The sequence below is a fragment of the Perna viridis genome, chromosome 6 (assembly GCF_037379345.1).
Source record: "Perna viridis isolate PV_CMFRI_1.1 ecotype Kerala chromosome 6, ASM3737934v1, whole genome shotgun sequence".
Lineage (NCBI taxonomy): Eukaryota > Metazoa > Mollusca > Bivalvia > Mytilida > Mytilidae > Perna > Perna viridis.
The window spans coordinates 13971242-14115420 of NC_142450.1; the positions used below are offsets into that span (position 1 = coordinate 13971242).

At 33.0% G+C, this 144179-nt stretch overlaps 6 protein-coding genes and 3 long non-coding RNA genes across 17 annotated transcripts in view; 6 read left to right on the forward strand and 3 right to left on the reverse strand.

Moving 5' to 3' along the window:
* LOC148613741 (uncharacterized) overlaps positions 1-156 on the reverse strand; it is a 14953-nt gene extending 14797 nt beyond the window's left edge. Inside the window, exon 1 of the long non-coding RNA XR_015923436.1 lies at positions 1-156. This exon is cut by the window's left edge and continues 94 nt beyond it. This is a non-coding gene — a long non-coding RNA (uncharacterized LOC148613741).
* A 779-nt stretch (positions 157-935) lies between these two features.
* On the forward strand, positions 936-5290 carry LOC148613742 (uncharacterized). The gene is made up of 2 exons (XM_088587317.1): positions 936-1150; positions 3420-5290. Exons 1-2 carry the CDS (start codon positions 1135-1137, stop codon positions 3947-3949), a joined length of 546 nt encoding a protein of 181 aa, XP_088443443.1. The 5' UTR covers positions 936-1134; the 3' UTR covers positions 3950-5290.
* A 9247-nt stretch (positions 5291-14537) lies between these two features.
* On the forward strand, positions 14538-21726 carry LOC148613743 (uncharacterized). 3 transcript variants are annotated; one of them, XM_088587318.1, is made up of 5 exons: positions 14538-14697; positions 17092-17871; positions 18965-19047; positions 19321-19427; positions 21491-21726. In XM_088587318.1, exons 2-5 carry the CDS (start codon positions 17126-17128, stop codon positions 21701-21703), a joined length of 1149 nt encoding a protein of 382 aa, XP_088443444.1. In that variant the 5' UTR covers positions 14538-14697; positions 17092-17125; the 3' UTR covers positions 21704-21726. The 3 variants fall into 3 exon arrangements, with proteins under 3 accessions (XP_088443444.1, XP_088443445.1, XP_088443446.1); XM_088587319.1 differs by lacking the exon at positions 14538-14697 and adding an exon at positions 16254-16408; XM_088587320.1 differs by lacking the exon at positions 14538-14697 and adding an exon at positions 16302-16484.
* Positions 21727-24185: 2459 nt separating this feature from the next.
* Positions 24186-29417, reverse strand: LOC148613744 (uncharacterized). The gene is made up of 5 exons (XM_088587322.1): positions 29282-29417; positions 28206-28294; positions 27712-27822; positions 25778-25888; positions 24186-24623 (listed from the first exon to the last, which is right to left on the reverse strand). The coding sequence occupies exons 2-5, from the start codon at positions 28213-28215 to the stop codon at positions 24454-24456; spliced, it is 402 nt and encodes a 133-aa protein (XP_088443448.1). The 5' UTR covers positions 28216-28294; positions 29282-29417; the 3' UTR covers positions 24186-24453.
* A 172-nt stretch (positions 29418-29589) lies between these two features.
* LOC148613745 (IST1 homolog) lies at positions 29590-35963 on the forward strand. The gene is made up of 3 exons (XM_088587321.1): positions 29590-29964; positions 32580-33048; positions 33489-35963. The coding sequence occupies exons 1-3, from the start codon at positions 29696-29698 to the stop codon at positions 33810-33812; spliced, it is 1062 nt and encodes a 353-aa protein (XP_088443447.1). The 5' UTR covers positions 29590-29695; the 3' UTR covers positions 33813-35963.
* A 2708-nt stretch (positions 35964-38671) lies between these two features.
* LOC148613746 (uncharacterized) lies at positions 38672-50269 on the forward strand. 4 transcript variants are annotated; one of them, XM_088587327.1, is made up of 7 exons: positions 38672-38811; positions 39282-39440; positions 39815-39882; positions 40257-40395; positions 40860-40918; positions 49062-49359; positions 49689-50256. In XM_088587327.1, the coding sequence occupies exons 2-7, from the start codon at positions 39284-39286 to the stop codon at positions 49838-49840; spliced, it is 873 nt and encodes a 290-aa protein (XP_088443453.1). In that variant the 5' UTR covers positions 38672-38811; positions 39282-39283; the 3' UTR covers positions 49841-50256. The 4 variants fall into 4 exon arrangements, with proteins under 4 accessions (XP_088443453.1, XP_088443452.1, XP_088443451.1 ...); XM_088587326.1 differs by lacking the exons at positions 38672-38811; positions 39282-39440; positions 39815-39882; positions 40257-40395; positions 40860-40918 and adding exons at positions 45921-46362; positions 47025-47183; positions 47553-47620; positions 48072-48216; positions 48687-48745 and having other exon boundaries at positions 49689-50268; XM_088587325.1 differs by lacking the exons at positions 38672-38811; positions 39282-39440; positions 39815-39882; positions 40257-40395; positions 40860-40918 and adding exons at positions 45922-46382; positions 47025-47183; positions 47553-47620; positions 48072-48216; positions 48687-48745 and having other exon boundaries at positions 49689-50268.
* LOC148613747 (uncharacterized) lies at positions 41660-42881 on the forward strand. Its single transcript, XR_015923437.1, has 2 exons — positions 41660-41947; positions 42283-42881. It is a non-coding gene; the product is annotated as an uncharacterized LOC148613747 (long non-coding RNA).
* A 5770-nt stretch (positions 50270-56039) lies between the features above and the next one.
* On the forward strand, positions 56040-95977 carry LOC148613748 (protein mono-ADP-ribosyltransferase PARP14-like). 4 transcript variants are annotated; one of them, XM_088587328.1, is made up of 24 exons: positions 56040-56379; positions 57701-57855; positions 58880-59621; positions 61432-61614; positions 62939-63067; positions 64650-64832; positions 65586-65894; positions 67199-67435; positions 68329-68565; positions 70016-71719; positions 72958-73449; positions 74256-74353; positions 75080-75310; positions 76550-76771; positions 77220-77292; positions 79694-79840; positions 80298-80363; positions 81230-81409; positions 83305-83526; positions 84917-85134; positions 87614-88028; positions 88374-88522; positions 90005-90182; positions 91900-95977. In XM_088587328.1, the coding sequence occupies exons 1-24, from the start codon at positions 56190-56192 to the stop codon at positions 92184-92186; spliced, it is 7047 nt and encodes a 2348-aa protein (XP_088443454.1). In that variant the 5' UTR covers positions 56040-56189; the 3' UTR covers positions 92187-95977. The 4 variants fall into 4 exon arrangements, with proteins under 4 accessions (XP_088443454.1, XP_088443456.1, XP_088443455.1 ...); XM_088587330.1 differs by having other exon boundaries at positions 87614-87932; XM_088587329.1 differs by having other exon boundaries at positions 57701-57807.
* A 37419-nt stretch (positions 95978-133396) lies between these two features.
* Positions 133397-135445, reverse strand: LOC148613749 (uncharacterized). Its single transcript, XR_015923151.1, has 3 exons — positions 135227-135445; positions 133917-134063; positions 133397-133557 (listed from the first exon to the last, which is right to left on the reverse strand). It is a non-coding gene; the product is annotated as an uncharacterized LOC148613749 (long non-coding RNA).
* Between the last annotated feature and the right edge of the window lie 8734 nt (positions 135446-144179).

Genomic DNA, 144179 nt, shown 5'->3' on the forward strand with positions numbered 1-144179 from the left:
GTTCATTTCCATGCCTTCTGAAAATTAAGAAAAAATAAGTTAAACCTTCCATGCATTTGCTCTTTTTACACTCAGAATGCCATTGTTTACATGTATCTATTAAAATATTTATATTTTTGACCAGGCTATATATAATAACATTGTGTACGCTTAAACCGTATAAATTCAATTTGGCAAATTTCGTATAAAATTCCTAATAGTGTTGACAGTGTTTGTAATTTAATTGTCAAAATTTTCAATGCTAAAAGGCACAATGTACTGTCTCTAAAAAATGAGTGTTCATGCTCAACTGTCGATACTGATATCACTATACATGCAGTAAAATGAACTCTCAGGTGACACTCCAGGCACAGTTTGTGACCTTTAGAAAAATAATCGAATTAAAATCACAAGACTTATACTTTGACACATTAGTCATCTTAATTTCTATTGTTAGGATATATAGGAGAACACCTACGTTAGTCTCCACGTTAGTCTCCAGTGCGCGATTATTCTGTCAGTCGAATTGTAACAAACATCATTCGGCACCCTTTGAAGTCGGCCCTTTTATTCACAATATATATGTTATACACTACATAATTAACCCCTTGCTTGCTGTGTTGACTCGCGATTTGGGCTTTAATAGCCAATTACATTAACCACATAGGCATTTAAAGCTTCATTATTTATAAAATAGTTTTTTCAGTATCACTTTGTTTAATTTTAAATGTTTAATATTGAAAGACGGCGACCCATTGAACTTTCTTCACAGGTACGATTAAAAGAAAGGTAACTTGAGGAGTTTGGATGAACCGACGTTATGCACCACAACTGAATATCTTGTGTCATTATGAAATTTCAAATTCTGAAAAAACGTAGTATTTTTTTTATAACAAGCTAAGATTTTTATCTGCTTTCTTCTATTCTCCTTTGACAATAAGCCCTGCGGCCCCTGTCGGACAATAATGGAATAGTCCAACATTCCAACACATGTGTTATATTCACACTACAGGAGTATTGAAATCCGATAAGTAGACAGCAGTCGTGGTGAACTGACAGCCGGCGGACTCCTATAATACTCAACAAAGAAAAACGAATATTTCGATAAAATTACATTGGATAGATAACTGGATTTAAATTTTTTGCTTGGATAATATGAAAGGATTTTGTGGTAGGTCTAATGCATTAGGTTATATTTGTTAATAATTAGATATAGCTTTACTACAGCCGCATTCTTTTGGTATAATGAATTTCCAAAATAATTAGTGCAAAATTTTAGCATGTTAACAATTTTGAACGATCGTGGAAATCATCTTAAGCACGACAAATTTGTAAAACTGCGTGTAAAAGGGTTGTCTCTACATGTAGTCTAATAAATTTAACTGTTTCAACTGCTACTCAGGCAATATATTTTCCACACACTAATCTGAAAAAGATAATCAATTATAACAGATGATGTTGAACTTAGATTAGAAACATCTGTGCTACCTCGTAGTTCATAAAACGACATCTGGCTTGGCACACAAAGATCTGTCGTACACTGTAATACACCTATGTTGGTCTTTTCGAGTAAATGTTGTTGCTGAAGCATATTTATTAATTTTGAATGCTTATTAAAATGTTGCGAACATTAGTCAGATTAATGAAAAGTTGATAATTTAGATTGATCCATAGGAACACTTAAATTTTATTGACGTTCATATTGTCAATACATTGTTATAATTGGTAGTTCTTTCTAAATGAAAAACTGAATTGAATTGAATATATTTACAGGTCTATGATGATATGGAAGTGTACGAATATAATTGTACATGTTCATGTATCTATAAAATACGACACTTCGCTTCATGTAAATGTTTCTTTGTATCAATATTTTAAAACTAATATGTAAACAAACAACCGTCGTCGGGTGTTGGATTGAGGAGGTGATGGGGTCGTTCCGGATGTTGGAACCCGTATCCTTTGTTTTGGAAATTTTAATTTTGTTTGAAATTTGGCAAGTGGACAAATTATAGTTTTGAACCCCTTTTTCCAAAATTTCTGGGTGCGTACCTGGTTATTCACTATCCAAAATATGCAGATTGTAGCTAAGGTCCTACTACTGCTAGATAGTGATTTTATCTTTTTTTTTAAATACTGATACATATACATGATGTACATTGTCCTTACCTAAACTATACATGCGTTACATACTTGTATATATAAAGCACATTCTAGATGTATATGCGAATGAACATTCGGGGATAAAAATCCTATTTTAACTTAATGTTTAACAGAGTCGAATCCAGACAGTTTGAAAAGGAGTGGGGTGCCAGACGGGGTTCCACAGAAAAAAAGGGGAATTACCACTTTTTGTAAATTTTACGCATGAAAATGACAGATTTTCAAATAAAAAGTAGGGATGCCAATTCTTGCATCCCCTTCTGGATCCGCCACTGTTAAATTAAGGAATACGTGTGATGTGTATTAAGAAGGTTTAACGAAACCTTAACTTGATCAATTAGCAACACCAGATGTTCAGTTTTTTAAGTCTGCGGCTTGCATTTTTGTTGAACAGTTCTGTTTTAATTTGCAAATTGGCTGTGTTTCATTTCAACACAAATGTTCTATAAAACTTCGATCAATGATCGATGAAATTGTGCTAATGAAAATATAGATATTCTGTATGGTTTTGAAACAAAATAATGCTTGAAATACAGGATGTTAGAATGGGAAGCACTTATTTCCATTACAATTCCAATCATTGTCGTGTCTTTTATATGCCAACCGGTAAAAAAAATGTTCCCATGAATTTCAATAGGGAGGGCGCGTGCGGAAAACTGATTTAAAGGCCGCTTAATGGTCTGAATGGATAAATTCACATGGGAAACTTTATTAAAACTAATGCAGCTTTTGACGATGGTGGCCCATATATGGTAATCTGTGAGCTAAAAAGACAATTCTACAGTGTACTATCGTTGGCCGTTTTAATTTGTTCATGATTATGTGCATTTTCATTTAAACATGTATCCTCCACTAGATAGGGGTTAATTAGAGCTCCTTCACTTGGTTATAAGCTTAAACGACGAGATTTGATTGGAACAAATTGTTCAAAATAATATGTATTGGTTGTTTTTAAAAACTATGTCCAACCGATAAGTCTTGGGAATAACCAGCATTTAACGTATATTAACGTACTTGAGCATGTAGTTGAACCATTATGAATGCATTTAAGCATTGTTCGTCGGAAACCCACGGTGGACAACGCTTCGTACCTCTCAAGCCAAAAGTCTAGTAATGAAATCAAGGAATCCAATAATCCACGAAATAACAAATATTTGACAAACCACGAAATTTGACACCCACGAATAAATGTACTTTCGCATTAGTTAGTAGTGTTTCGAAACTTACCATTTGTGCATATTTGATGTATTTTTTTATGAAATTGTTTTTATTCATAGGTGAAATGGTAGAGGTACAGCCATCTCTTATGTCTACTACAATGGATTATTCTTTATCCTCTCCACCGGTTTTCGAGCCGCCTATGGTTCACCCAGCTCTAATTGGAATGGGGTCGTCTTGTCAAGAGGCGCTAAATTCTGGATATAGCGCATGTGCAGAAGAGGCTGAACGTTACTTAGTCGAAGAAGAGCATTTCGCTCCAGACGATCCAGTTGTTGTTGGATTACGGGAACATTTAAGACAGCAACAACAGATTTACGCCATTCGGAACATTTTTCATCAATTAAGTGTGTTGGCAAATGTCGGTGAAGAACTTGATGATTCCGGTGTGTCATTGAACAGCGACCAAGAAACCGTAGACGACGAAACGGATGACATGATTTTGCAAGACTGTGACAGACAATCTGGAACAAAAACGACTTTAAATATGGCCGCCATATCGAATATAGCAGAAGAAATCATTTCTCTATTAGGAGCCGACGATTCCATATCAGACTTAGAGGATGAATATAGTATACCAGAGCAATGATTATGTTAGAAATAGTGCTACAAATTTATTTGACCAGCTACAACTTTACATCTGGTCATTCGTACTCAGAAGGACAAATTGGCCGAGACTTGTTGCGTATCAACATAACAGCGATTTCACTCGGATGCGTTTTGGTCTAGTGACTTTTAAGTTAGTACATAGTACTTTCAAGCTGCATTTGACTATGAGAAGTTGAAATTGAACTTTGCTTTTATATTTCAGTTGTCTTTTACTGTATCAACTGTCTCAATTTTGTTTTTTGGTTTTTTTTGACAAATGCAGTAATTTTCTTTTCTTGGATCTCAGTTACATTTTACACAATGTACAGGACATTTTTAATTTTGTTTTAGTCCCAAATATCATCTTTTTCCCCGTTTATTGTTATTGTTGATTTGGTATTTAAATATAATATTTATCTTAACTATATCATTTCATATTTCACGGTCTTCTTCAGCTTAGTGTTTTTTTCCCGATTAGACCATTTTTCATGTTTTGTTCTGACGCAGCGACTTATTTCTACTGTAGCCAGATGTATTCAAGTTATCCAAGGAGTGAGGTCTTTCGTTTGTTAGTATATGAAGGGACCTGAGAGATAATAAATTCTAAACTTAAGTTGCCAATCTTTCTTGAATATACATTGTATCTCTTGGATAGGCCTTTTGTAATGAATTCTAACTGGTCCTGAACTTTTCTTCTTGCATCTTATTAATTTTGATCTAGCTCGCGCAGTCCAATTAGATCCTTCAAATGATAGATAAAGGAGGCGGAATGGCATTGCTATCCCCAAATAAAGTTCATGTACATTTAACAATCACCCCGTATCACCCATGGCCTGTTACTTAAAACTTTTCTTGCCTTGTCATAGCGGACCTAGGCACTGTTAGATCAATTGAAACGACTGTTCTCTTTGTCACTTTCATCGCAGCAACTGATTTGTGTTTAAAGATGAGATTGGTTAATTTATATGACAAGTTCCCTTTAAAGTTTTTCGTTTGGTGCGTACAAAGTCCATGCTTTAAGCGGATAAACTGTACCACGAACGGAAGTTTAAGTAAATCAAAAAATGATACCCCTTTGAAAAGAAAGGTCTATAGTAATGCTGAATGAAGGCACTGAAAGACAATTATTGAAATGTGTTCATGTTGAAGTCGTAGACTTACATATATTTATTTATATTCATTGTACATATAAAAAATGTTCATGTTTGAGTTTCATTGTGTCATGACTACGTCTCCAACGGAGATGATTTTATTTATGAGAAATTAGGTTTGTTTCTCAACAAATGAGATTACAAATGGTATATTTCTATTGTAAAAAATTAAGTAAATGTTTTAGAAACACTTGTTTGTGTTTTTTATTTGCTTCAACTAAAAAAAGACACCCGATTTTATAAATGGTGTATCACCTCCTCGATCATAGAAGTATAAACATGAACAGAATACAGATATTAGAAATAGAAGACGTCAACACACATTCACAAAAAAAAGAAAGAAAAAAAGAACTTGAAAACGTTTATATACTATTGTTGAATATTTAGTGATCATAGTTAAAATGGTACCGTAAGCAGCTTGTACAGAAGTCATTTGTTCATGATAGAGTTTGGACTCGTAGTGAACAGAACAGTTAGAAATCTGATATTTTAGGGGACGACCATTGGATTCTGAGAAGGGCTGGCAGTATTGGTCGAGTATTTTTATTCAAAAATTTGTAAATTAAAAAAAATAATTATCAAATGCTATTACTATAGATTATTTGTTTTCATTGTACTACAGTAGAATGTGGAGGCCAGAAAGGTTTTTTTTAATTTTCTAGGTAGTGGAGGCCAGAATATTTATTTCAGTCTAAGATATCTATTTAAAAAAAACTTTCAGAATTAGGTGGTCGTCCCCTATTAACCAAGAATACCCCTTACGAGTCCTATTTTCATAAATACAACCTCACCATAATTTATTTTCCAATACACACGAAATAATAAGCAGGTAAATGGCCAAACTTGCATCACTTAGCAGGTCAATCGGAACTTCTAGACCACTTCCACTACAATGTAACTTAGTATTAAAAAAGACATATTCTCATATTGTTCGCCGGAAATTGAAAAAAAATAGTCAAAAAATTGAGTTCAAACGGGACCCGCATGCAAAATATTACGTTATGTCTTGTGGATACCAGCTTAGAAACCATGAATCAAATAAAGAAACAAAAAATCGTAAGTGTAAAATTAGTCGTAAGTTATGATGTCATAATAGAGTTAAGTATTGTGACGTCACAACTTACGACTAATTTTACTCTTACGATTTTTGTGCAAAGGGCTACTGGTGTCAATTTCACAAAAAGTCGTAAGTGTAAAGTAGATCGTAAGTAATGACGTCACAACCAATAATAGCTTTGTGACGTCATAACTTACGATCAATTCCACACTTACGACTTTTTGTGAAATTGACACCTGCTGACGATGTTTTGTTTAATTCGTTTATATCACGCGTACATTAAATCGACTGTGAGGTTAATTGGTATTCTAATAAGTCTTCATAACGTCAAACAGTATATGTCGGTACAATCCCACCTTTAGCCCATGCGCACTGTCTCTTCTCTTTCGCTGTCGCTTCGAGAGAAAACACTCATTTAAAAACGTTTACGCGATGATTAAACCGCTGAGAGGTTATCTTAAACTATACTGATACTGATACTGAGACTTATTCAATAGATGGTTTACTTGGATGTATGATTTATTTCTTAATTAATCCAACCTCCATACAGGGGGAGGGTAAATGGAACAGCCGTTATGTTGGCTACACTTAGGGATATTTTTGTCACAAAAATGACCGTATTTGTTATATAAGAACAGAAATAAATCCTTCCGGAGGCAGATTTGTACTGCATTTAAATATGGGTTTGGCATTTATATTCTCACTTAACACCTCTACATCTACTTGGTTGGTCACATTTAACCCACATAAAACAGAATCACTTGTTGTTTCTAGGAAACTGAATAAACCTGATCATCCTCCACTCGTTATGGCTAATCAACAGATAAAAAATGTTTCTAGTCACAAACACCTCGGTTTTATTTTCTCCAGTGTTGGTTTGTGGCACAGTCATAGATTATGTCGTTGCTAAAGGCTATAAGAGATTGAATATTTTGAAAAAAATAAGTTTTTGCTTAATCGGTTTACACTAGGGAAATTTATATCTCTTTTATACGCCCCATCCTAGAGTATGCGGATGTAATTTGGGAAACAAAACAATTTAGGTCAGATAGATAAAGTTGAAAATATACAACTCGAAGCCAGGATAGTTACAGGTGGGACCAAATTGACCTCACACCAAAATCTGTACACCGAAACTCACTGGGAAAAACTGACGGACAGACGGATAAACCACAGACTGTTGTTATTCCATAAGATGTTAAATGGGAAAACACTGCAATATCTGATAGATCTAATACCAGATACTGTTGGAGTTCTACACAACCACAACACGCGTCAGACTAACAATATTCAGGAAGTGAGAACAAGAACAAATTTTTATTCAGATTATTTTCTTCCGTCTACAGTAAAAGACTGGAAAACTTTGCCTTCTGAGTTACGAAATACTGAATCTGTTGCCTCCTTTAAAAGTCAGTTTTCAAATCAAAATAGAAAGACCCCATCTTACTATTACTCTGGTTGTAGACTTGGTCAGATCATACATGCACGTCTCAAGAATGCATTGATATTGATGAATACACCAAGATGTATTTGTGGGCAAATAGAAACAGTTGAACATTTCACCTTACACTGTCAAAGATATGTTACTATAAGACAAGCTATGTTTAATGCTATGACGGTTTGTAATATCAATGTTAGGATTGATACGAGCTTATTTATCTTTGGATCTATGCAGCTATCAGATGAACAAAACTCTATGGTTTTTAAGCTTTTCCAGAAATTCATTCTGAAAAGTAAAAGGTTTAAAACATAACTTAATTGTTATTGATACTCATACATTCATACATTTATTTACTTATTTGAAAAAAAATTATAATATTTTTTTCTCTCTTCTCTTGGAAATTTGCTGATTATTCCAATATATACATTTCTTTTTGTAATTGTTTTCCTTCACTTTATTTTTTCAAATGAATTCTTTACAAGTTCTTAAACTGTGCTATATTTTATTCAATGTATTTGTCATTGAGCATGCAAAAAAATGTCAATTATATCATGCTGGTTCTTATGGAGAGATTTATAAAAGCATAACTATGCTTGTTTCTGGATCCTATATCTGTTATATTAGTATGTATGTTATCACATTTACGAATGTATGAAATAAAATATGTTTAACACCTCCCTGTCGCTTGGTGTTAAATAATCGAATGTAAATGCCGTTCCCATGTTAAAATGGGTGCAATTCTACCTCCTCTATGAATTATTTCTTAAATATATGCTGCCAGTTATTTTCTATTAGTGTAAAACGCAGTGACTAGGATCTAAGAAACCGAAAATTGTTATTTTGAAAGATATGTACATCGGAAGAACACAATTTGAAGTACAATACTTGGTGAAATAAAGTGTAACCAAGGTTGTAGCGGAAATCAAAGGAATGTAATCCAGGGACAAATACCAGACACAGAAAACAGACACACACAACAAAGAACACAAAGCAACCAACTAAAATCATACATACAAGGTAACAATTGCAAATGAGCAACTCGGACTCCACTAAAAACTGCGAGCATGGGCCAGGTGCACCGACAGGGTAAGCGTCCTCTGCTTTTCTAGAAACACCAGCCGAGTTGCTCATAAAAAGTCAAGTCCGGGGTAGACAAACGAGAAAATGAAAACTATGACCCACTGAATAAATCAGTTTTCATGGTGCAGATGGATACACCATAACGATCAGGTATTAAAAGTCTGTGGTATCAAGCCTAAATGCGTCAACAAGAATATGTGGTCATTAAAATTACCAAAGTGACCAAATCATATACATGTATTTTAACAACTGAAGGATTTTAGGATATACACAACTTAAGATGGTTCATGATGTCACAATTTAAGCTAGTGACTTATTGAAAGTCTTCTATTGATAAAGAAGTTTTTACATGTATACGTACACACGTACATGTAGCTTATTCATTGTATTCAGAAGTGATAGGCTGGATTGAGTATTGTACCTCAAATTAATGGAAATGGACGTTTCCTTCTGTATAAATAAATGGCTGCTGCACTTTCTAAGCCGTGATCTTTCCTTTTCAATCTGAATAACTTTAAGAATTTCCTGATGCAAAACAAGAACTGTGAGATTGGTCGACCAGGCGAGGGCCGCTTTTAATCAATAACTCCTCTAATAATTCCGAATGGAAGTCGATAAAATCTTCGCTAAAACATGAATATCAATCCACGGTCCACAAAATTTAAAATTTATGTTGAAAATAGCAATCAGTAATATAGAAAATCTAGATAATGAATAAGATATTCTAATATATCGTGCTTCAGAGCTCTTTAGACCACAGCCATGGGAAAAAAGTGATGGCAATTTAAATTTCAATAATCCAATTTCAAAGTAATACTCTTTCTGATTTGATGCATTTACCGATTGTCTTTCAGCCAGGGTATTTATTGTGCACCACCTGACTGAACTTATTTCTTTATGCACAGAAAAAAATATAACAGTTATTCCTATAACAAGTAATATTTTTTTAAAAAAAAGATAGCCGACGCATATTCCCCAAATCTGATTAAGATTTTATTTGGTGACCTTGTTTAATCATTGTACTATGTTTCGTATTTCAATTTTCATTGATCCAACAAGTAAACTACTTCCAATTATTCAATTTATAAAAGATTATTCAATATAGAAAAGTGATCGAAAATATTCCGTACACCAATGCCCCCAATGTAGCCTTAAATTTCGCGGTTGCTACCACAGTTGTCCAATGAAATGCGAGATTGTACGCTGCATTGGTTAGGTTGCCATGGTTAAGGTCTCAGTCTTGCATTCTTTGCCCCTTAGGCTTCTATAGTATACCATAAATTTTCATGATTAAAAAAAAATAGACGAAGAGTTTCAACCTTACTTTTGACCATATTTTTCCATTAAGGAAATGTCAAAAATAATGTTTAGGTCCATTTTAGAAAAAAAGCACGAATTTTGGTATACAAGGTAAGTGGAACTAAAAATAGACTTTTTCTACTTTCACTTTTATTTTGAGTTCATAAAATAAACCCTTTTTCTGAATCTTTATTTTTCATGAAAATACTGTTTTTCCTCAAAAACAAGTTTTTTGTGTCATAGCTTGATATTTACCCTGTACTTTTGGTGAAAAATGATATTCATTTGCCAAGAAACAAAAACAGGAAAAGGCAAAAAGGAAGCGCACTATATTTTTAACCTCCATATTTTGAATATGTAATACAAGACTGATGCCTTAAGCATCATGGATGTCACGTGATGTCAAAGCGACCTCAATATACAACAATTATATGTAACTAAGTCTTTAAAATATACTAGCGGGGCATTATCCTGAAATTGTTCGCTGTAAATAAATATCCATTTTTCACACATTTCCTCAGCACATTTCGTCTTTTATGCTCTCTCTAGGATTTCTAGTCTAAATATGAATTTTACGCGAGTTATCATATTAAAAGCGAGATAACTCTAAACAAAATAATGAAAGAACATCACAGAAAAAAAGGACGAACCAGAGTAAAAACTGGATGAACTCTGAAGATCATATATCACCGAAAAATTCTCTCAAACTATATGTTTAATGGTTTACTAGAGTCCCTCGCTGTCTTACTCAACAGTTAGTGTAGATAGTTTCTAGGCAACTGATAATATTTCTATGATAAACTCCTCTATGGTAGCCGTACTCTGTACCTTTTTCGTGGCATAGCGTTTGTAGAAACTTTAAATTAAAATGAAAAATAAATAAACTGCATATTCAGAATATACTTGCGTTAAAAGATGTTTCTAATTTCATGTTGGTACATTCTATTCAAGTTGCGATATATGTACTTGATTGAAACTGCATTGAATAACAGTAATAATTATTTTTTGCATGACTATATTAACATTTGAATTTTAAAAATCCTAAAGATATTATAAAAAACATTTGAATTTTTAAATTGAATTTTTTTATATAACACGTGTATTGATTATAATTGCCATTTCAGTGGTGGTCCCTTTTTATTGGAATATTTGTAATTTTCATGTGTAAAATTGACCAAAAAAAAAAAAAAAGGAAAATAATGTCCTAGGACCCCTTCTTCTGAGGAAACACGGTTGGCACCTCCTTTTCAAAGTGTCTGGATGCGGCCCCGCATTTATAATAATGACCGAACTATTGTGCGACTTTATGAATACTCCCAATTTTCATCAAATTAAAGTACACAATCGGAACCACACGGTCATTTTCGCTATAATACATTTTAAACTGAAGACACCTTCTGTGAAGTAGTTCCGATTGTTTTACGTTTGCATTTACCGCAATTATTAAAAATAAAAGCGTCGCGCTGAATTCCAAATTTGCACTTTATGCATAAGATCTAAATTTCTTTCAAATGAAACTCTTCAGAGTACGGACTCATCGATTGGATGATTATCAAAAGGTTTCAAGAACTGATGTAAAAACTATAACAATACATCCTAACAATCAACTAAAGAAATTTAATGAGTTATCGAACTTGATTTTCATAACTTTATTGAACCAACTTCAAAAATGTTTCTTCAAATAAATATCTAATAGCCTTACATTTCCTGATAAATCGATCTTTAACATCACTTTCTTCTGTTTGTGCAATTGATTCTTTTATTTATTCACTGAAGCTTATTGTCCAGGATCTATGGTTATTCATTCACTTGTATTTCGCTCAAATCTTTCCTGGCCGAACACTTTTGAATGGAGAAGTTGTATTTTTTCATCTGTGCCATTTTGGTATTTGGTAAGACATTAGTGATGATTTGGTGATGAAGTTCTTATTTATTTTTGTCGAAATTTATTTATATTATTCTGATATTGTTTTCAAATTATTTAAGTTAAAGAAATAATATAAACGGATATATTGAGAGTGCATTTTCAACAAATGGGCGACACCATGTATTATTTCTATTAACTCAAATAACAATTAAAACTGAAGTCGTAATAAAAATGCATCTCAAATATATTAAGTCAACTTTCGGCATAAAATTGCAGTATTTCAGGAAAATTGAATGGCAAATGCTTACAAATGAATAATTGCTTAGCTCTAAAAATAGAAAAGATAGATGTGCTACACATGTATGGCGAGGCATACTACTTTGATCATTTTCCATTGTTTTATACTGTACTTGGTTTGTTATTTTTCTTATTTTTATATTCGACTCCGATGTCTTTTGAATTCAGTTTTATTGCGTGTTATTATGTATTACATGTATATGTAAATTTTGTTGTCTGTATTTGCTATATGTAACTGATCAAACTAGTTCAACTGCATCTTTTGAACAAGTCCCAAGTTAGGAACCGCTAGCCTTTGTTAATCGGACTACGAGTGTGGGAAATTTCTCACCATTCATTGAAGGCCGGAAGTCTGACTTTGGCTGTTTTTAATCACGGTTTTGATACGTTTCGTACACTCGCCGTATTAGCTTCACACCGTTACTCATATTGTACACAAATTTGAAGTTTTTAAGAGTTTCAGACTCGAAGAACATTGTAGATTTTGTAGCATCTTGTAGAGTATACCATGTTCGTTAATAATTTCATCGTTCGATTCAGGTTATCTATGTGAAGAAGCAAGCTCTGCCAAGTCATGTACCTGTGGTTGTCAAAATCTCGCAACTTTCTCACTCGATGACCTTGATCCGGAAACGAAAGAAACGATCTTGGAACTGAAGAAGAATCTCACTGTGTCCTCAAAAGAAACATCTAGCTATCGTCGTTCGCTGATATCTGTGGGTGATTCTAGACCGTCAGCTCAAGCCGTTGGTGTGTTCGGTCCAATATTTCTCATTTTAATATTAGTTGTGATGGTAATGTTGGACTTTTCTAGACTTTTTATGCCAAAACAAAGGAATGATGATCGAAACGATTAATTACAACCGGTGAGTTTCTCGTGAAGCGCAGTGATTGAATTTGGAGCTCCAAGTTACAGGGACATAACTAGTTTATTTTTTTAAACTGAACACGTTTTGTGGTTTAAGGAATAACCTAACCTAACCTTAAATAATTCCATAATTTCAAATCAAAAATGTGCCTTCAGGGAACAAATAACATTACACATAAAAAAAGAGAATATTGTTGATAGATGTACTGATGTCCGTAGAATATTTTAATGCTAATTCTTAAGAGACAGACCATGTAGAAACTAGACAGCCTCTGTGATATTGACGGTACAGTGACATGGTAATTTTTTCCAACTGGTTGTTTTGTTTCAATGTAATATTTATATCATATGTATGTCAAATAGTGCATTGACTGGCTAAGAAAATTATTTTAAAGGTCCCTAAGAAAGCAACTAATTTTGCACACAATAAAAGAGTAATCTCCCTTTTTCAATTAATTCCAATGCTTTCTGTGTAATTTATGTCTCATAAACCGTTGCAGTTAATAGAAATCAAACATTCAGTTATGCGGAAGGATGCATTTACGAAATGAATTGGGGAAAAAAGTGTTTATAACAAACCCACTGCCTGACTTTTGTATGGACACCCTCTTAATATGTATTTGAGACCTCTATATTTTATATAGTATTCACACCGTTCATTAAGTTTAAAGAAGACAATAAAAATGGATGAAAACTAACCTTCACCTACTAAACGTGCTATGTACCTGTATCTCGTGCAATGTACAATTACTTCTGATTTGTGATCTAAGATGACACTTGAATGGAAAACCAAACCTATGCAGGTGCATGCTCTTGAATTATAAAAAAAAATCGAATTAACTTTGGTATGCCTTAAATGCATTACATGTGCATAAAGGGGAAGTTCTTATATGATCTTATGTCGCAGATATAAATATAAATACATCGTTATAAACGAAATTTTGTTTGGGTTTTCAATTGGTCTATAATTTACCCTGATAATTCACCTTAAGTGTTTATACGGAAAAATGGACAAATCACAAACAAAAACAAAAAAGACAAACAAAATAAAAAAACAAAATAAAACAAACTAAAGGCCCGCTAAAAAAACAACAAAAACAAAAATAGAAGAAAAAAAACAAACAAACAAAATAAAAGACAGTAACCCGACAACTCATTTAGGACAAGAAAATACAGATGAGACCTCAACCTCTATTAACCTGACTTGCAGTTTGCTTCTTATAATACTAACTCTCTATAAGAATATGCTGTCTTTCTACATTGCCCTTTTTTCCATTGGAACCTATGTTGTTTTACTTATCATTTCGACTTTAATTTAATATATCCGTTTCACTGTACCTTGTTACTTCCTTCAATCATTTTTGTCAAATCACTGTGAGCATTTTTTTCTCTTGATTTTTTTGTACCTGTAAACAAGTCAAGCAGGTACAATACATATTCTATTTCAAAATGACAATGAAACTCTATATATCTAACGCTGAAAGAACTGAATAGACAAATTATTTAAATTTTGGACGAGTTTTTAAATCAGGTTTAAATCTCCAATGTCAATTTTATTGAGGGGCTTTTCTATTGAAATATTTTAACTTCACCCATGATTTCTTCCTAACGATTACGACACCGTTAATAAATGCGTCTATATTTGTGTATCCTATATATCTTATATTGAAGTAAAAATGTCAGAGCAAGGTAAGAAAATTTATATGATTCTGTATCTTAGTCAATTGGTTTGGCTTTTTGACATGTACATGTATTTGTTTCTGATTTGTGCCCAATATTGTAGAATAATAAACAGTTAGGAATGAGTAGCAACTGGTGTAAACAAATAGATTCATCAATTCCGCCAACTAACTGTTAATGCATTAATACAGAAAAGGAGAATAGCCATTAAGATTTACTTTGGGCCCTGTTTGTGTGTCATAGATTTCAGATTTTACTTCGCGTTAAAGTTTCCCGAAAAATATTTTAGGCGTTAAAATTATAGGTGGTCAGATCTCTGGAGCCCTCAATTTGGAAAATTACTTTACTTGGAATTCGGACCGTTAATTATTTTATTTACACTTCATTTTTCTTAAGGGCTTTTGACTTTCCTGAATTGGACCTTTGATTTGAAATTGAGAAAATACATGTACAGCACATTCCTCTTAAATTAAATTTGAATCCCTGTATCTATGTTTATGCACATGTATTTAGAATTTTGATTCTGTCAATCAACATCTTGTGTTCTGTCTCATTTGTTCCAGGTGAGTAAATAAAATTGTTATAAAAAGAAAACTTATGTAGCAGATTGGAAATACTGTAAATGTCGATAATTTTGTATATTAATGAAAGTATGTCCGGAATTTGTTAAAGAGTAATCAAGGGAACAAAGGTTATAGTGGTAATCAAACGAATGTGATCCCGGGACAAAGACCAGACATGGAAAACAGACATACACAACAAAGAACATAAAGTAACTGAAATCATACATACAAAATAACAAAAGCAAATGAGCAACTCGGACTCCAAGATACATAATCCATGTCTACGTAACAGTCCTAAGCCCATACTCATTATAATAAAAAAAAACCTCGCACTTCTAAATAAATGTAAAGATTTAAGATGGTATATACCAAATAAATGTAAAGATTTAAGATGGTATATACCAAATAAATGTAGATTTAAGATGGTATATACCAAATAAATGTAGATTTAAGGTGGTATATACTTGATAAATGTGAATATTTAAGATGGTAAGTACTGTTCGTTTTTCGCAATTAGGAATCCATGAATGGACTGCATAGTCTTTCAGACCACGATGACGTGTAATTAAAGAGATCCACATCTAAATTAAAAGACGATGTATTTCAAGAGAGAGAGAGAGAGAAAAAAAAAATTGTCGTATATGTATTTGAATTATCCCACTACTGACGCGTCGCTATTTTTTGGTCGATATTCAGATTTTCAGCAGACCCATGATCCAGATCAAGTTATGAACACACCAAAGACGACAACAATTCAAATCTAACGACCGGAGTTATATCGGAAACCGGGCATTTAAACTTTCATCTATTCAAGGGTTAAACAGACTACACAAGAAATCTATATTTTCCTTACCAAGAATCAGTGCGTTACTTGTCGCACCACTATCGCCAAATTTTATCCCTATGCCAAACTACATGTCAAATTTTGTTGATAAATAGATTAAGCCTGAATTTATTCAATTAAACCTCATATATTTTACAAACAAATTTATCTGCAATTAAAAGTTTCAAGGTACGTAGGACTCGCTATATCGATCTCTACACCCTTGTCAACATCATAATTGTATGGATATATGTAATATGGAATCAATAATTCGGGTACAAGGATTGATTCCAAGGCAAAACAATTGTGTTGGTGTGGAATCTGGATTAGCATGGTAAATATGAAACTTGGGCTACAAATATTTTTTCCATAAGGAACATCAATTGATAGGCAAAATGTCTTCTTACAAGGTAGGATATCAATTTCTATAAGGTCGATGGTATTCTGATTGGTACCAGGGTCTATACACTTAATGTCGTGAACTTACATCCATGTAGGGTCATATACATGTAGGAAACATATGATTGTGTTGTCCTCTAATTGTTTTGAAGTAAACAGAGATATTCGCCATTATTTCATTCAAACATTAAAACAGCTGCACCAAAATTTGTCAACTGGGAGTGCTAAAATCTAAAATACTTCTTGGATAAGAGAAGACTACAAACATACCGATCCAAGGGAATGGCGGAAGGTTGTCCGGCCCCTCATCAGACTGAAATTTTTTCACAAGTGTAACATTTCTGTTAAAATATGAGGAATACTAAGATAAGAATCTAGTTGAAAACATAATCAAGAGATATTTTATTATCTACACAAAGGATGAGTGATGAGTACTTTTAAACATTTTTCGTATGAACTCAGGACTCCTGGGTTTAGCCCTTCAGTTATTTTGTAAATCGCTGGATCCGTCGCGGCAAAATCGCAAGAAAAAATACGACCTATTTGGACAACAGTTTAATATCACCACAACAGGCTAATATAACATGATAACAATTTTTCCCATTTTATTTGTTGCAGAATCATAATGACACTACAACAGTAAACAACAAAAATGAGTAGCAACATCACAGAACACGAAAACACAGCTTCTCAAACGACAGCGGCAGAACAAAACGAGCAGACCGAACGACCACAAAGCGCAACGGAAACCCAGGAACAAAACGGGCAGACCAAAATACCACAAAGCGCAACGGAAAACCAGGGACAAAATGGGCACACAGCTCTGCCTCAAAGTACAGAATACAAACAAGAACAAATGACTGAATTAGAAAATGGAAAGACAACACCAATGTCACAGAAATCGCCAACACCAGTGTCGCGAAAATCGGCAACACCAGAGTTGTCAACAAAAGAAAAGATGGTAAAAGAACTCGAAAAAATGAAAAAGGCAGATCAACTGAAAGATGAATGGAAAGCGTACGAATATAAAAAGTTGTTGAGGAAACATAAGGATGAACTAGAAAGACAAAGGTTGGGAAAAGGGATTGAGTTGAATGAAGGTGTGAATGAAGCCAAAAATTCCATAAAAGCTAAAACTGATGAAGAGGAATTTTTCGCGCTTAAAAAGCAACGTCGAAAATTCCGGGAAGAATCTGCCATTATAAGAAGGCAGCTCGAGGAAAAAATGGGACTTCTTATTAGAAGAGAAAACCCCGATCTAAAGAAAATGGTTGAAACTTTTATTTACACTCCCGAGGATAATTCGACCATTCCAGAGCGCATTTTGAAAGTGTTATCTTGGGCTGAGATTGAGGATTTAAAACAATCATATGATTTGTTTGACGTAAAGGGCAAAGGGTAAGAATTAGTTATAAAGAGTAATGATAAATTAGACCACATTACCTGACATTCGAGATAACGGCGAAATTATCAAGTGCAACTTTAACTTTGACGAATTTGCAAGTAAACGCCAAAAAAATCATTGTCTTAACATTAAAGAGAAAAAAAGGTCTACTGGTACGGTCAAAGACGCACCAAATAAAAACAACAAACAAAATACAAACAAAACTTAAATAAATGTATACAAAACATTCCATGCTAATAATTATGAAAATTATGCAAATTATTCGTAATTTGAAATTTTGTATTAAACATCGTTGTGATAATTTGCATACGCAAAACTTCGAAATGCGTAAATTTATAGAATATTTGTAGATGTGTTGGTATATACTTATTAGACAAATTTCAGGTGTATTTAATGGAAGTTCTAGATAGTCAGCTTAGAAAAACGCCGGAATTTATTCTTTCTATTTTTTAAGTAAAGACAGAGATTAAGTAGTATACTTTGAAACTAAGTAAATAAATTTACATTAGACCAAGTTTTGTGACCGCTAGTTCAAAAATATATAAAAAGCTTCCACGCAAAGGAAAGGAGGCACAATAAGGTAATGTAACAATCAGAACTCTTCAACAATATCAATAAACTGAATCATGGCGAACATACAGACCAATAATGTAAAACAAAATACGTCATAGCTGAAATATATCTAACATTTCATTAAGCGTAATGTTTGTAAGAATCAGGGCAAAATGGGAAAATTCAGAAACATGCATGTCAAAACATCACCGACCTGACACTGCACTATCACTCAAGCATACTTTCTCTATTTGAAAAGACCATTATTTAATCTCTGTATCACTGGCTTTGCGCAGAAATGTTTCAATAGAATGCCAGAAAAATGAGTTATCTGCCCTTGAAATGTTCATTTTCAGTGCATTTCAATGAAATTATAACTCAATCAGCCAAAATGATACGGAAAATATCTTTTGCTTGATTCTAATTGTGCAAATAGTCAAACGTGGTATTTTTTTTATACCATGCTTCACCCACTGCCTGATTCTTACAGAGACTGACACTCAAGTACTTTCTTAACACGTTTTATTGTTGCAGGTATATAAATGCAAGGGATGTTAAAAGAATAGCAAAGATGTTGGGTTTTAGGGCAACTAAAGATGTCTTTGATGGTATGATAGGTAAGAATAGATCTGCTTATTCTTGATGCTAATTTAGACTCACAATAAAGCATAAAATATTTGATAGTCTAGAGCCCCCCCTTTTTTTTTTAGAGTAGCTGAAGATAGATTAACATGGACATTGTAGAATAAAAATAAATGCTGTAACAGTTTATAGACGTAAAAACTTTCATATGTTATTTAAAGATTGGGTGTATTAATTTCTTAAACAGATTCAACCCACAAGACATAATTCGGCATTCCATATTGACATATGCATTTTAATTATACTAGGCGAATTAGCAGGACCAAGCAGAGACAGAGTAACATTTATAAACTTTCTGGATTTCATCATAAAAAGTCAGGGAGAGGGGCCAGATCCTTACGATGAAATACAACAGGTAAATGTATATTCTTATAGCAATCTACCCAGTGTACCAAGAAGGAAATAATGAGCACTATTGCCCTAATATGACGAAAAGAAAAATTCTAATATGACGTCTTCATATCGTCAAACAGTATACACAGGCGGATTCAGGCGGGGCGTAGTGGGCTTTCGTCCGCCCCCCTAAAATTTGCAAAGCATTGGTTGTCAGGGGTAGATTTAGGCGGTTTGAGGTTGAAACTTCAATTTATCTCTAATTTTACGACAAACGATATCTACATTGCACTCACTCTGGACCAATATTTCAAAAATTTTAATTAAAAAAAATGTTTGCCTCGCTCCGCTCGCCGAATTTTAACTGTGCCACCCCCCCCCCCAAAAAAAAAATCTAAAATTCTGGATCCACCCCTGGTATACGTCGGTACAACACCACCTTAGCACCTGCACACTGTCTCTTTTCTTTCGCTTTCGCTTCGAGACAAGACACTCCTTTAAAAACGTTTAAAGGCTGAGAGGTGATCTAATTGAAATCAATTATATAAATACACACATTTAACGCATACGATGACATAAATATACAAATTTAATCCAACTTATTTACGGGGAATGTTAAACGGAACAGTCATTATTTTGGCTACGCCTAGGGAAATGTTTGTCACAAAAATACAGTATTTGTCATATTAGAAAAGAAATAATTTCTTCCAGGGGGTGAATTTCTACTCATTTTAACGTGGGGTTGTTATTTATATTCTCATTTAACACCTCGCTGTCGCTGGTGTTAAATTATCGAATATAAATGCCGTACCCATGTTAAAATGAATACAAATCTACCCCTTCTACGAATTGTTTCTTAATTAGCATGATAGTAAGTCGCTGCAAATAAGCAAACATATTAACACTCTCACATAAGGGGAGGCTCCTACAAATTCAAATTCAAAAATAGAACCTCCCACATCAAACTGTAAGATTTGTGGGAGATATTTTTGCTAAAATTACTAATTTTTAATGAAAAATTTTAAATAATTGACTTTTTAAATAAAACATTTGCCTTTTCGCAAATCTCTCCCTTATTAGACAGTGCCAATGAGGGAGAATCTTTCACTTATACTGTTGCCCACGTTAAAATGAGTACAAATCTACTCCCTCTACGAATTGTTTCTTAATTAGCATGATAGTAAGTCGCTGCAAATAAGCAAACATATTAACACTCTCACATAAGGGGAGGCTCCTACAAATTCAAATTCAAAAATAGAACCTCCCACATCAAACTGTAAGATTTGTGGGAGATATTTTTGCTAAAATTACTAATTTTTAATGAAAAATTTTAAATAATTGACTTTTTATATAAAACATTTGCCTTTTCGCAAATCTCTCCCTTATTAGACAGTGCCAATGAGGGAGAATCTTTCACTTATACTGTTGCGAAGGTGGACAGTAGAAAAAAGAACGGACATGGTGAAACGCAATAATTGCAGTAGCGTTTAATCTTCTAAATACTAAAGAGTAAATACTCTCAGAGATCACCAAAAGGTCTTCAGCAAGTATAAACACAACCTTTAGGCTTTAAGTAAGCACTGAAAGTCTCCAACAACAACAGTAATAAAATCTACAGCATAGTTAGAAATAGTAGCCTGCCCACCAGCCCGAAACTGGCTATTTTTTGGCAGGGCTGGCTAATTTAAGCAAAAATCTAAATAGCCGTATAGTAAATATATTGAAAAATTGTATTAGGACTGGCTAGAATTTGAGTGAGTTTCCTACCCTGCTACAGTAATAGAACAGTGCCGCTTCTTCAAAATAACCAAAAAGTACAATAATCTCCTGACTGTGGACGGGTATGCCTGCGAGGGTGGGGGGAGGGGGTTAAATAGTTTTCTAAGGCCTTGATATAAATATCCCCTTTTATGTTAGGTAAAAAATAAACAGGTATGATATGCCCCCTACTTTGCTTTCATTCAACTGATATTCTACTTATAATTAGCTTGTCTTAGAAAACAAGACCACACAAGTATAAACAAGTGTATGTAAAATGTAATGTACATTTACAATACAATAAATATTTATCACTATTTTTTTCAGGCATTTAAACTGATGGACACCAGTGACAATGGATATTTAACATTAACTGACCTAAAACAGATTTGTGAAGATAATAATTTAAATTTTTCTAATAAAGTTTTACTTGAAATGATAGAGGAAGCTGACAATACAGGAGATGGGAAAATAACTCTGCAGGAATTCTCAAATATCATGTGCCAAACAGGGAGATTTAAGATTTGTGCTCCTCAATAAATATCTAATATTTTGTTTTAGAACAGTGTGTTTCTTTCATTTTTCCTACAGAAATTTTCAACAATATATTTGTTTTACGTTATATTTCTCATTTTAAATTCTCCAAAAAAAAAACTTTTATTGCAGTCACACTACAAATAACTGTAAGAATTACTTTTTTTTCCAGTTTCACATCTAATTACGTATCTAAAACACATAAAGAACCTGGCAACCTAATAAATTGCTTGTTTGTGTAAATGTTTGGTACAAACTAGAAATACTGTGCGCAAGCTCACAAAGAGAATACCTCCTGCTTCAAATGGACTTTAATATACAACACTTGTTGGATTATCTCCCTTTGGAGTAATCCAACAATTATTATATTCCTTCATTCACATCTACATATGATGCCCAATCTTGCTATATAAGTTCATTAAAATCTCTCGAGATGTCAAGGTTTCTTGATTTTCCCTTAACCCTAAAATTGGATTATTTTCCTTTGGAGTCCTCTGACAGTAGTTTTTTTTGCAAATTAAGCTATGATACCTAACCTTCCTATAAATTTTTATAGAGAACCCCTTGAACAGTTTAGGAGGAGTTGCACATACAAGGTTTTAACATGCAGAACCCTAAATTTGGATTATCTCCCTTTGAAGTACTCTGACAGTAATTATATTTCTTCATGCATATCAACATGATACAAACCTTCCTTTACAATTTCATCAAAATCCCTTGAGCCATTTAGGAGGAGTTATACTGCTTATAAAAATGTGGACAAATGGACAGACAGGGTGATTCCTATATACCCCTAGACTGTGCTTTGGGGGGGTATAATTATCTATATTAGCTCTGGGATAGTAAGTGGTCAAAACTTACTACAACTGTAAAGGGTTCTGGATCAGAATGGAAAAAAATGGCATTGTTTACCAAATCATATTAAATAACTTGAATCATCAAACAAAGACTTGGGGTAGATCGTACCAAATATTTTTCATCCATAAACTTTCAATATTTTCCTTCAAAATTAGATGATATTGAATGAGAAATTATTTCAAATTGTTTAAAAATAAAAGTCACTGAACTTAATTTTGAACAACTGAGCCTCAATGTTGGAGGTTTTTTTCTGCAAGATTATATATCAATTGTACAGGGATTTTTTCATATTTAGTGTACAAAATAGGGCATCTAATAGGACATTAAATGATACCCCACTACACTGTGTAGAATTTAATTTCCATGGACATATGCTTAATACAAATCATCACATAGGAAACAACTGATAAAACACAAATTCAAACTTTTATTTATACTCCCTAATCTAAAAGTCTTTTTTCAGCATTCTAAGAAAGATATCTCCAACTAATTTGATAACAAAATAATTTTACTTATTCACATTATTCAGTCATAAAATAAAAAAAAATGATTGGGAAAAAAGAATTTTATCTAGCCTCAAAAATACCCAAAATGAACAAATTTTCACCATTCATTAATATTCAAAGAAAAATAACTCCTATTCATCAAAACATTTTTTTAAGAGGGGGTGTAAATTCAACTTAAAATGGCCTCAACTTTTGTGTGAATAATTTGTTCAAACCAACTTTATCTGTATTTTATGATACTCAGTTACTATAAAGATCCTTTGATAACTTCTGAAGTTATCATATGAAGACAATGGGGGAACCTACAGACTGACACCCAACTACAGTATACATGTATAATATTACTAAGGCAGGAACACTTAATATTTTTTTCAAAGCCTCAGTTTTTAGGTAGAAGTAAACATTCTGTATAAAAACAGTACAAATTTCTGAATTTTACTAGCTAATACCTGAAATAATCACAAGTTCTCAGAATTATAAATTAGCATACAAGTTATAATGTATTCTCAGTGATTGTTAAAGAAGCAGATACAGAATAAATGAGCAGCATGTCACAAACTTTATATGCTTATTACAGTGAAAGAGTATTCAAGAGAACCAAGATTTAAGCAAACTTCAAAAGAATATATAATTCCTAAGATAAAGACTTACCTAGACGAGGGAAAAGAGACACACACAAATAACAGCATGAAATAACCAAAATATCACATACAAAAACAAAAGTAAATGAGCGACCAGGACTCCCCTAAAAACTGGAAGCATGAAACAGGTGTACTGGTAGGTAAGCATTCTCTACTCTTCTAGAAGCACCAGCCGTTTTGCACATTAAATGTCATGTCTGGGGTAGACGCAAGAGAAAGGGAAAGCCATGACATAATGACATATCATTAATTTACTCTTATCAGGAATTGTGGTAAAATATCAACCCTAAGAATGTTATGCAGGCTTTATCTTAAGATTCATTTCATCAAATGAAAGGTCCATTCTATCTGTAATGATTTTTAATAAGCTTTTGGCTTTTCAAGAGCAATAACTCCTTGTTGAAGAAAAGACAAAGTACATGTACTAGTATGCCGGTAAAATAATGACTATCTGTGTGTTTCTGTTGTAAAGCAAGAGCCATATTCTTAGTATTATGTTTAATTAAGTCAAGTCAAGCAATAAATAGCAAGATGTGTAAAATTGACTTTAAAATCTAACCACAACATAAAGTTACCCTTGTTAGAAGTACAAATTTATATAATATGAAATGAGTCCTCATTTGAAAAAGAAATCTCTGCAATACAATAGTCATATTAAAACTCTTAACACAGTCTAAAACAAACATTGTTGGTTTTAATTCCAGTCAACCCTCAAAAAGAACACAAAAGTATAGCCTAAAACAAGTTTTCGTCAGCTATTATTGTCTTTATTGGCACAGTTTTGATAGTCCTCAGCTGCCTTTTTATACTCTCTAGCAAGTTCAGGATTTTCTTGGACCCATTTATCAGCAGTGTTCTCTTGTAACCAGTTGCTTCCCTTGATGTTACTGTTCAGTGTCCGTACAAGGTCTTCTAAAGGATCTTTAACAAAGAACATGATAAAGGTATAGGAATATAAATTAAGGAAAATCATTAGATACCAATTACCTGTATAATGGTTCTCACCTCATAATTAAATTAAAGTTACAAATGGTAAAATTTCATAGGAATCCTTACACAAGAAAAAAGTTCTTAAACATTACAAATGTTACAAGTCGTATGTAAACCATTCCAATAAATAATCAAAGCCCCACAATATAAAATTGTTTGATTTGGTATATGATTTGATTGTTATATCTTGGTCGTTGTTGCTGGATTGCATTCTTTTGATTACCGCTATAACCTTTGTTCCCTTGATTACTCGTCCATGTCTGGTCTTTGTCGCTGGATTGCATTCTTTTGATTACCGCTATAACCTTTGTTCCCTTGATTACTCGTCCATGTCTGGTCTTTGTCGCTGGATTGCATTCTTTTGATTACCGCTATAACCTTTGTTCCCTTGATTACTCATCCATGTCTGGTCTTTGTGGCTGGATTGCATTCTTTTGATTACCGCTATAACCTTTGTTCCCTTGATTACTCGTCCATGTCTGGTCTTTGTCGCTGGATTGCATTCTTTTGATTACCGCTATAACCTTTGTTCCCTTGATTACTCGTCCATGTCTAGTCTTTGTGGCTGGATTGCATTCTTTTGATTACCGCTATAACCTTGGTTCCCTTGATTACTATTTCTAAACTTCTTGGACAACAAGATATTTGCGATATCACACCATGGCGATGTGATACAAACTAGTGATAAGAAACATTTGCCATCGTGACTGGTTGTAGTGTGGTCATGCATCATTTTCTATAAACCTGATGGATTGAAAGCAATGTTTTGAAGTTTTTAACTTGTTCAACCGACACCATTGGTGACATCATAGATGGACAATCGCTAGAATTTCTGCCATAACAGATTCTGTATGTCAAAATATTCCCAAGTATCATAGGAAAATAGGTTTAATAATTTATGAGGCTTGTTTGTTATGATGTTGAAATTAATTAACTTGAGTTGATAGTTTGCAATATTCAGCTTTCACTCCTTATGAACCAATTGGCAGGACAGTATGAGTGTTTTATATCAAACATAGGGAAAATAGGCGTGACATCAGAACCAAAAACCCCCATCTAAATACATGCATCATAAGAAAACATACCACTTTTCTTTGAAGCTGCCTGTTTTTCTGTAGTACTAGTAGTTTTTTCATTTGATGACTCCTCAATTTTCTCTGCAACTCTGTTTAAGAGATTTTCCAGCCCTGGTAACTCTGTAATAGTTGACACTCATAAAATTAACTAATAACTCACCTATGATATATTTGAATAAATTAATTAGAGATAAATACTGTAATCTGATTGGTTAAAATAATTTTATTATATCTCAATGGATAAAAAAATATTGACACACTCCTATTCAGTTAAATTCAGAGCTACTTTTCTTATGTTTAAAGATAAATATATGTTTTAAAATTCATTTATAAGAATTGGCAATAATAAAAATTTGGATTATTGAAAAATAACATGAATTTTCCATGTGCATATTGTTTATTGCGCAAAGTGCAATAAACAAAATATGCACATGGAAAATTTATGTTATTTTTCAATAGTCCAAATTTTTATTATCACCAATTCTTAATGGGAGGAATTACTAAGAAAAAAAATCGTGTAATTTATATACATGTATGAGATAAAGAAAAGGATCACCTAGGTTAATGCAATATCGTTAACATGGAACATATCGCTAACACAGTTGAACAAAAACAAAACATACCTGAACATTTTGTCAGAAAATGGTCTGCTATTTATTCATTGTTTTTCAGGATAATTAATTAGCCTTTGAACTCACATAGGAATGCTTATTTGACCGTACATGTAGCAACGGGGTCGATTCAGTAACTTGTGAAAAACGATGTGTCAAACAAGGTACACCCCAAAAAAGACTTATTTTTTTTTGATATTTCCATCGAGTGTGGATGGGGAGAGGAAGGTTATGACAAATCAACACCTTTAATATCTTTAACAACCATTTTACAACATTCCCTTAAAATGTCAGCATCCAGATTTCACGTATAAGGACAGTAATGGTACTTTTTTGAAACGTGGAGTTATGAAAACATGTGGTTTTTAACACAGTTATGAAAAAGCCAATGTTATCGCACACACCGGTTTTTGTTATCGTTAACATTGACATTTAACAACATGATATGACTGAATTAAAGCAAAGTATGACTGTTATGCAAAAACCAATGACATTTTTCTTGCACAAAATGTTATGATACTTGTTCCTTAGTCACAAGATAATACTGCAGCAAAAATCCATTAGACTTTTTTTTTGACAAAATCAACTGTTTATATTAGGTTCTCACAGGTAAAGATTGCAGCAAAATATTTAGTACTTTTGCCAAGTTCAAAGGCGTATTAATTATCCTGAAAAGTGATGAATAAATAGCAGAACCTTACCATTTCCTGAGAACATTTTCGGGTTTGTTTTGTTTTTGTTCAACTGTGTTAGTTATATGCACCATGTTAACAATATCGCGTTAACCCGGGTGAGGATGACGATAGGGAAAGTGTTTAAGAGTTAGTTCTTATTTCATTTTAATAGTGGAGCATACAGCAAACTGTTCTCTGACTTGTAATATCTTTTCCAAAGTGTGGAGGAGCAACCAACTCCATATTTTTTTTATCATGTTTATTTAATAAAAAGCGTAATAACTCTAGAATGGAAAATCAAAAAACCTAATGAAAAAATCCAAAAAACAAAAGAAAGCTTTCTATCACGAACAGTGAAGACATGCATCAAACATAATAAAAATCCCACAAAGCATAATGGATTATCTAACAACTTGTTGAAGAACAGACAGACACCATTTTATTCTTGTACTATAATATATTCTTGAATCAAAAGACAGAAGTAAAAAAGGGAAATAGTATCTGAAATAGTTGATGTATCTTGTTTTGTGGTATCTCTATAAATTTTCAGCAGTACAAGACATAATAAAAAAATGCCCCAAAAGCCTATGGGCTGAGCATTAGATATACAAAGAATGTGCATGTCTATACAAAATATCCCTTCAGTACATTCACTTACCATTACTGACAATGCCTGGGCCAGTATCTCCTTCTGGACCATTAGACTGATCTGCTGGTCTAGGAGGGGGCAGGTTGTCAAGTTGACTTAACAAATCATCAATGTCACCACCTGAGATTTCATTAAATACAAATTATTCATATCAGTTGAAGCATAATTGTTTCAATCTACAAAAGCTTTTCATGCATCTTCCTTTTAAATTTTGATAGCAAAAAGTAAATATTCAGTGACTTCAAATTGTGGATTAAAGCCCCAGTTTTTCTGATCTGGAAAACCACTTTATACTTCTAAACAAGAACAATTAAGTTTTTACTTTCTTCAAAGATAAGAAATTGATAGTTACTGAAACATAATCTTTCACATTTAAAGGAAATGATGATAATAATGAAGTAAATAATTTTATACATAGTTTTACTATATCCAAGGTCTTTATTTATGACAAGAAGTGAGAATCAAATATTTAATTTGGCTACTTTTTTATTTTATATGCTTACCTTCTGCCATATTTCTTTTCAATCAAATGCACATTAATAGTAGCACTGTTTAATTGACCAATCAACTGATTTACAATAAATTATGTGATCTGAAATTTTTTTTAAAAAAGTATAAATTATAATGCATGTCCTGAATCATGGTTAATATAGATATATCTCTATCAATCTGTCTGGATTTGTGACAAATTGACATATGATAAAATGTCAGGTTAATTCTCTGTCTGTGTGATAATATTTTTATCCCTACTAGTCTGAACTAAAGAGACTCATTTCTGTTAATGATTATATATGGGTTGATCATCCAGATTGACAGAATCCTGATCTATAACACCATTGGGGGCTTTATATTATTAAGTTACTTAAAGGATTGTATTTAATTTTCTAGCAAGTTACGCAAAATAACTAGTCCTATAACATAAGACTTTGTAGTTGCACGACGTTTTTTATTTGGAAATTTACAATGTATATGCACAACACATAAACATCCAAATAAAAAATGTCGCACAACCACGAAGTCTTGTGTTATAGGACTACATAAATGGCCAGCCCATGGTAAAACAATGATAAATTGGAGTTTCTGTGATTCATATTCTTAATGAACCTTGAAACTGTTTTTGATCAAGCATAAACTGTCCTAAAGTTGTTTGTGCAAGCATAACTCGATCAGGTCTTTAATTAAGAAGTGTTACCAGGTACTTTTATCCTTTTAAACTACTATAAGGTACCTCCATAATTTTAAAATTTCATACATTTTTATTAAACAAAATGATGAAAAGTACCTCCTACAAAACCAATGGTACCTGCATTGTAAAAAAAAATGATGAAACCCCTGATAACATGGAAACAAATGAGAATTTCCTCACAAAAGTAATTTCTTGAAGATTGTTGATTCAAAACCTTTAAGTATGTAACATATCAAAGACTCTTCTGCTTTGCTACCATTACCAATCATTGACAATGTATGCTATCTGTATTTAAAAAAAACACCAACTTTTAATTAAAAAAACAAACTTTTTTCTCTTCTTAAAGTTAATTATGACAGGTAAATTCGGCAAAGAGTAAACATGGCGAATTACCTTAAATAATGAGATGAATCGATAAGGTTTGGTACTTAGCGTATTGAGTATATCTCACACATGTGACAAGTCATCAACGCAAAGAAAATGATTGTTGGTATTCACCTGCACCAGTAAACAACGACAGTTATTTTCGAACTTTGTCATGTCACTTCTTTTTGAATAAAAAAAAACGATAATATACGCTTAAAAAAATATGAACACCGATGTGAGTTTTATTAATCTATTTTTATTTCACTGGTTGTCTATCTGGAGAATATAAAGTAGGCGAAATAATTTTCGTAACCTAAAAATAGGGAAGTGACGTCATACACAAACAAAGTTGTCAGTGTCTCATGACGGTGATAGCCTAGGAAATGAAGAAATAACTATAGAAAATTCTATTATTTAGGGTTTAATTTTTAAAAGAGAAGCATGTTTAGTAGTGGTCCTAATTACAATAAACTGAAAACCAATTTGAGATTGGTAATTAATCGATTGAAATTGCTTGAGAAGAAGAAAACTGAACTCGCAGCCAAAGCTCGGAAGGAAATAGCCGATTACATTTCAGCAGGTAAAGATGACCGTGCAAGAATCCGTGTTGAGCACATTGTCAGGGAGGACTATTTGGTCGAAGCGATGGAGTTGCTAGAGATGTACTGTGACCTCTTACTAGCAAGATTTGGTCTTATTCAAACACAGAAGTAAGTTTATAATTATATAGTAATCTTTTAGTTGTAAAGCCTAAAGGCAGTGGCTCCGCATCCACACATTCGTGGACAGGGAGCCTCTTCAGGCTGATCATCCACACATCCGGTTTGTGTCAAAAACATACAGAATCTTGATGGAAACACCTGATTCGTAACAAATGTTGTTGAACTTATCTGCAAATGTACGATTTTTTATGTTATCGCAAACTGTGTTCACATTTAATAAACTGAAAAGTTTTCTATCTGTGTTATATATTAGTTTGACAGCATATTTGATAGTGGGAGCAAGCCCCTGTTTGGATTTTATGTTGGTCAGACTCAGAACAAGTCACAGAAATTATGGTGACTAGGATGCATCGTCTGTACCAGATAATGATATTTAAAAAAATTTAATGAAATCTTGGCTGAAAATATAGATTTCCCATGTTAAAAAACGCATGGAATGCTCATAAATTTTAGGTTCTATAAAGAAGGACCAGTGTGAAGGGATATACATGTGTATTTCACATCTTAAGGAGAAATCGTCTGACCAAGACTTACTATAGCTTGTGATTGCTGTCTGGGAAGGCAGCATTATGGTTTAAAATGTGCCAGACTGAATCATGTGCCTAAACAATCTTTGTCAATGTGCAAATTTTGTTTGAAAAGGTCTTTCAAGTGTGTTAAATGTGTATTTTGAATTCATTCTGAATGGATTTTAACAGTTCTTTGTTATAAAAAAATGTACATGTGTACATCAGTTACAATTTAAATTGTATTTGTATCATTTTGTATATATTTGTATAAAAAGAATTTCTCAAAATTTCCACATTACTAATGTAAATGAACCGTTTCCATCATGATTCCATGTCTTCTGGACTCAAACCGTATATGTGGACGACTAGCCTGTAGAGGTTCTCCGTCCACGAATGCGTGGACAAGCAGCCACTGCCATTTGAAAATGCAGTTATAAACTCGGAGTAAGCTACAAACATATATACTTTCAAGTATACATTGTAGTGACATTACACATGTTGATGATAATACATACATGTATGTAAATGTAAATGCTGCTTCTATGCCTGTGGGCACCTGCTGATTATTAGCAATGTTGACTTGTTTGGGAATATTCACATGATGAGAACTCCTTTTCCATCATCTTGCATATATTCTTGTGGGCACATAATGATTAAATTCTTAATTTTCCCTTTACTGGAATGTTTTTTTACTTCTCTACAAAATACATTTGTACAATGTACATGTATATACAAATGTAATACAATGTACATTTATATTGATCCCATTTGAAGCCTATTCATATACATGTACATTTATGTGTACTTGCCAGCAAGTACATTGTAATTCTGCGATCAGTTTCCGATCTGTCATCGATCAGTTTCTGGTCAGTCATCAATCCGTCAAACTGGTGATCACATTATGTGGACACAGAGCGATCAATAAATTTTACGGTTTCTGGAGTTTTCCATGTCAATTTTACACATATTTACATTATGCAATAAATTTTAACATCAATTTATGCTTTTATTTCACATTTGTTTTATTTTTTACAAATGATTCATCATTTTACATAACAAAACTGCAATCAGATCAGTGACCGGTCATCGGTCATCAATCCGTCGGCAATCAATCAGTCAACGGTCATCGATCCGTCGGCAATCAATCAGTCAACGGTCATCGATCCGTCAAACCATTGCGCGCATTGGTTCAAGGACTGTACATTGTACTATTACCCAATACCCACTCTAACATATACATGTATAGCCAAATCCAATCACAGAAATTAGCATTAGACAATGGAAACGAAATCACTAATCCATGAATAATTTAAGTGTCAACCCCTTTTCAGATAAAACCAGTTGGAACTTACTAGTAAGCTTAATTCAGCATAAAATAAGAAATTTCATAGCCTTGAGAATTAAATAATTTTAAATAAAATTAACCCTATCCATTCATAGATCATTCTTGCAACACAGTGTAAATGAACACAATGTCAGGTGCATACATTTGTATATGTACTTTTGTATCTTAAAATGATTACTAAAGTGGTAAAGAGTAAAAACTACATAATTAAATTGTGTCGAAAAATTTACAAGTTTTCATTTTTTCATTTTACATTGATCATACATGTACTTTTGAACATCGTACTTGTAAATTTGTTGAATCATATACAATTATATACATTTTTTGTACATGTTCATACTTTTTACCGATGATACAACCTTTTGTTCTACACTACTGTCAACACTTAGTTTAATTTCTCCATTCTTCACATTGGAGATTTAGTGAGTGGAAACATAAAGTCTCCAGGAGTCATCATTTCATAATACAAATGTACGTATATATTGGTAGTTTAATTCTTTTGTTTACATTACATGACAGATTTATTAAATGATTCTTTAAGCGTAAAATCATTTGAGTTATATACAGAAAAATAAATGAAAAGTATTGGAATGAAGCAATTTAATCTCAGTTTATAATTTAGTGGAGTCACAGTGGAGCGAAATTGTGACTCCACTGTGAAGAATGGAGAAATCCAAATTTAGGTTGATACTATTTTTAAGTCATTGTATTTATTAATTTCATGTAAACCAATCATATTTTTCTTTCAGAGAACTAGACCCAGGATTAGAGGAACCAATAGCTACATTGATATGGGCCACCCCAAGATTGCAAGCTGATGTCATGGAATTAAAGCATGTAGCAGATCAGTTTTCATCAAAATATGGCAAAGAATTTGCTCAGAGCTGTAGAACAAATGAACTGAACAATGTCAATGAGAAGGTCATGCACAAACTTGGTGTGCAGGCACCTCCCAAGATACTTATTGAAAGATATATGATAGAGATAGCCAAGACATACAGTGTACCATTTGAACCTGATCCATCTGTCATGGCTCAAGATGAAATATTTGCGGCGGAGAATCTGTTGATAGATTTGGACGAGAAGAAAGGTGGTGGATCAGGTGGAGGGGGAGGAGGTATGAGTGTTGGCCAGCCTTCAGCATCAGCTCCTTATCCACCAAGGCAGGACCCTGTCTACCCTCCCCCACAAGCTGGAGGATATCCACCTCCACCACAGGTAACACACGGTGCATGAAAAGTTCATTGAAGACAGATAGTTTTAATCCTTGACAAGGAAAATAGTTTCAAATTATCAAATTATTTATACATTGTAGTTGTTAGTATTAAAAAAAACTGTAATGCTCTAAAAGTTTGGTTTTGATGCATGATATTAATACACTTACTGTATGCATGTTCTTCAAAATAGAAAGTTCAAATGTACATACATATACATTTAGTTCAGATGCATGATATTTTACATGTCATACATTGTAAGTACATGTAATTGCATGGAACAACAACATACAGTGTTCATGTGTACATGAGTACAAAATGTTATACATGTACCTTTGTACAAATGTACATGCACTTAAGTACATGTACATGTTTATACAGAATAAAAAATGCTTTTTGACTATCCTGTAATTTAAACTCTTACTAAAAGTATAATTTTTTCAGCCGGTTCAGCCAGCTGCAGGCCCACCCCCTGTACCCCAATCTGGACCTATTGGACCTGGAGGATTTGTTGACCCAGCTGCAGCCCCTCCAGCTAAACCCCAGTCATATGATGACTGGCTAGGAGAGGACCCCAAGAAACAGGTACAGAATACCCCAAATGGGCCGCCACCTAATGCAGGCTTCAACTTACCTGATCTACCGGCAGTACCCAACAGTACTCTACCTGATCCTGATCAGTCAGTTGGTTCAACTTCTGCTGGAGGTGATGATATAGACTTTGACGATCTTACCAGAAGATTTGAGAAGCTGAAGAAAAAGAAATAGACTGACTGTTTAGTTGAGACTATTTATATTTCATTAGTTATGTACAATTGACAATTGGAATTTTTAAGTTTGTGAAATAGCAGGATCAAGAAAATAACCAGTAACAGTAAATCTATTTTGTGCATGTACATGTATGTCAAATATTGTGACATACATCATGTTCATATACATGTATATTGAAATCAACAGCAGCTTTTCATGTGGTTATATAATTAAATTGTTTTCAGTAGACTAATTAATGTTTTATATTGAATAAGTACATGTATCAAGTATGATGAAGTATGTATAGATATGTTTACAGATGGGTAGTTTTAAGTGTCAGTCTTTGTAAGAATCAGGCAGTGTTTGAAACATAGTATAGAAAAAACCCATAATTTTGAAAGTTTAATTTGACTATTTGCACCATCAGAATCATAGGAAAAAAAGACACGATTTTCCATATCATGTTGGTGCATCGAGTTATAATTTCATGGAATTGCACTGGAAATGCACATACTAAGGGTAGATAACTCTGTTATAAACCTAATTTTTCTAACATTCTATTGAAAAATTTCTGAGCAAATCCAGTGATGCAGAGGTCAGATATTTGTCTTTTCAAATGAAGAAAGCATCCTTGAGTGAAATCATATTGTCTGATTGGTGGGGTTTTTATATGCATGTTTCTGATTTTTTCCCATTTTGCCTGGTTCTTACAAATACTTACTCTTAATTATTATAGAAACACATGAGAAAGTCTTAAAATATACAATGTACATGTAGTTATGGATGTCTGATGCTATTGTTGATATGAATTGGGATGTGCATTATGGTCATGAAATGTTTTCATTCTTTGTCTAAGTAGTTTAAAAATGTAAATGAAACTTAAACTTTCGTTGAATATTTAGTAGGAAGAAGACTTATTGAGGCTGTTAAGTGTGATGATTAATGAGAATTGAAAGGTTATGAAAAATGAAACCCCTTTGAGACCCCCTGGTATAGATGCAAAGCTTAATTTTTTATTCACATCAGTAGGTTTGCTGACTCTGACCCATATTATTTATGTGTTTTTCATGCTGAAGTTCCTGTATCATGTTATGTAATTAATCTCCTAGTAGTGCTATTGCAAATGTCTATTTATTTCAACTAAGTTCAAAAATTGTATGTACATACATAATTGTTTAAATGTTGATTTTTTGTCATTATAATGACATACTAAATTAATAGACAAGTACAATTGTTTCACTTAGTTATATAAGAATACACTTTTGTACATTTGCACTTTTTAAGTTGTAAAAGCCAACCCTAAAAGTTCCAGAGGCAGATAAACATTCATGTATTGAAACATGAAGTTTAACACTTCATACATGTACATGTATGTACATGTTTCCTACCAAGATTACATTTTTTGTATAATACTGTCAGGATGGATTCCAGATTTCAGGTCAGAGGTCGCATGAATAGAATGAAAGGCTGAACAAAGTGAAGCAAGAATACTTTTGGGGTTAGAATTAGTGAAAAAAATGTTAAAAAATGTTTACTAAATTTTTGAGGGCTGGGGGCATGATCCTGGCATACCTTTCTTTGGATAGGAACCTGACTATTTCTTTTGATTTTACATAAAAAAAGAGTTGTAAATAGTCGAATTATGGGAAAAAAATTGTATAGCTCCTAAATTTGTACTCCAAATCATGTCTTTCTCCTGGTGTAGACTAGTCTGGATAATCATGATTTTTTTCTGAGACATTTTTTTCTCAAAAATCTGATGTTTTAGCCTCTTTAGCCTAAAATATAAAAAAGCCTTCCAAGATGGCATAACTATTTTGAACTAGGTGAAGATCACTTTAAATTTTATTCATTAAACATTATAGAATGCATGGGCAATTGATAATCGTATACACTATGTAAAACCTCAAATTTAATATGATTATCTGAAGATTTCATCTGTATTTTTGTATTCACTTAAAATGTTTTCTTCCCAGAATGCAAGGCATAATGCAGTACAGATTGTAAATAAAGGACCAGCATAGGCTCCGAAAATTCATTTTCCTTCCATAGGAACTTTCTGTTAGTGATTTTTTAAGGCAATCAGCATATTGTTAATTAGAGGTGTTTTTTTTTTCTACTTGTATATGTAATACCAAATATCAAAATTAAAGGATCATCGAACCATAATATATTTGAATGAATTGATAGGCTGAAGGCATCACAGCCTTTTAGAAAAAAGAAAATAACATGCACAATCGACAAGATTAATTTTCAGATAAGGGACAACTTGAGCCATTTTTTGTCTGTTTGTCAGTTACACTTGAGGTTAAAAAAAAAACAGATTGTAGACTTTAAAATTTGATGATACACTTACGTGTAAGTCAAGATAATGGGGAAAAAATGATTGATTCATTATGGTTTAATGTCCTATGGCAGATATTCCGTGCATTTTAGGACAGAAACGATCAACCAAGCGATCAGGCCATTCTTAGTACTAGTCCGAAACGCTGAGACGAATGTTTATTGTGCTAGCTCACAGAAGAAACAGCCCACAAGGAAGGCATACCACCTCACTCGGATACAATATTCTGACTCTTTAGCCAATCAGTTGTTACTCAATCCCCCTAATACTGTTTGTTTTTCGGAGAAGCAGTGACTAGCAGTTTGAAAGTGTTGAGAGTTATATGTAATAATTAAAAACAAAAACAACAACAGGGCACCACAGAAGTTGAGATAGAATATTTTAAATGGGATACTACGTGGTTCAGACTCTAGGTCAGCTTTTAATACATGAAATATATGAAATTATCCTCCAGCAATGCTAAAGGTCAGCTGACAAGCTGATAATTGGTAGTTCTTTCTATTGTACCATTTACCGGTATTTGTTAGAACAAGCGCCTGTCATGCAAGATTGTTTTCCGCCTTGTTGCTGTCCTAACATTTGAGTATGGGGACTTGAACTTTAACCTCTTACATTGTAGGGTAAGTATTCGATGCATGCTGTGTACTTATCTGGGGATCCAGATTTCAGGTAAAGGGGATGCATAAATAGAATTGGAGGCCGTTCGAAGAGAGGGTAATACCATTTTAAGGGTAGTGGTAATGAAAAAGGAAGACCATGCAAAAAAAAATGTTCCCAATTTTAGGGGCGGTACCGCGGGTTCGCCTTATATGAATCGACGCCTGCAAAAACTTAATATTAGTTAACAGATCCATAACATAACTTGAAATCAATCTGAACTTTAACTCTTGCTTTAAAAATATTATTTGAAATAAAGTTAAAAAATGCTGCACTACTTAAGAAAATTATACTCTGAATTCCGTTTTTTTTTAGCGGAATACTGCCATGCCATTTTAGTAATGCGATCCCAATAGCTATTTTAAATGAATAACAATATGTAGATTTTGAAGAAGTACAAAATTACATTTTCCAACAAGAGAGGAGTTTTGGGGAACGGATCCGCCACTGAAAATGCACATTGAAGAAAAAGGACGCGGGTGTTTCTAGAAAAGCAGAGGAACGCTTACCTTACCGGTGCACCTGTTCCATGCTCCCAGTTTTAAGTGGAATCCATGTTGCCCATTTGCTTTTGTTACTTTGTATGATTTTAGTTAATGTTCTTTGTTGTGTATGTCTGTTTTTGTCTCTGGTCGTCTGAATATAGCTGAAATATTGCTGCTCGGACGTTAAACCCCAACAAACAAAACAAACTTGTCTCTGGATTTACATTCTTTTGATTACCGCTATAACCTTGGTTCCCTTGATTACTCTTCCTCTATCCGTTTAAATGTATTTTGAACATGGGTAAACCATATGTCGAAATCGAACATTTTCTACTATCCAAATGGAGTTCTTTTTTGACAGGTTTCTCTGTAAATTGTTTTACAATGTCAATTTTAATTTACTGCCACCCCCCCCCCTCCTAATCGATTTGCAAAAATGAAAATAGCGTATTTTTGTACATGGAAAAGCGTGAATTAAAATGTGTTTATCGCAAGAACTTTTTTAGTCTCCGTAGATGATTCTCTGGTTCCGTCACTGGCCAGGAGGTGGAATCTTCGTGGGACCCAGCGTCAATGAATTCAATGGTTAAACATTTTTTTGGTATTTTACCCTTACAGTGTAAAAAGTTGGAATTCCGTTCCACCATACTGGCATTAAATCAGAAAATGTCTATTGTAGCTTGGCAAACGATCTCTAGCATCACTTAAAAATTCCATTGTCAATGTCAAATTACAGTCTAGATTTTATTATTGATTTTTTTTTTCAAAGGAAGCAAAAATGAAAATACACGTACACAAACAAAAGGTCATAATTCCGATAAGAAAGGTGTAACGTGAAAAATCAAAATATAAAATACTTAGTAAGCAAGAAGTTCATGATGCTGAGGGTCATATGGCAATATGGACCGTTGGTCGCCCAAAAAATTATTTATTCCGAAGCTTAACTATTGAGTTGCGTTTATCAAACCAGAAAGCATGGAAAAAGTAAAAACATAAACCATATAGAAGGTGTAACATTGAAAACTCAGATATCTGACTAAATAAAGAAAGAAATTGTATAGGTATGCTGCCAGAACTCTAGGGAACTCATTCCCATAACATTTCAGTACCACAGATGATTTTTACCGGTTGAAAAAAAGCAATTTTTTGTAAAAGAAAGTCCTTATTAGTTGTTTTAAATCCGGTTTAAATTCAACTTCAGAGAGATGCAGCATACACGACACGCTAAGCATGTCATACTTATATACAGTTTTTTTTCATGATTTTTCATTTTCTGTGTCTTTTCATCATTTTTTCATTCAGTACGTTGCAATTTATTTTACTCCACCTTATGATTCGTGCTTCACCGAGACATACCGGAAGCATTCCCGTTTGTGTGAACCTTTAACGACGTCACAAGGCGACGTTCCTGACGACGGCATCGTCGGTGAACTATATCTAGATAGTACAGACGTGTTTTTTTTTGGGAGAAAATTTAGCGTTCGGTTTTACGCCAGATTCGATATAATTTGGTGTGTTTTTGTCGAAATCAGTAAGTACTTAAACTTTGCTTACTTAATTTCTTGTACTTCAATCTGTTTTACTTTCTATAGCATTTGTATTGGAAGCATTTAACTTACTTGTATACAAAATAGTATTATTAATTTATTTTATAAAAATATACCGGTGTTTTCAAGTTTTACCAGGTATTATGACATTGACTCTTTACCTGCCCGGTTAATTGCACTCCTGCAGAGGCGGATCCAAAAATTTATATAAAGCGGGTGGTTTTCCAGGCTAAAAGTTAAACAAAATTAACATTTTTTGCCTACAGGGGTATTAAAACCCTCGAACAACCCTTTTCCCTGGTCCACCACTGCTGAACACGTATCTGTTTAGGCCTTTGCAGCTCATGTCAAAAGGTATTGAGGCATAAGAACACTGCATACTATTTGGAAAGTACTTTTCGATCTTCGTTGAATTTGCCAAAACCTAGCTTAAAAACAGAACATTTTCTTTCAGACATGGAAAGAAAAGGTCGAGAGAGGAAGAGAAATGTCCGTCTGCAACAGGCACCAATACCAGCACGGGACTTCCACTTCTCTCTAAAGCCATGTCAGCTGACGAGAGAAGCCATGATGAGCTGTAAACTCAGGAACGCCAAGCTAATAATCAATGACGGTAAGAACTAATGTTACAGCTAGTTGAGGTCGACCGGTTCCAATTTCAATACAAATCTAGCTATTCAAACTTAAAAGAGAGTGTCCAAAAGACCACACAGGTGTTCTGTGGTAGTGAAATAGGACACATTAGAATAATGGGGAGCAGATTTCTACCTAAAGAACTAATTCAATTACTCACTAGCTTACCTAAATTTGTATTGAAATTGGAACTGGTCTATTTCAACTAGTGTAACACGAAACAAAAGTGGCTGGTTAAATGCATGATCGATCATTGACAAAAGTTATCATGAATCACCTGTCCAATCCTTATCAGAACCTCGCTTTTTTGTTCGTTTGTTTTGTTTTGACAGTATTTGATCTTTCAACTTGCAGGTCAGCATGCCGTAAATAAGGGGAAAGGAACAGAGATCAGACCACCATGTACCAAATATCAGATTGAGGTAGGTAGACCATTACTCCTACAATGTAAGCGGTTGGGATTCCATTCCTCCATACCCCAACCAATTCAGAAAATAGCTTGCCAGACAACCTCTAGCACTGCTGGAGTAGGTATACCATGTGAACGATTACCTGTAGGTACACCATGTGAACGATTACCTGTTTGATGATTTGCCATACCAGCAAACCGACTTTCTTGATTGAAAAAAAAACATAGATAAATTTGGTAGTAAGATCAGTCCACAATAAATATTTTGTAATAGAACCGCGTCCTTATATTAATCATGGGTCTCCTTTTGCAAACTTTGTTTTCAAATATGATCCTTCCCCATATCGATCAGGATAAAAATTACATGATTTGTTTTGTTTCTAACAGGTGACCTTGACCGAAGATGAAGCCATCAAAACATTTTGTCGAGATATTATCTCCGCCGCAACTTCCGAGGTAACACTGGAAGAAAGACTGAAATTGGAACCAATTGACCATGGTGAAATGACAAAAGGGCATGAAATAGGTAAAACATAGTATAAACGTCAAATTAAAACCACTATTTAAATATGATGCCGAATTGTAAGCTAGAGGGGTCTTATAGAAAAGTTGAATGACGCCCTGGCCAGTGGCTACAAGCTAGATTATGGACCGATTTGTTCCTATATATTTCATACTTTCGTATTTGTACCACCGTCCACGTGATTTTCACAGCAGGCCATTTCCTGTCAGACTGAAATCAGAGCCTCGGTGGTTCTGAGGTGGCCAGAGGTTAAAATTTGTAATGGGACGGGCGTGAGGTTCTGAAATATGAAAAAGATCAAAATCATTTTGTCGGAAATAACGTAGGTAATTTGGAAGTGATAGTTTGAACTTTTAATTTTTTTTTGGAGGCATGCGCACACAGTGGTATACAAGGAAGTCTCGCTCGCATGTTTGCGTTGGCTGATGTATACAACATCATGTGTCATTTCCTTATATTATTTTCAGATATACCTGGTAGGACAAATGGAGCAGAAGACATTGTTCTGCAGAAAAAAGAAAATCAGGTTTGTACAAAAATCAAAATATTTGTTAACTGGTCCTAAATGAGTAACTGTGTTATAGTGACAGTCTCTTCACTGTCTAGGCTAAAAACCACTAATTCCACTTCCCATAGGCTTCTATGCTAATTTCACAATATTCAATGGCTTCTCTGGACTTTACCATAACTTTAACCTGCAGAGGACTATATATCAGCATGATTCTACATATGTCAGCTCACAATCCTCAGAATGGCATGTGGAGTTAGCAGACTTGCAGTGCAGTACTGGTCACCGGAAGTGAAGGGTCTATAAATAGCATGGGAAATCCCAGTGTTTTCACAAGATAGGGGTATATTTAAAAATCATTATGGAGATTAGGCTTCACATCACAAGAAGCAAAATGCACCTATAAAATGTACAGAAATGTTTTTCCTTTCAGAAACTGTTTAAATTTTTTAAATAAGATGAGAACTTTTTTCACAGCACTATGAGGAACAGGGCTATTTTTTGCGTACGTTCCAAATGCTCATTGGTTGAATTGGTGGTCTGTAACCTCTAATAAAATGTATTCTAAAACCACGAATGGTTCAGAAATTAGTCTGGACCGAAATCTAAGTGACCGATAGCTTTTAGTTACACAAGGAATCACCTAGATACAGTTTCGTTGATATAACAAATAACTTGGCTTTCAAAACGTAATGACAAAGTGGCTGTGGGTATTAATTGATTCCTTCCAAAGTGTCCTCTTGGAAAGCACACACAGTCTGAAAAACAAGAAACAACTAAAAGAAATTGAAAAGAAAAAATACAAAGAGAACAAGAAATTACAAAAATACCAAGATAAAACAGCACGAGAATACATTAAAATGGTGAATAAAAAATATAAAGAGAGAAGTGAATTGAAGCTGAGAGAATGGAAAAAGTAGACTAAAGAAAACAAGAAGAAAGAAAAAGAAGAGGCAAAACTCGTAAAGAAAGAAATAGAGAGGGAAAAGAAAGAAATGAAACTAAAGGAAAAAGAAATGAAGAAAGGAAAGAAGAATTTTGAGAACGGTAAACATATTTCTTTTCAAAAACTTAGAAGCAGTTTCAATATTATTTGATGGGTATTTAGAAACGGTTATTTAGAAACAAAATTCACATGACTTAAATAAATACAGGTTAAACAGAATTCTTACTTTAAATAAAAAATATCAAGTATATTTTAGTACTACCAAGTATTTAATAGTGAAAGAAACACTTGTTTAGTGAAACGGTTTCTGAAGACTTCCATTAATTGACTCTTTCGACTAGCCAACCCCTTAATTTGCTCAAAAAAGAACACCACAAAAACAAAACTCAAAACCAAAGAAATTATTTATATATATATATATTTTTTCATTTTGTAGAAGAAAAGAAAGTAATCTTAGGAGGTGCTAACTTAGCTAAAAGTGGCATTCCAACAGAAGAGAATGGAAAACATAAATCCAAAATCGGCTTCTTTGACCGTTTGAGAAGTGTCTTTACTTCCAGTCGTGCAACTGATGGGAAAGCCCACTAAGCGAGTCACAGAGAGACATCAGAGACAATTGAAGCACTGAAATGACTATTGATTATAACCACAGATCTGGTTTTGAATGAAAATATATGTGCATACTTGATCATGCTTATTAATTCATACTTATCTTTATGATTTGTGTATTTTTTTTTTTTGGTTTTGTTTTGTTTTTGATCTTGTTTTTAATTAGTTTGTTCTCAAAACATCCCATTTAGGGAGAAGTTACATTGTCAAAGTTAAATCCGTTTCATTATTTTTTTCTTCAGTATTTTATCTCTTCTCAATCCTATATTTTTTTGGTGAATATAATATACAAGTATTTAATTTTTATTTGGTTTACACTTATGCTTCATGTGCTTATTTAATTTTTTAGTTTTTTTGTTCTGTTTTGGTTCCCTTGTGCATGTCTGTTTATCTGATTAATCAAGTTATAATAAATTTATTACATAACATTGATGTACAAATTCTATTATTTTTGGACAAGTTTTAAAACCTTTACGTGGTATCCTAGGACTATGTATTTTGGAATGCAAGGCGGAGAATGTTTGTCAGAGGAAAATCATGGGAAACAGGATTCAAACCTATTAAAAAAGGGCGTAGTACATGGGTAAGCGCTAAACCAAGAAAATAGACATTTATTAAACAAAGAAAATTAAATGACAAAAACAACGAACACATAACAACAAAATTACATGAGTAATCTGGACTCACAAAAAAAAAGAAGAAAACTCTGAGCATAGACCAGGTGCAGGTAAGCGTCCTCTGCTTTTCTAAACCCCCCAGCCGAGTAGCTCATAAAATGTCACGTGCACGTCAGGTTAGACGAAAGAGGAAAACAATAACGCTGTAAAAAAATCGGTTCTCGTGGTGCAAATGGATACACCATAGGGTCACTGCGTTCATGATGATGACCGTGATGACTTAAATCAGATGTCCAATGACTATTGTTTGCAGAACAGTTACTGTAGATAGTCTTGTTTATTCATTTTGTATCCCTATCTGGAGTTCGGAAGGTAAAACATATAAGAGAAAACTAGAAAAGCTGTGAGCAAATTTCACTTGGTGATACCCCTCCAGTACCATTAATTAGCGACAAGTAGCGACAAGAAGCGTAAAGAAGTCTAGAAATAGCGACAAGAAGCCTTTTTCATTTTAAGGTGAACTAAAAATGAATGTAAAGATAGTCCAATATAAAGTGTCAAGAGAATGAGTTCAAGATTTTTAAAATAAACTTTGAACGGAAGAATTAAAAATAAAGAAATTAAAAATAAATGAAGTATTGAAAGAAGAAATAAAGAAAAATATTGAAGGAATAATTGAGGAAAATAAGATTTTTCTGAAAAGGTTGTAAAAATAGAATTATATTTTATATGAATATTTTTTTAGGAATTGAAAGTTATTATAAGAAAAACAAGATATAGGATCGCGTGAAAAAGTGAAAAAAAATCAGTAACAAAGTGACCCTTGTAAAAACGGTTCATTCTTTGCTTGGTGTTTGATACAATCTTGTATGGTGTAGTTATATAATTAATTGATTAACGATAATCCATCTATGTTCAATGAACAAACACACGTTATACCAGACCAATTAGCTACTGTCCGGAATTGGCGCTTGGATGGATTTAGAGTAATAAATCTTAATTATAACTTAATTTTTGGAGATCACGTGACAAACTATTGATCACCTTGTTAGAGCAATAAAATTTAGTTGTTAAGACAAACATAAATTTAACAATATTTTTAGATAATATTTATAATAACAAAAACAAAAAATAATTAAATACCAGTCCACATAAGATTCAGACACTGCCAATTTTAAAGTGATTCTTGGTGAAGAAAAAACCCATCAAACATAATATGATACTTTTTCAATCTGTATATGCTATACTTTTACATAATAATATTTTCTGCATTCAGATATGCACTTTCTAGAAAAGCTTACACTTGTCGACCACTAAAATCAACCGAATGAAACCAAATCAAGACGATAAATCTTGCAAAGTGCCAATTTCTATATGTTAATTTTTATCTCAAAAGCGCAACTGTACAACCAAATGCAAACCTAAGACTGGTTATGTGGTCTATAACTGTTTCTGAACAAGAAAGAAAAGCGAATTTGGTGGGGTTTTGACATGCATGAATCACCTTCTGTCTGATATTTAGAAAGACTGCTAATTAAATAAATGAAAAAAGTTTCCATGATTGTTAAGATCAGCTGTGATGTGAAAGATAAAAGAGAATCAAACATGTTAGATTAGTGGAGGCATCTTAATGATAATAAAAACAATGAAAAGTAAAATGTTATGTGAACATTTCCATGGATAAAAAGGCATTGATAATTTTTGTTTTTTGTTTTTATATGAAATATAGCTTTGTACTGTCTGTACTCACCCTAGCTTAAAGAAGCCTCACCTCATGTTGAGTTTTACATAAAAAAAAACTTGATCGCAAATCTATTTATTTTATCTTGCGTAAATAAGAATCTTTGCGGTTGCAAGAACCTTTGCTTACGTTCTACGAATTTTATTTCGATTTGATACACATAAATTGATACTATAAAAAAATATTTAATCTATTATCTAGCTTTCATTATAACATTTGAAAAACAATTTCTTGTTTATAAATATACTAATTTTTCAATATTTTTCTTGTCATTTTATCGAAATATCTTGACATTCATTTTTATTTCACGGTAAATAAAAAAAAATATTGACGCTATTTCACTGTTCTTTATCGCACATTTCTCTTCTTGTCGCTCCTTGACGCTTCTTGTCGCTAATTAGTGAGACCCTACCCTTGCTTACCTGCCCAGATGCCATGATGCCAAATAAGTGATTTAAGCATTCAGATGGAAAAAGGGAGATACACAATAACATCATGTAATAAAGATTCTGTGAAAGTTTCATCAAATTCCATTTCGCGATTTCAGAGGAGTTGCGGATTAGAACAGAGGACGGACGGACGGACGGACACCATGACCACTATAGTTCTCCCGCAAACAATGTCCATGGTCAATATTTATAAGATCAATCGAGGATAGTTTGTTACATGTGCTCGAGTTTTCTCGTTGAACACTGAAAAATACTGTTTTCACAAGACACGGAAAACTAAACCGTCAATGTTACTGATCTTAAAATAAGATTTGTTAACGCGCTATATACAACATGGTTTACAGGCGCGGATCCAAGGGCTGGCTTACCGGGCGTACGCCCCCCCCCCTAAATCGGTAAGAAAAATAAATTTCACCACAAGTTTCACCCAAATGATATGTTTGCCTAGCTTTGCACGGCATTTAATTCAATTAACGCCCCCCCCCCAAACTCAAATCCTGGATCCGCCCCTGGTTTAATCCACCATTTCCAAATTTCAGTACACGAAGTCAGGACTATTCCTTCTAGAGCCGGTAATATTGTTTAACTATACTTTATTTTCTTGGCTTAAATGATTCCGTATATGAAAAAAAAGAATTCTTTTCTTTAATTTGCTCTTTTGTTTCCGTTTTGGATGTCGATCGTGGTATTGTTCTTGATGTGTAGTGATACATGTATGTAACTAACATGTTACCTAAATAATCACTTAACAAAAAGGACTTGGCAGGGGGATCTAGGATGCCAGGTTAGGGGCATATTTATTAAATTGAATTAAAGGCCCAGCGAAGAGGCAAGATTTATTTTTATTTTTATTTTTTTCTGGGATGGGAGTGGGGATGGGGGTATTCAGTATGTGGCAGTTTATTTTACTCCACCTTTTGATTTATGCGTCACTGAGCCACACCGGAAGCATTCGCGGTGCGTTTGTGAAGTTTGTTAGAGGATTACTCTTTAACGTCACAGAGTGACGTTCTTGACGACGGCACCGTCGGTTAACTATCTAGATAGTACAGACGTGTTTTTCTAGGGAGAAGACATATCGCCAGACTCGATATAATTAGGTGTGTTTTTGACTAAATCAGTAAGTACTTAAAAATTGCATACTAAATTTCTTTTACTTCAATCGGTTTTACTTTCTATAGCATTGGTATTGGAAGCATTTAACTTACATGTTGCATTATTGATTTACTTGATAAAAAAAGGTGTTTTCAAAGATTATAAAGGGGCTATGACATTGTCTTAATGACCTAGCCGGTTTATTGCACTCCTGCAGAGGCGGATCCAGAAATTTATATAAAGCCGTAGGTTTTCCAGGCTAAAATTTGCTTATTTTTGCCATGCGTTTTACAAAATTAACAAAATTTTCTTTCCTACAGGGGCATTAAAAACCCCCGAACAACCCTTTCCACTGGTCCACCACTGCTGAACACGTACGTGTTCAGGGGCGGATCCAGGGTTTGAGTTTAGGAGCGGAGTTAATTGAATAAAATGGCGTGCAAAGCAAGACAAAACATATTATGAGGTGAAACTTGTGGTGATTTTTTTCCATAACCGATTTAGGGGGGGGGGCTACGCCCGAAACGCCAGTCATTGGATCCGCGCCTGCTGTTCAGGCTTTTGCAGTTCATGACTAGAGGTATTGAGGCATAAGAACACGGCATACAATCTGGAAAGTATTTTCCAATCTTCGTTGAATTTTCAAAAAAAGAACACATTCTTTCAGACATGGAAAGAAAAGGTCGAGAAAGGAAGAGAGATGTCCGTCTGCAACAGGCACTAATACCAGCACGAGACTTCCACTTCTCATTGAAGCCATGTCAGCTGACGAGAGAAGCCATGATGAGCTGTAAACTCAGGAACGCCAAGCTAATCAACAGTGAAGGTAAGAACTAATGTTACAGCTAGTTGAGATCGACCGGTTCCAATTTCAATACAAATCTAGCGATTCAAACTTAAAAGACAGTGTCCAAAAGATCACACAGGTATTCTGTAGCAGTCACATTCGGATAATGTAGGGCAGATTTCTACCGAAAGAACTAATTAAAATACTCACAAGCATACCTGAATTTGTATTGAAATTGGAACTGGTCTATTTCAACTAGCTGTAACATGAAACAAAAGTGACTGGTTAAATGCATGATCGATCATTGACAAAAGTTATCATGAATCACCTGTCCAAACCATATCAGAACCTAGCTTTTTTGTACGTTTCTTTTGTTTTGACAGTTGTTTTTTATCTTTCAACTTGCAGGTCAGCATGCCGTAAATAAGGGGAAAGGAACAGTGGTCAGACCACCATGTACCAAATATCAGATTGAGGTAGGTAGACCATTACTCCTACAATGTAAGCGGTTGGGATTCCATTCCTCCATACCCCAACCAAACAGTGGTCAGACCACCATGTACCAAATATCAGATTGAGGTAGGTAGACCATTACTCCTACAATGTAAGCGGTTGGGATTCCATTCCTCCATACCCCAACCAATTCAGAAAATAGCTTGCCAGACAACCTCTAGCACTGCTGGAGTAGGTATACCATGTGAACGATTACCTGTTTGATGATTTGCCATACCAGCAAACCGACTTTCTTGATTGAAAAAAAAACATGGATAAATTTGGTAGTAAGATCAGTCCACAATAAATATTTTGTAATAGAACCGCGTCCTTATTTTAATCATGGGTCTCCTTTTGCAAACTTTGTTTTCAAATATGATCCTTCCCCATATCGATCAGGATAAAAATGACATGATATGTTTTATATTCTAACAGGTGACCTTGACCGAAGATGAAGCCATCAAAACATTCTGTCAAGATATTATCTCCGCCGCAACTTCCGAGGTAACACTGGAAGAAAGACTGAAATTGGAACCAGTTGACCATGTGCATGCTGAAACGACAAAAGGGCATGACATAGGTAAAACAAGTCATGAACGTCAAATTAAAACACGGTTTTTATGTATGATGCCGAATTGTTGTGAGCTAGAGGGGTCTTAATGGGAAAGTTGAATGATGCCCAGGCCAGTGGCTACAAGCTAGATAATAGACCGATTTATTCCTGCATATTTCATACTTCCGTATTTGTACCACCGTCCACGTGATTTTCACAGCAGGCCATTCCTGTCAGACTGAAATCAGAGCATCAGTGGTTCTGAGGTGGCCAGAGGTTAAAATTTGTTATGGGACGGGCCGTGAGGTTCTGAAATATGAAAAGATCAAAATCATTTTGTCGGGAATGATGTGGATAATTTGGTAGTGATTGACTGAACTTTTAATTTTTAATGCAGGCATGCGCGCACAAGAGGTACATGTATACAGGGAAGTCTCGATCGCATATTCCCGTTGGCTGATACAACGTCATGTGTCATTTCCTTATAATATTTTCAGATATTCTTGGTAGGACAAATGGAGCAGAAGACATTGTTCTGCAGAAAAAAGAAAATCAGGTTTGTACAAAAATCAGAATATTAGTTAACTTGTCCTCAATGAGTAACTGTGTTATAGTGACAGTCTCTTTACTTTACAAGAAAATGTGTCCAATAAAATGTATTCTAAAACCACGAATGGTTAGAAATCAGTCTAAACCGGAATCTAGGTGAAGGATATCTTAGTTAAACAAGAAATCACCTAGATACAGTTTTGTTGATATTATAAATAACCCTTCAAAACGTAATGACAAAGTGGCTGTGTGTATTAATTGATTCCTCCCAAAGTGTCCTCTTGGAAAGCACACACGTTATTTGTACTTACTTAATTCCACAGGACTACAGTCTGAAAAACAAGAAACAACTAAAAGAAATTGAAAAGAAAAAATACAAAGAGAACAAGAAATTACAAAAATACCAAGATAAAACAGCACGAGAATACATTAAAGTGGTGAATAAAAAATATAAGGAGAGAAATGAATTGAAGCTGAGAGAATGGAAAAAGCAGACTAAAGAAAACAAGAAGAAAGAAAAAGAGGAAGCAAAACTCGTGAAGAAAGAAATAGAAAGGGAAAAGAAGGAAATGAAACTTAAGGAAAAAGAAATGAAGAAAGGAAAGAAGAATTTTGAGAACGGTAAACATATTTCTTTTCAAAAATTTCAATATTATTTGATGGATATTTAGAAACGAACCTTAACATAACTTAAATAAATACATGTTATAAACACAATTATTACTTTCAATAAAAATATCAAGTATAGTTTAGTACAATGTACTACCAAATATTTAACAGTGAAAGAAACATTTATTCAACGGTTTCTGAAGTCTTTTCCCTTAATGGCCAACCCCTTCCCTCAATGGATTCTACCGACTAGCCCACCCTTTTAACTAAAGAAGGAAACACACAAAACAAAACAACACTAAAAGAACAAGGAAATTATTCATATTTTTTTCATTTTGTAGAAGAAAAGAAAGCAATCTTAGGAGTTGCTAACTTAGCTAAAGGTGGCATTCCAACAGAAGAGAATGGAAAACATAAATCTAAAATCGGCTTCTTTTGCCGTTTGAGAAGTCTCTTTACTTCCAGATGTGCAACTGATGAGAAAGCCGATTAAGTCTTTCATAGAGAAACAACATGATTATAGACAATTGAAGCACTGAAGGGACTGTTGATATTAACCACAGATGTAGTTTTCAATGAAAACATATGTGCATACCTTATCATGCTTATTTTTTCATACTTATCTTTATGACTTGCGTAGTATTTTTGAATGAGTTTGTTCTCAAAACGAACATCCCATGTAAGGAGAAGTTACGTTGTCAAAGTAAAATCTATTCCATTACAGTTACTACTATTTTATTCAATGTTTTAACTCTTCTCTGTCCTTATTTGATGAATTTAATAGAGAGTATTTAATTTCCAATTGCATGGTTTACACTTAAGCTTCATGTACATGTACTTATTTATTCTTGTAGCAAAAAACGCATCATGTATATTTTGTTCTGTTTTGTTTCCCCTTGTGCATCTTATCAAATTGTGCATTTATTCAATAAATCAAGTTTTAATAAATTAATTATTAATAAATAAAGGTGCTATTGCCTTATGTGCAAGTTTTAATGCCTTTGTGTGGTATCCTAGCACTATGTGTTTTGGAATGCAAAGCGGAGTCTTTATCAATTGAAATTCAAGAAAACCAGAATTCACACTTTATAAAGTATTAAACATAGTGTAAATGAATTAACTTTTGCGGATTCTGTCAAGTGAACATATTCGCGGGTATAAATTTTCGCGGTTTCAATGATACAAGCATTCTATATAGTGTTAAACCTCTAGTTTGCGGGTACTATGTTTCGCGGTTTTCTGTTCACTGCGAAAATAGGAAAAATTAGTACACAGCGAAAATTATTACCTTTACAGTGCTGGTAATCTATGGGAATGAAATAGACCAAGAAAATAGACTTGTATACCGGTAAAACAAAGCATAAAAAGGAAAAAAATTACACGGTGAACAAATCGCTTCTCATGGTGCAAGTATATATGCCATAACCATAGCTGTTCCATGTCTAATTGTTACAGAACAGTAGATAGTCTTGTTTATTCATTTTGTAAATCCCGTCTGGAGTTTGGAGGTTAAAACATGTAAGAGAAAACTAAAAAAAAACAAAAAAAAAACTTGGTGATACCCCTCGCGTTCCTCCCCCAGAAGCCATATAGGATACCCCCTAAATGATTTAAGCATTCAGATGAAAACAAAATTGGAGATTCACAGTGACATCATGTAATAAAGAATCTGTGAAAGTTTCATCAAATTCCATTCAGCGGTTTCAGAGGGGTTGCATATTAGAACATAGGACGAACGGACGGACACCATGATCACTATATATCTCCCGCAAAAAATGTTCGTGGTAAATATTTTTCTCAACTTCTCTTGTTGAACACAGAAACACCCTGTTTCCACAAGACACAGAAAACTAAACTGTCAATGTTACCGATTTTAATATAAAATTTGTTAACGCGCTATACAACCTGGTGACACCCACCATTTCCATTTGAAAAGATCAAGACTAGTCCTTATTGAGTTTGCCGATTAGTTCGGTAATATTGTATATCTACCCTTTATTTTTTTGGCTTAACTGAATCCATTCATATATGAAAAAAAAGGCAAAGTTATTTTTTCTTCAATTTGTTCCTTTGGTTACGTGTCACATTAAAAAAAATAATTGGAAGTGATGATATTGTTCTTGATGTGTAGTGATACATGTATGTAATTAAATTGTAACCTAAATAATCACATAACAGAGGGAACTCGGCAGGGGCGGATCCAGGACACCATGTTAGGGTCATATTCATTAAAATTAATTAAAGGCCGAAGGAAGATTTGCTTTTTTTGTTTTGTTTTGTTTTGTTTTTTGTTTTGTTTTGTTTCGTTTTGGTTTTTTTGGGGGTGGGCGTGGGTGGGTAAATATTTGCGAAAAATCACAAAAAACGCCCGTGCTGGGCGTTTTTTGTGATTTTTCTTAGGCCTTTTCTTAGTTCTACGCCTGCGTGGATCTTCGGCATATAATGAGTCGAATAGAATGTTCAGTTCCATTGTTTTTGCCAATGAGCCCAATACAATGCTATACTCGTTAACGAAAAGAAAATTCACACTAGGGTTATGTTGTCAATACTAAACTACTCATTATATACTTCATATTTGACAATGTTAGACATTAGTCTATTATGTCATATCTTTAATTTTCAGGCAAGAAACTGGACATCAACACAAAGGGAACACATAGGTCAGCTGTCAAACTCCGATTGATCGGATTACCTCTGAAGAAATATTTGTTAAATTGTCTTATCCTAAGGATAATGTTACATATTCTAATGAGTTTCTTTTTATATATTACGGTTTTCTAGTTATGGCAAAAAAAAAATAAATAAATAAAACAACAACAACAAAAAAAACCAAAAAAAAAACCAAAAAGACAAAAACACACACAAAAAAAACCCCAAAAAACCCAGTAAAAACAATAAACAAAACAAAAACAAAAACAAAACAAAAACGCGCCAACACGATTATTTTCCTTTCAAGGGCCTAATAAGATGTAGTGAAACAACCTTCAGTCTAGGTAAAGTATAATAAATTTAGAACTTAATACTCAGGGGCGGATCCAGATACTTTTGAAAAGGAGGGGTGCAGCCGGCGTTCCTCTAATTTGATATAACAAGTTACTAATTTGATATAACATGTTACTAATTTGATGTAACAAGTTACTAATTTGATATAAAAAGTTACTAATTTGATAGATTACCAAATTGATATAACAAATTATTTATTTGATACTCCAAAGTATTTCGATATTACAAATTTATCATTGAATAAAGACAAGTGACAAACGTTGTGTTGCATATATCTACACAATTAAGACGATTACTGTTCGAAACTGTATTCGACCACCGGCGCTGTAGAAGTGCGGCGGCCAAAATTTTAGCGCCATATTATTAAATAATTACTCAAAAGTCATGTACAAAACTATATAAGACACTCTACCAAATGATGAACACCATCATACCCCGATTTAATCAATGATTGCTGTGTATTTAACAATTAAATTATTATAACAACAAAATTTACCGCAAAGGTGTTAATTATAAGGATGAAGGTCCTTCTATCAGAGCCCGGTTTTATAATAAGAAATATCAATTGCCGATACATTTCAAACAACAATATTTATTTAATTAATATCATTCTTTAGGTTACAGACCACCAATTCAACCAATGAGCGTTTGGAACGTACGCAAAAATAGTCCTACGCAGAAATTACCCCTGTTCCTCATAGTGCTGTGAAAAAAGTTCTCATCTTATTTAAAAAATTGAAACAGTTTCTGAAAGGAAAAACATTTCTGTACATTTTATAGGTGCATTTTGCTTCTTGTGATGTGAAGCCTAATCTCCATAATGATTTTTAAATATACCCCTATCTTGTGAAAACACTTGGATTTCCCATGCTATTTATAGACCCTTCACTTCCGGTGACCAGTACTGCACTGCAAGTCTGCTAACCCCACATGCCATTCTGAGGATTGTGAGCTGACATATGTAGAATCATGCTGATATATAGTCATCTGCAGGTTAAAGTTAAGGTAAAGTCCAGAGAAGCCATTGAATATTGTGAAATTAGCATAGAAGCCTATGGGAAGTGGAATTAGTGGTTTTTAGCCTATATACAAAGTTTAGACCATTTAATATTACAAATTAATAATTAGATATAAATTATTATCTAGATGTATCAAAGTATTTATAAAGCCTGAAGATTTTTTTATAAAGTGAGTAAAGTCGTGCATAATAGTGCATATTGTTGCAGTGCAATCTGACATAAATATTACATGTATATGCATTTATTACATGTATCTACCGATAATAGGCAATAAAAATCTAAGCTTTCGTCATAAAATTAATATAATATTTTTTGTTTGAAATTTAATTCGCAGTTTACCGAGGTTCTAAATACATTTTAACTGAAATTAAAGGTTATAAAAAGTTGTCTGGTTTAGACAGGTTTGAAAAGCGCTTTATTCAGGCTTCGGTTAAGATATGTTTCAGTGTAATCAGATTACATAGCGAACAACTGTTTGATTATAAATGAGGCTAAAGGTTAATTGAGATTGCGTGTTTTTCTTTTAAATTATTTATTATTTTATCATATTGGACATTAGGAAAAGACGTTATCGAAGTAATGGATACACAATGTCATTTAGGTATACATATTACTGATAACTTAAAACATGAACTTAAACCTGACAAAGCTTGTCAAAAAGGTCGTAACGCTCTGCATTCCATTGTTGGATATGGACGCAAACAACCAGATATAAACCCAGTGACTACCGTAAAACTTTACCGAAAAACTTTACCGAAAAGTCGTCATACCAACAGTGTTATATGGCTGTGAAACATGGACTAACTTACGTCAAATTGATATCACAAATGTTAACCGTTTTCAGCATTATGCAATCAAAATTACACAGAACTTTCGTAGACTTACCCGCTCGGATATGTGTGAAAGTTTACTTGGAATACATAAACTGGTAACTGAAGTCGACAGGGGGTAACTCTTTTTTTCAAAAACTTACAAACTTACCATATTCGTTAACTATTAAAAAAATCTTTCTAAAACGACTCTACTCATTTGTGTATAAGCCTGAGAGTCAAATTGGTTCCTTACCCGATGTGTTCAAACTATTTGTCAAGTACAACCTAACAAATGCCTTTAACGACTATGTTTTCAAGTATACATTCCCGAGTAAAACAGTATGGAAGAACATTCTCAGCCATGCAATACATACCTTTGAAACTAGTGAATTGCAATCCCGAATGAACAATAAGGAGTTTATAAGATTCAAAGAAATCCAAAACAAACATGTCCCTGGGTCTGTTTGGACTTTTCCAAAGACGGCTTCTGAGCTACGAGATTCATTCTATGTGTCAAAAATGATTATATGTCCACCTCAACATCAACATAAACTTTGTGCGAAATGTGACAATTGGCACCAGGACACAATATATCACAGTGTTATTGAATGTTCGTACACTGAACCATTACGGGATGCGTTCTGGAACAAAGTAATTGACAATGACGTTAATCTGTTTGTTTATCTCGACACCCTTGAAAGTGAAATACTACTTCAAACAATGATGGGTAAAGTTCTCCCTGATGACAAATTTAGTGACTCCACAAAATAGGAATTTTTAAGATTGTCGTTTCATTTTCAAAGACTCATGAACATTTCATATCTTTCCGAGTGAATAATTTTAAAATGTCAGTTAGAATAAATTTATATTAAACTGTGCTGTATTTTACATACATTTTGTGATTATAATGTATTTTTGTCTTTTTCTCGATCTTTAAACTTATTAATTCATTAAATTATTCATTCAACTAGTCCTTATAAACTTTCAAGTCTTAAATTTTCAAAACTTTTGTTTCCATAACGAATATTGGTCTTTACGAAGAGTATTCAACAGTGTTTTCCCATGAACATTACATACATACCATCACGGCTATTCCCTTCATAACCTTACAGTCGTCATGGACATTTGCATGAATGGTGCATGTACATAAATAATTATGTTAGTTGAAACTTGTCACTGACTCGTCTTTTCAAAATGAATTTTTGTGTGTGTGTATGATCATAATGTTTTGAATATATATTTGTTGTATACTTATACCATGTTTATTGAATGTAAATCTCTAAAGAGGAAATAAAAATTATGATGAATCAACTTTTTATATAATGCAAATAAGTGCGCCATAAACCGCCAACTTAAATTCCTATGTCTGCATACATAAATTGTTATTTTTCTATCATTAGGCCGGATAGACTTCACGTATAGGTTTTATATATAAATACTAATATCAATAATTGGCGTCTTCATAGTGCGCCTTTGATCGAATTTGATGTCCGCACAACAACTTGTTGGTTCGTTGGCATGAGTCGATGCATTAGCATTGACAACACAACATTTAGTCAACAACGGTGTGCAGTTTAAAAAAAATCAGAGGCGTTTAGCCTAAGGATGAATAGCATATCTTTAAAAAGGCGTAAGCAGCGTTTGTAAGAACACTCAAGAGGAGCCAATACTTATATCTTTAATTACCGTCAGTAGCTAATTTTAATATAAGATCGTTGATTTTTACATCTTTCTGAATCTCTTCAACTTCTTGTTCAGCTTTCTTGCAGTTGTTGGTGTTATTGGCACTTTTAAGTTTTCCACGTTAACCCCCCCGGACCACCATCGTTGATATTTTCACTCGCGCCTCCCTCCCCTTGGATAGCGTTTCACTAATCGTGTGCCTGACTGAAAACGAAAGTAAAAGTTGATAGATTTACAGAAATGTTGATATCATCGACTCGTATAAAGTGTGAAGAAATGTAATTCTCATTATGTATATGTATAAACTTCAATGTGAAAAGAAAGAATGAACAGTTCAGACATTAGACTAAATGTATGCGAATTTTGCATTCTTGTGAGAGGATTTAACGTTGACGTGTCAGACGATTGTGTCAAAGAGCAGTTTCCAGGTTGTCAGCGGGCAACACAAGTGGTCCGAACTGCAAATTTTGAACAGTCTGAACGGGAATGGATATTGCAGTTTTCTGAAAAGAAGGGTAAGAAGCACAATAGCGTAAAAACATGTTTGACTTATTGATATTTAGCTGTTAAAAAAATAATTTTAATAGTCTTGCCTTTGGACCAAAGTTCGGTAGCCCACTTTCTTTTTTTTATAACTAAATTTCGATCCCCTGACCAATTTCATTCGGTTAAAAAAGAATCAAATTTATTACTTAAACTACGTATCAAAAATCTGTCGGTCAAGTACTTTTTGTTTAATAATTCATTTACTTCCTACTTTCGGTTTCGTTGACAAAACTAAAAGGGGAAGTAACTGCACAAGATAATGGCGCCAATATTACAAACAAAAGTTATTATTGTCACAAGCTAAGGCTGTCATGAATTATATGGTTTTCTGAAAAAAGATAAAAAATACATGAATGTCAAATTACAGTTGCCAAATATTATATTTGAACTTCGTCAATGCTGAAAACTATGACCATCAAATGAATGCACATAATTAAGTCATTTATTATTTAATCATTTACATGCATGCTTCTCTGAATATAATGCAGTAGCAGTCTTAATGATATCAAACCTGTATTAAGTAAAAAAACCCAAAAAATTAACTTTAACTTGTAAATAATTGAAAGTAACTGCATACACAGTTATCACATTTAAGAGGGGCCTGATGGGGGAATCATTCACGATTCACAGAAAATAAATTTACATGATCTCAGATCATGAAAATATAAAAAGAGTATCCCCAATCAATCTTGATAATAGAGATTCAGAAGCTGGTTGTTTGTGTTGTAGATTGGTTCAGTAAAGTTACAGTCAAGTACATTACTGGCTCATTACTTGTTTACGTGTTGAATTCTCCCAGGTTCTAAATTAAATCATGCCACTTCAACTTTTTAAGCCAAGAAAGACAACTCAATGAAACTCTTTATTTCCGTAATGGAAAGAAAATCACGTGAACGAAACACATGTCTCAATCATGAAGAACGAACATAAAACTCCAATGAAAACGATTCACGAACAATGCTTTCATCACGAATCACGAAAAATAAATTTGTAGAAAAACGGATCATGATAGTGAAAATACGTCGATCACGAAGAACGAAAATAACCCATCAGGCCCCTCATATATTGTTGCATATAAAATGGCATATGTAGATAGAGAAGACATTGTTTGATGGGTTTTTCTGTATATTGTACCATTTCTACTGTTCACAGCTAGTGCCTGAATTTTGTATTGATACATTGATACTCGATTAGTACCTTTGTTAACGAAGTGCAGCCTATGAGTTGCATTATTATTATACATATGTATTATTAATGTAAATATTCACAGTAATTTTATGTTCAATTCAGATAAGGAGAGATACTTAAGTGAGCCAGTGAACAGTAACCATGGTAACCTTGTGACCAGCACATGTGATCTACCTTGTGATATTCCAGAAGAATGGCTGTCAGATCTTGTAAATTTAAAGGAAATCGTATGGGTTTTGTGCCCATTAACACTACATGTACTATAACCAGAGTGCTATTGTTTATGTCATATATTTACTTGGTTGGGGTGGGGGAGGTGTCATTTTATGTACTGTAATATTTTTCCAGTGGTTCAAATTTACTTTCAAGAATGAACAGTCTTGGACTTTTTTTTATCCTAATTGTTGAAAGGTCCAAAAAGGAGAAAGAAAAAATATCAATGAAAGTAAATGAAAATATGGTAGGTCAGGGACCCTGTAAATGTTTCGATGGTCCTTCATCAGAAATAGACAGTCCTGTACCTTGGACCAGTGCTAATTTGAATCCCTGTTTTCTGCCTCTACCTGCTAAGACATCCATTTAAGTGTTACATGCAGCTTCTGAAAAGCACAGTGACCAGGTATTTCAGGTAAAAAAAATGGCACTCTAGCACACTATGCGATCATCACTAAGTTAAGGAAAATTGACAGAGAAGGACCGGGAGCTTATAAACCCATCAAAACTATAGAAGAAAGCTGGTGTGCACTCTTCCAGAACCTTCAGACAAAACACTACAGATTCTATCCTTTCCCCTTGTACATGTATGTTAGATTGATATACATGCAGGTCTAATGACATTTTACAGTAACCCTGCAAGTGGATACAATTCTTTGTATTTGAGCAAATTCGAACCAATGGCAAGATTTAACAAGATCTGAAAGTAACCAATCAGAAAACAGAAAACATCTATTTCATGTAATATAAAAGCTTATAACTTTCTTTGAGGGAATCCAAAAATTAATAAATGCATTTATTATGCAGTTTTATATTAAAAAAAATTATATTAAGCATAATCATGAAGAAATCTTGCTTAACTACATTATTAGTACATGTACATACTTTAATTGTTGCCATGACAATTTAACCCAGTCTGATTTTCAGCTTTTAAAAAAACAATCAATAATCATCTTGTTGAGTTGTCTGGGTCCATTGATTTTACTGATTGATGCAAGACAATGACCATGATAAAGGCACCACAATTTTAGTGTCAACAGTTATGTTAAATTCTTACTTTTTTGTCAGCCCAGAGAGTTGTCTTCAGATGAAGGAGAACGCAATTCTCCTGACACATGGTCTCCTTCTCCAAGTGGATCTCATTCTGTTGATGGGGCTTTTAATCACCCAGATGTACAAAGTAATGAAAGTTTAGGCCATACTGATTCAGAAGAACCAAGGTCATCTTCATATACAGGACAGTCATGGACCAACCAGAGGCAGCATCACTATCCTGGAGCGGGACCTCTTGGCCCGCAAGAACAGTATCCTGGGGAGGGATCAGGGCCCCAACCGCACACTGGACCAACATCTGAAAAAGGATCTCATTTCTACCCTTATTATGAACGATTTTATGGACATCCTTATCAACAAATGTTATATCCAGGATATGGTTATCCAATGCAATGGCAGCATAATTTACCAAATAAAGATGGACATGGACCACCACAGTTTTGGATGCCACAACCGGGATATTGGCCCAGGCAAGGTTATTCTCAAGAAAACTACCCTCCACCCCCATACTCTGGTCCTTCAGATTATAGTATTCAGATGAACCCAAATGAACAGAAGGATTCTGACGAAAGCAGAGCAGGATCTACTAGTGACATGAAACAGGAAATTCAAAATAAAGATATTGATACTGAAAGACCAGCCACTGAAGGGAAGACTTCACCAGAACCCAAGGTAGAGGAAGTAGATTTTGATAATGAAGATCATGAGGAGCCTATGGAAGAACATAGAAAGATTACTGATAATATTGAAAATGAAGGTTTGTTTGATAACTCGAGACTCGACCATAACATTTGTCTGATTGTCTGAGAACAGAGTAAAAAATGGTCAAACAAGTTTAAATTCAAATGAAGCTTGTTTGTTTGGACTAGTAAAATTATTTTGTACAAAAAAAATAAATCCATCTTTTGTGAAATGTCAACAGTGACAATCAAGCTAATAAGCAAACAAGTATAGAAATGAAATAATTAATTAATTTGTCATATACAACTCAAAACTGGTTCTTTGTCAGGTACGTACAACAATGTACATAGACATAGTAAGAACACATAATTAACCGTTAACCAGTATCAGCAGTGGGCTTGGTAGACAGGGATTGGATTGTTGAAATTAAACTGATAACATATTGAGATGGCATATCATAGTGGCAGACACATGTTACAAATGTCAACATGGATTTAACAAACTTGATAAAGATTCTGAAGAAATTAAGTTTTGTTCTAATTCATTACTTCATTTATTCAATCATTTGTATGTACTTGTCCTTTGGAACAAGTTGAAAAAAGGTTATTGTCGAGGCCTGTTACTGAATTTAATGGCAAGTTGTTTACTTTCACATGTTTATGGCTTTTCACTGCACATACAGTATGTTAGTCTCGTCAATGACTCCATGGTTTCATGAGAATGGGTCCTCGTCTACCATTTTTTTAAAAAATGCATGGAGATTCATCATTAACATAGTGTTGAGTTCAATATTGAAAGCAAAACTTCTTTTCTTGTAAACATCGTCTGCTGTCTGCACTCTAAGTACAGTCAACAATATGGGTACAACAATATCAACATAAATGAGAACTGAAGGCTTTTATTGGTCAATGCAAGTCTGGCTATTTTCCTTAAAAATATATGTTTGATTTCTGCAAAATTTTACCCTTTCAATTATCCCTCTACAAATATTATTGCTAATACAATATATTTATCTTCTAAAACCTATGGGGGTGTGCATTTAATGACAGAACTGAGTAGGAACATTTTTAAACTATTTTACATTTAGTTTTATTCTTCCAAGACAATGCAGGCTGATCTAGCTAAGTGATGTTTGTTAAAATTTAGTTTTATTAAAATGCTTTAAAAACACAAGTATAGGACCTGCTTTTATAAAAAAATCTCAAATTTTGTTTTTGTCAAATCCTCAACTCAGATTCTCGAAAACGTAACATGATATTAAAGATTTGAAGAGAATTTTTGAAAGGATTTGAGGAAATTCTCAGTTTGAGAAACCGAAGTATGATTATATCTTCTAATATAAAGTTTTTTCTTGGGTATAAATTTTTGTGATTTGTCAAAATTTCAGTGCATATTGAAGTTATTATTTTGTAGAGTTTATTGGCACATCATTTGAAGATTTCAATTGAAATTTTATGTTTTATTGTGAATCAGTTTTTTCCTCACAATTTAAGTAGCACTCCATCTAAGAATCATGCAAAATGTGATTCATGGGTAAAAAGGTTACATATTTTTGTAAACAGAAACTAACATTCAGTTCTTCATATAACCCGTGCTCATATGAGATAAAATGAATATAGAATGCACTGTAGATTTAAAAATTAAGGGAGATAATCCTGTAAATGACTCTCAAATACAATAGAATCTGTTGGATTTTCAGTGTTGATTATCTCCTAAGAGCAGGCAGATTTGAATGAATTATGACACATTTTATAGTAAAGACCTATAAAACAACTTAATTACAAAAATAAAAATATGTAGCATTTTTTGGGGTGTATCACATTTTTCAGATTTTGCGTGATTCTTACTAAGACAGCTACTTAACAGTGTACAATAAATGTTTTCAGATGTAGTAGAACCTGTTCCACCATCCAAAAAGTTGAAAGTCACCAATCTCCCAGATGGTGTGTCAGAAGAAAATCTCATTAACTTTTTTGAGAATACTAGACGACAAGGAGGAGGTGATGTTGAAGTGGTAGAGATTAATGAAAGCACATCAACTGCCATAATATCCTTTGTGGAAGATGATGGTAGGTATTACATATTTAGAAAAGGTGGCGGGAGGGTTGTGATCATGCCGAAGTACATTGAGCCTGCCACATTTTTTGCCCCTGTCCCAAGACAGGAATTTTGGACCTCTGTATGTCTTGGGTTATTTTCACTTAAAGTTTACTTATATGTTGGTGAAGTATATAGGGGCAACAATTTAGCTGTACCTATGTTTAATATCATTTTGAGCCGGCTGTAGCCTGCCTTGTGGTGTGAGAGTTTACTCGTTGTACATCAAAGACCCATGGGTAGCCTTGAGTTGACATTTTCATCCCAATGGCCTTGTTGTCTCTTTCATGTAAATATTCATCATATCTACTTTGATATATTACATATACTCATTGTTGACCAGCTCCACTTTGAACAGATCTGTTCACAATGTTGTAGTTAAATGTCTCTTTCATTTTAACCTGCATTTGACATCATATAGGCAACTTGGCAGATGTTAACCATATTTTACGGGGAAAAATTCTGTTATTCATTTATGTCAGTAGTATTTTAAGTAGCAGGAAAAAAAAAGAAAGGTAGCAGATTGGCAGATGAAAAATTTGCAAGAGTTTATCATTTTTGAAAATAGAGCGGCTGTCAAAAGATTAGCTAGTAGCCATCTAATTTTGCTGGTCGACAGCTTTTATTGACATCCCTGTTATTGTTTTGGTGATCAATGTTTGACAGGTAGTGGTTGACACTGGCTTCCAAAACTTTTCCATGCAGTGACTTTCACAATCGTTGACTCAATTAAATTAAGATACCATGTATGTTGTTAACAGTAATCTTAGGATGGTTGATGATGATTTGCATATTTTTCACTATTATTATTGTTTTCGAGCTCTTGACCTTTTTATTGTGGAAAATTGTATGTTGGGGAAGTCAGGTTTACATGTATAATAATAATAAATAATTAGTTTATAATAGTGTCACATATTTGATCATACATAAATATATATATAATATACAAAAAAGATCACATATTAAAAGATCAAATATCCAACCGTATTAGACTATGAGACACCTATAAACAAACAATGTTAAAACCACAATGTAAAAATTATTTTAAGAAATCGAAATATCACTAGAACAAATACGGAGTATAAAAAAGAAAAAACAGATATAATCACAATCTCATCTTCTAATTTAAAAAGATACATAGTCTTAATTTGCTAATTTCAATAAATAAATTCTCTTTCTTTACCATGCAGCTAAATTCATTATGACATCTACATAATATAATGCAGCAATTGATAGCCTCTCATGTTTGTTCAAATGTAAATTCATGAATTGCACATATCATTTTATATTTCATAGCTGTAGACAGAGTTTTGAGAAAGGTACCAATACAGTACCAAGGTGTTATCCTTGATGTGGAAGCTTACCAAGAACCAATGGATATAGAAAGTGATGGGGAAGAGCCCATGTCAGATGATGATGGAGAAAGTGAGTTATATTTTAGCAATCAATTTAATGGGAGGGGTGTTCTTTCTCCAGTGTACTTTGTATCAGTGTAAGAATTTCTCATACTATTGCAGGGGTTGAAAATTCCTAAAGCCTGACGCCCGTGACTAAAAAAATTGCACCTCGGACTTGCTGTTTTTCAATGAAATAAGTCTGTCGGGCATGGCAAATCTAAAAAAAATAAAAACTATTTTTTGAAAGATTTTGTTGTCATTAGTTGTACCATAGTTAAAACTTTATTTTTAGAACGGGTATTCACTATATCGATCTATTGATTAGTCATTCTCGTCTGAATCACACCTGCGCTTGATCAGACGCATTTTTTGACATACTACAAATTTTATTAATCAAGTGCTGGAATGATAAAGATCAAATTTTGTTAATAAACTTTTGAGGAAAATATCGTTGCTCAATTACAATTTCACAGTTAAAAAAACGCAGAAACGGAAAGTTGATGACAAGGCATCAGACCTGGAGAAGGAATCAATTGACACTGTGTCTTCTTCCCTGCAAACACAGAATTATATATAAGAATATCAGATAACAAAATTGCATTTATATCGATTGGGACTTGACACAACATTGTTCAGGCTTAGTGTACAAAAGATGAAAAAGTCCAGGGCTCTGGTTTTTTTGAAGGAAATTTTCAACCCCTGTATTGATGACACCAGTTTTAAGATTTTCAACTTTTGTACCGTGTCCGACGTGATGGTCTCATGGTAGTGTGCCGCCTCTAGTACAGGAAATTGTAGATTTGAAACCCAGCAGAGTCACATAAAAGACTTCAAAATTGCTAGTCTCTGCTTCTCAACCAAGCATGCTGTATTTGAAATGATATAGTGACAACTGATTGCCTTGGAGTCAGAATAATATGTAGAAGTGGGGTGCATGCTTACCTGCTGGCCGTTGCTTCTAAAAGCTAGCATGATAAAGATTTTGCTAATTATGTCTGACTGGTACTAAACAATGTCTGTTCCTACAATTAATTGTTCTTGTCCTGAAATGTATGAAATGTCTACCATAGGACATCAATCAATCAATCAATCAATCAATCAATCAATCAATCAATCAATCAATTTTTGCTTCAAATTCATCTTTTCATGTATTGCCTGTCAACATCTAGTATTGCTTTCATGACCTATATTCCTTCCAACATCATTTCACCTATTCAATTTTATGATAATAATTTTAATATGTTTAGATATATAAATAACCACAAAAACATGATTTTTGTCTGAATATTTTATCCCTACTGCCTGTCAGTCTGTCCGTGCAGCTGTCCAGTCACTCTTGTGAACACAACTCATAGGAAACAACTTGACAGATTTTAAACAAATTTTGCTGGATTGTCAGTCACCATATGTAATTATTATCATTATTATACTGCCAATAAATTCAACAAAGTTTACAGTAGTCATTGAACTTTTGCACCTCAACATTGTTTGCAGTGGTGGGGGACATATGGTTACGAGTTTCTTGTTTTGTCAGTACCTGTAGTTTTTAATATTCTGTTTTTTTTGGGACTAACTTGATATTAACAGTTACTTTTTTTTTACATTTTTAGAAATAATCAAACCTGCTCCTCCCGCTAACAAGTTGAAAGTCACTAATCTCCCAGATGGTACCTCAAAAGAAAATCTTATTAACTTTTTTGAAAACACAAGAAGATATGGAGGAGGGGATATTGAGGATGTAGACCTGGATGAAGGGACATCAAGTGCCATAATTACCTTTGAGGAAGATGATTGTAAGCCAATGTCTCACTGATTTTATTCTCAATAATTGAACTTAAAAATCCATTTATATCATCAATAAAAAGAGGTATTTCAACTTTATTACCATTATAAGGAGTCAGCAATTATATATGTATTGTCTTTCATTGTTGCTTACATTTGTTTGTTATTACCTTAGGCCAAAACAAAAAATAGCCTTGTTTCCTGCTTCCAACAAGAAAAAGACAGGGTAGGTAGGTAGGGAAATTATTTTATTTAAAAAAAAAAAATTATTTTGAGTTAATGGTGAAACAATACACATTTTAACAGTGCTTGAGCCAAAATGGCCAGAAATTTTTTAGGTAGGCACAAAAAAAGGATTTGTAGGGTAGCAGAAATCAGACATTTTATTTTTTGGCCTTATATTTGTATCGCATGATAAAAAAGAAATAAGTTTGTTATGAATTTTTTCTATTAATCTTTGTGGCAAATATGGATTCTATTATTGATTACTCAGATTTAGTGTAAGGTTCTTAATGGATCTGAATAACTTGTTGAAACATGATTCTTGGTTAACTGAAACAATACATATTGAATCATAGTTGGAAACACTGTCCTAACTGCCATACCAGACTAGGAACTTTTTAATAGAACTGGCTTAAAGTTTGAAAAAGCCAAATATCTATGTTGAACAATTATGGTAAATTTTACTTTAGAGCCAGTTACGTTTTTTCGGTGAATTTCAAATTCTAATCATACTGTGTTTGATTTTTGTTTTTTTTTCATAGCTGTAGAAAGAGTGCTTAAAAAGGTACCAATCACATTCCAAGGTGTTATAATTGAAGTTGAAGCCTATGAAGAAGTTCCTGATGATGATGATGATGACGATGATTTAGGAAGATTTCACACTCCTCCCCAAAGTGACTCTGAACCTGAACCATCATGTACCATTGAAGTTACTGGAATGTCTGATAAGTCATCAAAGGACAGCATATTGTATTATTTTGAAGGTCGTAAAGGTGCTAATACTGATGTTGTTAAGATGGAGTATATTGAGAAGAGAAAAATGTATCTAATGACATTTGAAAATGAACAAGGTGAGTTATCTAAGAAAGAAGGCGAGTTGTTTAAGAAAGATTGTGAGATATCAGTGAAAGAAACAGGATTATCTAAAGAAGGTGAGTTATTAACAAAAGAAGGAGAGTTTTCCTGAAAGAAAGGGAGTTATCTAAGAGAGGTAGTAGGTTATTTACAAAATAATGTGAGTTTCCTTGAAAGAAAGTGAGTTGTCTAGGAGAAGGTGAGTTGTTTTGAAAGAATGTTAGTTATCCAAGAAATAGAAGGTGTGTTTCTTGGTAGACAGTGAGTTATTTAAGAAAGAAGGTGAGTTTTCTTGAAAGAAAGTGAGTTAGAATCTAAGAAAGAAGTGTGAGGAAGGTGAGTTGTTAACAAAAGAAGGTGAATTATTACAAAAGAATGTGAGTTTATTTGAAAGAAAGTGAGTTATGTAAGAAAGAAGATGAGATTTATCAAAGAATGAAGGTGAGTTGTTAACAAAAGAAGGTAAGTTTTAGAAGTAAAGTGATTTTATTACAAAATAAAGTGATTTTTCTTAAGGAAAGTAATTATCTCAGAAAGAAGATGAGTTATCTAAGAAAGTAGGTGAGTTATTGACAAAACAAGGTGAGTTTTTTTTAAAGAAAGTGAGTTATCTAAGAAAGAAAGTGAGTTATCTAAGGAAGATGGTGAGTTATTAACAAAAGAAGGTACATTTTCTTGAAAGAAAGTTAATCATCTAAGGCTAGAAACCACTAATTCCACTTCCCATAGGCTTCTATGCTAATTTCACAATATTCAATGGCTTCTCTGGACTTGACCTTAACCTGCAGAGGACTATATATCAGCATGATTCTACATATGTCAGCTCACAATCTTCAAAATGGCATGTGGGGTTAGCAGACTTGCAGTGCAGTACTGGTCACCCGAAATGAAGGGTCTATAAATTGCATGGGAAATCCCAGTATTTTCACAAGATAGGGGTATATTTAGAAATCATTATGGAGATAGGTTTCACATTACAAGGAGCAAAATGCACCTATAAAATGTACAGAAATGTTTTTCTTTTCAGATACTGTTTATTTTTTTAAAAATAAAATGAGAACTTTTTTCACAGCACTATGAGGAACTGGGTAGGACTATTTTTACGTACATTCCAAATGCTCATTGGTTGAATTGCTGGTCTGTAACCTCAAAGAAAGAAGGTGATTTATCTTAGGCAGCTAAGACATTGTTTCAAAATTTATTCTCAAATAAGTTATGAGTACAACTTGCTTCTTCTTGCGTACTAAGTTACTTTTCAAATTTTCTATGTGTATTTTAACTTATAACATTTACATTTTAGGGGTCATCAATGCATTGAAGAAAAAACATAAAGTTGAAAACTCAATACTAAGTGTGAGGAGACACATTCCTCCAAAGAAATACCCCAACAAAGTACTGATAAAGGAAATACCTGAAGATGTATCTGGAGAGTTGTTGTGCAATTACATAGAGGCCAAGACAAAATTAGATGTGGAAAAGGTGGAGCTCAGTGAAGAGGATCCTGGGAAAGCTATATTGACCTTTACCACAAACATTGGTAAGCAAAAGTTTAAAATATATAGTAATACCTTCTGTAAAGTGAAAAAAGGAGCACTTTATATCCCTTAACCTGTAATATTTCCTAAAATATCTATTACAGACTGTTGCAGAAAAAAAAAATGATAAGAGAAAGTTTCGTACTGGTTTTTTAGAAGGAGTTGTAATCCTTTCCTTAAAATAATCAAAAAAGAAAGCATTTTTATTGGATTATAGAGCTCATGGAACTTGTATCATTCCCCTAAAAAGGCTATAGTGATTGTAACAGTACACATTGATTTGCACAAATATAATGTTTTTTAGAAGTGATAGTCAGTCATACTGAGAAAGCTCTTCTATACAATAATATTCCTCCTGAAAAATGTAACATTACCTATTAAAGCTACACATGTAGTGAATTTTACCATAAATTTGGTCGGGAAAAGTTCCATACTTAATTATGTTATTAATGTTATGTTAGAAGCAGTGATATTTTGATGATATTAAGGAGTTGAATTCAAGTAAAAAAAAATATTTTCTGTCAAAAATTGGCTCCAGAAAATTTTTTTTTTTTACTTGAATTCAACTCCTTAATATCATCAAAATATCACTGCTTCTAACATAACATTAATAACATAATTAAGTAAATACATGTATTTAAGGGCTGCTAGTACTCCACTGTAATAGCAGTCCATTATTTCAGATCATACTACTAGTACTAGAATTAACATCCTATTACTCTTCAGGAAAATCTTGTGCCCTTCTAATTTTATAGGTCATAGGTCAAGGTCAGAGGTAGACATAATTTCTAATGTCAAGTTGTCCTACACTAAGTGTTATCTTTCAAATACTATTGACCTTCAATTAATCTTATCAGTCAAAATTGAAAATTAATATAAATTCGGATTTTTTCAGATATTGAACACATTCAGAAGTGTTGCAAGAAACAGCCATTAAAGGGAAGTTATGTGACACCGGATCTTGTACCTGTCAGTAACTGTATAATTGTAAAAGGCTTCAGTGATACCACAACTCGAACCACACTGGAGTGTTACTTTGACAATAGCAGGAAATCTGGTGTAGAGGGAGTGAAGGAATGTGACATGCAATCAGAGGATGGATACTGTCTGTTGTATTTTGAAAATGCTAAAGGTAAAAGTCAGTCTTATTTCATTATCAAGAATAGCATTATACATGTTGTTGAATGGTGTTGAGGGAAACAGTCAGCTTATTACCCCTGAGGTACCAATTGACTGTTACCCGAGGCAAAGCCAAAGGTAACTAATAGTTATGAGGAGTAAAAAATTGCTGTTTCCCCAAGGAACAGTCAACAAATGCTTTATTATACAGAACCTTAGAATGATGTCTTCTTAATCCAGACAACAAATTGGGTGACCTTGATTGTTGATTGTGGCCCATTATAACAGTCCAAAAAACAAAACTTGAAATATGAGTATGGTTTCTATTACCATGGTCAATAATATGTTGACAGGATGAACAGAACAATCAAGGCCTTTTGGAGTCATTACTTTAAAATTTACACTTGTTTAATTATAGAAAATTAATACTGAAGTTTAATACAGTGAAACTTCTCCAAACCGGCCACCACTGGGACAAGAAAAAATGGCCGGTTTATAGGGGTGGCCAGTTTTGTGAAAAATAGCAATGCATTCTAATAGCTGTTTCCATTAATGTGTTCTATAACCCTACACCTAGTTAGTTTGTTGGTTGAGACATGTTTAATGCCAATTCAAAACTTTTGGCCTTTTATTACATTTCAAAGCTTGCATCATTTGTAAATGATCTGATTTTACAAACGGTACTGCCGACAAAATAATGTTCACGGTTTTGAAAGAATGTGTGTTAAAGATCAAAGCGTTATTGATTGTAATTAATTATTTGTATTGTTTTCATAAATTAACTATCAACAAAGTCTAGTAATTTCACTCAAATTGACAGTTAAAAGATTGTAAAGATCATACTATTAAATGACCCCGGTTGCCTGACGTCTGTACACACCAATTAACAGCCCACTAGTGACGAGATGTAATGTCTGGATTAAATTTGTTGTCTAAACTACTGTCCCTTCAATTATCATCTGTCCACTGATGAAATGCAAACCAGTCAGTGAATGAATTATTAATAGTGTAATGTTACATAATCATTTACAGTTTTGTTGACATATTTATTACAGGTGAACAATAACTGGGCGGGCGGAATTGAGAGGTTGTTTTTATTTGAAATATGTAAATTAAACTCTGAAAAACCGGCAGATGTACGGCTTTAAGGGGTGGCCGATCTATTGAAGACAAAACACACAGCTTTTAAGGTATATCGACCGGGACTTTTGAAAACGGCCAGGTTGAAGGGAAGACTGGTTTTCTGAGGGTCCACTTTGGAGAGGTTCCACTGTAATTGATTCTAGCTCATAGTAGCTAGTCAGTTGACTGCTTTTAAATTTCAGCAAATTCTAATTACTTTAAACTACTTATTTTCATGAGCTATTTATATATTTTCATCAAAAGATCATGTGCATCTTTAATCACTAGCTTTGAATTTGAGAAACTAAGTTATATTCAAATAATTCATGTCTTTATTTTAGATGCAGTTGCAGCTGCTCGTAGAAAGCATACTGTGGAAAAATGTCAACTGCAAGTGAATATATACCATGAGTGTTTAGGTTTAGGTTCCACTGATCAGGATGGAGGCCTTAAATTCAAACCGCTGCCACCAATAGTTGTTAAGAATATAATGACTGAAAAGATGAAGTTTCTGCAGTTTTCTGAAACAGTTAAAGAAGATTTTGGGAGGGTTTTATTAAATGTACATGGAAAGGTTAATTGGCAGGCTTGTGCTGAGACCGACATTCAGGTTGAATCAACCATTACCAAGGAAACGAAAAATTGGTCTAGCATTATAAAACGGTGGGAAAAAGATATAAGAGGAAAAGTTGATGACTTCATTAAGAGTATTGAAGTTGAGGAAATCACCATTCTGCAGGGTAGTTGGAGTCAAGTAAAAACTAAAATACGTGAAATAATTATTACTGATCCTGACAAAGTAACAGTTAATTTAGAAAAACCTCCAGTTTGTAAATTTGTTGTTATTGGTTACATGGGTGCAGTTCAAGAGGTTGTGCAAAAGGTCAAGGGCATTTCTGATGAGGTTGTTAAGGATTTAGAGATGAAGAAGCAACAGATTAATGAAGATGTTTCAGTTAAACATTTTCAGGCATTAATCCTAGAATTGACCAAATTTCCAGAAAAAATCAAGCAACTATTTACTGATGTTGATGTTGAAATCAATGCTAAGAATTGCATTGTCAGTTTCACAGGAAGTGCAGGTTCCATAACTCAAGCCAAGGTTCAAATGTACCAGACAACCAGTGACATAATCCAAGGATCATTAGGTCATAGGTCAGACATATTTGTGCAGTTTCTTGAGATGAGAGAAGTGAAAAGAATTGTGGGAAGGAAAATGAGAGATGGTGGTTGCCTTGGAGTTTGGGGTGTACAGAATAACAATGTCACAATGTACTCAACTACAACCAATGACCTTACAAAGGCATCAGATATTTTTAAAGATTCTGTCGTTGAAACAGAAGTTGAGACTGAGAAAAATCAGAAACATTTATTGCAGTCCCAGAAATGGAACCAACTTAAGAAATCAATTGAAGATGAGTACAATCACAAATCTATTTGCACCAAAATGGTAGTTGATAAACAGGGGAAGATAACTCTCTTGTGTACCAATACAGCAGAAATGGCCAACATTAGGGAAAAAGTGGCAGACTTCTTTCTCTTAAATGCAGAAAATGAGGTGGCATTGGATATTGGACAGGCTGAACTTCGGTTTTTACATGAAAATATGAAAGATGAAATAAAGAAAATTGAAAATGAGTTACGACCTAGAAATATTTTTGTTGTTTTTAAGACTGACAGTGTGGTTGTCAAGAGCAACCAAGCTGGAGTTCAGGAGGCAAGAAATGAAGTTGATTCCTTGGTGAAAAAAATACATAAGGTTAAACACTCCATAGATAAACCTGGATTATCTGAACTTATAAGAACTGATAGAGGCAAAAATAAATTGAGGCAAATTGGGAAAACTAATTATGTAGTCATTTGCACTGAAGATGAGCATTTAACCACAGGAGCAAATAGAAAAGTTGAGTATATAGCTGCTGGAGGTCAAAAGGTCATTGTTGTCAAAGGGGACATTACTGCTCTTGACGTTGATGTCATTGTGAATGCAGCAAATAAAGAGTTGGCCCATAGTGGTGGACTGGCAAAGGCACTTATAAACAAAGGTATACTTGTTTTATTAGCTTACCTGGCCAAAGGCCATGTGAGCTATTGCCATCACTTGGCGTCCATCTTCATTGTCATCATCGTTGTGACGTCTGTCATTGTTAACAATTTTTCAAAACTCTTCTCCTCCAACACTTCTTGACCAATTTGAACCAAACTTTGTATGAATGTTTCTTTCTGTATCCTGCGTAGAACTAATATGGGGATTTTTTATCCATTGAAAAACATGGTGGCTGTTACTAAAAATAGAGCATAGGGGTCAGACAGTAGTTTTTTGCATTTATCTCTAAAACCTTTTAGCCAAATTCTGACAGGGCTAAAAATGTTCAGCATGTTGGAGTTCTTGCATTTTTTCAACATTTTTTTGCTATTTTTAAGGTTATTTCTTTCAAAAATCTCCTCCTCTGACATTACCTGACCAATTGGAACCAAACTTGGTATGAATGTTCCTTTGGGTATCCTACATAGAACTAATGTGGGGATTTTTGATCTGTAGAAAAACGTGGCCACCGTCACTAAATATAGAACAAAAGAGTCATACAGTAGTTTTTCGCATGTATCTCCAAAACAGTTAGTTTTAGCAAAATTATTTCAATTGCTGAAATGACCCTTATTATAAGGACTACAAAAGTCTTCAGGGATCAAAGTTGCCAGGGGACTTCTTGTAAGAGTCATTGCCCTTGAAAGATGAAAAATGACCTTTTTTTCAGTTTTCAGCTAATATCTTGAAAACTCTAATAGATAGATAGAAACTTTCAAATCGCTGGAATGATACTTATGATAGTCCTACCAAAGTCTTCTTGAATCAAAATTGTTGGTCAACTCCTTGTTAAATTTATTGCCCTTGAAATACAAACTATAACCAGTTGAGCAATTCAGGCTCCTGGGAGCCTCTTGTTATAATTCAGGTATGTATGAAATCTAATTTAGTAGATCTATGATGAGTAAACAAAATATTATACTTCTAAGAAATTTATTTAGTTTACGGTTACATGTAGCATTGATCACATTAAAAAGTCCTAACTTCCTCTTCTTAGCAAAAAATATAAGGAAGTATATACCCAACCAACTTTGTTTTCTTCTGAATTGAAAAAGTAAAATCTTTTTTCAAAAAATATTTTTAAATGTTGGTAGAACTTTTTTAATTATGATTTATCCTTAAATCATCTTAGTTAGTATGACACAGTTTGCAATCTTGCTGAGCTTAAGGGTTGATTTTTATGTTATTTTAAAACAGGTGGAAGGAGTATACAAGATGAATGTGATAAATATACTAGAAAACATGGCCAGTTGAAGGAGGGTACAATATTTTGTTCCGGTTCTGGCACACTGAAGTGTAAACTTATCATACATGCTGTGGGCCCTGTATGGCAAGGTGGTCGTAACTGGGAAGAACAACACCTTTCTGACTGTGTTGAGACCTCTTTGGCAGAGGCAGGCAAGAAAGGATACTCCAGTATTGCCATACCTGCTCTTTGCACAGGAATATTTGCCTACCCAGCAGGTGAAGCTACACGGGTGATTGTTGAAAGTGTGAGAGATTATTTTAAGAGTAATGCAGGCAGTTCTATACAGACTGTTTACCTCTGTGATATCCAGAATACTACTGTAGATCTGTTTGTGCAGGCAGGGAACAAGTTACTAGGTCATGGTCAAGGTCATGGCAAAAGTCGAGGTTCCTATAAAACCCCATCTGGTGGAGGTGGTCGTTATGGAAGATTTAATGCAGGTAATTGAACCTTTCATAGTACATGTATAATCTTTATTAAAAGATAACTTCAATACACTTAACCAAATCATTGGCTGAGTTTCTTTTCCATCACAAAAAAAATGATTTTTTTTTCAGAATAAGAAAAATCAATTTTAATATGTAACAAAGTATATCTGCATTGTAAAAGATGTAATATTTCTATTAAGGTGTGGTGCAGTCAAAATAGATGATAAGGGGCATGCAGAGTGGATCCAACCCACATTTATACTGTTAATTTTTTTTTAATATACTATTGTTAAGTGGATCTTTAAAACCACCAGTATTTGTATTGATTTAGAATATCTCAAATCATGTGAACATTTACAGAATAATAACTGCCTCAACTGTCCTATTCAGGATATTAACATTTGCACAAGGCATGAGCGAAAATTGTGTGAAACTACACTAATTTATGTAAAGAGGAGAATTTGAATACTTATTGTTGCAAAAATACAGAAGTTTTGAAATAGCCAATATGATTCTCTGCTTGCATGAAATTGATTACTAACTGTGGCAGAGCTATAAATGTTTTGACATAATAAATGTACCTCTCTGCAGGTCATTGCACATGTTGCATGTGAAAAAAAATTATCTGGGAAAAAATAATGGTTATTAAAAAAAAAAAGACCATGAAGTTTTTTTTTGTTACAACTTTTCAGATATAGGTATGGTTTTGAGATATGGAAAGTCTTAATACTCTATCATACTTAATTGGTCAAAATGTTTGTAATGAGCTAAATACACTGAACACCTTCAGGTTATTGTTTTGATGTCCTATATTGCAGACCATTCCAAAGATCAAGTGCAACATTTGCAAGTGCCCAAGTATTCAACTGGGGATATAAATGTGAAAGTTGTTAAGGGAGAGCTGGCAAAGATGAAGGTATAAAGAAATATGATACTTGATTTAATATATTAGTTTGTAGGAATTATTTTATATTTATATACCTTATCTGTCTTGTTCAAATTTTTTAGGATTTTCAGTCACCATTTGCAGTTAATTATATTGCGCCACCATTTATATTCAGCAAATTTTACAGGAGTTATGCGACTTTTGCACTTAACTTTTTTTTGGGCGGCTGGGGTTGTGTTGGTATGGGTAGAAAGTTGTTTAACTTTGAAATAACTACTTTCGCTACATCTGTTCTGGTAACACATCATCATGATGTTTCTTGGAGTGACAGCTATATACTAATTTGTCATAAAAGTAAATTTATTATTATAGATAAAATATTTAGCTGATATGCTTGACACACTTTTCTGATGGTTACATTTTTTCTCTACATTTATTTCGATAAGTGACTAGCACTGCTTTCAACAGCAAGTCATACTTGTAAACGTCACATTATTAAAAATGGACAAACTTGACAAAACAGGTCTTTACTATTATGATCCTTTATTTTACTGTATATCATAAATAGTTCCACCTAAAATCATTGTTTTAATATTAATTAAACTTTTTTGTTCATTTTAGTCACTAGGTGTTCATTTGTGCAATGTAATAAACAGAATGTATTGACTTAATCATTAGGGTATTTCTGTTATAGCCAGATGTCTGGTTTTTTAAGGGTTTGGTTAAAACAGATTTCACTCTATTTATTGTATGTAGGTTGATGTCATTGTTAATACAACCTCTAGAGATCTACGTCTTGATAATGGAGCAGTTTCAAAGTCCTTGCTTGTCCGTGGAGGGAGAACTTTACAAGATGAGTGCATTCAGTACTACCCTGGTGGAATTAATTTTGGAGAGGTAGCAGTAACTTCTGGTGGACATCTAAATTGTCACATGGTTTGTCATGGTTCATTGGATATGTGGCGGCATGATGGTTCCAGTGTAAAGGTATTTTGGAATCTTGACCTTCTTCTTAGTTTATTAGTTCTTTTACACAGTAGTTCGCTTCTTTTGTTTAACGTTGCGCTTCTGTCAGTCTCTTATATTAAGGAGGTAGACCTAGCGTAAGGGACATCACTCTTGAAATCAGTGATATGTTTGTATCATATTCAATTTCACCAAAGTCTATCAAGCTTTCATTTGAAACAGAATGAAATTAGTCCAAGTTACTTTGGTGCTTACATGAAATTGATGTAAAATGCTGAATACAAACATTTCAATGATTTGTAATAGATGTGTTCCATTACCCTAGGTCTACTTCCTTAAGACCAATGAAATGAATTACTTGGCGTTCATCGTCATTGTTAACATATCAAACTTCTTCTTCTCTGGAAATACTGGTCTGAATTATATGAAACTTTGTGTGATCATGCCTTAAGGTATACTGCTCAAAATAACTGTTCTGACAAGTTAAAGTGTTCAGCATTATGAGATCATTCTGTAGTCAAATTTTCTTGAAAGCTTGTTGACCCATGTTGGAGGTATCTCCCCTTTTGGACGTTATTTGCAACTTTTGATTCGGCACGTATTACTTTCAAAAATCTTTTTCTCAAAAATCGATTGGACAGACTTCATGTAAAATGGGATGATTATTCCATAGGATATCCTGCACAAAAATAGCCTTAGAATCAAAAATTTAATTTTGAAAAGCCTAAGCAAATATAATGTTTTTTCATAATAATTTTTTTCAAAGTATTCATGTATGAAATTTGTATAAATGGTCCTAACCAAACCAAAATGGTAGCTGTAGCTTACAAACATTTGATGCAACTATTCTTCTTGTGAGTCTGAGGTTCATATTGTCAAGGCAAAGAAATTATTGGCAGGTTGTTTGTGTGCAATTTTGCAAAATAGTTAGCTGCTTCCAATGTCGGCGAATGCTTTGTGGTGCACTAAGTACATGTACCGAATCTATCAGCAAATGTTATGTGTCTTTTATTTTGGTATTTTTGACAGACCAGTAAGACATGCTTATATTTTGGGGGTAAAGCAACCAGTGTAAATGAACATTTCGTAAACTACAATTGTGTGAAAGATTCACCATCTGACTTCGTGGAAATCTAGCCGATAGACTTACACAGATACAGGATTGACATAACTTTTATATATTTTTTATTGTTTAATTTTTCAGATGAATTTCTTGAATATGACAGTAAATAAATATCACTATGATTATTTTTTTTGCAGATGCTTGAACACTTTATGAAAGGATGCTTACAAGCAGCTGAAAAAAAAAGTATGCACTCTGTGGCTTTCCCTGCCATGGGTACTGGAAACTTGGGCTACCCAAAAGACCTTGTGGCCCAGCACATGTTCACAACAGTAGCTGATTTCTCCAATCATAATCCGAGGACTAAGATCAAGGAAGTTTTATTTGTAGTATATGACAAGGATTATGAAACTGTGAAGGTAAGTTACTAGTAACTATAGTTAGTGTGATGTTTGAAATTTGAAGCAAATTTTTTTTTGTTAATGGCCATTTTGGTTGGCAATCATCTGTATACAGGCAAATGTGCCACACATGAGAATCATATGGTTTGCAGGATATAATAATCATATAAATCAAGCACCATATGATAATCTAATGTTTCAGTTTGCAAATGATAATTGCATGATTATCATATGATAATCTTATGTTTTTCACAAACTGATGATTGTCATATGTTTTCAAGCCAAAATTAACATATGAGAATAATATGGTAATCATATGATTACCATATGATTATCATATGAATCTTGCTCCATATGATTATCATATATGGCACATTTGGCTGTGTAGACATACCACTACTTACGGAGGTGTGATATTTTTCATTGATTTTGTTTATGTTTAAACATTGTGTCTGCAATTTTACAGGCATTTGAAGACAAAGAAAGGAAATTCCTGAAGGGTGAGTCTGGACAATCTTCAGGAACACCATCATTTCAAGGTTTGTATATTTTTTCATACCCTGACACATAAAGTTGCAATGCATCACATGATAATCTCCAAAAAAGTTGCATGTCTTTGTTTTCTTCCCTCCATTAATGTCTGTCCCTGACATTATTCCAGGTTCCCTTTCAAACTTTGTATAGTTACAGTTGATTCCTGTTAATCACATAACCTCATTAAAAGTATGCAATTAACACAAATTACTATTTCTAGAAAAGCAGAGGACATTAACCCTACCAGTGCACCTGGTCCATGCTCCCACTTTTTAGTGGAATCCATCGGAGTTGCTCATTTACTTTTGTTGCTTTGTACATATTATTTTGGTTATTTTATGTTCTTTGTTCTGTGTGCCTGTTTTCCATGTTAGGTCTTTGTCCCTGGATTACATTCTTTTGATTTCTACCAGATTCTTAATTCTTGTGATCACTCTTTCAAGGGAAAATACTAAATATTTTTAATGCTTAAGTGGGGATAAGTTCTTTTTGCATGTCTAATTAGATTCCTGCCTAAATGTCTAGTAAAAAAAAAAGAAAATACTGTTGTAAATTTTATCAAGAACAGGGGTATTTCACTAATGATGTATTATTGTTTTACCCATTTAGGTACATTTTTTGAGTAAATTTGGAAAAATATTTATGCAATTAAGATCAGAGGAATTTATGTTTTGGAAATAACAGGATTTTTTTTCATGGATAGTATGGTGAAATGTTTTTGTTCTTTGAGTTTCTATGGAATTATCAGGAGTATGCAATTAACAGGTATGCAATTAAGTGGAATCCACTGTTGAGTATCATAGACACATTTCAAGTTCAATTTTCAATTTGATTGGATTATTTACACAAAATTTAAAGTTATGGCCATTTTCCTTTGTTTTTTTACCCCCGAAAGATTTTTGCAACGTGGCAGAGTATCATTTAATTTTCAACAAGATGCCCTATTTTCAGAGGGATGTTTTTTAATGATCAGTAATTATACCCCACTCAATCACGTTGTCCCCCTCTTACACAGAATATACTCACAATATGACAGGTGCCACAAGAGGAACAGGACATGGTTACTCTTCTGGAGCACCTGATGAGATTTCTGGTTTTTATTTGGATTTCGTATTGCTTGTACTTCAGTTTTTTGTGTGATATCTTGTTTCCCTTATCTGTTTCCTTCTGTAAAAATAGCTTCATTGTATATATGGGTTGTTTCCGTTTCCTATTTTAATATTCAGGCTATGATTATTTTTATTTTGTTGTATTTGACTAAGTTTAATTGGTATCTTTTTGCCAATATTTAAACTTTATTGTAACAAATTTCTTAGTTTCTATCATCAGAGGGATTGCTTAGGTATCCAGTATATCACATCTATTTTCATGATCACTTGTACCATGTCTGACCCTTTCCAGGTTTCTTGCTTTAATATCATTTTGTTTATCATACAACTTAAGAAGTACTCCAGCTAAGAATCATGCAAAATGTGATTCATGTACTTTCTAATTTTTGATATTTTGTTTAAATTGTTATAGTAAACAGAAATTAACATGTTGCTTTTTATATAACTTGTGCTCTTAGGAGATAAAAATTGTAAAGAACGTACTTAAGAATTCAAAATTTAGGGAGATATCTGTGTAAATGACACTTAAATACAATAGATTCTGCTGAATTTTCAATGTGAATTATCTCCTAAGAACAGACAGATTGGGATGAAAGATTATACATTTCGTTATATAGACCCATCAAACAACTCAATAACAAAAATAAAAATGTGTAGCCTTTTTTAGGGGTGTATCTCATACTACAGAATTTGTATGGTTCTTACAACTACTACTGTAACTTAATAGTAAATTTTTACAAGATTTAGGTATTATTAAGTACATGTATTATTGATATGGATCACTATAAGGCCAAAAAAAATATATATATGTGTTAACTGTCACATGTTGAAAAAAAATAGGGTCGGGAGGTCAGTTTTATTTTTTTATTATTTTTTTGGAAGGGGGGGGGAATACAATTGTAGTTTCTTGACTAATAAGCTTCGTAGAGAGAAACAGAAGACAGTGTAATGGTGCACATGCTTGTCTATCTGCTAGTTTTCTTTTTAAATTGCTGGCACTGTAGGACGTCATTGTTGTTTAATACAGTAAATACCGGTACCGGTGATGGAAAAGGCGAGAATTTTCGGAATTTCAGAAAATTGCAGATAAAAAGCATTAGGGTTATGGCGATAAAATGAGGGTTGGTTGGGTGACCGTAAACACACATTTTTTTTTTGGCCTAACAACCTTTTGTTTATGAACAATTATAAGCATTTTCCATTTTTGTCATTTGCAAGTTCAGCTTTGAAGAATCCTCTGTACTAGCAAAAACAATATTTGACTTAAATGAATGATTTCCTTCTTGATTATAAATAGGGAAGCCACAGTTTTCATCAGACAGTGATAAGTTATACAGTGTTGACCTTGGAAACATTACCTTGAAGATTTATAAAGGGGACATAACTCAAGCTCAAGTAGAAGTGATTGTTAATAGTAGTAACACAGAGTTAGATCTTTCTCTAGGTACATGTAGTTATATGAATACAAAAACATTAGATTGTATATTGGTATGGTTAACTGTCATCATCATTGTCATCAGAAGACACTCGTTTTTTTTTGCGATAACTTGTCTTTCTATATAGTGTTCTGTTATGGTACATGAAATATTTGTGTAAGAAAGTTGACATCATTTGCTACTATTTTTGCTATTTTCATAGAAAACAGAAAACGTGATATAGTACTTGCAAAATTAATATTTAACACTATATAACACATATTATTTTTTAAAATGGCAAAAATTGATATCTGTGAATATGTTCGCTTAACAGAATCCATGAAAAAGATTAAGTTTTGAGTGTTGGATCAGTTATATTTGGACTTAGGCCAAACTTTGGTTTTATCATCCCATCTATATCTCCTTTTACATGATTCAACCATGAATGATTCACTGATAACTTTTGATTTGGTGTGATATGTTTAGGTGCAGTGTCAAAGGCTATTTTAAAGAAGGGTGGACCAGATTTAGAGCAACAGCTGAGCAGAAAGAGTAAGTGTTGTGATTAACATACATCTAATCTTTATTCCTGTACCAATAGCCACTCCAAAGATTTTGAATAGGGGATGTCCCACTTGGATTTTAGAAAGAAATGTCCTGGCAATGATTTACTCAATTTATAATGCAATTGAGCAGACAAAATGTATTGATCATACGTATATTTACAATTGATATACGGTGACGGACTAAATATATCTTTCTTTTGTGATGACACAAATGTTACATTGTTTTGAAGTTGCCAGATATTCCCTGATTTGAATAAAAAATGTTGTTTTTCTTGCTTAAGGGGGTAGACCTATGGTAAGGGACATAACTTGTGAATTCAGTGATATGTTTGTATTATATTCAATTTCACCCAAGCCTCTCAAGCTTTCGTTTGAAGCAGAATAGAATGAATTCAAGTTAATTAGATGCTTACATAAAATGCTGAATACAAACGTTCGAATGATTTTTAAGAGTTGTGTCCCCTACCCTAGGTCTACCTCCTTAAAACGTCATTTTTCTTTTACATTTTTGTTGCAGTATGAAGACAATAACAGTGCACTGATTTGACAAACATTTTTATGTACGAATTCAGCTCAAACCGGTGAAAATACTTGGCATAGGCTCGCATTTTCCCATGGGTCTTAGCCTGATCCTTTTATCAGTTTTATGCCAAGCCAGAGCACTGTTCTTGTTTATAAACCCCTGCAAAGTTTTAGGGGTAATGATAATATATCAGTCAGAAGTATGCCATATTGTGGGATTAAATTTCAGACTGGAGCAACATCATGTTCCTTTTTGAAGTAGTTTGGGATGTCATCTCTGGTATATAGATATTTTTTTTAGATGTATAAAGACAAAATGTTTGATTTTAGGGAAGTTTATGAAGCTTGATGGAATAGTTGTCACCAAAATTCGAGGAAGTGGGATGCATTGTAAAGATGTCATTCATCTAGACATGAGAGAAACTTCTAGAAAACTGAAGGAGAAGATAACCCAAGCTTTGGTGAAAACAGATGAAATTTTTAGGTCATCAGTTGCCTTCCCTGCATTAGGTATAAGGCATTGAGATGTTTTGAAACATCATTTATTAATGCTTTATAATACAGTGAAAACTGTCTTTTATAGGATCCCTTTTGGACTTAAAAATTGCTTTGGTTCAGGCAGGTCTGTGTTCTAGGATTTTTCAAAATTCTAGGTTTTCACAGAAAAACTCTATAAAATGAAGATTAACTTTCCAACAGTTAAAGTCTGCTTTCCAAACTTTACATATCCTTTAAAAAAATCAAATTTTCTACTTGCCAAAATGGAAAGTGGAGCATAAAGAATAACTTTTTCTCACCAAAAGTGCACTTGCCCCAGGTGACGTAAAAATTGAATCCTAGAACACTGCAGGTGTTTGGTTCACCTAGGTTAAAAATACATATAAATTGTTAAGTAGTTTTGCATCAAAGAATCATGCAAAATGTGATTCATGGTTGGAAAGCCTACATATTATAATTTTTTATATTTTGTTTAAATTGTTATAGTATACAGAAATTAACGTGGGGCTTTTCATATAACCTTTGCTCTTAGGAGATAAAATTTGTACAGAATGTACTGTATAATTCAAAATTAAGGGAGATAACTCTGTAAATGACACTAAAACACTGTAGAAACCATTTGATTTTCAATGTTGATTATCTCCTAAGAGCAGACATCAGAATGAATGATTATACATTTCATCATACAGACCTATAAAGCAACTTAATAACAAAAATTAAAATGTGTATCCTTTTTTTTGGGTGTTTCACGTATTACAGAATTTGCATGATTCTTAGCTGATGTACTGTAGTCCCTCTCTGAAACAGCCCCCTGACCAATGGCCACCCATCTTATGCCACCACATTTTAATTGCATTAATGACTTATAGTGCAAATTGACCCTTTGATGTGACCAGCGGCCACAACTTTGAATGAAATATGAAGATCTAGCCTCTTGTATCCTGCTGTATTCATTGTGGGTATATGAATTGTAGGGTCAGTGAAGATCAAGTCGAGCGTTTTCCCCTAGTATTTCAAGTTATTCAATTGAGTGTCAATAACTCTGAAGCCCTTAGATCAGGTGTACATAATTGTAAACATGTCAAGTGTGGGCGCCTGTGTGAAATTTGTCTGATGAATCGGCCATAATTATGACTGGTCATTAATGATAAATGCACGACCAGGTATTTAAAATAAAAAAAAACAAGAGTTGTTAACTTTTTAATCTCTTTGCAGTTAGCCATTAAGGTCAAAGCTTGAATTGATTTTAGTTAGCACCACTTGTGTATGTGTTACGACATACCGTAAATGTGCATAAATTTGCATATTAAAGGACCAAAAACTCTGGAGTGCTTGTTCTGAAAATGTTTTACTTATAAAGCATGTTATGAGATTTCTTTTATTGTTTGTTTATATTTTCTGAAGTTTTAAAGTTGTGTATTCTGATTAGCATAGATTTTATATAACATAGTCGTAGTCATTTGTAAAATCAATAGTAGCACGGTTCAGTTATCTTTGTCAATCAATCGCTGGTTTAATTGTCAGCTTTTTACCTCCAAATTATGAATAAATGTAATCAAATAATTTTACTACGCTCAAGTTGGGAAAACAATGGGTTTTAAAGTTCAAAGGTCTACAATACAAATGTCAGAAGTGACGATTTGCTGAAAAAAAAATCTTCTTTTACTCCAAAAAGTACAGTAAATAGTAAATAAACAAAAGTTTACTCAATAGTTCATTGCCTCTTTGCTTTTAAAAAATACATTACATATACATAACAAATAAGAAATAAAAATGTATATAATTTGTGTACTAGCATATAACTATGTACATTGTACATGTAACAGAAGCAAACAAACATATACAGTAATTCTAGTATTCTAGTAATATATGTATTAGCATAGATCTGTACTTTAAATATTTTTAAGGTACATCAACAGGAAATGTAACTGTAGAAGAGGCCGCTCAGGATCTTTACAGTGCTGTAGATAAATTCCAGAGTAAACCACCTCAAAATGTGAAGGAGGTTCATGTGGTCATATTCCAGCCAGATATGGTGAAGACTTTTATGGATACCATACAGAAATGTTGTACTAAGCATAAAGGATACTGGGGAAAGTTTGTAGATTTCTTGGGATTGGGTTCAAATGGTAAGATACATTTTTAGTGCAAAAAGTGTATACTTAGTTACTTGAAATTTAGGCCCTTCTAAGTTAATTAAATTTTTAGGTAATTTTTCACAACAATGAAAAAAATGGGGATTTTTTTTTCTAGGTGGATGTTGTTATAATATAGTCTGATATGATGTAATCTTTTAAGGATAACTTACAGAAATGGTGTTCTTGGAGATATTTGAGGGAAGTTTTTAGGATATTTTGGATTTATTTCGAATGCTGTAGCACACTTGTTATTATGAAAAAAAAACACATAAATCATCTTATTTGGGTCTATTAAAGTTAACCATTTGGTTCTTGGACCATTTTTTATGAATGCCAGTGAGGGTGGTAGCTGTTTTTATCCTTTTTTTGCCCTAAGAAATGATGGAGATACTTTAACTATTGTAGAGGTCCATGTTTATATATATTAAGTAAACTATGGTGAACTTCCTGTTCCCATCTAAAATATGAAATCATATGTTTAGGATGGGTATGGAGTAAAGTTACAATAATCACATTCATTCTGTATGGAATATTTCATTACAGTCGTAATGAATAAATAAATAGACATATTTATGGCTTGAATGTAGTTTATTCTTTTCAATATTCCGGGATTGATCTTCATATTCTGCAGTCATATCAAGCTGAACCCTATTGAGTATCTAATATCCATATATGAGTCATAGTGATCATGAAATATGAAAATTTTCAAAATTTTCAAAATGTGTTGAACTTCATTATTTTCATCATCAAAGGGAGATAACTCACTTTTCCCCGTCATGTGAATGTAACTTCGGACTCCCTTTTCTGAATCCTCTGACATTCAAAGATGAACAAACTGTCAATTAGACCTCAATAGATCATGAATTTCACTTCCACATGTCAAATATGTGTGTGTTTTTTTCTTTGCATGATTCATTCTTTTTCGATTACAGAATTCAGCCCTTACCTGTAAGTCCAAAGATATTCCCATTCAATATTCTTTAGTTATGTTTTTTTGCACGTACAAATGATGTAATGAATGAATGATTAAACTGATGATTTAAGGAGGTAGACCTAGGGTAAGGGACATAATTCATTAAGTCAGTGATATGTTTGTATTATAATCAATTTCACCAAAGCCTATCGAGCTTTCCTTTGACACAGAATGAAATCAATCTAAGTTACTTTGATGATTACATGACATTGATGTAAAATGTTGAATACAAACATTCCAATGATTTTAAAGAGTTGTGTCCCTTACCCCAGGTCATCTACCTTAAATAAGTTTTAGGTTTATAGTAAAACTTTAGGATGACATGATGGACATTGTAGGAAGAATTGGTATACATCCATACAAAGCATAAAAGTATGATGTTTACATATATATATATATTTTTTCTAGATGACCAAAAGATAATTGCACAGGACAGGCCTCAAGTTCTGCAGATGTCTGCCTCTTCTATCGACACTTCTCAAAGTGTACCAGTTAAATTCATCATTTTTGCCAAGAACAACAGAGAGGCTAAAATGGCTGTTAAAATATTGGAGTCAGAACTAGACAAAGAATTTATAACCAAAAATGTGATTGATAATCTGATAAAAGAATTCAGTTCTAATCAGGTAGGTTTAATGCCAAACCAACTAAATCTGTTTCTTCAAGCTGTTTGTCAGTTATCTATTGGCCAATTTAATGGTATGATGTAGAATGATTTAGAATTTTGTGTTGCAAAATGTAGCTTGTTGTATATTTAGCAATTAAATTTTGCATTGGTAAGTTTAATGGAAAAAAAATTTGTGTATAATGTTACAAAAATCATTTCATTTTTGGCTCACCTGACCACTGTTACTAAAAATAGAAAATATAGGGTTCAGATAGTAATATTTTGCATATATATGCAAAACCGTCATGTCAAATTCAGACAAATTAAAAGTATTTAGCATGATGAGATCTGTCTGTGGTAAATTTTCATTTTAATCTGTTAAGCCATGTTGGAGTTATTGCCCTTTTTTATGATTTTCGCTATTTTTATTGTTATTTCTTTTATAACTCTATCTTCTTCTATGACACTATAGAACCAAATGGAACCAATCTTGGTATGAATGTTCCTTAGAATATTTTGCACCGGAATGGTGTGGGAATTTTTATCTGTCCACAAATATGGGTGCTGTTACAAAAAATAGAACATAGGGGTCAGACAGTAGTTTTTCGTATATATCTGCAAAACTGTTATGTCAGATTCTGACAAAATAGATGTGTTTAGCATGATGAGATCTATCTGTCATAAAATTTTCATTTTAATCTGTTAAGCCATGTGGGAGTTATTGCCCTTTTTCACAATTTTGGTTTTTTTTAATTTCATTTCTTTCAAAAATCTTCTCCTCTGATACTAATGGACTAATTGGTACCAAACTTGATATGAATGTTCCTTAGGGTATGTTTCACAGAACTGATGTGGGGATTTTTTATCTGTCCACAAACATGGCCGCTGTTACAAAAAAAAGGGAACATTGAGGTCAGACAGTAGTTTTTCGCATATATCTGCAAAACCGTTACGTTAAGCCAAATTCTGACAAATTAAAAGTGTTCATTATATTAAGCATTATAAGATTATTTATGGTAAAATTTTAATATTGATCTGTTAAGCCATGTTGGAGTTACTGACCTTTTTAGACCATTTTTAAAAGTTATTTCTTCTGAAAAATCTTCTCCTTTGACAATACTTGACCAATTGGAACCAAACTTTGTATGAATGTTCCTTTGGATATTCTGCATATAACTGATGTTGGGATATGTGATCCATCAATTGTGTTGCTAATGATAGAACAAAGGGGTCAGACAGTAGTTTTCACATATTATATCTCTGAAACCGTTCTTTCAATTGCTGAAATGATCCTTATTATAATGCCTTTAAAAGTCTCCAAGAGATCAAAGTTGTCAGATGACACCTTGTAAGAGTTATTGTCCTTGAAAAATGAAAAATGACATTTTTTTTACAGTCTTCAGCCAAAATCTTGAAAACTATGATAGAAAGAAACATTCAAATGCTGAAATGATCCTTATGATAAGTCCTACCAAAGTCTTCTTTGGTCAAAATTGTTGGACAACTCCTTGTTCAATTTATTGCCCTTGAAAGGTACAATTTAAACAGGTGAGCGATTCAGGCTCCTGGGAGCCTCTTGTTAATTTCAAGTCATGATGTCATTCCTTACACAGGGAGTTAATTCACTATTACCTGGTAATAATTTTTTCACTAGGCATATTTTTGTATTTTGACTGTTAAAATGTGAGTTTCAATCAATTTATTTTTTCTAGAAAAAAAAACATGTTAAAAATTAAATGGCCTTTTGACAGCTGTTAAATCATGAATGGAATTGATGTGATGACAACATTGTCAACTAGAAAAACTGTAAGCAAAGCTCTATTGGTGCCTGGTACTCTGTCAAATATGTATAATACAGTACCTGAACTGATCCATATAACTAAGTTTACAATTGGTAATCAATCACTGATCAGTTTAAGATCAGTCATCCATCCATCCATCAAACAGCTCCATTATATTAATTAGATTATTGATCCCATCACAATCACGTGACCACAGAGTGGTCAATAGTGTTTTAGGGATTCTGTCTGTTTCGTTTGTCAATTTTTATACATCTTGACATAATCCAATAGATTTAAACATCAATTATTTACTTTTATTTTACATTTGTTTTATTTTTAACAAAATGCAATATGTGAAATAAATATCTTAAATTTAAGGTAAATTTGATATGGTGGTATATTGCATTCTTTCCATTGGAAATTCTTGAATTTACATGAACAGATCATCTATCCTTTAACATAACAAAACTGCAATCAGATCAGTCACCCAGCGTCGGTAATCCAACTTTAAACGATCAATCAGTCAGCTGTCATCAATCTGTCAAAAAGTTGCTCGTATAAGTTCAGGGACTGTTCATGTGTATAACGTTCTACTTGAGTAGACACACATTGAATATGCACTTATACTGCCAAGATCTCAGTGTAAATGAATTTACATAGATGTAGATTGTCATTTAAAAAAAATATTTAGCTTTCAAAAATTTTACAATTTTCCAGATTGCAGAATTAAACAGTATGGGTGCATATGAAAAGGTTGAAGTGAACATCAACAAATCCAAAGGGGAAATAACTCTTACAGGAGTCACAGAAAATGTTTTCAAGGCCATGTCAAAGACAAACGATATTTTAAGCAGTGCCCAGCAAGTAAGGTTTAATACCCAAAAGGGGCAATTGGTAAAAGATGTCGTCGAGTGGTCGTTCATAGATGTGAATAATGGGAAGAAAACAATGATTGAATTTCCTGCTGATGTAAACTTAATTATTGAAAGTGATTTCCAAGCAATGAAATCAAAGGCAAAATTTCCAGATAATCAAGGCAAGATTTATATCGTGGATTTTGACGAAAACAAAATGTTTCCAGAGGCAAATAGGCGGAATGCATGTGATGTTGTCAGAAGATCCAAACTTAGTGGTATGGGAAAACATTATTTTTATAAAAATTTTAGTAAATTTTAACCTTCTCTCTCTCACCATTTAACCATGCTTTTCAATTATGATTTCATTTTATAATTTGAAAAATAGGCCATCTATATCATCACTAGCAGTCCATATAAAGTATACATGATGTAGGAACCAGCAATTATACCTAAGAAAGTCAACACAAATCTAAAAGTATGATATAATTCAGTACAAGATCGACTTTTGTGTAAATTACATTCTTATTCAGTAGTCATTTCCCCTTTTTTTGGTTAAGAATTTTCCAAGGACTGGCTGGTCAAGATCAGTCTTCTCTAGTCTTTTTCCATTTTGATTACAGCATCATCATTTACACCTCCTCCTCACTGGGACACCATGGATGAAGAAGAAACACTTAAAAGGGTAACTTTGAAATCATCATCGAAGGAATATAAAGAGTTGATTAAAGAGTTTCAAAGAACTGGAGCACCTGGATTTACTATTGTAAAGGTATAGTAGTTACAAAAGACTTCCTGTGTGACAATGCATTTTGCAGGGGCTATTCACTTTACACCTCTGGAAAAGTGCACCTTCCAGTGGCAGATAAATATAACACATAAAGTTGTTAGTGTTATAAGTTATAAATAAGGTCTGTTCCAGTAAAATATGTTAGTAACTGGAGGGAAGGCCCTTTTATTCCTTGTATATGGGTGGGTGTTTAGTTTCTTTAATGAAAATATGATAATATGATAATTAATTGGAAAGAGTGAATAATCAAACTATGATCACAAGTCCCGATGTAAGCCTAGATTTAACAAGTTTGGGAATCTTGTTCCTCGCACGAATAAAATCTTAATATGTTCTAGGCACAAGTGATTATATTTTTGTTTTTGACTCCTTCCTCTTAATTATTCTATCTATTATATAGATGTTCTCCCTTATTTGTTGCTATTTTCAACATTAAATTCAAATTTTGTAAAGGCAGATTGATATACATGTACATATGATGTTTTGTGACAGTTTGGCGGGAGAAAGTTATAAATGAGAGTGAAATAACTGAATTTATTTCACAGTGTGAACTATCGAAAATGTTTACACAGGGAACAGTAGGTAAGTCACTGCAATCTATATAATAAAGTTTAATACAAATCATCATTCAACTTCTATGGGTGGCTCCCTTAGTGAAAAAGCAACTTCCCCAGGTACCTCTTATCTTAATGGAACAGCCCTCAGCAGGTCGAGAATTAATTGTGACATCAATGTTTGTGGAAGTAAATGAAGAACCAGCTTGTGCAAAAAAGATGTGCAACTGTATGCACATATTGATTGTCACAGGAATCATGGTAAATACTATCATATGATAGTTTTTTGCAATGCTATGGTTTGAGGCTTTGCCTATAAGGACAAAGTTTCACGTGTTGAACCTTACATTAATACATGTATTGAGAGATACAGGTTTCCCTGCCTGTCTGGTAAACATACTTTATAGTTTCCATTAAAAAAAACCATTTATGCTGAACTTTGTCTTTAGATAATTTAGATTTAGTATTGGTGATTTTTTTATTTATTGCAAATATTTCATAGGTTAGTCTTTAGATTTACTATATTTTTGAAACAAATGAAAAATTGATTAATAATTTTTTTTATAATGTTTTACGAAACTTATCAAATATGTTTCCTGTTATTCCTGGAACATGTGGAAATTTTGGGCAATCTACATATCTCTTTAAAGAATTTTCCCACCAATGTAATCTTCACATATAAAAGGCCTTTCAGTATAAATTTTATTTTAATTTTGATATTTCAAGTTTAATGTTAAATTTCTAATAAAGTTAATTTAAAAATTTAAGTTTTTATCTCAGTCAGAATATTTCTTTACAAAATTAAATGGTCTCCATGCAAGATGTTTGGTGCAACAGGTATGGCTTACCTATAATAGTTGTGTTAATATACTTATCATTAACTTCCTTCTGTTTTAATGAATTTTTAAAGGTTGAAAGGATTCAGAACAAAACTTTGTATCAGCAATATTTAGCTAAGAAGAAACAGATGGATGACACAAACCCTCCAGGCCACCGAAATGAGCAAAAGTTATGGCATGGTACTGACAAAGATGCTGAGGACAGTATCACCAAATATGGATTTAACAGAAGTTATTGTGGAAAACATGGTATGAAAGTTAAATTTCTTGTTTGACAGTTTATTGTACCCCTTGATTTAAAGATGTAGGTATATAGCGGTCATGGTCTCTTGTCTGTTCCTCTTGTCTCCAGTGTGTAATTCTTTCTCCAGGTGTTATCGGCCATTGCTGAATTTGATTTCATGAAATTAACACACATTCTAAGTCAGATACAGTCTTTGAACAGATTCTGCGCAACAATTTTTGTTGTTGCACGGATTGGTTCACTGGTACTGTATTCCCATTGTGCACAATTTTTTTGCATTCTTAATAACTTAGGGCTTTCCTATATTGGTGTGAGAGGGGTGTGTAGGTATTATCTCAAGATGTTTGCTTAGACTGATTTTTCTAGTTTCTGTTCACATCTCCTTGGAGCACAACTCAGGCTTTCTTGAAGTCTTAGAAGTATTAATATTATGTATTATGAAGTTTTGGGATGACAAAATAAAAGTCAAGTGCGATTTTCACAAATATCTTTTTTTTTGGTTCCAAAATGGCAGCCATTTTTGTTGCAATAACAGGTTTCAGAAGAAATAGCATCTCAATGATTAAGATTTTACAATATTACAAAGTTACAAATTACCATTCTAGGCATATAAAGGTAATATAATCAGTACCTGAACCGGTCCATGCTACAAAAATTGCTATCGATCCTCGATCACAGATAATTTTCCAATCAGTCTTCTATTCGTCAAACTGATCCATTAAACCGGTGATCGCATCACATGACCGCAAATGTAACAAAGTTACTAGTCAGCTATTGATTCTTTTATTATCTATTCATCGTTTGGTACTTGTTTCAAGATGTCACTAAATCATTAATAGGTACGTGACATGTCAAAGGAGTATATTATAAATAGCTGTCTGCTATTGTCCGGTGGAAAATGATGAACTGTTCCCGATCACTATGACCAGTACTACTTCAAAGGAATATATAAGGATGTGCACTACTACTTCAAAGGAATATATAATTACTCATAATTTTGTGATGAGTAACATTTGCTGTTTATGGCCTACAAGAACTATATATAAGGCCATGTATTGTGGACTACTATAAAAAACCAATCTGAAACTGAGCTTCGATGTTATTCTGATTCTTGACCTGAATCGAACTCTGGATTCTATAAACATTTGACTTTCGTATAACACATTGTTTTAGTACTTTATAATGTTTCGATATAATTTCGATGAAATAATGAATTTATAAACTGAACACAATGCGAACGTATGTAGTGAAACAGTAACTCTTAAATCTATATTCCTCATGTAATAAAACTCTATTCAAATACTCAGTGAATGATTGTATTACACAGAGCAGTCAATATATTTTGCAGATTCTGTTATTTTATTTGTCAATATAATGCATATAAACATAATGCAGGAAATTAAATCAACAATTGATACGTTTATTTTACTTGTTTTATTTTGAATAGATCATCCGTCATTTTACACAACAAAACTGTGATCGTATTGGTCAGCTGTCATCAGTTATCGATCTGTGTCAGCACTAATTAATCAGTCAAATCATTGCTTGGATTGGTTCAGGGACTGTAATACTGGTCAACCATCTAACTTGGTCAAACTTTTTGTGCCAGAAAATCCAGTTTGCTGTCTCATTGATAGGCTATTGTTTTCATTTCTCTATTTAGAAAATTTATACTATTTTAATTATTAATTTAATAAATTTAGATCTTTCTTTTTATTACAGCTACGGCTTATGGAGCTGGAGTTTATTTTGCAGTCAATGCCGCCTATTCCACAAGTGATCAATATTCAAAACCAGATTTAAATGGACATAAAAGAATATACTATTGTCGAGTTCTCACTGGAGAATCTATTAATGGGAACAGAAGTATGAGAGTACCCCCTTGTAAGAAATCTGGTACTCATCTACTGTACGATACTACAACTGACAATCCACTTATGCCTTTCATGTTTATTATATATCATGATTCACAGGCTGTGGCAGATTATCTTATAACGTTTAAAAGATGAACTTAAGAGCTATGTTTCTGCTAACCTTATTGACCTTATCTTTTTGGTGCTTACTCTAAAATATATTGACAGTTTTTTGACAAGCATTATTAAAGCCTGTCAACCAGTCTTCAAAACAAACCAGCCAATAACTTTTGAAAAAATACTAAAAAAGTTTTGTCAACCTACTGACTTCTGGTTTTTATAACATGTTAGTGGAAACACATGCATCTTCTTTTCTTGGCCTTTGCAGTAAAAGTGTTTTGTAAGGAATGATGCATACTTTTTTATATTATTTTTATAGTTTTTGGGGCATTTTGTTTTAGTTTTCACAATTTAGCGTAGATAGTGTGCGAAATAGTTTGCATATCAAGTTCTTTATTGACACAATTATGAACTTAGAAGGTGTACATTAGCAATGGGCATATTTACCATTTTTAAAACATAACTTGTGACTTATTCAGAAATTTGATTTTTTTATATACATTTTTTTTGTATTTTACTGTTATATTTCTATTCTTACTACAGTCCCTCAACCAATTCACACAACTATATGATGGGTCGATGACGATTGAATGATTGCTAAATAATTGATAATCTATGATTTTTGACTATGATGGATCGATGACTGATCAAACACTGATCGATGATCAATGAACCATTGCCATTATAGTTTCATGGATAGGTTCATGTACTGTGTAAATTATTATTGATTGCATGCACCAATTTCCTATCTTTTGTTGAGTGGTGTGTGTAAAACATATGTAATCCTAAACTCAATATTTTCTCATGCTTTTTATCATCCCAATCTTTTTTGAAGTACATATACTAAATGGTCATTAAGTGTCAGTCTTTGTAAGAATCAGGCATTGAGTGAAACCCAGTACATGTATATGAAAAAAAAACATCATTTTGAAAGCCTAATTTGACGCTTTGCACCATTAGAATCAAGGAAAAAAAACCAGATTTACAATATCATTTTGGTAAATTGAGAGATGATTTCATTGGATTGCACTGAAAATGAACATTTCATGGGCAGATAGATTACTCTATCAAAAACTTCATTTTTTAACAATCTATTGAAACATTTCTGAACAAATCCAATGATGCAGAGATTAAATAGTTGACCTCTCAAATAAAGAAATCATTCCTTAGTGAAATATCGTCAGATCAGTCGGGTTTTTGTATGCATTTTTCTGACTTTCCCATTTTTGCATGATTCTTACAAAGACTTACACTTAATACACATGCTTGTAAAGTAAATCAACACAAACCTTCGCTTTACTATAAAATGTTCATATATCCACCATGCAAGAAAGCCAATATTATAATATGAATTTTTGCACAGTCATTCGTAGATTTGATAGAGGATTGTAATGTTGAATTATTCAACTGTGCTTAAGAACTTTTTTTTTTATCTTTTTTTGTTAAATTAGGGACATGTATTAATATTTACTTTTTATTAGTTTTAGTTATATATATATATTTCTGATGGAAATTCATTTAACATAATGCTTTCACCGTCATGAATGCTGAAATACGATCAGCTGATCAGAAGAGTAAGTTGTATAGAAAATAGAATGGAGTGTTGTTAGATAGGAAGTTGATAGTGATTAGAACGATTATCAGGTCTAATTTTGGTTTGATTGCAGATAGATGGGTTTGTTTATATGTTTATGATGTTATATTTTAAGATTTTTATTTGTTTACTTTCTTAAATATAACTGTCTGTCCTGATATAACATCAAATGGACCGGTAGGAAATTTTATTGACTGCTTGGCTTTCAAATTAAGAATGTGATATCAAAATGTAAAAAGTTGTATATGATTTTTCTTTTCTTACACTGGACCGATCTAGAATAAACTAAACTATACATAAAAATACAAAATAGCAAATAGTTTCTGTTACTTTTGGTCAAATGGCAATATATGGATCGGTTGATTGCCTAAATAAATCCAATAGACATCAGCTACACTTCGGTCCATATATTTTTTTGGGGTGACCAGCTGGTCCATATATTGCCATAAGACTCAGCATCATGAACTTTTTATATAATGGTATCATGATTTTCTTGTTGGGATCCATATACATTTTGTCTCTGGTAATTACTTGAGTGTGAGTGTATAGATCTTTACGAAGTTGTGAATGGACTGGTAGGAAATTTTATTGACTGCTTGGCTTTCAAATTAAGAATGTGATATCAAAATGTAAAAAGTTGTATATGATTTCTCTTTTCTTACACTGGACCGATCTTGTATAAACTAAACTATACATAAAAAATACAAAATAGCAAATAGTTTCTGTTACTTTTGGTCAAATGGCAATATATGGATCGGTTGATTGCCTAAATAAATCCAATAGACATCAGCTACACTTCGGTCCATATATTTTTTTGGGGTGACCAGCTGGTCCATATATTGCCATAAGACTCAGCATCATGAACTTTTTATATAATGGTATCATGATTTTCTTGTTGGGATCCATATACATTTTGTCTCTGGTAATTACTTGAGTGTGAGTGTATAGATCTTTACGAAGTTGTGAATGGACTGGTAGGAAATTTTATTGACTGCTTGGCTTTCAAATTAAGAATGTGATATCAAAATGTAAAAAGTTGTATATGATTTCTCTTTTCTTACACTGGACCGATCTTGTATAAACTAAACTATACATAAAAAATACAAAATAGCAAATAGTTTCTGTTACTTTTGGTCAAATGGCAATATATGGATCGGTTGATTGCCTAAATAAATCCAATAGACATCAGCTACACTTCGGTCCATATATTTTTTTGGGGTGACCAGCTGGTCCATATATTGCCATAAGACTCAGCATCATGAACTTTTTATATAATGGTATCATGATTTTCTTGTTGGGATCCATATACATTTTGTCTCTGGTAATTACTTGAGTGTGAGTGTATAGATCTTTACGAAGTTGTGAATGGACCGGTAGGAAATTTTATTGACTGCTTGGCTTTCAAATTAAGAATGTGATATCAAAATGTAAAAAGTTGTATATGATTTCTCTTTTCTTACACTGGACCGATCTTGTATAAACTAAACTATACATAAAAAATACAAAATAGCAAATAGTTTCTGTTACTTTTGGTCAAATGGCAATATATGGATCGGTTGATTGCCTAAATAAATCCAATAGACATCAGCTACACTTCGGTCCATATATTTTTTTTGGGGTGACCAGCTGGTCCATATATTGCCATAAGACTCAGCATCATGAACTTTTTATATAATGGTATCATGATTTTCTTGTTGGGATCCATATACATTTTGTCTCTGGTAATTACTTGAGTATGAGTGTATAGATCTTTACGAAGTTGTGACACAATGTATCATACTGCTTGAAAGACTGGGTTTTGGTTTGGGGTTGTTGGAATTAGGTTGAAAACGGACAACTGTATGGATTGGAAACAAGCATATACATGATGTCCTGAATATAATTTGACTATAAGTGAATGGATGTTTTTGATATTGTACCAGAAAGTGCAATTCACTGAAGGAACCATTGACGAATAAGAACCTCTCCGGATCAGTTCAAAGTCTTATCCTGTGTCCAATATTTAATAAAAATCAGATTGAGAACTCTACAAAGCTTGAATGGTGTGTCCATACTTGCACAAAGTCTTCCGATTTTGACCTCAGAGGATGTATCAAGCCGCATTCTGCGAAAAATTATGTTTTTGAATATTGCTGGTTTTTTTTCGGTATTTATTGTTGACTATACAAATGAATCCAAATACAAAGAATACTAAACTCTTTATCATGATTGATAAATAAAATTATTTTGTTTATGGTGTATTTTTACTGATTCCATTCATTTCAGAACAGAATTGGCAGCCCTATTTCAATTAACTTAATAGAATTGAAAAAAAAGTTACTGTCTGATATCAATTTCAAGTCAACAGGATTTTGATTTTCATGAAATATTATGGAAATTGGTGAAATTTAGACTTGGTAATTTTCATCAAAAATAGAGCTATATGGTTTGTATGGCTATCTCCTCATCTAAAATATTTTTTGCCGGATATTCCTACACATCATGATGGTGTGCAATGTCATAGGATCTTAATTTTCATGAAATATTACGGAACTGGGTGATAGTCGGACTTGGGAATATTACGGACCTGGGGGATAGTTAGAGTTTGTAATTTTTGTCAGAAATATATAGCAAGCAACACAGTAAGGGATTTGTTATGGTGGGTATAAGCATTTTTTATGCGACAGTCCATCCATCGGTCCTCTTTTTCTCATTGCAACTAGTCTGACACTACCAAACAGAATTTCATGACACTATGTGGCCAGGATAGAATATGTAGATATGCATAAATTTAGGAATTTCTGATCCCCAAAGTGATCCCGAAACTTTTCGAGTTACGGTACTGGAACAGTTTGACATTGCAAGTCTTGGAAGGATTGAGCTGAACCAACAGACCACGAGTATCACAAGTCTTGGACGGATTTCTGAATCTGCAAACCATGTTTTCATAGAAAAATAAACATGTTCCTAATTTGGCAAATCTAGCGAGCGGGGGCATCATTAGTGTCTTACAGACACATTTGATTTACTTAGAGAATCACTACTAACAAATGAGGCGGGGCTCCTGTGATATACAGGGCTTTTACTTTCAGTCTGTGTACGCTATTTCTTTCACATAACTGTAATCATTTCTGCATTCAGATCTGCATTTTTTAGAAAATCATATATTCATCTCCCTCCAAAATCAACCAAATCAAGAATGATAACTCTTCCAAGTGCCAATTATGTACAATCCATATAATTTTTATTGCAACAACTGTACGAAAAACCAAGACTGGTTATCAGTAACTATATCTGAACAAGAAATAAAACTGAATTCGATGGGCGTTTGACATGCATGAATCACCTTCTGTCTAATTTTTATAAAGACTGCTACTTAAAACCTACTGCCTCTGACTTTGTTAACATTAATTTCTCCTACCTTCTTATACACGTTGTAGTGTGCTGCGCAAACTTTCAGATTGATTTCTTCTAGGACATTTCTTTATTTTAATGTATCTTATCCATATTTTTACATAGTACCTTTGTTTGTTTTACCCGGAGAGTGAAATAAAAAGTCCCCGTTGTACCTTATATTATAAGCAATATATATGTGACCTATATTCAGAGGAGTAGGTTTCTATTGTAAGTGTGAGCGTGATGAACTTAATAGTGTAATACTTGATGACAGAGTCAGTAATCTAGAGAGCATGGTCCTTGGTACAATAGCAAAACATGATCTTCCTTTTAAAGTGGTCCCAGTTCTATTTGATCTTGTAAGCGCATTGAGTCGAGATCCAAAAGCATTAACATCTTACTATGTCAAGAACTGTAGCATCTCACCTTACAAAATCTTTTTATTCTCAAAATTACAACAGAAAAAATCGGATTTTATCCAGAAACCCCACTTGTTCCCCATCCTTGACCAGTACATTCGGACTTATCAAAACCAAATTGACTACTTAAACACAAAACCCTTGAAGAGACATAACTTGACTACTGAGAAACAAGCCGCCTTCTCCATCTCAAGTCTAGTACAGACATTGTCATCAAAGCTGCGGACAAATGTGGAGCTGTAGTTGCCTGGGATTCTAAATGCTATGTCTCAGAGGTGGCTTTTCAAACTTTCAGATTCAAAATTTTACAAAAAATCAGGGCTAATAATACAAACGACAATCAGAAAATAATCACGGAATTCATTTCAACATCAATAATAGTCAGGTCTCCTAAAATAAGCTCTCAAGTTGGTTGTATCTCAACCCAGAACATCACGCGTCTATATGCTTCCCAAGATACATAAAATTGGGAACACTGGGAGACCAGTCGTTTCAGCCTGTAGCTGCCCTACTGAATACATTGTTAGTTTAATCACGAAATGTTCATTACCATCGTGGAGAACCTACCCACATATATCAAGAACACTACTCGTGCCCTCAATATTCTTGGTAATTTTAGCCTGAGAGTTTAGATTTCAAACTTTTCACTATGGATGTGACAGCCCTATATGCAAACACTATAGCCAGTCATATGGGATGGCAATGGGAACTAAAATGGGACCCAGCTTTGCTTGTCTATTTATTGCCTACCTGGAGGAAAAGATGTTCTATGAGTAAATAGGCCCCGTGCCCCGTACAAAAGATACAAAGAAAATGAATTGGTGTGTCCTTCGATGATTTGATGTCTTCGACCATTTTTTCTTCTTCTTCCCAACCATGCAGCCTTCAAATATGCTTTCAACATAACTGAGCAGAGCATTCTGTTCCTTGACATTAATTGTAAAATCCAAGATGGAAAAAATTCAGTTTTAGTTTTTACAAATCCACGGATACACGTTGCTTTTTGCATTATCAGTCCTGTCGTCCTCAGTCATGCAAAATACGTCATTCCCAAGTCACAATTTATGAGACTTCGCTGTATTTGCAGTGATGACAAAGATTTCAGGGATCAATGTGATAAAATCTTTTTTTGTCCATAGAGACTATCCGAAAGAGTAATCAAGGGAACCAAGGTTATAGCGGAAATCAAAAGAATGTCATTCCGGGACAAAGACCAGACATGGAAAAAAGACATATACAACAAAGAACATAAAGTAACTAAAATCATACATACAAGGTAACAAAAGCAAATGAGCAACTCGGACTCCACTAAAAACTGGGAGTATAGACCAGGTGCACCGGTAGGGTAAGCGTCCTCTACTTTTCTAGAAACACCAACCGAGCTGATCATAGAAAGTCAAGTCCGGAGTAGTCGAAAGAGGAAAGGACAGGTTGAACAAATTAGTTTTCATGGTGCAGATGGATACACCTTAACGACCCACGACTTCATAATGACGACCATAAAATGTTTTGTAGTGATGAATTCAATCTTGTAGCAACATAACCCTGCTCCAGAAGCCTATTTGTTAGAGTTCTAGCGCGATATAAAAAGTCTGCGTAGTTTAGGCAAGCTCTTGCATAACGTATGAGTTGTGATATGAACACTCCATACGCAGGTGACACAGATGAAAGGAAAGTTGGCAATTCTGAATGAAACGTTACAACGTTTGTCGTAAAGTTTGGTCAATAGATTTCCTTCACCGTCGATTTTTAGATCAAGATATGAGGCTGACTTTACAGTGTCTGCAGTATTCTTTATCTCAAGTTCTTTTTGGGGTAGATGCAATGTATCAAATCCCAAAAATTAGGATTGTTTAAAGATAATACGTCATTAATATAGCGGAAACTGAGATGAAAGGATCTAGCTAAACGATATTCTCTCTTTCGGATCAGATCAGCTTTAAAGTCAGTCTCATAAGAGTGAAGGAAAAGGTCAGCAATAATTTGTTCCCATTGGAATGCCCAACGTTTGTTGAAAAACGCGTCTTTCACACAGGACAAATATGTTATCGATTAAAAATTCCAGCATTTTGTAAACATTTTCTTCCGAATATTTGAAAGATGATTTGGAATTATTTCTTACAAAGTATGGGGAATCTCTACCAAGAACTATATATTTGTATCTATGTGTACCATCTTTTTGTGGAAATACAACGATGTAATGTTTTAAGTCGGGATTTTAACTGAGTATGGGAAATACAAGTACGAGGAATAGAAGTATACAGTGTTGGAAAATCATAGATTTTAATGCTTTTATATTCTGATAATAGTCTTCAACTGATTGACTCCCAGAGATCTTTCGAATTTTTCGAATACATGTCGTCAGTATTCAACGATTTGCTTCAAATTACTTCCTATTAAAATGGAAAGAGTCTGAAAGCACACCTTGTTACGAAGTCTTTCAAGAGTGCCACTATACGCCCCTGCGAGTTACAAAGGCACATGGCACTGTAAGCGACAACGTTGTTTGACATGCCTTTTTACTTCGGCAAACTGACGAGGTCGCCGGGCCAACCAACGTCTTAAAGTTAAAAGACGGTTTCACCTGTACCTAAAAAAAAAACGTTGTTTATGCTGTGGTTTGCAAACGCCGTAAAATGGTTTACGTGGGCAAGACCTATCGAAGGTATGTTGATCGTTTTGTAGAACACAAACAAAGCATCACCAATGAAAGGATTGCCCAGTCGGTGAACATTTTCGAAGGCAAACCACAGTGTTGACGATATGAAAATAACTGTCCTTTCAACATGTCCAGGCGAAAAACAACGAAAGTTCCTAGAACTGCGTTTCATCAGCTTTCTTTGGACTGCTCATCCCTTTGGAATGAATGTCAAAACCGCATTATATAGTCACAATATCTTGCTTTTCAATTGCTTTTCGTCAGCTCAATTGATGAATTTATAATTTTCATCTTGAACTTAATGCATATTTTACAATGATCAAGATAAATTTTGAAGGACACCTTGTCTATGTTATAGGGGTTGGCAGTTAAGTTTTTTCCACAATGCTATTTGCCCCTGACGAAGGCCGAAAATTTGTGCTCATTATCTTTAATGTATGTACGTTTTTATATTTTATTTGTATTTAGTTCCTTTTTACCTTTTAAACGTGGATGTTGTTTACTCATTCATTATTCTTATCTTACAAAATGCAACATAGTCTAGCAAACATTTACTGAAAAACATTAATAAGATCTTAGGAACACACCATTTTCATCAAATTTAGACGAATTCTCAAGAGCAATTCAACAAAGAGTGTTGACAAAACTGGTTAACTATTATAAGAGATCAGAAGTTGATATCTTTCAGTTTCATGAAAGGATACAAATGCGCAATTATTTGTTTACATTTTACCGGGAACTTTTTTTACCCCAACATGGTACTGAGTACTGAATACAAGGTGGTACCTGATTGGTTGGATATGGCTTGAAATTTATTTTCATTTCAAAGCTTACCCAGTTCTGATTGATTTTATTTTGGTAATAATTAATAAAATGTTATAGGGTTGAAATGATTTCTCATAAATGAAATATAGGTGCTTCATTTTTTGCAGGGTATTTTGTGCTGAATTTTCAAGAGTCCAGAACAACTGAAATTTAGGTCAACTTTTGCTGCATGACCATATACTCTTTTTGTGCAAAAAAGTATGTTTTTCTAGTTTTAGGAACCGAAACCCATTTTCTGCTAATTTGTGTGGTTTTCTTGAAATTAATTTTCAAACTACATTGGTACCTTATGGAAAATGCATTACAAATAATTGCGCTTTTGTATCCTAAAGATGACAGCAAGTCCATTGGCATTGAGATTGTCAATGTCGCTATTGATGGATTCATGCAATATCATTTTTGTAAACCTTTTCAAAACTTACATATTTATATTATTTTGTCTAATATATTTGTATTTCATACTATAATTGAATCTCTATGTTTAGTTATCAGTTTTGATAACCCTTTATGTCTTGACATGGTTATATAGATAAAGGTTTAACTGTTTAGGGAGAGATAAAGGGGCAATGAGAGATAGGATAGTTTAACAACAGTAGTTCAACTCATAATGTCTTATTTTATAAAATTCGTATATTGTTTGATATCATGCACATAATTGTTGCATATCTTGTGTTCGATAATAATAATGCATCAACTATTTTTTTTTTATAAAGGCACGGTTTCTTGTATCAGTTCACACGTTATCTCATCCAAGATCGTGCAAAATAAAACGGAAGTAGAAGAATAAGACGTGGGTGTTGTACGTCAAAAGTGTTTGACCGAGAAAAATAAGAAACCTGTTAACTGAAAGATGAGCAATACAAATTCAAGTCAAAATATCATGGAGAAATGTATTTTAGTAACAGGATTTAACGAAGAAATAAATTTTGAAACAGTGCGATGTATTTTTCCAGAGGCTCTTAGGTGTGACATCAAACAATCATCCCTGCTTTGTACTAGTCCGGCACGCACAGCCAAATTTGTATTGTGCTACATTTTGTATCAGTGCATTTGTGAATTGTCCATACAAAAAAAAAACGTTACATAGCTGGATCTGCAAAATGTACATCCAAACCTCTTTCAAAACTTTTATGGCCTATAGTCACAACTGTCAAAGAAGGTCTGCAGTCCTACCACAACACTTGTTACTCCCGTGGTGGTAGTAATTCAATGTGGATCCTGAAAAATTCGAAAAATCTCTTGGAATCAGTTCAAGACTATTATCTGAATATAATAGCATTAAAACCTATGATTTTTTCAACACTGTATACTTCAATTCCACATACTTATTAAAATCCCGACTCGTAAACATTATATATCGTTTTTTTTTTCAAAAAAAAGAAAAAAATGGTACAACTAGATACATACATATAGTTCTTGGTAGAGATTCCTCATATTCTGTGAACAATAATTCTAAATCTACTTCCAAATATACAGTTGTTGTTTACAAAATACTGGAGTTTTTAATCGACAACATATTTTTCAAGTGTGGTGGACGCATTTCGATGGGAACATATTTTGCCCTCTACAAGCTGACCTTTTACTGCACTTATATGAGGCTGACTTAAAAGCTGATCTGATCAGAAAGAAATAATATCGTTTAGCTAGATACCTTAATCTCAGGTGTCGCTACATAGATGACGTATTATCTTTGAACGATCCTACTTCGGGGATTTGATACATCGCATCTACACCAAAGAACTTAGATAAATGATACTACAGACACTGTGAGTCCTTTCATCTGTGGCAACATCTCATCAGCCCCTGCGTATGGAGTGTTCACATCACAACTCAAACGTTATACCAGAGCTTGTCGACAATACGCAGACTTTTTTTTTTATCGTGCTAACAAATAGGCTTCTGGAACAGGGTTATGTTGCTACAAGATTGAAGTCATCACTACAAAAGTTGTATGGTAGTCATCATGAACTTGTGGATCGCTACAGTGTATCCATCTGCGCCATGAAAACTGATTGGTTCAACGTGTCATAGTTTTCCTTTCCTCTTTCGTCTACCTCGGAATGGCTTTCTATGAACAACTCCGGGGATGTTTCTAGAAAAGCAGAGGACGCTTACCCTACCGGTGCATCTGGTCTTTGCTCCTAGTTTTTAATGGAGTTCGAGTTGCTCATTTGCTTTTGTTACTTTGTATGTATGATTTTAGTTACTTTATGCTCTTTGTTGTGTATGTCTGTTTTCCATGTCTGGTCTTTGCCCCTGGATTGCATTCTTTTGATCACCGCTATAACCTTGGTTCCCTTAATTACTCCTTGATAAAAAAAGAATTAATCGAAGCCGTTTCATATACCGAAAAACCTTTTGTTTCCTGGTTACGAAATGAACTGATTTCGAAATAGGCATAAACGCTTCATTCTGAAATTTTACAAAACATTTTTATTGCGTATAATTTAAGAAGTATATGAATGTGTTTATTCATAGAACACAAAGGGACAGCGTCATTCGTAAAACACATAGGGTCAACGTCATACGTTTAGCACATAGGGACAGCGTCATTCTTAAAACACATAGAGAAAGTGTCATTCGTAGAACACATAGAGACAGCGTACTCATTCGTAGGGCTGGCGTTAATCATAACGTCTACTCTATCAGTGTCGTTTTATGGTTGCTTTTTGATAAATGCCCTGAAACAACTTAGATAATAAGTTCAAAACATTTTTATTATTTTTGCAATAATATGAAAGATATATTAAGATATTAAGATATATAGACTGTTAAATGATAGGAAGCAACAAATTTATACTGTAGAAGTTCTTTAAAATTGCAAGTACCATGATTGCTATACTTATTTTCTTCCAAAAGGAAGAAGATGATGGAAGACAAAATCCACACGGACAGGATCATCCCCCACCCAACTATGGCAGTGAATTTTATCAATAGCATTTTATTCCGCAAGGTCAACCGTATCATTACGGTAACATGCTGCCACTGTATCGAGATCAGCCAGACATGTTTTCACCACAAGGACCTTACGAAGCATGGAACACTCAAGATCATCAAAGAAATATTGATACTAAAGGAAATCCAGAAACACCTCAGTCACTACAAATGCCGTGGGATTGGCCACGACATCCAAACTATCCCTATCCTGCCCGTTTCCCATACAGTTATTATCCACATGAATTTGTTCCGAATCAACTAGCAGGTTTACTTAACCACCCGCTTCCCGAAATACCAACTGTTCCTAGTGCCTCGACGTCACAACGTACATATCATAAACGAGAAAAATTTGAGGAAAACGATTTGTCAAGACGAAATGCTAATGAAGAGAAAACTGTTTTTGGTATATAGAAACAACTTTTCATCCTGCAATTATTATCTTCATTTGCAATTTCAAGATGTCATATAAAACTATGCTTTTTTTCGCATATTTGTATTATTGTGTGTTCAAGATATTTGGGTTGGAAGTTAAACTTAAAAAGTATATATTTTTCCTTTCACCCTCAAACAGTTTTGAAATCGTTTCTGATTAATAGAGGACGAAGTCCTAATAATGATGGTAGAAGCATTGACTGCCTGATTACACTCTGACAGGACGCTAATTTAGTAATGCCAAGGATAACACAAAGGATCATTTTTTTTTAGTTTCGTACCTTTAACAGTAGTCTGAAAAATAAATTCTAGTTCTTTTAAACATCAATATATTCAACTGCATCCTTTTAACAGGTTACACCTTCCCCATATTAATTCTTCACGAATCGATTTCATCTGCAAACCTTCTTACAGATAAATAAGAACGCAAAGTTAGCCTGTGTACAACGGGAATAAATAAAAATCAAAGTAAAATACAGTATATTTATTTTCAATGGCATTTTCTTTTTTTTTAATAGCACGACAAAAACAGTTTTGCTTAATTGTCAAATAATTCACATTGATGTTTGTTCTCCATGGAACGACCAAAGTTGATCTCAGTCGCTTACATTTTCCCCTTCGTCATTAATTCAAAAACACACAAAATGCTAAAATATTCTACAAGTAAACAGATCTGTTGCATTTTGTGAGATACTTTTGGCAAATTTTTGTTTAATCACATTTTTTTTAAAGAAAAGACATGAATTTTTCATAATGAATTTGATTGAATACATTTGCTGTCATATACTGAAACAATAAAACTTATTTGCAGCACAACCAACAATGGCTGAAACGAACAAGCTGAAAGTGACACAACTTCCACCAGAGACTTCAGTGGACGATTTATTCTTTTTCTTTGAAAATAGAATACGATATGGTGGTGGAGAGAAACAAAAAATACGAAAGAACAAATTCAGCAATTATTACTTTTGTTGAAGTTGAAGGTATTTTTTTCAAATCTTAATATTTATCTACCTAAACTTCACATTAAAGAAAAAGATATTATGAGTATATTTCACATATTTGATTGTTGTAAAACTGGTATTCATAGTTATTCCTGTTTGTTTGCCGATCTGTCATGAACTATATTTCGTCATTCATGTAAATATCATTAGCACGAACAATAGATGTAAACGTATTAATTTTCGCTGTTTTCGCGATGGGTTGAAAAGTGCGAAAAATAGTTACGGCAAAATGAATTTTTGTGACACTACTTATCGATAATTATCTTTTAAAACTGTGGGAATGGATTATCCTCGCAAGACAGAATCTACAAATATTGGCAATCGCAGTATATAACCACTTAACAATGACATTTATTAAAAAGGAGAAAAAACAAAAGCAAAAACAAAACAAACAAAACAAAACAAAAAAAACCAAAAAAAAAAAACAAAACAAAACAAACCAAAAGAACAGAAAACAAAAAAAGAAAACTAAACAAAAACAAATAAACAAAGCTAAAAAACCCCAAAACAAAACAAAACAAAACAAACAAAACAAACCAAAAAAAATGAAAAAAATCAATTCCAACCGCAGAGAAAACAATGTTTGCTGTATGTTTTAAAATAAGTTAAATATATTCAACCCCAGTAATTATTCCATTTATTTTCTGAGAAAATGTCTAATAGTTTGTATACAGTTGAAATATTATTGATTAATATTGAATTTCACACCTCTAAAATTAACTTCTAACGCTCTGCATGTGTTATTGAATCGTAAATTTTAGATGTCTTTGTATATTAATACGGTGCTACGTTTTATTTTTACCTGGCTTATCATTCCATAAACGGCTATAGAGTTTTATTACCATTCCAATTTCTTTTAGGATCTGGAAATTTAATTAACAGATGTTCCTTTTTTGAGGGTGAATGTTTATCATCGGTTGTCTTGTCTACATATGGCTCCTTAACAAGATGCTACATTTTTAATACACCTGACAATGCTTTCATTCGCTGTTTGACGAATACATATCATGTATCCCGGTAGGGTTGTTGTCTCTTTGACATTACAGTTACATTCTGAGTTTACAGAATATTAATAAAGTCTTCCAAACTGTACTTTTCTTTTTTAGCTGTTGGGATAGTTTTAAGCAAAATACCAATAATGTTCAACAAATACGTCATTGAAGTAGGTGCTTACAGCCCCGAGAGCCAAAATGATGTGGATGTCAAAACTGTGGAAGCTGCTTTCAGTTTGGATAAGTCGTCTGAATCATCTTGTTGTACCATCGAGGTCACTGGTATGAAAAAGACTACATCTGAAGATACAATTGTGTTATTCTTTGAATCTGGAAAAGGTGCCAAAGCGGATGTCACCAACATTGAGTTTATCGAATATAAAGATATGTATCTTGTGAAATTTGAGGATGAGAAAGGTATTTTTTATGGTCATTTAATTACCGGGCTAAATTCAAAGGGTAAAAAGGTTGGTTCCATTTGTTTGTTCTTTGGCATGCTTGATCTTTCTTCAGTTTTATTCGTATTCCTCGTAAGAACAATATATTAGTATTACAAAGGAAAGAGTGGTAACTTATATGAAAATCCATGAGCCATACTCCACATGGATATATGGTGTTATGATCTGTAACCTTTAGTTAGCTAACAGGGGCTACGAAACTGATTACTATATATATCGGCTAGCGAGGTTTCATACTTTATTTACAGCAGTAGAAAGAGTAATGTGTAAGGCATCACACATACTAGATGGCGCTAAACTTCAAGTATGGAAACACATTGCATCAAAAAAGTACCCAAACAAAGCACTGGTACAAGGCATTAGCCCTTCAATATCTATAGATAGGCTTATCAACTATCTTGAGGCAAGGACTAAATTAGATGTTGTTCAGGTGGAATATGGATATAATGACACCATTAACGCGGTTGTCACTTTTACTGATTATATAGGTTGGTATGGAGGTATCTTATATTTTGATATCTATGAAATATTGAGTTGGTGAGAGTTATTCGAGCAATATTAAACATTTCGTTAATCCTAACATGTTATTGGTTGGTTTAAAGTTTACATAATATTTAGTATATTTTAACTCCTCCTTTATAAATCTAAAATGAAAAAGTACATAGTCACTTTTGTGGTCATATAAAAAGCACTACAAACCTAGTATTTTTAGTTGATCGATAAATGTCATTAAAAAAAATGCTAACGGATATAATGCTATTCATTCGCGCATTTCAAATTAAAGAATAAAATACACATGCGTACGGTGCTGTTATTTTCTCGATAAATGATGACAAAGTACTTTTTAGGAACGCACATCGAAGAAGATGTTGGATTTTAGAATTTGGTTGCTAATTGTGTAATGGAAGAAAACAAATAAATCAATGGCTATCTACATCACTTAACATTCATGTGAAATCTTTTGCTGTATAAAGTTTTCAATGATTGTTTGATTGTTGGGGTTTAACGCTCGGGGAGCAATATTTTAGATATATTCAGGCGATGAACATGAAATGAAAAACGGGATGGGCACAAGGATAATGGGGTCGACAAATTTTGATTGCCACTGGAATAGGGACAGGTGGGTAGAGTCGGGCAATTTAGCCGCCTGTGGTGGAGCCCGATGGTTCCTTCTCTGGGAGAATACAACAGAAGTGTTCTTTAACATACCAGGAAGGTGGCATCTTTCCCAACACGTTAAATAACTATGGTTTGCGGTCAGGTTTTTCGTATTATGGCATGACGACTCCTGCATGTAACATCCCAGGGTTACACCATTCAACCACCTGGGGCACACATTCAGTTGCTCTGTGAGCGGATCGCCCTAGCCCCCGTCTGGGTTTTGAGGACTATTAAGTCGCCTTTTACGACAAGCTTAGCGCTGCTGCTGGCCTATTCTTTTGATACCAGAATAAGTGTTCAAAATTGCATAATATATCATATTGTCGGAACGTCAACGAAGCGATATTGATTTTGTATAGCATTGAATGAAATGCGGTAGTTTTGTCACGTAAAACTTGTGATTGAGGATAGTTTGTATCATATAATTGAATTAATATCTCCGGAAAGAGTAATTAATGTTATTTCTCCACTCGAGATACCCAAGTGAAGAATTTCAACATGCCAGATTTAGCGAGTATGTTAAAATCTAATTTACGTTAGAGAGTGAAGAAAGAGTTTTAATCAAGAATTACCTGAACAAGAATCAATTTGTCCAATGAAGCCCAAAAATTTGGGGAATTAAAAAAGCCGGCAAACTTCTTGTAGAATTGAAAAAGTCACGTTCATTGTTAATCTCCGGCTTAGAGTTTGAAAAATATATTTTTTTGCATTTACATATTTATATATTTATCATGTCTTCATTCATTAGACCCAGAAACTTTACGATCGGCTTGTCGTAGTTATCTGTCCTTCCAATCAGTGAATGTCTCCAATGGCATAGTGGTAAGAGGATACGGTAAGAAATGCCAAGCACTTCTTTGGAATTTTACTTTGACAACAAGAGAAGATCGGGGGTAGAAGGTGTTGATGGCATTAAAATGAATGAGGATGGGGGATACTGTGTTATATACTTTGAGAAGGCAGAAGGTACATAAAGAGACAGTCATTATAAGTATTATTTTATCTTATGAAATGAATTTAAACTCAAGTAAGATATTCACTCATAAATGTTCATAAATCTATGGAACACATATAGAGTAGGTTGAACTCCATGCACAAATAAAGTCACTTAGGATGATATTAAAACAAACCCGTAACCCATATACACCAAATTCAAATTGTTGAGATTCTATTATTAACATAGATATATTTGATAAATTTAATTTGATGTCTGAATCGTTTCAGCGTGCATCCAATAACAACAACCCATTGTCCTATTTGAGCAAGCTATCGGGTGAATGCGGACGCCTCGGGCAAGTGGTATGAAAAAACCCATATAATTTTTTTTAGATGAATTCCTTTATCAAAGGGAAAATGAAATATGTTACAACTACTAACAATTGTCTTTTCAGATGCTCTTGAAGCTTGTCAAAAGTCTCACATCCTTAGTGGTTGTAAACTTGAAGTGCAGGTATTATATGACTGTTTAGGATTACATGTAGACACCAAAGGTTCCAATTTCAAACCACCAACACCAGTTATCATTAAGAATAAAGACAAATTCAAGGTCAACTTTTTATCTAACTCAAAACAAACCAGAGATGCAGTAGAAAATCAATTGAATCGTCTTTACTGCAAGATAATATGGCCAGAGTCAACAAGTGAACATGATATAGTTGTAGAGTGTACTCTTACTAAAGATATTTGTAATTGTGAACTGTTGGCAAAAGCATGGAATGTTGATGTTCAAAATCAGATTGATGATTTTTGTAATACGATAAAACTGAAAAGCTTTCTGTTTATACGGATGCTTGGAAACTAGTTAAGGAACAAGTTTGTCTATTAAATATTGAAAATTGTGATCATGTGTGCGTAGTCTTTGACAAAGGCACCACAATTGTCAGGTAATCGGTGTAGGCTATAATGCCTCGGTTATAGATATATCAAAAAGAGTGAAAAAGGTTATTATCGATGTTACTGACGATTTGAACTTGCAAAATAACAGTGTCCATGAAGAAATTCGTTTGAAATATTTTGAGCTACAAATACTATCAAAAAGTAACTTTGTAGACAAGATACTAAAAATATTCAACAAATTGCAGACAAAAATTGACTTATTAAGTTCAAAGGGATTTCAAAAGATGTCAATGCTGCTAAAATTACTATGTATGACGAAGTCAGCAAAATCGAATCATTACCTATTGGGAAAATGTCTTCAGGCTTCATCAAATTTCTAAAGAGAAGTCAAGTCAAGTCTATTATAAGTAATGCTATCAAGGAAAGTGGAACTGTTGGAGTATGGGACATTCAAGATAATTTCATTACTATGTACTCCTTATCTGATAAAGACGCAGTGGCTGCCTCTGATGTCCCGAAGTCACTCATTTATGAGGTCCCTGTTAATATTGATGCCTTCCAAAGTTCACTGTTGCTAACCTCCGAATGGAGACAAGAATTAGCATCTATAAAGAATGAATATGAACGGAAGTCAGTGTTCATTGACCTGGAAACAAACAAAGAAGGGGAGATGATTCTGTATAGTACATCCTAAAATGTAGAAATAATGATTAAAGACAAAATAAACAATTTCTTTCTGTATAACTTCGACAAAACAGATGCAACACTTGATCTTTACAAGATGAGCTGAAGTTTCTACAAGAACAAATGAGTCGTGAGTTAGAACGCGTAAAAAGTGATCTTCAACAGATGAATATTATCCTTGTTGTACAAAGTAATTGTATAAAGGTAAACGGCAGTCCAAAAGGTATTAAACACGCTGATTCAGAAATTAATAAGCTTGTTACCAAAATTTATAAAACTACACATTCCATATATAAACCAGGTTTAAAAGCTTTAGTAAAGAGTTCCGAAGGGAAAGCCCAGCTGGATGAAGTGAATAAACAGGCTGGTGTGGTAGTGGGCGTGGTCAGAGAAGATACGAAGCCTGTGTTCTGTCAAAGAGTTCCATATGATATTGATAGGATAGTGACATTCGAAGCACCCGGAGAACACAACATTATTGTAGTCAAAGGTGATATTACTTCACTAGAGGTTGATGTCATTGCACACGCTCTGAATAAAACAATGGACATAGATTTGGATTGGCAAAAGCGTTGATCAGTAAAGGTAAGTGAAACCACATAACCAAGTCCGATTTTAGAAATTGGATTTGGTCCTGCTGTAAATGCAAACATGGAAAGTAGGATATATCTTAAAAAATAAGTTCACAAACAAATATTTTTTTAAATACTGACAAGAATTATATTGTGAATTCTTTGTCGCAACTACAAATCTTCGATCGTGAAATGTATTTATAATGCATTGTAATTGGATAAAAATTGGAGAGAGAAGGCATCTTCCCATTCTAAAAATATGTCCCGTATGGAATATACATTTTTTTCGATTTACTTATCAAAGAATGTCTGACGAACTGGTACAGTGCAGTAGAAGAGAGTCTTCACATAACTGTTTCGTGTTTCAAAAGAAGGTGTATTTACACATCTGTAAGAACTTTTATTTAGTATTTGTTCACAAACTTGTTTCTATTTCTAATTTGTACTTCGACAAGTATTAATATGCTGGCTGATATGATAGAAAAGAACCTTATGAAGTCAATGTTTGTTATTGAATTGGACACATAAAAAAATGTTCTGTGAAGGACAATTAAAACAATATATGGTATCAATCAATAAGAATTAAAAACATAACATTATAATTACCATTTTCCTATGTTGCAGGAGGGAGCTCAATACAAGACGAATGTACCAAGTATATCAGATCTCACGTCGGTACGCTTAGCGTCGGAAAATGTTTTTGTTCAGGAGCAGGAAACTTGAAATGTAAGATGATAGTCCACATGAATGGCCCAGTCTGGCAGGGTGGATCCCATGGTGAAGAGACTAAATTGTACTTTTGTGTTGACTCAGCTTTGAAAGAAGTTGGTCTTAAAAGCATTGCATTCCCAGCACTCTGTGCAGGCAAATTAGGTTTTCCGCTCGAGAAATCAACGTCATTAATTGTGGGAACTGTAAGAGACTATTTTCTGTCAAATTTCTCTAGCTGCATACAGAATGTTTATTTGTGTGATGTGACGTCAGAGACCGTTGCTGAAAAAGCTGGAAACAATTATTTTGACAGTGAAAGTACCCAGTCACCCTAAAGAAGCCAGGAAATTGGTAAAAACTCTTAGGAAACTTCATATCATTATGATTAGAAATTTTTATTAAAAATCGGGAATTCAACACAAATTTCTATTGAACTACAAGGAATGTTTTTTTTTGCCAGAACAAAATCTATTTGAAAATGCTGAACGAATGATTTTTACTTGACACACTGTACCTTTATTCTGCTTGTAATTTCAAGTTTTCTGTCATTCAAAATATAAAAAGAAGAATTAAAAGAACAAACACATGTTTTTAGGACTTTGCCATTACGATGACATCTTTTTTATGTTGTAGATGTCAACAATGAATACAGCATTAATCCAGGCTACATTGAATTCAAAGTGTATCAAGTGGACATAAATAAAATCAAAGTTGATGCTATTATTTTTTAGACTTGCCAAGGTCTTGACATTGCTTCAGGTAAGACATAGTATGAATAACACGTATCTATTAACAGAGACAGTGATTTTGTGGTAGTGTATTTGCCTTTCCTTAAGCATACAATATTGTCCAGAAAAAAAGATGAAAGAAAAGTTTCTTAAGCTTATACAATAAGAATACTGGTTTGTCTGAGAATCAATTTGTAAACTTATCTGCTTTACAATAAATTATTTAAGTTTTACATCCTTTTAGATACACATTGTGTATTTTCGCTACTTAATACTGTAGAGGCTGAAATAGAAAGGAGTGGTCTAGCAGTGACCTCAAATAAAGCCGAATTGTTTAATACGACTGTTTTCCATATCAACATGGAAGGAGCTGATGTCAGTAAAGTGAAAGAAAAAGTTAAGGTGGGACTTGATAAAGCGGAAGAATTAAATATACCAATTGTTGCTTTCCCTGCTTTAGATAAGAAAAATCAGGAGAACCGAAAGAATATAAATGAAAAATGGATACACGTAACAAAGAACTTGCAATAAACAAAATAACAGAAACAGAAAAACAAAAGTAAATGAACTACCCTGAATCCACTCTAAAACTAAGAGTAAGACCATTTGCACTGGTAGGCTTAGTGTCAACTGCTTTTCTCGAATTATCTCGAATTATCGTTATCTCGAATTATCCGCCGAGCTGCTCATAAAACGTCATGTCCTGGGCAGACAAAAGAGAAAATAATAAATATGTCATTGTGAACAAAGCTGTTGTCGTGGTGAAGACCAGTATACTACAACAATCCACGATTTCAATTCATAAAGATGACAATAAAACCTTTGTAGTGATGTGGCTAAATATCCCTATTCCAGAAGCCTAATAGTAAGAAGTCTAGCAAAATAGTCAACGTAGTTTCGGCAAACTCGGGCATTAGGTATGATTGATTTGAAAACTCCATACGCAAGTGATGAAGGGAAGTTTTAATGGATAAAAGTCATTGTGTTTGTCGTTAAGTTTGGTCATGAATTTTAAACCTGTATCCATCTCTACGAGTAGGGTAAATATCCAATTTAATCATGCATTCGAAAAATTAATACATAATTATAAGACGTACTTTATCTATAGGTGTTACAACTTAAAAAGGAACTTGAGTTTTACCAAACAAACAAGTACGATGTTTACCTTACAAAATTTGCTACTTAGAAAGAAATGAAAAACAGAATATATACACAATGTAACTATAATTTAAATTTAACATTGATTTGCAGGAACGTCAACAGACTCTTACATTCCTGTAAATCAGATAGCAGAAGAAATGTTTAAAGTGGTAGAAGAATTTGGAGCACCAACATACTTGTAGGAGGTTCATGTTGTCATATTACAAGTAGAGATGATGGAGAACTTCCTGAGGACAATTAAATGTTGTACCATACCGGAGAAAGGGTATTTGGAGAAATGGTTTGGATGGACAGGGCTTGTTGATTTAATAGGTGAAACATTATTATTGAAAAAAAAAATCATCTAAATCTTAAATTTATAGTATCAAAACGGAATTAACTCTGCACAATGTTAGGAAAAGCAGAATAGAATTCTTATATTTGTATGTCTGACAAATGCTTTGTTACACGAGATACTGTTTAAGAACATTTTTGACATCACATGATGATCAAGTAAGACATCTTAATGCATCTGTACACAAGGGGCACCAGGTACAAAATTGACGTTATTAAAATAAAGTTTATACAATGTTTTAATAAGTTGAACAGTCTGCATTCTAAACATCCTTGTATTTGTTTTAACCTATCTGACATTTTGATACTCCCTAAGCTCTTTGAGTCAATTAATACTCAAAAAACATTATTTTGTCTGGTAGTAGTTATATCGCTTAAACCTTTCATAAAACTACGCAGACTTTTTGTATCGCGCTAGAACTCTAACAAATAGGCTTCTGGAAAAAGGTTATGTTGCTATAAGATTGAAGTCATCACTACAGAAGTTTTATGGTCGTTATCGTGAACTCGTGGATCGTTATGGTGTATCCATCAGCACCATGAGAACTGATTTATTCAACGGGTTTTCCCTCCCTCGTTTGTCTACCCCGGACTTGACTTTTTATGAGCAACTCGGCGGGTGTTTCTAGAAAAGCAGAGGACGCTTACCCTACCAGTGCACCTGGTCCACGCTCCAAGTTTTTGGTGGAGTTCGACTCGCACATTTACTTTTGTTACTTTGTATGTATGATTTTAGTTACTTTGTGTTCTTTGTTGTGTATATCTGTTTTCCATGTGTGGTCTTTGTCCCTGGATTGCATTCTTTTGATTACCGCTATAACCTTGGTTCCCTTGATTACTCTTTCACACCACTGGATCGATACCTCTGCTGGTGGATTTTGTCCCCGAGGGTATCATCAACCCAGTAATGCAATTTTTAAAATTAATGGTTTTAACAAGAGGAATGAAAGAAAAACTGGCTCGGATACTCTGATGTCATGTAAGTATGTGGTGTCCCCAGATGGGAATCTTAGCAAACTCACATCTGGTATGGAAAGTTCACCGACCAATTCAACTAAAAGTACCCAATCACATGTTCAGTCTGCAGACCATCTATTGCAGTACAAAAATTCTGACTATTTTAAAATTATCAAACCATGTTCCATCACTTTAAACGATATATTTGACTACAACGATGACGAACCACATTGTATCATATCAAAATGTGGTGTTAAAAATTGCAAAACATGCAACATTCTTATAACCGACCCTTACTTCTCCAGTTCCCTTACAAACAAAACCTTCCATACAAGAAGTCACGATGACTAAAGTTGCAAATTAACAAACTTAATATATGGATTGGAATGCAACTTATATGATTTAATATATGTCGGAGAATCGCAAGAACGATTAAATAAAAGAATGTGCGGTCATCGTACACCACCACAATTCCCGACAATTTATCAACACTTTAATCAAACAAGATCATTCATTCCTCTCCATGAAAGTTCGTATTTTAGAAAAAAATTACCATCCAACGAACAGTCCCGTTCTAAGTAAAAACTATCGTAGGGAGGGAGGGGAGTACTGGATACGCAGACTAGGTACTGCAATACCTTACGGATGCAATGACAACATGTCTTTTAAATTTAGACATAAAAATAAGTTAGTTATATGTTTATTTTTTATTATGAAGGTAACTGTATAAATTAGGTATGGCAGTGATTATTCTTAATTTGTATACATCTTGTAATAGATTATCACTGTTAATAATGCGTTAGAGATTATGAGTGAATAGAATGCTCTATGTAGATAGAGGTTCTTCTGAAACTACAGGATCAAACCCAATCAAACTTAGCGTGAATGTTTCTTAGGGTATTCTGTATAGAACTATCGTGGGGATTTCTGATCCGTGGAAAAACATGGCTGTCGTTACTATAAATAGGACATAGAGGTCAGAGAGAAGTTTTTCCTATGTATCTCCAAAACCATTAAGATTGGCTAAATTCTGACATACATGTAGGGTAAAAGTGTTCAGCATGATGAGATTTACATGTGTATCTCTAGTCAAATTTTTGTTTTAATTAACATGTTGGCGTTATTGCCTTTTTTTGACATTTTTTCCAATTTTCTAATGTTATTTCTTTCACAAATCTTCTCCTGAAACTACTAGACGAATCAGAACCAAACTTGTAATGAGTGTTCCTTAGTGTGTCCTTCATAGAAATGAAGTGGGGATTTTTGATCCATTGAAAAATATGGCCACCATTACTTAAAATAGAACATAGGGGTCAGACAGAACTTTTTAGCATATATCTCCAATACCAACAGGTTTAGCTTAATTCTATCAATTGTATTGTTGAAATGATCCTCATTATAAGGCTTACAAAAGTCTGCATGAAGTCAAAGTTGTCAGATGACTCCTTGTTATAGTTTTTGCCCTTGAAAGGGGAAAAATGATGTTATTATAGTTTCCAGTTCCAGCCATTATCTTGAAAACTATCATAGATTGAAAGAAACTTTCAATTGGTGAAATGATCCTTATGATAAGGCCTTCAAAAGTTTATGGAGATTAAAGTTGTCAGACGACTTCTTACTAGAGTTATTGCCCTTGAAAGATAAAAAAAAATGATCTTTTTAGTAGTTTTCAGCCAATATCAACAATAACATAAATGTGATGAATTTATTTGACAAAAATCCAAGACGGGAAAGTAGTCATGGCCATCGCCACTACGTCACCTAAGTTACATGATGTCTCCAGAGATGGTCTCCTCCCTTTTATACAAAAACCTCTTGGACTTCATCACATTAGAACCAAACTTTATTCTGTACCTCTCACTCTACTACACTCCCTTTACAAAACAAGTCTTGACACTCCTGTTTCTGACCCCACCTCATTATTATACAGACTTGTTGCCATCATTTTGGATATTGGTATCCACAGACTCTTTAAAGCAGTTTGTGCGAAAAGTCAAGATGAAGAAAAACGATCATTTCTTCCACTACCGTTTGTCAACAAAGGTATAGATGCAATTAATTTGGCTAACATACTCCGTCACAAAAACGTTACTAACAAAATTACCCCATATTTCAAAGACAGATCCATACCAATTATTTCATATTCCTATACTTCACCCATCGCATCCAAAATTTTCAATTATAAAAGCTATTGCAGAACCTCGAGATTGAGGACTTCAAGGTTAAACCACCTGATTGTTCTTGCAAAACCTCTCCATTCAAATATGGTCCATCTGGTCACGTCGTTACGGGAGATTTAACCATTATCGAAAATGAATCTCTGCGTAGTATCCTTTCTAAAGGTCCCAAGTACCGTAAACCACGCTCCATAAATTGGAATTATAACTTTAAAGTTTAAGGATGCCGTCCAGGACTATGCAAGAAAATGGATAAAACGAGAACAAGAAGACATTGATTCTCTGTCAGAGTGGTTAAAGGGCATGAGGTCTTTAATTTTGAAACGAATGAAAGTTTTAAGTAGGTCAATGAGTGCCAAGGCTACATCAGTTTTCAAAGACCCCGATGTAGCAAAAACATTGTCTACTATACATGACAAATATGTTGTCGTACCAGCAGACAAAGCCCAAGACAACATTGTTTTGTCTGCAAAACGTTTTACATCCAATGTTTATTTTCAGATGTAGACGTAGAAAATAATAGCAGTGATAAGACCTACACTGCTACCACTCTCTCCAAAAAAGAGATTGTGGAAAACCATAAATCTGTCTCTCTACCAAGGACGATGATTGTGATTTACCGTCTATGTACTAGATTCCTAAACTTCACAAGAATCCATACAAACAACGTTTCATAGCTGGATCTGCAAAATGTACCACCAAACCTCTTTCAAAACTTTTAACTTCTATACTCACAACTGTCAAAGAGGGTCTACAGTCCTACCATAATACTTGTTACTCCCGTAGTGGTATTAATTCAATGTGGATCCTGAAAAATTCGAAAGATCTTTTGGAGACAATCAGTTGAAGAATATTATCTGAATATAATAGCATTAAAACCTATGATTTTTCAATACTGTATACTTCTATTCCCCATACTCAGTTAAAATCCCGACTTAAAAGCATTATACATCGTTGTGTTTCCCAAAAAGATGGTACACTTAGATACAAATATATAGTTCTTTGTAGAGATTCCTCATACTTTGTAAGAAAAAACTCCAAATAATCTTCCAAATATACAGAGGAAGATGTTTATAAAATGCTGGAATTTTTAATCGACAACATATTTGTCCAGTGTGGTGGACGTGTTTTTCAACAAACGGTCGGCATTCCAATGGGAACAAATTGTGCTCCTTAACTTGCTGACCTATTCCTTCACTCTTATGAGGTTGACTTTGTAGCTGATCTGATCAGAAAGAAAGAATATCTTTTGGCTAGATCTCAGTTTCCGCTATATAGATGACGTATTATCTTTAAACAATCCTAATTTCGGGGATTTGATACATCGCAAGTACCAAAAGAACTTGGGATATAGGATACTACAGACAATGTGAAATCAGCCTCATATCTAGACCTACACTTCGAAATCGATGGTAAAGGATAACTATTGACCAAACTTTACGACAAACGTGATGACTTTTCATTCAGAATTGTCAACTTTCCTTTCATCTGTGGCATCATCCCTTCGTCTCCTGCGTATGGGGTGTTCATATCACAACTCATACGTTATACCAGAGCTTGCCGAAACTACGCATATGTTGCTAAAAGATTGAAGTCATCTTTACAGAAGTTTTATTGTCGTCATCGTGAAGTCGTGGTTCGTTATGGTGTATCCATCAGCACCATGAGAACTGATTTATTCAACGGGTCATAGTTTTCCTTCCCTCGTTTGTCTACTCCGGACGTGACTTTTTATGAGCAACTCGGCGGGTGTTTCTAGAAAAGCAGAGGACGCTTACCCTACCAGTGCACCTGGTCCATGCTCCGAGCTTTTGGTGGAGTCCGAGTTGCTCATTTACTTGTGTTACTTTGTATGTATGATTTTAGTCACTTTGTGTTCTTTGTTGTGTATGTCTGTTTTCCATGTGTGGTCTTTGTACCTGTATTGCATTCCCTTGATTACTCATCAACTTAAACTACATACAGAATTTAGAAATATAAATAAGTTAAATATGTCAACAATCATGAAAAGTATATCATTTGTACGTCTTTAAAACGGGGCATTGCTTATCAACAAATCAAATTAAGATGCAGAAAGTCGTTTAATTTAACTTGTCCTAACAGTAGATGTTAAATTCCATATTAAAAACTCGTTACCGAATTAAGAGATTCAACTACTCAGGGATTTGTTAATAATACGGGTTCTGAAACTGATATTGTATTCAGGAGCTTCCTACGTCTATTAGAATATATTAGTTTAATTGTTTTTCGATAATGAGGCAGTTTAATTTTATATAAAAAAAGTCGTATGAATGGTCTTGACAGAAGCTTTCAAATTTTAGAAATACATGTACCTAACTTCTTGCTTATTCCTTGATGACCCCGGAAGCGTACAGAACAAGGACTAACTTTGTTTACTCTTCTTTCCTCTACAGTCTTTTAAAACTTCCCAACGGTTCGCTATCAGATGATTAAGCGACCTTTTTCTTGTTTATATTTGAAAAAAAATATCAAGGAAAGATTTTGAAGGGACTTATTTCATTGTTTACTCATTGTATATATGTACTGATTTTAATTTCAGATAATCAATCGAAAAAGGGCAAAAAGTTCACCAAGGCCCCAAAATCTGTAAACAATCTTCTTTATAAAATTGATTTCAACATTTGTGCCCCAAATAAACAGGCAGCTGACCAAACTGTTTTACTGCTAGATCAGATGGTTAAGGCTCATCTCATTGAGAAAGTCGTGAGTGCCAGAGTTTTAAAGAAATTCAATTTCGACCAGTTATAATAAATTAAGTCTTCAAAGTGAAATGCCCACACTTTGTTTTAACCAAACCAATCCATCAAACATAATCACTGTACGAAATGGTATGCAAGTAATTTTCATAAAATAGAAGCAGAAAGAAAGAAAACAGGTAACTAAAAAAAATAAAATAAATCGTATGAATGGTCTTGACAGAAGCTTTCAAATTTTAGAAATACATGTACCTAACTTCCAGCTTATTCCTTGATGACCCCGGAAGCGTACACTACAAGGACTAACTTTTTTCACTCTTCTTTGTCCTTTACAGTCTTTTAAAACTGTTCCCAACCGTTCGCTATCAGATGATAAGGCGACCTTGTTCTTTTGTCTTCAAAAAAAAAAAAAAAAAAAAAATATCAAGGAAAGATTTTGAAGGGACTTATTTCATTGTTTTCTCATTTTTATATATGTACTGATTTTAATTTCAGATGATCAGTCGAATACGGACAAAAGTTCACCAAGGCCCCAAAATCTGTAAACAATCTTCTTTATACAGTTAATTTCAACATTTGTTGAAAAGTTGAAGAAACAAAAATGAGTAAACCAAAGTAGCTTGTTTTGTCAAGAAATTTTCAACATAACTTGAAATATAAAAAAAAATAGACTTTAAAAGGTAGACTTCTTTTCATAATTCAATTAGAAATGTTAAAAGTCCTTTTGAACAATCTGCTACTCGTACTACTTGTACTAAAAGTAAGCGTGATACATTTTTCTATTCTTATAAAAAAAGAAATCGTTTTTGAGAATAAAACTGAACAATTTAGTATGAGTTGTAGTAAAGGGACAGAACTATTGTAATGTCTCATGATTTCTAAACAAAAAAAAAAAAAAAAAAATAAAAAAAATACTCTTCAAGCTGATGATTAAATCTGGTAATAAAGGTTGCTGGTTTCTTGTTGATCGACATTTTTTTTCGTCAAACTACACAAAAATATAACCTATGTGTAATACTATCAAATGAATTGTCTTTCTCGAAAAGTTTTAGTGAAATAGATTGTGGCAAATTTCACTAAATTGTAGGTTTGATTAGATAGATCATGCTTGTTACACTGTTAAAAGCCCTTTTTAGGGACATATGATTTGAAAGAAAATAAAAATATTATGAGAATTTCATTTGTTTTAATATTAGAAGCAAAAGAGTTCTATGACCCCAATTTTCATTTCTAAATATGACAGAATGTCAGATAAGTGTTCTATATAAACATCTTAAGAAGATCTGTATACCAGTATTTTAAGTAGTTTTCGAATTAGTATTATTCAGAAAATATATATTAAAATCTATATACCAGAAATAACAAACACGATCTTCCCGTTTTAGCACATAATATTGTTTTTTTATAACCATAAAACAATAGGATTTTCAAAACAGTTAACGCAGACTGTAAACGTATCGTCATGTAATTTGTCGTTATAGCTTTTCTTTAGAGAAGATAAATACCTTGTTCTTGGTTGATTGTTTTTTTTTTGTTTGATCAAATATTTGGTCGCCTGCTCGGGTTTGACTAAATATATATTTGCGATCGTCCAAAATTCAATAACTAAAGACAATCTCAATTGGCTATCTGTAAATTCCGAACCTTCAAGAATAGTCATGTTTAATCTGCGTAAGGAAGAAATTTAGAAGAAAATACCACCATGAGAACTAACAGGATGCATGCTATACGATGTTCTACCACAACGTTCAAAACTGACATTATTCTGTAAAGCGTCATCGACACCTGAAATTTGACAATACCCTGTCATTTGAAATACCCGATCTCTTTAATTTTGGTATTACGGCAATAGCCTGAGATAGATATTACAAGAATCTGGCAGTTAGAACAAAACTATAAAGTTGTAAATATTTCTTTATAGATGAAAATTGCTCAGAATAAATTAGCTGAGGGTGGTCAGGTTGAGGTCCATATTGACACAAACGCAGGTGAAATAAGAATAAAGGGAATGAAGCGATCTGTATTGGATGCAGTTGGAAAAGCACATGCGATAATCAGTGATGCAGAAAGGAAGAAACAGGTTAGTAGCAAGTGTATATCATCAGGGCACAGTTGTATAAAAATGTATCCGTTGGATAAATATTTATCTAATGGAAACCTATATACATTGTATTATCCAGTGGATAACTTTTGTCAAGCGGACAAATTTTTTGAACGTTCGGTCAAGGGGCCATGTTCATTATAACATATGAACAAAAAAGTATTGAGAAGGGTTCGGTTGTATGTGACATTTGAAGTACTATAAAATATACATACGAATATGAAAAAAAAAGACAACCTTGATTGGTTTATAATACTTAGTTGTCCTGTTACAGATATTTTATGCATTTCAGGACGACGATATATAAATCGAAAAGTTCTGCTTTTGCACTAGACCAAAAAAGTTTTTTGCTGATTAAATTTGACGAATAATACAGTCTTCCAAGCGATGCCATTATTCAATTTGCTTTCTTCTTCTTATAATTACAAGAATATTTGTAGTCATTCTACATAACCAGATATCGGAAAAGCGAGATTTCGAAATCAGTATTGTTTTATGTATATTCCTTAACGAATTGTAGGTTATCCTGGAACAGTGAATTCGCACTATGATCCTGTTATGAAGGACTAAGCATATTGTGTGTTTTTCTATGACTACTATATCAATAACTTCGTTGTTTAAAAAGCTAACGCTAACTGAATATCAAACTACAAGAAAATGTTCTGCTCATCGTCTGTAATGCGATTGATAGAAAGATCAAAAGACTTTAAAGATAATTCTCATTTGTGAACAGGAATAAACCATGACTAATTAGCCATCTGATTAATACTAGTGTAATTTATTTTAGAATAAATAGCAGTTCAATCTTGTATACTCTATTGTACTTTGCATTTATGTTTGAAAAGCCTATTGATTGTAAATTGTTTTTTAAATCCTATAAAGTATTGTTCAATATTATAGTACATGTATTATTGCTTAAAGGTTTCCATATTGGCTGAGTTATTGGTCCGAGGCCAGCGATATTGTACTGAAACGTAGTCCAGCCGTGGAAAACCTTACGCAATTATAGCTTTATTAACTAACTAGTCCAATACGTCATATTAGCCTAGGTCAATATTGATCTTAACCAGGTCAATATTGATCTTAACCAGGTCAATATGACAAATTGGATTGGGCGGATCAAAGGCGTCTTGGACGGCTAGATCCAGTATTGGACGGGTAAAAGTCGTATTGGTCGGCTAAATCCCGTATTGGTGCACTTTAGTATTTTGTTTGGTATTAGCAGTTTTGATCATATTTAGGCTAATATTCGAACTTAAGTCAATAATAAGTCATACCGATCTTGAGTGTTATAAACTTAACATATCTATCATATCAAATTGCCCATTCCAAATTGGCTCAATTTCAATTCTTCTATGTACTATGACACTAACAATTAAATCATTCAGCAATTATATATATTGTGTTTAATTGAAATATTACCTTCATACGAATACAACGAGAAATTGTATGGTGTACTGTCAATGAGACAACACCGGGATCAAAAGGTCCGAGGCAACCCATTATTTGGTCTTCAATTTACGACGAAGAAACCATCATACCACAGGGTAAGCTGCAGCCCAAAACATTATTATTTACAGGTACAGCAAACGAGTTGCCCCTATATACTTCAGTACCATAAACTAAAGGTGAAAACCAACCAAGACATACAGAGGCTAGAAATTCCAGGGACGGGTGCAAATAATACAACGAGTTTAAAGTATTTTGGCGTGATCACACCCTTTTTTAAAATCTATGGAAAAACATTACACAATTGAACAGTTCAAAAAGGTTTGAGTCCCTTGTTACAACGAAAAAAACCTACAATATCATTATCGTATGTAGAATCAACCCTAATTCATCCCATGTGGAGTTGATAACCACTGTACTTCATAAGTTACACAATTTGGACACAACACATGTCATGTCAAACTGCTTTTAGATACAGCGTAAAGAACCTATGTTACCACCATATGACGTTGAAAAAGGGATGTCATCTTCTACAATCGTATTGTTGACTGTATTGATTGAAAACAATCATTCTTTTTATCATGAATTTTAATTTACCATTATCGATATGAATACTTAAATCAAGAATCGGACATTCTTTATTATCAATATGTGTTTCATTCGAAGACAGTTCTACAGGATATATATCTTTAGTATAAATATTGAAGTCATTGTTGTTCTGAGCCAAAATATAGCTTTCGCTGGCATTCATCATTAATTTGATCCTCTATCCTACACAATAACATCTAAATAAACTGTACCGTACTATCATACATTGTGTACTAAGTTAGAGCCCTAGATTAATCATACGAGGAGGAATGACCCGGCCAGCAAAAGCTATATTTTTATATAGCCTAGCTGGCCGAGTGGTCTAGGGCACTGGACTTAGTGCAGGTGGTGTTGCCATATATGTCACAGCGGTACGAGTTCGAGTCCCGCAGAGGGAACGACCAAAATCCTAACATCGTTGGGAATTTTTCAGACCTTTCTATACGTTAATATATCTTTCCTGTATCAATTTGATCCGATGTGGGCAGTGTAGCGAACAGAGTCGTCACATTCTGAGGCGTTTGTGTGTATATATATATATATATATATATATATATATATAACCATTTACCTTCGAATTGGAATTTTACCCAAAACAAGTATTGTATTCTCAGATTTAAAAGCCGCTTTACATATACACAAGTAAATTTATCTGTGCAAAATTGTTTCTCAAATATCATATTAAGGTGGATCTGAGTTGCTAATTTTGCATGTGATATACACAACAAAAATCTGGCCTCTATACAAAGGGTTTTCATTATCACTGAATAACATCAAACGCCATTTTGTTTATGTCCTAGCTTGGTTAACTGATGTACAAGCGCTTTGGTAGCTAGTTATAGGGATGTTTGTGGACATTTTTGTTTTAATTCAATATTGTAAGAGAAGTCAATGGCACCAAAATTCGAGCAGAAATGAAAAATTTCCTAGAATAAAGATTGAGAGAGAAAACAGAATCATGCAATAAAGAACATAAAATAAACAAAAGAATAACATAACAAAAACAAAGTTTTGAAAACGTTATAATACAATGATGATAAAATAAGAAATTGTAGATGAAAACTATATCTTATATTAGGATGCAGTCTATTCCCAACAGAAGGAAAGAAGTACTACCTCAAAAATGGTATGCACAAAAAAGTGCCTTCAACATCAATTTAACTTTATTTAATTTAACTCTTGAACAAACCTTACTCGATAACCTCTCATTCCTTGTTTCTGATTCAAAGTGGACTTCGGGAGAAAAATTGCTTCTGCATGAAATCCTGATCTTTCATTATTTTCTACTTCAAATGTTCAATGAGGAAATTGAAATGATCTTCACTATACTTGAATTAACAAAGAAATAGGGTGTAAGCTGTCTTCGAAACCATAAGACTAAAATTGAATCTGATATTGGTCCTGCATATTTACACAACAATAAGTGAGTATTTGAAGTAGAACCAAGTAAACAAATAACTAGCTAGATTTCCCGTAAAATCAAATGAATGTTCAATGACGTTATCATGTTTTGTCAAATGATTTGACGACACTTTTTGTTACATAATCTCCCTCCATGAGACTTTGATTAAATTCTTTTGGTTAACATCCAGAACTTGGATTCATTGATGACGTCTTCGTGTATACGAAATGCTTCCTTGATGGTGTATGCGATTTAATGTCATTTTATGTCTTTGTTATCCTATTTTATAAGAAACCGAAATCATACACCACCAACTATCTAAATAGTCGTACAAAGGAATAATTATGACGAGAATCGGGATAAAAAAAATATGACAATTCAAGGTCACCTGGTGGTCTTCAATGAACGGCGAGAAAACTCACACCACAGGGCATACTGCAACCGCCCTAAACAAAGTTTGGCGAAATCATTATACTTTTCCGTTTTAAGTCTGGTTACTGTGGAAAAAAATATTACACAATTAAACACATACTATAATCGGCGTCACAGAAATAAGATACTGTTAAAATTTGACTAAAAATATTTTCTACGACTTTATTGCATCTACCTCGTTTAACTTGCCGTAAATGACTTGTTCATTTGTTTAACCAAACGGCTTTTCCCTAAACACTGAATCGTTTAATTCCGGTGAGATTTTAATTCTCGGTCCCAATATTTACATTGTCAAAAGTCGGCCATGTTTACAGTGATTGGGTTGCTAGGAGATGTTGTTTAGATTTAATGGTTTGTCCAAAAACCGAAGAACCCATAATGCTTTTCGGCGCTAATTCGGATATCTCGGATTTATTCTACGCCGACATCGTACAACACCGAGAAGTTAATCAAGCAGACGATTGTCACCGGAGTTCGACAGGAACTTACGAACTTCGTTTGTAAACAAATCGTCCCGTAGAAACCAACATGGGGGATGTTAGTATAGGATTTTCCCGTAAGGATTTGTTACGCACGATTGCAGCCAACAAACGTTATGTATATATGCGAACTATCTTCTGATTAAATAAAAGAGAGACAACTCCAGCGGAAAGTCCGACAGTTTAAAATATTGAGCTTCAAATTGAAAATGTGCTGTGTGTGACTTCGAGTATACACGAGTGGATAATCTAGCCGTCGACTTTCAGAATTTTTTTTTGTCTCCTGTAAATATCATGTGTGTTATTATCTTATAATTTTCTACATTTCATACGTTAGTTTTGTTTATTGAATTAAAGTCAGGGAAAAAATGTATTTTAATTTTCCCATATTTCTCAGAAACGGTATACACTACAATGATAAATTGATCCATAACTTAAATGGAATGTTAACAAGTTTTCAACTTCAGATTCGGCTCATATCAACAGACATAACTTGTTTGATCGCTTTTGTCATTTACGTATGCGGTAGCCGTGCTTTATGAATTGGACGTTTTAATTTTGAACAAATTAAGCGATTAGGTGTGCTGAGATGACGTCAAGTACATGTAATATTTTTTTCTACCAAAGTGGGTATGTTTCGTTAATATGCAGAAATGATAAAGTTTTCGCCAATTGAATATGAAATTGATAGTTATAGAGATAGAAAGAACGAACAAAAGTCAAGATTTTATCTATATCATTGAAATATACTCACTCATTTTCAATGCACTTTTTTACTTTGCTTCTACTTCATCATGCACTTTAAAAAGCAGTCGTGTTAAGAAAAAAAAAATGGAAAAAGTTGAGTGTACTTCTGCATCTGTCCGTATAGAACTTGACATGTTCTGGAAAAAAGCTTCGATACTTTATAAACCTGAGCCTAACTTTTCTTAGATTATCAATTATACGTTTATGATGAACTTATGAATAAACGTATAAAAGGGCAGTATTTTCTTCTATTTCTTTTTGGAATTTATGAAAAGTTGTCCATTGCATTTGTTTGATGTGCATTTGTTTTCATCAAACATTTATGTGCATAAAATTCGCATTAATCCGGAAATTGTACGATCTATTAATGGAAGCCAAAGGCGCACACATATGGCCATTCCTATATTACAATTTGCCCTTTAACAAACGTCCCTTAACTAACATGGACTTGAGGTCATGAGATTGATCTATCAAATGCTAAATGCTAAAATAATGTACAAAAAACCATCTTTTATATTTTACTATTCATTGTAATACACTAAAAACCACAGGGGAAACAGGTTGCCATTATGGATTTCACAACCTATGGATCTATCGTATGACCTCAATTCCCTGTGCGTTAACTCCCTTCTCAAATTGATGTATTTATTTGAACTTTGATTCGTTAATGCAATTGCTTTTTGTGATATCCTTCATCTGACTACATTGTATGTATCAAATGTCTTTGTCATTTGTCATTACACAGATATATTGATATGGCAAAGCAAGTCATGGACACTTACAAATATGAACTTTATTATGATATGGATGGGTATTCTATGTTGTATTATGACATGCTACTGGAAACAAAACACTCTACATCTACTTCATATGGATCAAATTTCTTAATTGACATTGAGGATGCGAATGATGTAATTATTATACTTATATATTACTGCATTTGTCAAAATCCAAAGAATTGTAACAATGATAAAAGTCCTTGATATTAAGATAATTATAAGTACACGTTCATCATCAACTAAAGTTCAAATACTTTATAATTACCACATTGTTCCTCGTCTCTTTGATAAATTCAGGACTCAAAATAAAAGAAATATTCAAGATAAAAAAAAATCATAGTTCTAGTTAAAGCACGCGTTTGTTCCCGGTATATACAGATATATCAAATATAAAATATATATTTCTTCACCATGGCACAGACCTGTGCTTGTACACGTGGGGAGTATAAAATAACATAAATATGATTGTTTTTTTTAAAAAAATAACATTTTTTTTGCAAGCTGAACTGTTAGTGATGTATTCAAATGGTTACACAAGAACAGAATATCAGTATAAAACAAATATCAAGAAGATCTCATAAATCGATATTTGATTTGAAGAAAGAATAACTATTAAAATATTCAAGAAGATCTCATAAATCGATATTTGATTTGAAGAAAGAATAACTATTGAAATATTTACTTTTGCTTCGTTTATATGTTTCTTTGTTTTTGGAAATCCATATTGTTTACCTGTGTGGTGTCATATTTGCGCAAGAAGCGTTCATCCTTTTAAGTAATGGATATCAAGAATATGCCTTAATGATAAAGGCTACGGTTTCAAAATACAAAGAAATAATGAATATGAAATGAAATCCCACTGTTCTAGGCATTACTTTTTTCTATCTTCTCCTCAAAGGAAAATACCGCGGTACGTAACACATATTGATAAGTATTTTGTGTATTTTTTTTGTAATATGTTCGTTTATTTGGTTATGTTTTCAAATATAAGTAAATATTAATTTTATTTTCAAATAACACTTCTATATAGAGAAAGCAATAAGTTGAACATCAACCCTTTTAAATCAGAATCTTTTTTTCTGTAAGCAGGAACACTTACAAAATAAGCGATAGGAGAGTCAGTTCATAAAGATTCTTTAGAAACATGCATCATGATAGAAACGTCTTATATTAGTAGTAACAAAGTGTTCAGTGTCATATAATCCTACCTCTAAAATAAACGAAATAGAAAAAAATACGAAAAGAAACTCAGAAGTTAATTTTTATTTTAACAAGATGTGAATTTTTCCAACATTTTTCTAAAAGCAAAAAAAGACGTTTTCAAATATCTGAAGAGAAAAAGTTCCGGTGTTAAAGTGACTTCATACAAACTACTGTTAAAAGGTTGCAAGTTAAACTATTCATGTGCTTTCAATTGTAAGTTATGTGTCCGTTTGTAAACAGAGATACAGGGTTCATTTTTTTTGTCCACGATTAAAATTTTAATTTGGATATTTCTTTACGTTCATTGTGACTAGTTCGATCGCTACAACACGGTTTTACCTACTCTGTTATTTCAGTAAGCCACTTCCAAAGGCAAAGTGTCAGACACTGTATTTGTTGTTTGCATGTTAATTTTATTTTGTTCTTAATTGATTTTACGTTTTACTTATTCCGCTGGGTCGATGCAGCTGCTGGTGGACTGACCCCGAACTATATCAGATTTTAGTTATTTATATAAATATTTGTTTTCAGTATTACAAATCTAAAATAGTTAAAACACTATGGCCTCTGGTTATATTTTTCGTGATAAATGTTGAAGTCCTAGTGTATTATTATAATTTTATTGTCCTTTCGTGAGAGATCTTGTAAACACAATTTAGGTCAATGTATTGAAATAATACTTTATATTTCTATTTTCATATAACAAAAAAATATGTACAAAATCCTAAGTTAAAATCAGACTGAAATCCACTGAAGATACTATACGAATCAAATATATTTATTTGTTAATTTGTTTTCAGAACTTAACACCATGCAATTGTTTACTGTTTTAGAGATTATGTTACTTTTAATGATGGTTCTAGTTATCGGACAAACGTTGGGTTACGATTACAACAGGAATTTTTTTTTAATGTTTGTACTTAGATATATGATAAAGAAAAACACAATATTTGTACTGAATATTGTTCATACGAAAGTTTTAATAATCCTGTAGATGAGAAATTACTTTGAAAATAAAATTGACGGGGAAATTAGAAGGAAAAAAATAGTTTTTTTATTACCTTTCATATCAATTTAATCTACATTTGTTATATCATATGATAAAGCTGCAACATTACAACATAAATATGAATGAGTAATCAAGAGAACAAAGGTTTTAGCGGTAATCAAACGACATACACAAGAAAGAGCATAGAGTAACTAAAATCATACATACAAAGTAACAAAAGCAAATGAGCAACTCGGACTCCACTGGGAGCATGGACCAGGAGCACCGGGTAAGCGTCTTCTGCTTTTCTAGAAAAACACATAAATATTAGGATATGTATGTCTCCTATACAAGTTTGTTTTGTTTTCACCTGTAGTGCTTTTGTATGTAACGTGAGTACACAGGAATAACTACTTTGCTGCACTTAAATATGATGTTTTGGGGTCAACTGCAGCCTGCCCTGCTGCCTAAGGGCTTACTCGACGTTCATTGAAGACCAATGGGTGGTCATGGGCTGACATTTTCACTCGCCCATCTGTTGTTGTCTTTTTTACATTAGCACTATACCTATTATCGTAATACGGTATTGATATGACCAATCCCAACAAACTTAAATGAAGATTAAAGGTTGCTTACATAAGGGCTGATTTGATTCATTTCTTTTTTAATATCTATTTGACTGGCAATAGCAATTCTCTTTGAATAATATACTTTTAATGTGCTATGTATGTGCTTGCCAGTCCTTTATTTCACTTTCGCATACTACATGTATATTTGGTTTTCAACATTTTACATTACAGACTTTGTATAATTGATGTTTCTTTTTTCAGGTGCAAAATGTGGATATTATTGTTAGCTGAAGGTTACATGCTATACATGCCGTGACACCAGAGATACACAAGGTTCCTGTAAAATGTATTCTAAATTTTAACAAAACCATATTGATGTATGAATATTTAATTCAGAATTAAAATATTTTTATTTTCACTGAAAATATTTGTATGATTATTGGGAGAATTAGCATCTTGCCAGTTTAAATATCTGTACACGTTTAGCTAAAATTTAAATATGAAAGAGACGTATTAAAAAATCTAATTTAGTAAAATCCTAAAATTGATTATAATTATAACAAGGCATTTCAATATCAAATTAAATTAATATTATGTCTTATGATACTCAACTAAGTAAGAATTGTTTACAAATTTACAAAGCAAACTTGCGTGAAATTGATAACAACACTGTCTGTACTAAACCCACAACCAAAAACCAGTCGGTCAGTTAACTGATATTACAATGTAGCTTTAGGTAATTGGCTAAAACGACCTTTTTGTTATAATCCAAGGTTATATTTTCGTACTTGTAATCCATGACGACGCATTTTTTTTTTTTATCTTATTCACGTAAGGCATATTGTGCTCCAATTATGTGACGCAATTGTTGTATTTTTTGCATGCTAAAAGTGTATGTCAACCATTTTTTTTTGAAAATTTTCAATTTGTTTCTTTACCAATCATTAGTATAAAATCCTCAAACAGAGAGAGACAATTTGTTGAATTTGTGGGAATTTGCAAATTGCGTTGAAAAACAAAAAGTTACAATACCCATTTAAATAAAGCTAAGCTGTATGTTTTGTTTTGTTTTGTTTTGTTTTGTTTGTTTGTTTTTTGTTGTTATTTTGTTTTCTCTTGTTTTTTTTTACATTAGACAAAACGAAACCAATATAATATGATAGCCAATATTTTAATATAATAGTATGCCACATTAAAAAAAAAAAAATCTTGAAGGAACAATTTGTAACAAAATCGCGTATGGTCCTCTGAATCCTTATGCTAAATCATGATCATTTTTATTCAGAAATGAAATCGCACAGCATTAATTGTATTTGGGTTTCTATGCATATTTATTGATAAAAAACAGTGCATTGTCATTTCAAGATTGGGTGGTATAATTATCGTGAAATTTGGTCAACTGTACTTGATATGATTACTTTTCAACACGGTTATCTCTCATTTAAATTAAAGCTGAGAATTTGTACTTTAAAATCATATTTGTAATTTACTACAAAAGGGTATGAACATTGTATACATGTATGAGTAATTTTCCTCCATGATGTCAGTAAGCAGAAAAGGTAAAAATGAGGATTTTCATATCACTTATTCAAGTCATTTTTGTGAAGAACTTCTACAATCATCGTACCTGTACCATAAAAATGAGTTTGAAAGGCTCATATTCAAAGTTTCACAACTTTAAGATGTCATTTTTAACATGTAGAGTAATGGAAACGTTAGACGTGTTGGTAAGACAATAAAAGAAATCATGGCATATTCCAGAGAATTGCATAATTTGGTGCCTTTCCTGCAACTAGTCATTTTTTTTTCTATTTTCACATATTATCTGGATAGTGGCGTTGGTAATATAGCTTTAGTATCAGAGGTGCATTGTGCAAGACATTGTTAAATAAATAAATAAAAACAAAACAAACAAAAGAAAAAAAACCAAAACATAGCAACCATTATTTTGACGTTATCGCTGAAAGAATTTACGCCCTTGCTTGCGATATTCAAAGTACTCCAATAGTCATAAAACACTAAGAATCAAACAGTGATAAAATAGGCATGATATTTATTCTTGAAGTATGTCCTTCTTTTATACTGATCAATAATATTAAGTACTACTACTTCTTGAAATACCATAAATATCAAATTGGTATTTTAAGTCAGCTTTTATTGGCATTTTATGTAATTTTGGGGAAATAATAAAGAGAGTTGAAAATTAAAATCGTCTCAACAAATATACTGAACACAAACAGAAAAGAAACAAGGTCATTCTTGTTACTCACTCCAATGAAAGCAGAGAAGCATTTGAGATGCAAAATACATTTTTCCAACATTCCAAAGCGAGATTAAAATCATTGCAGAAAGAGATATATTTGTACCTCAATGTGGCAAAATCGTAGATATTTGATGTAAATAAGCAAGTTGATTCTTTCTTAAACTTAATCAAAATTGATAAATATTTCATTTCATTTTCACTTTTGTTCCAAAATGCATACTACATTAGTTATTTCATGTTCTTTTTTGTGTGTGTTCTCTTTGCCTAGTAGTTATCCTTGGATTATCTACTTTTTTAATTACCGTTTAAAAGAATATTCACTTGATTTCCATTAAACACTCAAATTGTTTTTCAAGGTACATGTACATTTGTTTGAAAATTTTGATCTTTTTTAGAAAAAAAACTTCTGTTAACAATATTGTTTCTTTTCTTGATTACAAGCTTTAAATTATTTGCTTGTGTTCTTTTTTTTTAATTATTCATGCTTTGTCATTTTTTTTTATTCTTTATTAAAAATCAAATAAATAACGTAAAAAACTACTATTGAATTTATTTATTTAAAACAAAGGCCATTTGATTAAGTCGATACTAAATAAGTGCTGTTAAATTTAAGTCATTGCAGGGTAACAACACATACTAGTCTTTCTCCAAATGATCAATGTTTTCGTGTAAGTTCTGTAAAAAAAAAACAATTAATTCTTTTTTTTCATCAAGATACATGCACACATACTTAAACATATCTGTGTACTCATGGGAAACAGCATTAAATAAAACAACACAAAAAAAAAAAAAAAAAAAAAAAAAAAAACAGCTTTAAGAAAAATATCGAAAACAAACGCCTAAAGAGCGATTTAAGTACCATGTAGTATGTAGACAGAAAACAAAGTACTGTTGCGGTGTTTCTCTCGTAGTTAAATATATATATATATGTGTGTGTGTGTGTGTGTGTGTGTTTGTGTGTTTATTTTATTGATTGTAAAGTTTAAGAATTTTTAAAACTATATATTAGTTATTGAAATATATTAGAAACATACAAAATGGCATAGCTGGGAATTCCATTAAACGATTTTCTTTCCACATCCTCCTGTTATAACGTTCTCCATTCGTTTGTCCGACAATTAGTACCATGGCAACCACTAAAACAATCTGTATTATCTTGAACATCTCCATTGATTTGATTTCTGTAAATATCGATTTTTTCCTGAATGACCTTTTACAATCATTTTTGAAATGATACATTACTACTTAAGCAATATTTGATCACAAAATAAAAGCATTTTGCCAATGGCAGAACTGGTTTCTACAAATGTGGAAAATTATATTAGAGCACCCCTCCAAAATAAGGAAATTAATCCAAAACAGTCATACATACTCAACAGTAAACAACCAATCAAACTGCTAAACACAAAGCAACAAATTAATCAATAATACATTGTTTAATTTTACACAATGTAAGACCTTCCTTTAATACTAGGCTCTCATTATACTCTTTTATCATTGCTGTATTTGTCGTTTTCCACTTCTAACCATAAGCGCCCAGTCTTTTGAAAAGAGACATGATATATTTGTTCACATTTTGCTTTTGAAAAGCGACTAGAATAAGCAATATATTTAGCGCAGTGTAAGCAAGAAACAGTTAACATTAAATATTTCTAAACTGCTCCGTGTGCAATATAACCTCAAAACAATTTTTGAAACAAGTGTATTACAAGTTTTAGCTTTTGATATACAATAAAAGTGTAAGCAAATGAACCAAGATTCAAGCCAAAGTCAAAACTAGACAATTGACAACATTCAAAATGTACACCATAAGGAACGTAGAATAACATGGAATAACGTAGAAACAAAAGTAAATGAGCAACCAACTCGAATCATGGACCTGGTTGCGTAAGTAGGGTAAGGGTAGTTTGCTTTTTTTTTAGAGAAACTCGCTGAGGTTGTCATAGAATCTTTGATCCCGTGTAGACATTTTACCTGACATTTTGGACATGAACTTGTTTCACAGGAGAGGTAGAAAAATTGGTTGGCGAGAATTTACTTGCCGGCGAGAACTATTCCTTGATCAGTAATCATATAAACAATCAGAAATAGTTAAGACTCACAATGATTATATGTAAACTCACAAACATTCAAAAGATCTAACAGTGTCTTAAGCAACTTTTCACATGTGTACTAAACTAAATAATAACTGCATAATATGATTAAATATTATTGGTGTTTGACTTATTGCTGTCTGTATAATAAACACCAATAAACAACAAACAAACAAACAAAAAAGTCATCTTCATACTCAAATGAACAAATAATTAAGCAACAGCAAACGTAGAATATATTTCAGTCTTACCTGGTAACGAATTGATTCTGATATTAGAAACCGGAGAGATAATACCTAGATCAGTGGATGCGTCCTTTTTTATATCCATGATTTCGTGTACATTTTGAAACATTTGCCTTGATCTTCGATGCATGCATTATATCCTTCACCTGACTATAGAGAGATTGAGCCTTGCATACAGATGACATCAACCTAGTAAAATATCAAATTTAGGGAATGTGAGAACAAAGTAATGTGACAAACGTTAAAAGCAAAAGTTCTTTTAATCAAAATTATCTTGAAATCTGATTTATGTTGTATGTTTTTAATTTGTTTCAGACAAAATAAAAACCAAGACAAAAACTTCTAAATTTTTAATGTTGCTTTAATGTTTACATTTTGAATATACCATAAACAGATCTAGATTATAAAAATAGGATATGTGATGGGAACGCAAGATAGACAGTTTTTTGAAATGTTCATCTAGAATGGGTGCAATGTAGATATATTTTGTGTAAAATTTGAGAGAAATTACTGTCTCTACTGCAAACCGCCTAAATCTACCCCTGACAACTCATGCTTTGCGAATTTTAGAGGGGCGCACGCCCACCTCGCCCCCGCCCGAATCCACTCCTGACAAACAACATTAAAGATAAAGAAAAAACGTCTAACAGGTTCCAAGTTGTATTTGTACATATAATAAAATATGAAAAATTGTAAAGGGCCTACCGAAATGGTCAGGGAAAAGGTCCACTGATTATAGCAGTTTGTTTGGCGTTGGAGAATAAATATTTTCATATTTATTCGAAATTGTTTTTGTCAGATTAATACATTATTTAAAAAAAAATAAATAAAAACAAACGATAGTGTAGATGAAATTGCCAGATTAAAACTATTTATTTACCATTCTGAAACATAATGTAAAGAGTGACACGTGTGATTCTATACAATGTTGATTCAAATTCGTTCCCTGTAACCAGGGTATACGTACAATATTTTACAGATAAAAAAAACATATTCTATTTTATTTTTAATCCAATAAAAATGTTTTGCATCAACCCAAAATGTTATATTAGAAAACAGAGTTTCATACCAACACCTGTTGAAATTTTGATATATTAATTCTCCTGAAACAAGGAAAATGTGTTCCCAATAATCCATATACAATAGAATATGGACATTTTCAATATACAAATTACATACGTTTCATATCTAGGCTATAAGCAATAAGATGGTCTCGTCCGAGCCATAAATAATTGCTTATCTAAATATTTGAGTATATGTTACTAAAAGTTTATAAAATTGCAATAATTTTATACTTTCTCAGACCAATGAAAATGTTTTTGCAATGTACCATGTATGATAATTTATATTTTTCATCACAAAAATGCAATATTTTCTTTTTTAGACAAAGAAGATGGTATCGCATAAGTTACAAAAGCTATATTATTTCAAAGTAGAGTACTTTTAGCACTACTTTATGAAATTTTGTATTTTTATTCACCTGGAACAAAGAAAATGTAATTCCATTTATCCATATACAACAAATATGGATTTTACACGAATAGAACTTTTTTTTTCACATTCAGAGTAATTAGATCGTATTGCATCAGTAAAAAATAATTTGTTATTTAAAAATATAGTATATTGTACCCCAATATTATAAAATTCCAGTATTATTATAATCCTAGACCAGAAAATGTTTCCGCATTGTACTATGTAAAGTAAATGTGGATTTTTTTCATCTTACATTTTTAAGAAGTGAGTTGGTATCGTTTTTTTATAGAGAAATAGCTTAATTACTTCAAAATAGAGTATTTTTACCATATTCAGAGTAATTAGATGGTATGGTATAAATCAAAAGTACTTTATTAATTAAAACGTATGTATATTTTAACCCAGTTTGATTAAATTTTAATATTTGTATTCTCCAAGACCAATATAAATGATTTTGCAATGTATCATGTATAATAAAATGGACATTTATCGTATCAAAAAAGCAACTTTTACTTTTTAAGAGCTAAATTACTTCAAAATTGAGTATGTTTTACCAATACCTTATGAAATTTTGATATTTTATTTTCTTGGAACAAGGAAACTATTTCCTAATGATCCATATACTTCAAATTTGACATTTTGCACACGAAAATAACACTTTTTTTTTCATATTACAAGCAATATGATATCAGAATAGGAAAAGTTTCCAGCATCATGCAATACGACATGAGATCCTCATCTTTCCAAGTAACAGATACACTTGACATGTCCATGACTTGTTTTGCTTGAAACACATCAGCACTAAATTTATTCTTGTTTTCATTTAACTACTATGTAGAAACATCTGGGATATCATTCAGTCGACTGCACGAAAAGGTTTAATATAAAGTAGTCCAAAATTGATACAAAATAACATTGTTCAATAATGGGGATTAAAAGTATCATAAAATTGTGTTTAAAGTAATATAAGCGAGCACCGTGAGCTGCAACATGCTTTCAATTCCAATGTTTACCTCAAGTTAAATACTTTTTAGTTACGCGGGTCCGTTTTATTGATTGTCAGGGAATTATAAAGGGGTACACACAGCTCTTTAATGGTATTAACTTCGAAGTTATACCTTATACCATCCCTCATTCGTCATAGAAAAAGCCCCATCCTTAATACAATTCACATTACATTTTTTATTGAATAAATACATTATCAGATTAAATTATATATTTTTTTATTTTTTCTACATTTTAGCTGTTACTTTTAATTAATTTAATACATTTTTTTCATATGAATAAATATTTTAAAAATAATCCGCTTCCTCTCTATTTAAATTCGCAATCCCCTATATACCATAGAATGTGACGCTTTCCCCATACAAGTATTATTTAAGTACCGGTGATTGTTGGCAGCCTGGCCGAATGCGATTCATTCACACATAACAAGGAAATCTTAGTGTAAAATAAAAACAAAATGTGTTTATATTTATATATCATTTTATATTGGTTTCGTTTTGCCTCATGAAAAAAGAGAAACACACAACAAACAAACAAACAATCAAGCAAACGAACAAACAAAACAAAACAAAACATACAACTTAGCTTTAATTAAATGGGTATGGTAACTTTTTATTTTACCTGCAATATGGAAATTCCCACATCCACCACATCTGTCATGGATTTTATTGAAATTTGGCAAAATTAATCCTTAAAATCTGTCCTATCATTCCGCATATTGGTTTCTCTCCAAATTATCACACTTCAAAGTTAGACCCTGATGTACTGAAGAAAAGAAGAAAACCAATAAGTTCTTCTTTTTTCATCTAAATACATGCACACATACGTAAATATATTTGTGTAACCATTGTAAACAAATTAAAAACTGACAGAAAGAATGTCATGAACAAACACCTTAAAAACTATTGAAAGTATCACAAAGTATCTATATGGATAACAAAGCGTTGTAGTGGTGTAAGGGAAAAAAGGTTAATGTAATTGATTATATTTTTAGATTAAAATATAGTTTATCACCGAAAAAAGCAACAGTAATGAAGAAACATATTGAATGGCTAGGGGCATTTCTACAAAACGACAACCATCTGCTACGACGTTGTACCTTCGTCTGTCCGCAAACTAGTGCCAAGAGTGCCAAGACCACTACTAAAACATTCCGTCTTATCTTGAACATCTCCATTCAGCTGATTTGTGAAAATATCGATTCATTACTGAATGACCTTTTATAAACCTGTTTGAAATTGATATATTTTTATAAAGCAAAATCTAATCACAAAACAAAAGCATTTTACAAATGGCCAAACTGAGATATACATGTGTGCTAAATTATATTAAAGCACCCTTCAAAGAAAAGAAAAAAATCCAAAACAGCTATACATAGTCAACAAAACAAATGGTCCGTTAATACTGAATCCCCACTTTAACTTTGAAATACCAACACACATCAACCGACAAATCACTTCATTATTTGGTCTAACACAATTTAAAGATATATTTTGCTATAACTGGACTCTTTCATCAGTGATGTTTTTATCGTTTTTCCGATGTTAACAACAAGCTTCAAGTCTTTAGAATAAAGACATGATATATCAGTTCACATTTTCCCTCAACAAAGGGCAGTAAAAGCAAAGTGCAGTTAATATGGAATTTATTCTGAAACTGCTCCGAGTGCAATATAACTTCAAAACAAATCTATTACAAGTTTATAGCTTTAACTAAAAGAGAGTAATCAAGGGAACTAAAATTCTAACGGAAATAAAAAGAATGGACAATCAATTGACAGGGAAAACCTACACATACACAACAAACAAAGTAGAATAACCTTAAATAACATAAAAACAAATGCAAACGAGCAACTCAAACCATGAACCAGATTGCTTAGTGTAGACTATGAAACATTACATAAATATATTTACCTGATTGAGATAAACTTAAACTTAAAAAAAAGATAACATCAACAAAAAATGAAACGTAACAAAAACAAAACAAAACAGAAAGAAAAAGAAAGCAGGTCAACTTTATACACAAATGAACAAATAAAAACGTGACAGCAAACACAAAATACATTCCAAAATTAACTGTTTGCAATTTGATATTGATATTAGAAATTAGTGAGGTAATACCTAGATCACTGGATGCGTTCTGTTTTATATCCTTGATTTCATGTACAATTTAAAACCTTTGCCTTGAACTTTGTTGCATGTATGATATCCTTCATCTTAAAGATTGAACATGACACACTGACGACATCAGGCTGGTAAAATATCTAATATCTAAGAACGAATAAACGAGACAAAAGTTAATATCGAAAGTTCTTATATTCAATTTCATCTTAGAGTTAAATTTAGGTTGTATTGTTGTATAAGTAACATCAATGAAGTATTTCCTTTACGATGGTTAAATAATAAAAAAAAATAATAATAATAATAAAAAACAAGTATATGTGCTTACTTTATTGTTTTTATATTGTAAGACTTATTATTACGATCAACTACATATTGCGTTATATCAGAAACTTACTAAATTGGACAGGCCTGGGCTCTTTCACAAAAACGATTTCATTCTGACATCCTCCTGTTGTGACGTACTCCATTCGTTGGAGCGACAGGAAGTACCATGGCAACTTGAACAATTATCTTTAATAACTTAAAAATCTCAATTGTTTTTATTCCTGAAAACTATCAATATATCAACCGTGTTTAAAAAAAGTAAAACAGCAACCAAAAAAAAAACCTGGAGCATGGACCAGTTGCACCAAGAGAGCAAGCGTTCTCTGCTTTTCTGAAAACATCCACAGAGTTGCTCATACAATGATAAATCTTTTGTTGACGAAAACAAAAAAACTATTTCACGTTTAACAAATCGATGTTTTAATTAACTTCTGAAATGTATACCTGCCTTGGTCGGATTCCACTTTTAATTGAATTATAAAAAAAATGTAATATAACTGACAATTTCTGCCTATAAAATAAACACAAACACAACTGAAAAAAAAACAAATGACAAAAAGAATCAAACGAAATAACAACAACAACAATAATAATAATAATAAAAGAAGAACAAGAGGAAAGAAAAACAAAAACAAATAACAATACAATATTTCAAAATTACCTGCTTACGAACTAATTCTAATATTAGAAACTGGAGGGATAATGCCGAAATCACTGGATCGTTTTGTTTTATATCCCTGATATTGTGATCTTGAAACTTTTGTCTTGATCTTTGATACATGCATGATATCCTTATTCTGAGTATAAAGATATTAAACTTTTTAGACAGATGACATCAAGCTGGTAAAATATCAAATTCGAAGAACGTAAGAACGTATAAACGAGACAAAAGTTAATATCGAAACCTCAAATATTTAATATTATTCTGAAATTTGCTTTAGGTTGTATGGTTTAAATTTGTCTCAATGAGAACAAAGCAAAAAAAAAAAAAAGAAAAAACAAACAAACAAAACAAAACAAAACAAAACAAAAAACAAAAAAAAACAAGAAAAGGTTTGGTTTTAATTTGTTTTGAACAAAATTAAAAACAAGACTAGAATTTCTGTTTTAGGAGATGTGGTGTGATGGCCAATGAGATAGTCATCCAATAAACGAACACTGCACCTCATGTTCCTAGCTTTGGACACAGTTAGTTGTTTGTTTTTTTTACTTTTTTATGTATTATTTTGGATATATTGTGTTCCGTTTATCCGACACAGTATTTGAATTGTATTCACAGATTCCTTTCTTATTTATGAAACACACATGAAAATCATTCGTGCAAAACGTACGTGTGAGCATGTTTGGTACATTTAGTTATATAAATTCAACCTAAATATATATTTACAGTATATAATGCTGATATATGGACTCATTAACGTGGTATAGATAATAAAAAAAACTTAAATATGCTGTTGAATGTATTTGTATGACACAAGGATGATTTCAGTACTTTAAAAGGAGGATCCAAAATAAGTGCTGTAAAATTTAAAAGTCATTGTATGGCATTAACACACACTGGTTTCTCTCCAAATGATTACTGTTTAAAGTTCAAAAACTGAGGGGAAAAAAGAAATTTAATTAGTTCTTTTCTTTCATCTAAATATATGCTCACATACTTAAACATAACTGTGTACCCATGGTTAAGAAATCATTTATCGCTAAAAACAAAAATAAAGATATCATGAACAAACGCCATAAGAAAAAGTAAAAGTATCACAAAATATCTAGTAAGAAAAACGAAGTACTGTAGTGATTTTAGGGGAGGGGGGAATGGATATTGTAATTGATTATGAAATTAAGATTTAAATATGATTTATCTCCGAGAAAAGCTGCAGTAATAAAGTTTTCGTCTTTTCTGGTAGTTAGAAAAAATATAGAAACCTTAAATATATACACATTTTATTGTTTGTATACTTAAAGACTTATTATAACTGTAAACTAGTTATTGTAGTATATTATAAACATACTGTCTGTGCAAACCGGGCGGGAGCCCTTCGACAAAAAAACTTCCTTCCGACTTCCTCCTGATGTGACGCTCTCCATTCGTTTTTCCGACAGCAAGCGCCATGACAACTAGAACTAAAATATGTATTAACTTGAACATCTCTATTGTTTTGATCTCTGAAAAATATCAATATATCAAACGTTTTCTTACTTGGATACTGTTTTCAAACGTTTAAAAAAATATGAAATTGAGGACATTTGTAATGAAACAAAACATATATTGCACAACAAAATTATTATTTCTATGGCAAAACTAACTTATGCATATATGGGTAATTATTTCAAATGAAAAAAAACCAAACAAACAAACAAACAAAAAACACAACAATAACAACAAACAATAAAAAATACACACTAAACAAAAGAAAAACCGTAAATATTGAACAGCATAAAAAACTTGGATGAACTTTCACACACCAACAAACAGAAACAATTCAATACTACAATGCTTGGTCCAACGATATGACATTTTTACACTATGCTCTTGTTGTACTCACGTATCAGTTCTGTATTTATCATTTCGCCGGTGTTAACAATAAGCTTCCAGCTTAGTGACTGAAGACGTAATTTATTCGTTAATATTGTGCTTTTGAAATGCGATTAAATGAATATAAATGAGCCTAGCAATACATTGTGTTCAATGAAAGCAAGATACAGTTTGCATGGAATATGTTCTTAAGGATAATAAAGCTTTAAAATAATTTTATAGCGAGTTAATTTCAATTTTATAGCTTTTGCTATGCAATATAGATTAATTATCGAAAGAACAAAGATTCGAGCGGAATCAAAACATCGAACATACCCGAGGGAAAGTGATATGACCAAAATAACAAGGAAAAAAGTAAATGAGCAACCAACTCGGAGTCCACAAAAACACTGAGATCATGAACCGAATGCACCGGTAGGATAAGCGTCTTTAGCTTTTCGGTAAACAAAAATAATATATGTTGTGAAGTGACTCAAATTAAACGCAAATAAAAACAATGATTAAGTGAACACTAGACACGTTTAAAAAGTTAAAAGGAACTACATACAAATGAAAATATAAATAAAACTTTAAAAAAAATAAAGAATATGAGGCAACATTTTCGGCCTTACGACCTTCTGCCAGAAGAAAAAGTATTGAGGGGAAAACTGTCGATCCCTACCACAGAGACAAGGTGCCCTCCAAAATTGATCTTGGTCATTACAAATTATGCAAATATAATGACTATAAAGAAATTGAACTTTGCAAAAAGGAGGCATCAAGCCGAAAAATCTCAAATTCGGATACGCACGAATGTTTCAAGGAGACGAAAGTTGAAATAGAAAGTTCTTTTATTTAAGTCAAATTAAGGCTGTATGGTTTAAAATGTGCGCATAGTAGTTGAAGAAGCATGAATCTATAAAATAAAATAGAGATCAAGATAATTAAGCAGGGACACATTAAATGCTCCATGGTACAAAATGTAGTTTACCAGAAATTTTATCAAATTGAGAAATAAAAAAAGAAACCAGTTTGTTAAAAATATATGAAAAAAAACTAAATTATATATTAAGATATGTAAGACCATAAAGAACAAAGGTTAACATGTTTTAAAATGAGGGACTATGTGAGAATAGTATAGAATACATAAAGTCCTTGATAGAAATAAAGTACCTGTTTCTGGAGTAGTATTTACTATTTTATGCATATGAAAGAGTAATCAAGGGAACCAAGGTTATAGCAGGAATTAAAAGAATGTAATTCAGGGACAAACACCAGACATATGAAAGTGAGAGACTAGAGCAAAAAACATGCCTTATAAATGCATCAAGAATGAATCCTGGATACATGTATGTCATAAATGGAGATCTTATTTTGATGAATTGGCAAAGATAATTCATCAGTGGACTTTATACTGTCATATTTTCTTTTTTCAAAAAGTATATATTTTTTGGTACCCTTTGGCTCTAACTTCTGAAAATTGGAGAAAGAAATGGCAGCTGGCGATTTTTCTGGCGACAGA

What these genes read in the sequence shown, in the direction of transcription:
- LOC148613743 (XM_088587318.1), top strand. Translation starts at nt 17,126, where the DNA reads ATGAGTAGCAACATCACAGAACACGAAAACACAGCTTCTCAAACGACA. An exon ending in TTTGACGTAAAGGGCAAAGG is followed by an intron (nt 17,872 to 18,964) that starts GTAAGAATTAGT and finishes TTATTGTTGCAG; the next exon opens with GTATATAAATGCAAGGGATG. An exon ending in CTTACGATGAAATACAACAG is followed by an intron (nt 19,428 to 21,490) that starts GTAAATGTATAT and finishes TATTTTTTTCAG; the next exon opens with GCATTTAAACTGATGGACAC.
- LOC148613744 (XM_088587322.1), bottom strand. An exon ending in CCCAGGCATTGTCAGTAATG is followed by an intron (nt 25,889 to 27,711) that starts GTAAGTGAATGT and finishes CAACTATTACAG; the next exon opens with AGTTACCAGGGCTGGAAAAT. An exon ending in GGCAGCTTCAAAGAAAAGTG is followed by an intron (nt 24,624 to 25,777) that starts GTATGTTTTCTT and finishes TCTTTGTTAAAG; the next exon opens with ATCCTTTAGAAGACCTTGTA.
- LOC148613745 (XM_088587321.1), top strand. Translation starts at nt 29,696, where the DNA reads ATGTTTAGTAGTGGTCCTAATTACAATAAACTGAAAACCAATTTGAGA. An exon ending in GGTCTTATTCAAACACAGAA is followed by an intron (nt 29,965 to 32,579) that starts GTAAGTTTATAA and finishes TTTTTCTTTCAG; the next exon opens with AGAACTAGACCCAGGATTAG. An exon ending in GATATCCACCTCCACCACAG is followed by an intron (nt 33,049 to 33,488) that starts GTAACACACGGT and finishes TAATTTTTTCAG; the next exon opens with CCGGTTCAGCCAGCTGCAGG.
- LOC148613746 (XM_088587323.1), top strand. An exon ending in TGCAGAAAAAAGAAAATCAG is followed by an intron (nt 48,746 to 49,061) that starts GTTTGTACAAAA and finishes TTAATTCCACAG; the next exon opens with GACTACAGTCTGAAAAACAA. An exon ending in AAAGAAGAATTTTGAGAACG is followed by an intron (nt 49,360 to 49,688) that starts GTAAACATATTT and finishes TTCATTTTGTAG; the next exon opens with AAGAAAAGAAAGCAATCTTA.
- LOC148613748 (XM_088587328.1), top strand. Translation starts at nt 56,190, where the DNA reads ATGAACAGTTCAGACATTAGACTAAATGTATGCGAATTTTGCATTCTT. An exon ending in GTCAGATGATGATGGAGAAA is followed by an intron (nt 63,068 to 64,649) that starts GTGAGTTATATT and finishes TTACATTTTTAG; the next exon opens with AAATAATCAAACCTGCTCCT. An exon ending in TACCTTTGAGGAAGATGATT is followed by an intron (nt 64,833 to 65,585) that starts GTAAGCCAATGT and finishes TTTTTTTCATAG; the next exon opens with CTGTAGAAAGAGTGCTTAAA.